Raw genomic sequence first — 144179 nt, 5'->3', positions numbered from 1 at the left:
TTCTGAAGGCAAAACATCACAACTTTTTGGAGCAGTCGTGATCTTGCAGGCAATGAATTATCTGCAACAAGATTAAGATCACTTATGGAAAAATATGCTGTTAGGAATGAAGCGAAGGAAAACACCCCCACAGAAACCTGATTAATCAAGTACAATTGGCAGCAAGCAGAGAGATTGTGTTCTTTAGGAGACATATTTTAGTGCAGATGATTTTTTGCTTGGCTCCAAGTGATGTGGTCAAGTTTTCCCTACTCCCATTCCTGTTTCAGCCCTTGTCAAAGGTTCTGTCGGTACCTCAGACCTCCACATCCTGCCTCATTTTGCTTGGGCTCCAGTCTTGGTGACAAGAGGGAAGGTAACTAGGATCTTCATTGGTTCCAACCAGGCTATCATGGCAAAAAATCTCCATTTCCCCCTGAAAATCCTGCTCATGTTAAAGATGAGCTACAGGGGTATAACAGTCACTGACATGGGGATAAGGTGTCCCCAGGAGCTGGTCAGATCCTGTTCTCCAGAGGATTTTTGATAATGTAACCTCCTGAACATGCTATTGGGAAACTCTTTATTCCCAACTCCTTTGGGGTGGGCTAGAGGGTAAAGTTTCCCCCTCTCACAGTTAGAATTCAATGGCCAGAAGTGGATGTTGCTCCTTCTCCATGTTTGATGCTAAGGAGTTAACTTTTTTCCCCCTGTGTTATTTTAGGTCCTTTTCTGAACATATAACAGATGTGCCCAGAGCCCAGAAAAGGAGCTTTGGGAAACATTTCTTTTTTTTCACTAAATAAATTCTGACAAGTTGAACATCCAAAGTACAACATCTCCCTTTCCCTCTCCAACCTCTGCCTCGCAGCCTGGGGAGGCTGTCAAAGGCCTTTTCTCCTCCCCTCCTGTTTTCTGTGTCTGCAGCCTGGTCTGAGCACTGTGTTCCCGTTTCCATGCTACCCTTGGGCAACACAGCATCTCCTGACTCTGGAAGAGAATAAATTATATTATTTTGGGTACAAAAAGGGTTTTCTTTGACTGTCCTACATCTGTGCAGTTGCCTAATGAAAGTGCAGCATCTGGTCTAAAAGGCCATAATTTAAAAAAAAAAAAAAAAAAAAAAGAAATATCATGTTCTCAAACATTTCCAACTAGCTGTTCCAGACTACATTATTTCATGGAAATGTTCATGGTTTGCCAGGATAGAAAGGGTTTTTAATGGCTGAAGATAACATCAAGCTGCAGTATTACAAGTACTACAACCTGGCCTAGGCTGGTATTATCAACAAAAAAAAGCAAACCTGTCCTTCTCTCAGCTACTTGCCTTTGCTGTTGCACTGCTCCTTCCCTGGGATAGCATTAATGTTGGCATGAATGCAGTGTGACCATCAGAAAAGTAAAGAAGAAGAGTTCAAATGTTAGTTTCACGTGGATCATCTTCCCAGTCCAGATTCACTGCACAAGCACACACACACCTAGAAAACTGGAGAGGGGATGATACACAGGAGGTATGAGCAGGGAAGCTGGAGATCATGGAATCATAGAATCATTTTGGTTGGAAGAGACCCTCAGGGTCATTGAGTCCAACCATAACCTAAATATAGCACTACCCCACGTCCCTAAGAACCTCATCTCCGTGTCTGTTCAACCCCTCCAGAGATGGTGACTCCACCACTGCCCTGGGCAGTCTGTTCCAAGGCCCAACAGCCGTTTCCAGGAAGAAATTGTTCCCAAGATCCAACGTCAACCTCTCCTGGTTGAGGCCGCTTCCTCTCATCCTGTCACTTGCTCCTTGGGAGAACAGACCAACCCCCTCCATGATACAACCTCCTTTCAGGCAGTTGTAGACAGAGATAAGATCTCTCTTCAGCCTCCTTTTCTCCAGGCTGAACAGTCCTGGTTCCCTCAGCTCCTCCTCATTAGACTTGTGCTCCAGACCCCTTACCAGCCTTGTCACCCTCCTCTGAACTCTCTCCAGTACCTCAATGTCTTTCCTATAGCGAGGAGCCCAAAACTGAACACAGGATTCGAGGTTGTGCCGCGCCAGCACCAAGTACGAGAGGAATGGTGAAGGTCTGAGAAGATGAAGGGGTGAGAAGGCTGGACTGCTTTGGCGGCTGTGCTGGCTTTCGTCAGCTCCGAGTGTTTGCAAAATGATGGCCTGAACAAGGGACTTGTGGCATTCTCAAGCACGTCCCACTGAAATCTTCAGACAACTTTGTATCACGTCTCTAGTTTTGCCCAACACAGGCTGATTTTCCAACCAAACCAGTCTGCCCAAGTAGGCAGGAGGATAAAGATGTGTCACACAAGTGGCCAAGACGAAAAGCCTAAGAGCCATGTAGAGATGGATTTGAAGCGTGGGAGAGCTACTGACTCACCGTGTGACCTTGGGAAAGGCACTTGGCCTCAGTTTGCCTCAGCTGGAAAGCTGGTGGGGAGGGATGTGCGAGTGCACAGGCCTGACAGCGCTATGCTGTGGCTGAGATGGGTTTTGCTGGATGTTGTGTAGCTGCTCGTGGACAATTATGTACAAAATCACAACATTGATGCTAGGAAGCTCCAGGCATCTTCACCAGATTTTGCTGGCCGCTAATCCAGCAGAAGGCTGCTAATGGCATCTGATTGCTTTCTTTGTGCTACTGCCTTTTAAGGTCACTCTAAAAGACACAAACTCTTCCACATTTTACAGGCAAAATAATAACCATGGGTTTCACAGAATGAGTTCTCAAAATGGCAATAAACTAACAAGACATGAATTTTATTTTTTAAGTCGACAGCCATGAACTGAAATGGAATAAACTCTTGAAAAGCAAAGATCTCTGATGGGAAAGTAAATACCTGGTAATGAGAGCAGATGAAGAACTAATCCATCACACTTCCACTACTAAAAACTTTAGAACAACCCTCTGATTATGAACCCCACCCACTGCAAAGTTCCACAGCACTGCGGCTCTCACCTGGCATCACCGCACATGGAGAAGTCCAGACCATCCACCAAGGAGTTGACAACGGGCCAGAGTGCAGCAGAGATTTTCAATATGGGTCAGAGAGGGATGGAAGAGCAGCCAGCAGCGTGGTTCACATCACACATGCACAGAGAGGACCAGACCTGCCAGCTCCAGCTGGGAAGACTTTCAACACCAGGAGCTGGTGTTAAGCTAAAGAGCCTTTCAGTCCAGACTTTGGATGATGAATTTTAGTGTGGTTATAGAATCACAGAACCATTTCGGTTGGAAGAGACCCTCAGGATCATCAAGTCCAACCTAACTTAACTCTAGCACTAAACCATGTCCCTAAGAACCTTGTCTAAATGCCTTTTAAACCCCTCCAGGGATGGTGACTCCACCACTGCCCTGGGCAGCCTGTTCCAATGCCCGACAGCCCTTTCCGGGAATAATTTTTGCCTAATATCCAATCTAAACCTCCCCTGACACAACTTGAGGCCATTTCCTCTTGTCCTATCGCTTGCTACTTGGGAGAAGAGACCAACACCTCCCATGCTACCACCTCCTTTCAGGTAGTGCAATGTCCAACGCTGGCTTTGGCTGGTTATGATGATTTTTTCCTTCCCAGCACAGATAACAGGCATATGCTTCATTGCCTGAATTGAAAAGACCTCACACAGCAACCTAGAGTCACTGACTTTTATTGCTCAAGTGTTGCCCAAGCGTCAGAGGGGTAACAGCTCTTTATGAGTCAGAAGAGTCAACTATCACATGCAAAAAGAGCAAAAACGGAGCCAAGCCAGTGGGAGAAAAGAGAGACAGGGCTCTGCCTCTCTTGAGACTTCGGCAGCTCCTTTCAGCCTCAAGGAAAGAGTTAATCTGACTCAGAAAGGATGGTGAGCATCACCACACAGATTAGTTTGCAAAGAGATGTAGCTTCCCCGTAGCTAAAGACTCTGATAATAAAACTATGTTACTTGGCATGCATATCACTGCCTGCCTTCCTCTTTGTCCCCAGGAGGGGTTAAACTAGAAGCCCAGTATGGGAAACTCTGAGGGAGTGGGTGGAAGAAGCTGGGAGGGAACCTGGACGTTAGAGGCACCAGCTAAACAGCATAAACATACTGAAAAATCCCCCATCCTATGGAACGGCTCCATTACAGGACTAGGTTCGGAACAATGACTCAGCTCTGCCCAGATCTCTTAAAAACACATTGGAAAAAACCCACATTTTAAAACACTGGGGTTTTTATTACAGACTAGTAAACGTCCAGAGGGAAAACCAAGCAGCTTGTGTAGCAAGTGAGCCTCACTGTGAAGTCAAACGCAATTTTTCATTTGGCTTGCGGTCAAAAGAAGATCCAAGTGACAGACTGAATGCTGTCTTCACAAGCACATCGGATAGAAGTGTAGTTGAGAGCAAAATTTGTTTGTAAAAAAGGAGTGAACTGGCCATTTCAATCCCTGCTGTAAGCATTCCCGACTAACCACAGCTCATGATTTTAGAAGAGTGGGTCTGAGACTACAGTATTATGCAGGTTGAAAACACTGCATCGCACCTCTAAAATTACTTTGCTTTGTACCATTTAACACTCTGCATATACTTAGGATCAGTTCTTGGGTCCTCATTCACTAATGGGAACCTCCAGCTCAGTTCTAGTTAACATTTAGGGTTACTCACTCGCTCTGAGCTGCTTTTATAAGAGATTCTGCCCCCAGCTCTGCTTTATCATATTTTCTCGCTTGTACTCTTCAAATCCTACCTTAATGGTTTCCCTGGGAACCAATGAACATCCCACATGAAGATTAAGGAGAACTACAAGCCCTATTTTTTTTCTTTACTTGGATAATTCTTAACATAAAATAGTAATTGACTCAAATATCTTAACTGTAAATAATACACCAGACTATCAGACTGTCTCCTGACAAAAAATCATATCAAAATGTCCTCAGCCCTAAAGTTCATGATCCAAATGTCCTCTTTTTACATGTTGAACTTGCAGAGTTCAGGCACGAGACTGTTCTACTTATGGGTCTTTGCTCTTTTACAGCAAATAATAGAAATTAAATACTCTAGGTGTCACATTATAGTAAAAGAGAAAAGAAAAGCATGTTATATTAGAAGTGGCAAATAAATGCACAATCTTGATAGCATTAATTACATCCACATCTAATTAAGGATATATATTGTGCTTTTTCTAAACGGAAATTTAAAAAAAAAATCCAGCTTTCTTTCTAGAGGAAACATGCATTGGGCATGCACTATGGGCCTGCTCAGAACATGTGTGTGGTATGTAAAATGCAGAATTAATTTGAGTGATAGATCTTTAGAAGAGTTGTTCAGCAGACTCCTGCTATAGCCAGCAGGTGAAAACAGATATCTCCAGAAGTGTTTAATCACTTTTTAAGGTAGACAGACAGCCAAATCAGCCATTGGGTGTGTTTCTCTCTCCCCACTGACAGCAGAAAGTGCTTCAATGACTAGTTTAGACTAGAGACCTAGCTTCTGCACAACAAAAACTAAGTGAGATTAATTCCAGCTTGGTTCAAAGCTCACCAAAGATGATGCAGAAATGCATATTAACATTCTAGAGCTCTGGTTCATTACATTATTGAGAGGTGAATAGGCCTCCTTTACTTCTTTTAACAACTCTACAGCAACTTTGACTCCTGCTTAACACCAAAATATGAACCAGAGTGTACCCAGATGGCCAAGAGGCCACCAGCATCCTGGCTGGTACCAGCACTGGTGTGGCCAGCAGGCCCAGGGCAGTGACCGTCCCTGTGCTGGGTACTGGAGAGGCCAAACCTCGAATCCTGGGGGCAGTTTTGGGCCCCTCACGCCAAGAAAGGCCTTGAGGTGCTGGAGCGAGTTGAGAGAAGGGAACGGAGCTGGGGAAGGGGCTGGAGCACAAGTGTGATGGGAGCGGCTGAGGGAGCTGGGGGTTCAGCTGGAGAACAGGAGCTGAGGGGAGACAGGGACACAAAGAAACGGCCTCAAGTTGCGCCAGGGGAGGTTGAGGTTGGATCTGGGGAACAATTTCTTCCCCGAAGGGCTGTCGGGCATTGGAACAGGCTGCCCAGGGCAGTGGTGGAGTCACCATCCCTGGAGGGGTTGAACAGACACGGAGATGAGGTTTTCAGGGACGTGGGGTAGTGCCAGGGTTGGATTAATGGTTAGACTCGATTATCTTAAAGATCTTTTCCAACTAAAATTATTCTATGATTCTATTCTAAATGAAATGAGGTACAATGATTTCACATCATGATGCAGAAGAGCACAAATATATATATATACGTGTATATATATATATGGCCATAGGAAATACATAGCGGCTTCCTCCATCACTATGTGCCAGTGTTCACCTCAGCTTTCCTCTGCCTTTGCAGCATAGTAGCTGGGCTGAGCTCAGTCCTCTGGGAAGAGAACTGTTGTGTCCCTGACCTCTAAGCTGGTGTGATGCCCACAGCACACATTTATCCATAGAAAGCTTTGTCCCCAAGCCATGGGCAGATTAAAGCATCCAGAGACAGAGTGACTTGCTCAAGACCCCGTAAGGTGGAAGTGGCAGAGCCAGGACTGCAACACCAAACATGCATTAAACCCAGTGTACAGATGACATCATCCACGCAAAACACCTTCTTACATCTCTGCTTTAACGTCTTTCCTCTTTAAAAAACATTCCAGTTGTCACTGGTAGACAAAGAAACTAAGAAAATAGGATACTTTCATCTAAATGTCATAATTTAATTTACATGTCATCATTTAAAATTTCATCATCACTTAATATCTCCTGGAAGAAAGGAGGGGTATCAAGTTGAAGAAGTTTTATGGAACGAATGGTGATCAGGGTGGCACATCTACTCAGCTCAAACTGTGAGTTTCCTCGGCTAAACTGAGTTTCAAACTCTCACCCACAGAGCCCAAAACTCAGACAATTACAGATTAATTTATGATGGAAGCTGCCTCCAGCTCTGGAGGCCTCAGCACAGGATACACATGGACCTGCTGGAGAGGGGTCAGAGGAGCCCCAGAAATGATCCAAGGCTGGAACAGCTCTGCTGGGAGGACAGGCTGAGAGAGCTGGGGGGTTCAGCTGGAGAAGAGAAGCTCCGGGGAGACCTTATTGCAGACTTTTAGTGCTTAAAAGGGGCCTGTGAGAAACATGGGGACAGACACTTGAGCAGGGCCTGTTGTAATAGGGCAAGGGGTGATGGTTTTAAACTAAAGGAGGGAGATTCAGGCTGGACATGAGGAAGAAATTGTTGCCCCTGAGGGTGGTGAGAGCCTGTCCCAGGTTGGCCAGAGAGGTGGTGGATGAATCATTCCTGGAGACATCCCAGGCCAGGCTGGACGGGGCTCTGAGCAACCTGAGCTGGTGCAGATGTCCCTGCTCATGGCAGGGGGGGCACTGGGGGAGCTGGGAAGGTCCTTTCCAACCCAAACTATTCTGTGATTCTACGACTCTATGAATTCCTGGAGGTCCGCTAGTCCAATCTGCCACTAAGAGCAAGACCTACTCTGAAATCGTGACAGGTTACCCAGAGCCTTCTCTAGTGAAGTTTTGAGTATCTTCAAGGATGGAGATTCCACAGTTTCTCCTAGCAGCCTCCTGTAACATTTGAATGAATGCTCCCAGGAGGCCACTTCATAAATTTGGGTTGAAATTCTACAAAATTTTAGTAATTTGTTTCAGAACAGATTTTCTTTCTTTCTATCTATCTGTCTGTCTGTCTGTCTATCTGTCTGTCTGTCTCTCTATCTATCTATCTATCTATCTATCTATGTAGTGTTGCTAAAATTAATCAGTAGTGAAAAAAATAATATTAGAAATCATTTGCTGCTTGGCCCAGAAAATCTAACAAGTTTTGAGGTCCAGGACCACAATCAATTTGCTTTCACCTCTGAAACCATTTTTTTTGCAGATAATGAAAAACATTGTGGGTGGGATTCATTTAACTAACTAATAATACCTCTTATTCTGCTCTAGAAATTAAGAGATGTCAAAAGCTTAGACTAAAAGCAGTAGGAGCCATGACACCTTTGCTGAGCTCAAAATGCAAGAAACAATATTCCTGGTCTTCATGTGATTTCAATTCCAGATCACACAACATTAAAAGCTGTGGAATACTCCAATATATAGCATAGCAATATTTTGGGTTTCATCATAAAGAATACAAACTCCTTGCAAAATAGATCTATTGAGGTGTGAAAGGGACAGATCTCTACAATACTTCGAATCGGCTCTTTGAAACAGATATTTTTATTATTAGCTGTCTAACTGGAAATTATATCAATTTTAGCTGCAGGTCTAGGAAGCTGCTCATGCTAAGAAAATCCCACTGGCTGTAGCCTTATTTCCAAAAATTAGATACGCATTGAACTGGAGGTTCTTAATGTATATGTGGTTATCTTTACATCAATAAGTACGAACACAGACATCTACTAAAAAATTATACTTGCTTTTCTTTTTAGAACAGACCATTGCAATCTAGAAATATAATAAACTACATGACTCAAACAAGGAAATAATATTGACAGATACACACCCCTTACTAGGACACTGAAAAATATATAAAAATTGAAATATTAAAAGTAATATAATTATAAAATTAACTGTAAAATAAATAGGATGGAAAAATAAGAAATTGTTTTAAATGAGGATATAAGAGTTGATAGTTCAGGAACCACAAAACACTGAATGTTTGCCAGGAGCACACAGAACACACAGTCCCTCCAACGAAGATGATCATGCACAATTTTTACACATAAAATCACTTAGGGTATATTGACAGATGCAGCAACAAAACAGAACTGATACCTGAGCGCATAGTTCTCAAGTTGCCAGTAAAAACAGGCCAACAGCTATTTCTTTCTCAGATCTTGAGTCAGGTTGTATATAATTGAGTTCACAAATTGGAACTGCTCACCTGCCCAGTGTTATAGGTCTAAAAAGAGGTATTTTAATAAAACCACACAAGTATCTAAAAATGCAGAAATACTGTCACAGAGAAAGATGCTCTTCTCACTTAGCATTAAAGGGCAAAGGGTGAGATTTCACTTCAGAGCTTTCACTTCCCTTTCTGTTCTTGAAAAAGAGAACTAATAGTTCCTCAGTGGATCTACTTTGTTGCTGGTAAGCCCCAGAGAGACCTGGTGAGATTTTTAGTAAGCTATTTTTCTTGTACTGGTTAACACTGATATTCCTAACAGAGACTGTAATGACAGTTATAAGCAATAAATTTAAATATTTTGCAATAATTCTTTTGATATCTTAATACTCAAATAGTAAGAATCACACTCTTGAGGGTTTCATAAGGCAAATGCATCATAATTCTTTGGGGAATCGTTGGAAAGTTGATAAGTGAATGCTAAGGGTTATAACTGATGAAGATGAGTAAATGCAATAAAAAGTAATTTTCTTGGCCTGTGGCTCCAAGTCTAATTAGAACAATTCACCTGACCTGTAACACCTCCTCCAGCACCCTCTTTCCCAATGATGATTACATCTATTGATTACATCTATATTCTGCCACTTCCAGTGACCTAATAAGCCTCCCACATCCCAGTTTAAAAAATAATTTCTAAAGGAAAAGCTCACTTGAAAAGGAGCAAGAGGTAAAATTAGCAAACTACCATTCTCAGGATTCAATAAAAATGTTATTCTAATTAAATCCTATACCAATATTTTCTATAGTACCAAAGCTGTACTGATCCAGTTATTAAAGCTCTAGACAGTTAGACTTGAGCTCAAAAAATGATCTGGCAACTTTGCAACAGCTTAAAGTTACTCCAGAATATATCATATCTATGGGTCACAGAATGACCTATTTAATGAGAAAGACTGTTTTCCATTCTTCCAGGTTTCCTTTCCCTTGTAAATCCTGGAGGTCAGAGATTCCTGGCTACATCTCCAGTGTAGCTGGTGACAGATCTTCAAATATCACACAGCCTTTTACTGAAAATTCCCTGGATCTTGGGCAACTTGGTATTTTCAAAGTGCTTCTATGTCCTCTGAGAGAAGATGCTATATAAATGCAAATACTGACTGCTGCTTTTTTCTCACTTTCCCTGACAGGAAAACACTGCTGCTTTTCGATACTTTAGAAATACACACTTGTGCCTGAAATATGAAAATAAAAAATAAGTTTCTAAAAATAAGTTTATATTACAGTACATAGAATAACAGCCAAGAATAAAATCTCTCTGCAAAAGCAGATGTTTTCTTTGCACAAGCTCTAAGAATTTGAGTCTGGAGCAAACCAACACTGGTGACCAAAAATACCTATAGCCTTTAAATACCTTAGTCAAAAATAGTTGCAGTCTTTCAAAACCACACTGCATTCACAAATTTACATGCTTTGGAAATCTTTAAGTTATTCTAAAAACAGGTTTAAGGTGCTTCTGTACATTGATCCTAAATCAAGCTTATTTTAGCCCTGTCCATTACAAAATTTGGGTGATTTCTGAACAAAAATCAAGTTGTTTGGTTACTGGTAATTTAAAATACTACACCTAATTACTCCATCAAATACCTTAATTTGATGTATCTGTGGAAAAGTCTTTTTAGAAAGCAGTTATGCACATAAGTATCCTGGCCTTTGGCCCAGAGACAGTGCAAAGCAGTGCTGAACGGGTGGCTGGAGAGTCATTTAGTTGTTCAAAGCAAAGCTGCTGTAGGACATGAATGATGCATCATCCCTCTGTAGAGCAAATAATTGCAATCACTGCAGCCTGTGTTTGTGGTTTCTACACTCCTGCAGGAATATCTAAGTACGTTTTTGCCCATGAAAGAAACGCAAAAGGAAACAAGCTGCATTTTTTTCTACTGGATATTACCTGAAGAGTCCTTGTTTGTCATTTATTGAAATCCTGGCTTTCATTTTTTTCTCTTTCCTGTGATGTTTCAGCACTTTTAATAACCTTGCATGTAATTAGAGCGTGTAATGTCAGAGAGGTGCAGAGCTGCTAGCAGCCTCCCCTGGATGTGATGGAAAGATTCATTACTGCCATGTCTCAACATGCTGGTGGATGGTGGATACTAGATAAGAGATTTACCTGGAAACAGGAAATAATATCTTAAATCTCTTTCTTCAAGGGCAGAGCCAATGTCACATTGTAGGGTCAGATGCAAAGATAATACTTTCTTCTCCCATTCCCATCCACAACTCTGGATGATCTGCACTGCTATTGATTTTAATGGGGTCCCGTATGACCTGCAGCCTCAGCAGATGCCCTGATCACTCATCCCTAAAGCTTGTGCTCAAATGACCATTCATTTGATTAACTTGGCAGCATCTGCACAATGCTCAAATACTATTCACATAGCACAGGAAAAACACATCCTGTAAGCCCAGAGAAGTCAAGTTGAGGCAAATCATATCTGAGTCAGATTTAAGAGGACTTAATTTGACTTCTGAATTGTTTACACTTCATCACACAGTCAGTTTGCACTATGATCCCTCTTTATTTCCTAATTCTATAATTCCATGCCATTCTCTTAACATAAACAAACTATTATAAGAGTTAAATACTCCAAGATTTTCTGGCAACTGTGTTCCATGCAGTTGTTAACAGCTTGCTAATGCATGCGAAGGAAGCAATCTAAAGCACACATGAAGCTCAGTAGCTAATTGCAAGTGATCTTTATCTTGTAATCCCCGCTCCTGTAACACACATGCATCTTACAGATGTTCCATGCCTGTCTCTGATCTCACATGGTCTTTCATATGAATGTATTTTACTTTAAAAAAAAAAAAAAATTCACCACATGCTTTTGTGTTTGGAGTTGATTAATCACTTTTAAGAAAGCTTTTAGATCAATGCAGATCACTATGGAGCTAGATTTCCTGTGAAGGTTTGCACAAACTTATCGGAAACCTGCTGTAGAGAGAGCAGCACATATCGTCTGCAAGAAATCCTGCCAGACCAGGAGAGCAGCAGCAACCGGACGTTTGCCAGTCAAATTGCCCCTTATTTTACTGTGATTACTCATTTACCTGCTACACGTGTGATGGCTGCCCTCCTATCATGCCAGATTGCCCTTTTCTCTCTGTCTCTCCTCCACTGTCACTCATGGACTCCTGCTTCTTTTGCTCTTTGAATCGTGGGCTCTCCCCCCTCTCTCGCCCCCCCAAAGCGTCAAGCCAGATCCAGCCTTCACCTCTGCATCACCAACAATTTCCAGCAATGCTGGGTTTCAGTTTCTTCCTGATGTCAAATTTCAGTCCAGCCCACGAAACCCACCCCCTGCCTCAGCTTTTGTATTATCAGCTGAAAAACCCTCCTATGCTCAAGACTTCGTAAGGGATATTTGCATGGAAGCAGCACTTTTATTCACTCCGTACCTTATGTTCTATTTCTTTTGCAGGTTTCTTGTCTCTTATGTGACAAGAAACAGCTGTTTGTGTTGGGGGAAGCCTCTTCCGTGAGCTAAATCCTTGCTTTGCTGGAAACAGCTCCTTCAGTTGCTCCAATGGCACTGAAATCCCCTGGAGTCAATAAAACTTCTATAAGGAGTATTTTTACTGTCAGGCATTATTTTTGTATCTAAAAGAAGTATTTGAGCTACCTCTGAGGAGAATCATTTCTCTTAAAATATGAACAAGTTTCTAAATCTAAAATTCTAAATTAATACAATTTTTGTAGGTATGAGCCTTAAAAAGCAAAAAAAAAAAAAGGGGGCAGAACACTTGTTCCTTGCATAATTTCAAGTTAAACATGGAATCTAGAGGTTAATCCTGCAAACTGTCTCACGAGTAGCTTGCCTCAAACACCGACCTGTTTGGGGCCACTCGTATGAATGAGTACAGTGGTAACACAAAATAGGTTAAAATTTGTGGAATCTGGGCTATTAGATTAATAGCTACTTGAGGCCAGGGCTGCCTGCTACTGTTTGTTTAATACACAGCACAAAGCAGCTTTCTGCTCCTGCTAAAAGCCTCCAGGTAGATCTCCAGAAAGACTGAACAATAACAACAGATTGCTGATGACATCTGGAGCAATGTCCCTGCCTTGTCAACTCTCCTTCACGTTTTACACCTCAAATCAGGTCTGAAGTTTTAAAGCTGGATAAATGTGCAAGTTTGGTTAGATCCACTCGCATAGATAAGAGAATGGGCAAGAAGTTACATTGCAGGACTTCTCAATTTCTGGTATGATTTGTGATCTGTGTAATTCTGCCGTGACTTATCAGTTTACTTGACTTTCCCGCTTAGAAAGTGCTTTACCATACTGCAGCTTCCCCATTGACAGACTAGAACTCTCAAACCAGAGAAAAAAGAATAGGAGGGATAAAATGTTTCTCTGCCACCCAAGTAGGCACTTGATGGAGGAAAGTTGGTGTTCATAAAGAGCTCCCAGCACCCCTGGCTCCCCTACTTTATTTTTCTCTGGTTGTGGAGCAGTGCCCTTACTACAGAGAAAAGCTTTAAAATATAAAATCCAACAGAATTATTTTTCTCTGCAGATAAACAATCTGGTAAGTGCTGTGTGTGTCACTGCCAAGTCACACCAGATGATACTCACAAAACAAGGCCTAGAAGCACAACTCAGGTTTCACTTTATGAAAGAATCTGCAATATTTATTTTGCATCTACCATGTATGATCCTGAGTTAATTTTCATTACTTTTCATTTCCAGCTTCTGGGAACAACAGGCAAGCGGGAGATAAGGCAAGGCAAGGAAGAAGAGAGATAGAGGCAGAGCTATTCGGTTGGTGCAAAAGTAATTGCGGGTTTTGCATTGTTGAAATTTGCTGTTTAATATTGGAATACATTCTTAAATAAATGTGGTTTTGTTATACATCATTTTAATGTGCTTCCCCTCCCCCTCTTTTTTTTTGCTATTGATCTATTACTTGCTGTTTATTTTAGACCATGGAAATGATGTTAGACAAAAAGCAAATTCGAGCAATTTTCTTGAGTTCAAAATGGGTCATAAAGCAGCAGAGACAACTTGCAACATAAACAATGCATTTGGCCCAGGATCTGCTAATAAACATACAGTGCAGCGGTGGTTCAAGAAGTTTCACAAAGGAGACAAGAGCATAGTGGCCAGCCATCGAAAGATGACAACGACCCATTGAGAGCAATCATCAAAGCTGATCCTCTTACAACTACACACGAAGTTGCTGAAGAACTCGACGTCAACCACGCTACAATCATTTGGCATTGAAACCAAATTGGAAAGGTGAAAAAGCTCAATAAGTGGGTGCCTCATGAGCTGACCAAAAATCAAAAATCATTGTTTCGAAGTGTTGTTTTCTCTTATTCGACTCAACAACGAACCATTTCTTGATGGGATTGTGATGTGCAATGAAAAGTGGATTGTATACGACAACCTGCAACAAACAGTTTCTGTGGTTGGACTGAGAAGAACTTCCAAAGCACTCCCCAGAGACAAACTTGCACCAAAAAAATGGTCATGGTCACTGTTTGGTGGTCTGCTGCTGGTCTGCTCTTCTACAGCTTTCTGAATCCTGGCAAAACCATTACATTTGAGAAGTATGCTCAGCAAATCAATGAGATGCACCAAAAACTGCAACACCTGCAGCCAGCATTGGCCAACAAGAAAGGGCCTAATTCTTCTCCACCACAACGCCCAACCACACATTGCACAACCAATGCTTCAACAGTTGAATGCACTGGGCTACAAAGTTTTGCCTTATCTGCTATATTCACCTGACCTCTTGCCAACCAACTACCACTTCTTCAAGCATCTCAGCAACTTTTTGCAGGAAAATGCTTCCACAACCAGCAGGATGCAGAAAATGCTTTCCAAGAGTTCATCAAATCCAGAAGCACAGATTTTTATGCTACAAGAATAAACAAATTTATTTCTCATTGGCAAAAATGTGTTGATTGTAATGGTTCCTATGTTGATTAATAAATATGTGTTTGAGCCTAGTTATTTAAAATACGCAGTCCAAAACTGAAATTACTTTTTCACCAACCTAATAGCTTCAGGAACATAGTGAACAACTCAATATTTCAGTCCTGTTACTCACAGCTGTACTACAACCATGCTGCAAATCTGGCAGATTACAGCCTTGCCCAAATATACCACCACAACTTCCTTTCAGCCATGCTGGCAAACACAGTTTCAGAGCGTTCACTGTTTGGATACCAGAATGCAGAAAGCCTGCAGTGTAGAAATACCCTCAGCAGTACATGGACCGAGAACTTTGTCAGACAAACCTCCCCACATGGGTTTCTTATTTCAAAACTGCCAAGTGCCTGAGATTCATGCCTTGAAAGCCACAAGCAACAGCCTCACTCAGAAACTGCATTGTACACTGACCTGACAGTAAAAGATGACACTGAACCAAATATAACTACTTCTACTTTTGCTGTAATGTCTGATTACACATATATTTGAAGCATTTTACTGGATTCCACACAAATGAAGGCCCTGGAGATGTGAAGCTCTCTGTGTAGTCCTAGATGTGCCAGGCCAAGCACGGGAGAGTAGGCTGAAAGGAACTCACATTTTCATAAGATCATAGAATCATTTTGGTTGGAAGAGACCCTCAAGATCATCCAGTCCAACTGTAACCTAACTCTAGCACAAAACCACGTCCCTGAGAACCTCATCTATATGCCTCTTGAACACCTCCAGGGATGGTGAGTCCACAGCTGTCCTGGGCAGCTTTTCCCAGTGCTTCACAACCCTCTCCATGAAGAATTTTGCTAACACTTGTGCAGCATCACACCCTGAAGAGTGCACTGAGAAAATTAAACAATAACCAACACATTCTGAAACAGTGCTTTCCATGCAGTGACCTTCAAGGCTAGGAAGGAATTCCTGAGACCAGCGTTACTGCAGGGGCACAAAAATTGGCTGAGGACCAGCACTGTTTTCGTTTGGAGCAACTACTGCTTCAACATGGGGAGAGATTCCTCCTCCTGGAATTTCAGCATCCTAAATTCTCCATTAAGGCCACTAAAATCCAAGCCTTCATAACCGCTTCTACATTATATAGGTGGTTTGGATGATTAGCGAGGAAATTTTTCATACCTTTTCTGTGTTTCTTCTGGGGTTCTCTCTGAAGTGGGACCATATCGAATAGGTAGTTTTGAAGATGGAGGACCACTCTATTCCTAGGCACAAACAGAATAGTTGAATATACATTAGAATGACCATATTTGCCAGAGAAGACAAGAGAATAGAAATTCACAGTCAGAGCTGCAATATTATTGCACCATATGCTTTCCAACAGCCAAGCACAACAGAGTCCCTGCACAATCCTTTTCTTGCTGCACCCTGTTGTATTTCCACCTGGAAAGACAGATGGCAGTGCCTAAGAGAGAAATTTTTTTCTCTGATTTTAATGTAATTTCCCAGCTTTAGAGGAATATTTGGTTATGAAACATGCTCAGGTCAAGGATAAAAAAAAGTTCTTATCTGTTCCTACTAGTGACAAAAACAGGTCCACTGACCTGTTGGCATTATGACCAAATAAAAACTGGAAAAAAACACTTGGATTCTACTTTGTCCAATGCATCACTGAAAAAACTGTCTGCTCTGAAGAAATCTGATGCCTCACAGTTATATCAGGGACACTGAAGTGTACAAATTTTGGTTTTCAGCTCTCAGGGAACCCTGGGGGAGAGACACATTATAAAAATCATCCTTCTGCTTGTAAAATGAAGAATACTGCATTATAAAGAACTGACCATGAACAAATGTTCAGCACCACAACAGACACTTTTACCCCCAATTACAGTCAATTTTTGTATTGCCATTTTTTGCTGTAAGACACTCACCATTATAGTAAACTGCTCATGACTGCTGTTAGATGAGGGAAGAAGAAGTTATGTTAGAAGATGTGAGTCCCTGGAAGAATGAAAGACTACACAAGAAGCTCTTATAACTATCTTATCATCACTCAAATAAGCAGAAATATTTATCAGTGGTGTTATTGTAGCTCCTCCAACCCAGACTGGAATGTGCTCACGGTGGCTTTACCAATGAAGGAACCTGGCTGCCGTGTCTGGCTCAATGTAGGAGCTTTCAGCCTTAATCTGTTCGTTTCCTGAGTAATAAAGATCCAGAGATTCTGCAGAGACTTCAAACTCTGTACACGTAGGTTCCACAAGACTGCTCGTTCCTGATAGAGCTTCTTGAAATTGTGTTTACTTCCACAATGGCTTTGCTCGGGGCAGCTGTATTGCATTGCCACTTGCCCTACGACATTTTTTTTGTTCAATTACAAAACATACCCTGCTCCCAGATAAACAGATGTGAACTTTTCAGTGCAATTTGGCAGATGTTCTCAATGTAGCCAAGGTACAAGCATTCTTCCTGAAGCAGAAAAACACTTTGTTCCTGGTACTTTCCCTTCCTCTTCATTCTGTTTTTCAGCCAGAATTGAATGAACACTACGACTAAATTTTCAGTCTTTGATAAATTGTATCTATTTCTACATCCATTTCACCATATGTAATGTTATAATATAATTTAAAATTATCATAAATATAAGAAGCCCTGTAATGATAAATTGTGATAAGGTGGGAAGCATTATTAATTTCATTTACAAGCATGGAACTCCTGGCAAAGACACTATGTAATTTTCCAGCAATGTCTCTTTATTCATTTCCCAAAGTCAGGTGCCTTATTTATGAGACCAAATCTCAACTCTAAATGAACTTGGTTCAGTCATTTTCTTGTTTATTTGGTATATGTAGTCAAGAAACTATCTTTCAATAGCACAAATAATCACATAATCCATCTCAAATTTACTCTGGTCTTTGCAAAATATTCATTTTTACAGGCTGAGTTTTCAAAAACAGTCGTTTTGGGCCAAACTATTTCAAACCAATGACAACAGCAATCTCACTGATTTAAGGAGAGCAGAATAAAGGCAGCACAGAGACAGTACTTCTGAAAATCACATGTGCTGCTTTTATGTATTAGTATCAATACCAGATATTCTTGTAAACCATCCAGCGAAAGAGCAGAAATAATACCATGTGGCATATTCTACTAGTCATTCAGTCACAACAAATCACAGGCTATCAAATAGCTGAAATGCCTTCCTGAAGTGCCTGTCTCTCTTCATTGCCAAGTAAGGCCTCCAATGTACATATCTCTGTTAAATGCTTAATATTTTGTGAGATAGAGTCGGGCATGTCTGAAGTGCAGGCAAAATCTGAAGAGATTGCTTGACCTTAGTATAATACATAAAAAAATAGCTAAAGAACTCATCAGCTTTCTGATTAATATCTTTAACGGAATTGCATGCTGCTAAAAAAAAGCCTATGAGAAAAAAGAAAAGTTAAAATCACACTTAATATATAACTATATATCCTTGATTACCTGAATTTCAAGATGAAATTAAGTTTAGTGGGACCGTCAAGGCTTCAAACCTACAGGCTGCTTGAGATGAGAGGTTAAAAAGTTAAAAAAAATCTATGGCCACAGATTAAGGAACCTTTCAGCTTTAAAAGCAGTGCCACCCTGGAAAACCCCAAAAGTTTGTAGTGAAATTATTCATTGCCTTTCAATGATTATTATATCATACAGCTTCCATTTACAACTAGTAGGATTTTCTTTCCACAGTCCTGAAAATCAACACAAATTTTAGACTTTTTCTACTCTTTACAAGTTTAACTGGCATCAGTTTCAGAGATTATCTAACACCGTATTGGTCAGGTACCTTTTTGCTGCCATAAGCACATCTATCACAGGCTTTTATTCATATAGAAATATTGTAAAGCAGACGATTCAGAGTGGTATTTTGAGGCCACAGCAAATGGTCTGCGGCTTGCTTGATGAAAAAATTGCAGGACTAGTCTCTGTCAGCGGTCTGAAAATCATGTGAATTGTCAGTTGTAAAGAAACAGTTGCCGCACCTTACTAAAGAAAAAATGTTTTTGCTGTAGAGTGGCTTAGTAATAAAGTTGCATTTTTTCTCTTCCCATGCATCATTCACTAGAAATCAGATCCAAATAGTTAATCTACTGAAACATGTATAAACCTGCTGTCTTCAGAAGATCCCCTCAGAGGCCTTAATGGTGAGTTTAGAGAAGTACAGTTGCTAAATAAAACAAACAGGCTACAGATCGATCTCAGTTTACTGCCATATCTTAACTGTACTAATACTGCACAGGAGAAAATATTTTAGACAACATATTTGAACAAGACACAAATAAGACTCTAGATGTACAGAACAAGCTAAGTTGTTGGCTAAGGTGCTGCCATTCTTACTCAGGCAAGGTTCAAATTTGAACTGTTCTGGGGAAAATCCTACATATAAACAGGTGAAGGCAGACTTGAGATCTTCAGGAAACATTCGTGTAGAAGCTATATAGTGATGATAAGAGAGTGCCACACCTGAGATAACACACCCTGTGAGAAAAGATTGATGTTATTATCTCAAAACCAGACCAAACAGGATATTTTTTTCAGGTCAGAGTTGCCTTCTGCATGGCTAACCTGCATGATAGCCGGAGAAGGTCCAGTCTGTCTACACAAGTCCACATACAAATAGCCTTTGATAACACCCATCCTCCAAACCACTGGATGTTGTTAACATTAGACCAAAGTACATCAGGCACTACACAGGAAAAACCTATGCGTGTGTATGAAAAGGAGCGGACCCAGGGCAAAACAGGGCAAGTGAAAATGGATTAAAAACTCTGAGAAACACTGGAAGCAGGAAAAGGCTCCTCCTGTTCCATCACGGCTTCTCCTGATGCACAGGTTTTAACCAGCAGAGTAATATTTTCCTGTTCCAGTAAGACTTACTGAAGCAGGACTCCAGGTCTTTGTACCCTCAGTACAAGGGTGACAGAGTATTGGGTACAGCTTGGACCAACTTATTTTCATGAAGCCTTGGCTACACTTCTACAAACCTTCTTTTTCAAAGTTTTTCAAACCTCCACAATTTTCTACTGTCTCCTCTTACACTGCCATAAACACAGAACAATCACTTACACGAAATCATTTTAGATTCTCCAAGGCCATATCAGAGCATATGAAAAAAATTCAAGTCAGTGCACAAGGAAGGTACAAAAAATAAAAATCACTTCAATTTCATTTATGCCCTTAAAGTGTATGCTGAGTAGCACACAGCCCTTGGGCTAAGCTATATCTATAGGCACAACTTTAGTTCTTCAGGCACAATTTAGTTGATTATGTTGATTTGTTTTAGTGAAATTACAACCAGAAGAGGTTTGGTACAGCAGTCTCCACATCTATGGCTGAAGGTGATGCTGTGGAGGAGAGAATGGGGATAGTAATTGCTCCAGAAATACAAAAAAAGGCTGTGCTCTTAGTAAAATAAAAATGTGGGAAGAGGAATGGTTAGTGCCTGGAATAAGATTTTTGTAGGTAATGTACAGGTTGAAAGATACATTGTGTAAGAGTTGTCATTTTTAAATGGAAAAGAGGTTATGTAAATAATAAAATGCCCAGGAAGATGGCAAGGCAGTAAATACTGAGGGGATTTTTCAGAGAGCCTCTTAACTTGGAAACTATTCAACAGTTCTGTAAGGTTTGTTTTCCTGCACAGATTGGCATAACTTAGGGAAGAAAAAAAAAAAAGAAGAAAATAATGTTAATTTCAATTACATTTATAGGATCATGGCTGAGCACCAGCTGTCCAAAATAGTTCTTAAAATTGTGTGTGTGCACATACAGGCACAAGGAGAAGGTTTTGTAATCAGTCATCAGGTCTTCAGAAAGAACTCTCCGTGTTGACTGAGAACTGTGCACAGAGCTGAAGTCCACTCTGTGTAAAGAAGACGATACAAGTGCTGCCCAGTTCTTCAGAACAAAATAACAGTGTTTTTCCTCCTCTGTGATACAACCAGGTTGATTAAAGGAAGCTCTCTGAGGCCTGATTCATGATCCCTGGAAGATACACTAAAAGAAAAATGAGCCTTTGGTTAGAAAAAGCTTGCCAGGAAATTATCTGGTAAACATTTCCTCTTGTTTTGGAAAAGAGAAGAATAAAACAGCATGTGTAAAGTCACAGGGACTGAATGGCAAGAAGCTCTCAGCCTTTTTCTTTCTTGGCAAAGACTTTGGTCAAATACATTATTTTGTTTTGAATACAGGTACAGCTAAGGCAGGAAACGCATTGAGCTTACAGCCTGTTCAGTTTGAATTTGCTAAGTATCTGGCTGAAGAAGTTCTGGAGCTCTCAGATCGAGCTTTTCCTCTGTTATAGTACTGCTTTGAGGAGTATGGTGCAACTAATACTTGCTCTTTGATAAAATGAGTAATGCCTTTGAGGTAACAGCTAATTCTGAACTCCTGCTGGCCAGTTATGACCACAGAAATCGCTGTTGGATAAAATATATATATATATATATGCAGGTCAGAATTTCCTAATCACATTACAGCATCACAGAATCACAGACTGGTTGAGGTTGAAGGGACCTCTGGAGATCATCCAGTCCAACCCACCTGCTCAAGCAGGGTCACCAGAGCAGATCACACAGGATCGTGTCCAGGCGGGTTTGAATGTCTCCAGAGAAGGAGACTCCACAAACTCTCTTGGCAGCCTGGTCCAGGCTCTGGCACCTCAAAGGAAGGAATATTTTCGTCATATTCAGATGGACCCTCCTGTGTTTCAGTCTGTGCCCATTGCCCCTCATCCTGTCATTGGGCACCACTGAATAGAGTCTGGTCCATCCTCTTGACACCCACCCTGGAGATATTTATCACATTGATAAGAACCCTCTCAGCTTCTCCAGCTGAACAGCCCCAGCTCTCTTGATCCCCCCTCATTAGAAAGATGCTCCAGACCCCTCAGCATCTTCCCAAGTTCCCACTTTCTGTTCTTTCCTGCGTGCCTGCTACTGCTATTTTGATATCTTAAATGCATTTAATTGTGTTAAACTTTATCTGAGTAAAATCCTGCAAGTTGTCCTTGGGCAGCAGCTCTGTTGAAAGTGTAATAACAGGACAGCATTTTTCCATGCCTGAAGCTGGACGCAGTTTCTGACAGGATCATTCTTTCTGTATGGCTGATACAGCCATTTGTTCCATCTGTAGTGCTTCATATATAATAACATGCTTGCATAGTAACTTGATTTGATATTCTTCTTTTCTGATCTTCAATTCTTAGGAGTACTACTGCGTAAATTTTCCCTTAGTTTGCTCCCAGAAGCTGGTGCTTTTAGTGAAGACATTCACTCACTCACTCTGTGCTTGACAATTTTATTACCTAATATTTCTAAAAGACAATCATGGGCAAAACTCTGTATTAAAAATGTGAAGCGCTGTTATTACTTGTGTATCTTTCCTGACCGAAAGTTGCTTTTAAAGGAATGAGACACCACCTTCGCTTCTCCACAAGGAACCAATCAGTCATTTAACTCATTTTTAAAAGTAACTAGTAAGGGGCTGTGCCACCAAGACTGAATACCTGTGCAAAGCAAGCGATCAAACCTGCTACTAAATGTAATAAGAGGGAAAGATACGGAGAAGATACAGAGAAGACAGAGTTACTGAATGCCTTCTTCGTCTCTGTCTACTTTGCCGGAGGCTGTCCTGAGGAGCCCCGTACCCCTGAGGCCCCAGAGGAAGTCACGACAATGGAGCAGTTTGCCTTGGTTGATGAGGACTGAGTTAGGGAGCAATTAAGCAATCTGGACATCCATAAATCCATGGGTCCAGATGGGATGCACCGCGGGTGCTGAGGGAGCTGGCTGAAGTCATTGCTAGGTGTCCCATCCCAACAGATAGGATGAGGGATGAGTTAACTCTGAATGCAACACGCGCCCTGACTCAACAGATGAGACCAGGTGCGAGTAAACTCTGGGTTAATTCTGCGCAGTTATGCAAAGTGAATGACAATCACTCCAGGGGTCCAATTCAGTTATGAGTTTTAGTAAAAGTACATGTTGGAATACTAGTTACAGCGAATAGTGGCTTGACAAAAGTATAACAGCAAAAAAGTCCTACAAGCAATGCACTGGCAACCATTAGTATCTATAATACAAAACTTAACAAGAATCCAACAGCAGAGCTTGAGATGATGTTACTCTTGTATGTTCAAAAGGAAAAGAGAGAAAGAGAGTGGTAGAGAGGGAAGGAAAACTAAGGTATAAGAGAGAGAGAAAGATATAAAGAAATAGCAGTATAGAAGAAAAAAGAGAGAAGGAAAGAGCAGAGAGAAAGGAAGAAAGAAAAGGGTGAGGGATCCAGCCACTCTTACAGCTATGCATCATGGATCACGAGACTTGTATGATGATGTGTGGCCTCTGGTGTCCCGCAGCAAGGATACTGGGGTTTGTAGTTCGGGAGCGCAGCGTCCTCCGGTGTCTGGTCCAGTTCCTGCGGCGAGGCTGGTGCACGGAGGGTCCTCAGGGTGGTGGGTGCTGTTTTAGGTGAGCTTTTTTATAGCTCTCCGAGTAGAGGAAAGTCCGGGGGGAAGGGGTGATTGCAAAAGATCGACAAGTCTCAACAAGTCCTGGGTCATGTTGAAGGGTCTTAGCTTTTCCCCTTTATGCAATGAAGAGCATATCAGAAGTCAGGGGGGAAGGGGTGATTGCAAAAGATCGACAAGTCTCAACAAGTCCTGGGCCAGGTCGAAGGGTCTCAGCTTTTCCCCTTTGTGTGCCAAGCTGGGCATATCAGAAGATGGAGCTATGTGCCAGCCAGCACATCCCCCACCTCCGGTATCAGCCCGCAGGCCTGGGCTGTGGCTTGTTAGCTTCTCGTTGATATGTAAATCGCGGTTCACCCTCTACTGAATGTCTCACCTCCTGTGTCTGGATGAACTAGTTTCACCACAATGTTTTGGCCATGATCCTCATCAATACACGACACTAGGTCACTCTCCATCATCTTTGCTAAGTCTTGGGAAACGGGAGAGGTGCCTGAGGGCTGGAGGAAAGCAAATGTCACTCCAATCTTCAAAAAGGGCAAGAAGGAGGATCTGGGTAACTATAGACCGGTCAGCCTCACCTCCATCCCTGGAAAGGTGATGGAACAATTTATCCTTGGCACCATCTCAAGGCGTATCAGGGATAAGAGGGTCATAAAGGGCAGTCAACATGGCTTCACCAAGGGGAAGCCATGCTTCACCAACCTCATAGCCTTTTATGAGGACATAACCAGGTGGATAGATGATGGCAAAGCAGTGGATGTGGTCTATCTTGATTTCAGTAAAGCATTTGACACAGTCTCCCACAGCATCCTCACAGCTAAACTGAGAAGTGTGGTCTGGACGATCGGGTAGTGAGGTGGACTGTGGCTGAAGGAAAGAAGACAGAGAGTCTCTGTCTCCAATGGGACTGAGTCCAGCTGGAGGCCTGTATCTAGTGGAGTGCCTCAAGGGTCAGTACTGGGACCAGTACTATTCAATATATTCATCAGTGACTTGGATGAGGGACTAGAGTGCACTGTCAGCAAGTTTGCTGGTGACCCCAGGCTGGGAGGGGTGGCTGACACGCCAGAAGCTGTGCTGGCATCCAGAGACCTGGACAGGCTGCAGAGTTGGGTGGGGAAAAATTTAACGAAATAGAACAAGGGCAAGTGTAGAGTCTTGTATCTGGGCAGGAACAACCCCAGGTTCCAGTATAAGTTGGGGAATGACCTATTAGAGAGCAGTGTAGGGGAAAGGGACCTGGGGCTCCTGGGGACAGCAGGGTGACCATGAGCCAGCACTGGCCCTTGTGGCCAGGAAGGGCAATGGGACCTGGGGGGGATTAGAAGGGGGTGGTCGGTAGGTCAGAGAGGTTCTCCTGCCCCTCTGCTCTGCCCTGGTGAGGCCTCATCTGGAATATTGTGTCCAGTTCTGGGCCCCTCGGTTCCAGAAGGACGGGGAACTGCTGGAGAGAGTCCAGCGCAGCCACGAAGATGCTGAAGGGAGTGGAGCATCTCCCGTGTGAGGAAAGGCTGAGGAGCTGGGGCTCTTGAGATTGGAGGAGACTGAGGGGGGACCTCATTAACGTTTATTAATATGTAAAGGGTGGGTGTCAGGAGGATGGAGCCAGGCTCTTCTCGGTGACAACCAGTGATAGGACAAGGGGCAATGGGCACAAACTGGGAACGCAGGAGGTTCCACTTAAATATGAGAAGAAACTTGTTCCCGGTGAGGGTGCCAGAGCCTGGCCCAGGCTGCCCAGGGGGGTTGTGGAGTCTCCTTCTCTGCAGACATTCCAACCCGCCTGGACACCTTCCTGTGTAACCTCATCTGGGTGTTCCTGCTCCGGCGGGGGGGTTGCACTGGATGAGCTTCCGAGGTCCCTTCCAGTCCCTGACATCCTGTGATTCTGTGAAAACCCACCGCGGCCGCCTCGGTTTCTCTGAGGGGAAGGGCCGGGGCTCCACCTGCCGTTCACCTGGGAGCTAACAGAGGATCCCCGCGATGGCCGCAGTCGGGACTCCTTCACACCCCCGCACCACACGCAGGACCCTGGAGTTCGCTGCCACGGGGGAACTAACGGCACCGGCAGCCCCTGTGGTGAGGCGGGGAGCCCGCGCTCCCCCGTCTCCTCCCCCGTGCGGGACGCGGGAGACCCTCGGGGTGCGCCCGGTGCCCGGGGGGGCATGGCCGCCATCTTTGTGGCTGCTCCTGTCACAGGGGCGGCGGGTCGGGGCAGCCCAGCTGGAAACACGGTGCTTTTCAGGAGTGTTCTCCTGATTTTCTCCCAGCCCTGGGGGTTGGCTGAGGAGAGGGAAGCAGGGGGCGGCGGTTCCCGCCCTCCCGCTGCTGACAGGAGTGCGGGGGCCGGCCCTGGGCGCGTCGCTTTCTGCCCGGCTGTGGGACCGAGGCACCGCTGGGCTTATTAGGTTGTTTTTATCTTCCCCCCTCCTGCTCTTTTATTATAAGGGTACCAGGTGCACGGGTAGGGAAGCTGCTGCTTCTCTGTCTTTCCCGCTTTTTTGCAGGTGTGGAGAGTTAGGACGGGAGGAAATGGCTTGAAGCTGTGCCAGGGAAGGTTCAGAATGGATATAAGGAAAAAACTCTGTCAGGAATTGGAACAGGCTGCCTGGGTCAGTGGTGGAGTCACCACCCCTGGAGGGGTTGAACAGGCACGGAGATTAAGTTTTTCAGGACATGGGTGAGTGCCAGGGGTGGATTAACTGTCGGACTCGATGATTTTGAGAGTCCCTTCCAACCAAAATTATTCTGTAAGTGCACCTCAGTGTAGGCCACGGATTTGAACATTTCCGAACATTTTGCTCACCATGCGTGGGCGAATTCGAGTGTAAGATTTGGGGTACAATCCTGACCGTCAGTGTTTATAAAGGATAGGAGGTAAAAGCATTGCATCCACTGAGGCTGGGAAAAGGCTGTGCCTGTGTGTGAATATACGTTTTATACGTGTATATGTATGTATTATACAGTATCTTGGGGAAGAATGGTCTGACCTGAATCACATCAGTGTTTTCTCAGGACAATCGGGCTGTTAGAAACACTACAGAGTGGGTTGCTTTGTTTCGTTTTTAATTTATTTTTCCCCTTAGCAAGCCTGCCCCATTATTTTAAATTGGTGCAGTTCTGATAATGCGTTTCACCCGGTTTGAATCACTTTATTCTAGTGAATCAGAATTTACCAGCCTGCTTCTGTGATAAACAGAAGCTTGTACATCTTTGCATTTCTTGATGATCAGTGTTATTAGAACACTTTTTGCCTTCCCCCCTTTTCTTCTTCTGCCCCCCCCTTTTCTTCTTCTGCCCCCCCTTCTTCTTTTCAATTCTTGTGATCTTTCATTGTATAAATATTATTCTTTACTGAAATTGACATTCTAGTTACCTATGTCAGCTTCAGTAAGTGTTTTCATTTTTCTTTGTTTTTAGAAGATGTATTTCTGATTCGAAGCCATGTAGTGGTTTGTTGCAACAAGAATTTGAACATCTGAAAGAGAAAGAGGTGCCCTGCAGAAGACGAAGACGGTCTGCTCTGCAGGTGTTGCTGATAGCCAGGGATGAGCAACACTGCAGTATGGGCTTCCCAAATGGTGTAACACAGTAGCTAAAAGGTCATTTTCTGGCTGCAGTGGCCATGAAACTTGAAGGGTTTGGCAAAAGAGATGTTCTGTTTATAATAAAGTGGTGATGTTTCTCCCTTCGACAAATATTGTTTTCATCTTTGTTTTTTGTTGCACACAGAAGACCTTAACAGCTCTGAAGGAAGCAGTTCATAGCAAGATCACTTTGATCTGGTTGCTGCCTGTCACTGCAGAACAGAAACTCTGCAACAGCTCTTTAATGAAAAACATTTAAAGTTAAAATTACTATTAATTTTTAATCAGGCTTTGTGTTTTCAGTTGCATTTATGACCAAAAAAAATTGTGATGCCAGTGTCTCTCTCTGTTGTAGAGCAGCAGATATGGTAAACTCTGTTTTGACATTTGTGTAAATGAAGTGGTAAATGAAATGTGTGGAAGTGGGCAGCATTTGTTAGTACATAATCTTGAAGTCCATGCCAGAAGGCCTGGTAAGAGATTAATAGTAATTCTTGAACTGAGCTCTTTATGTTTTCTAATATATTTTATTAACAAGCAATTTAGCAGGAATAAGAATGGTTTACCCAGTTTTATTAACAAGAACAGCTGCTATGCTATAACAAAGTGAATTAAAAGTGATCCAGCAGTCTTAAGGTGTTAAGAATACTCATTTCGGCCAAGGGATGAGCCAAAGAATAATAAAGGAGTGCCATTTACCTCAACTTGGCTCTCAGTATTAACTTCCTCCAGTCACACCATGACTTAAAGGTTCTTTCTCATCTCCAACCCAAGCTGTTCCAGCTCCACCACAAAGTGATAGTAACATATTAATGACTTCTTGAAACAACAAGCAACCAAACCCATAAAACTAACATTCTACATCTATGTCTTGTTTAATGGTCACTCTGTGTATCTTGTTTTCATTCTGCTTTTGCAGCAGCAGGACATAATTATCCCAGCTGGATAATAAGGCACCCTTGTTTTTAGGCACAAATGAAGTATTTTACAACTCTGATACTATCCTATCTCAGATTATAAGAGTAGCTTCTGTAGGAGAACATCCATCCTGCCAGAGGGACACATCCATAAAGTTTACATTTAGAACTACTGTAAATGGCCATGCATAGGAGGCCTATATGCTTAAAATATAAGAAAGAAATACGCTGTTGTTGTTGCCTCTGTTCCTTCCCCCAAAAGAAAACTACAGTGTAGCCTGTGTATATAAATATGTTAAAAACTTGTAGACAATTAAAAAATACAGCTTTCGGTTAAAGATGCGATATCTAGTTAAATATTTAGTAGAAGTAAATTTCACTTGTTCTGTTAAGGAAGTGTATAGTTAGCAAATACAAAGAGCACGTGAGTGTAGTTCTCAACACTTAACTATTTATTTACATTATTATATAAGTGTATGTAGCACAGCTCTAGCACTATATTTAGACTACTGATTTTTTGTAGCACAGTGCAATTTAAAAGCAAGGAAAAATGATAAAAGTATGGAAGAAAAATAGTGATGCTGTTTTCTATAAATGGAAAAGAAAGGCAAGAAAGAAATATTTCAAAGTCTCAGAGGTAAGTGTGTAAATTTTGTTTGAGTGAAACTTTGAATGCCAGGCCACCCTAGAACATTCTAGAAAATAAATGTTATTGGTTTTTATTAAACTGAAGAATAACCTAACAGAACAAATTCAGAAACGAAGTAGCTTTGAGGTGGATCACTGACAAAACTGTAAGCATACTCTACAAATTTTCTTTTTTTTACTGAATTTTACTCAGCAGAAAAATAAGAAGTGGGTTGGTTGTTTTCTCCATTTCAGACTTTGAGGTAGGAAAGAAACTATAAATGCAAGGGAGAGTGGGGAAATAATTCATTTTGGGGGGAAAAAGGCCAGGCTGCTGCTGTTTAATTTGAAGACTTGTCATCTCTAAAAAGAACTTGGCTATTTTAATTAGTATTCCTTTTTTTAGCAAGAACCATTTTCTTGAGAAAATTTGTACTGAAAAAGCTGAACTTAAGAGCCAAAATTAGTATAGGAATATGCAGTAATAAGATATATATCAGAAGTGTATCTGTTCATGAAAAAAAAACCAAAACAAAACAAACAAGAAAAAAACCCAAACAAACAAAAAAACCAAAAAGAAAACACACATTTTTGTCTCCTACGTATATTTTGAGCTGGGCTTATTTGGGTTTTGTTTATTTGTTTTAATTCATATTTTATCCTTGCAGGAAGGCAGGTTCCTTGTGTTCAGGTGCACTCATTAAGACCTAGACTGTGTTGGAAACCTTTATTGATGTGACAACAGAAACGCATGTTTCATTATTTTTGTGTCATTTGCAACTTGAGCACAGACAAGGAAGCTATTTAAGTGTTTCTTCTGGTGTATTTTTCTTCACTTGAGAAACTAGTAAAAACTACTGATGTGGGGTGGGGTTTTTGTGTTTGCTTGTTTAATATTCCTCCCAATTCTGTTTTTCTCCATGTCCCTAGGAAGGACTTCATGCATTAAAGGGATTTGCAAGAAAAACTGCATTAACTGCACTGCTGTGACCTACAGGTGACTCATTACAGAATGAGACAGGCCGAGATTAGTAAGATCTCATCTTCCTTTGCTAAGTTGTCACATGTTTAAGAGATTATTACCAGGGCTTCTGAGGGGTGAGATTTTTCTTCTGCAAATTGAAGGAAGGGAAATGTTCTTAGCAAGAGATAAGAAGAATTATGGAAATGAGAAAAAATTCTGGGATATCATTTGTGAGAGGGGCCCTAAAATGTTGCTTTTTGGTAGTTAAGTCTTTAAAGAGGTTTTTGACCGAGCTGGACCATGGGTTTCTAGAGCTGGTATATTGGCTACAGAAGGAGACGACCCAGCCTCTTCTCAAAACCATGAAGGGTGGCTCACCTGAAAATGGACGTGGAGAGCAGGTGTGGGAGGAAGACCTGGAGAGGAGAAGGATGTGTGTGGAAGTTCTGATGGTAGCTGCAGTTTGGAGCTGTGTGTGTTAACCCTCCTGTAACATTTGGCAGGGATGAGCTGTTCTGTCTCCGCAGGTGGATTCTTCATTTTTGTGGCAGTTGACATTTTGTGAGACAGAATCTGAGCCATGTTTTAAGTTATGCCTCCACTCTTCATTCTTATGAAAACTTGCCAAAAATGTGAACAACTATTTGTAATACTAAGCTACAAGTTATGATCAACTTAATTTCTTCTTTAGATTGTGAATTTAATCTCAGATTGGATATTAGAAGAAACTTCTTCCTGGAAAGGGCTGTCGGGCATTGGAACAGGCTGCCCAGGGCAGTGGTGGAGTCACCGTCCCTGGAGGGGTTGGACAGACACAGAGATGAGGTTCTTAGGGACATGGTTTAGTGGTGGACTTGACAGTGTTAGGTTGACACTTGGACTTGATCTTAAAGGTCTTTTCCGTGATTCTAATCAGTAAATGTTTAAAAATTCTTATAGACATTTGTATACTTTAAAAGGAAGCAATAGCTCTCCTCTCCCCTCCTCTCCTCTCCCCTCCTTTCCCTTTTTTTTTTCTCCCCCATCCAGGTGAATTTCACAGTAGACCAGATCTGAGCAATCATGAACAAGAAGCCAAATATTAGGAATATGTCTGTGATTGCCCATATCGATTGTGGCAAATCAGCCACGACGGACTCCTTGGTGAGTAAAGTGAGTATCATTGCTTCAGCCAGAGCAGGAGAAACGTGATTCACAGTCACATGGGAAGATGAGCAAGAAAGAAGTATCACAATCAAGCCTGCATAAGAATTTGTTTGTATCATAGAATCATCGAATGTCCTGAGTTGGAAGGGACCCACGAGGATCCTCAAGTCCAACTCCTGTCCCTGCACAGGACAACCCCACAGTTCACACCATGTGTCTGAGGACGTTGTCCAGTCTCTTCTTGAACACTGTCAGGCTTGGGGCCGTGACACCTCCCTGGGGAGCCTGTTCCAGTGTCCAACACTGTCTGGGTGAAGAACCTTTTCCTCATGTCCAACCTGACCCTCCCCTGGCCCATCTTCTTGCCATTCCCTTAGGTTCTGTCACTGGTCACCACTGAGAAGAGTTCAGCCCTGCCCCTCCTCCTCCCCTTGTGAGGAAGCTGGAGCCACCCTGAGGTCTCCTATCAGTCTCCTCCAGGCTGAACAAACCCAGTGACTTTAGCTGCTCCTCATATGGCTTCCCCTCCAAACCCTTCACTGACTTTGTAGCCCTCTCTTGTATTTCTTCTTCTCTCTTTACAGTCTGCAACTGTAAAGTTAAAAAGTTGTCAAGTGATTCAGAGCATGACTCTACAAGTGTCTGATGGTGATATTACGCTCTGACTACTATCTCGAGATGCTTATTTTTGAATGAGAATAAAAATTAATTACACTCAAAGCAGAATTTTAGATCCTAAGAATTTCAGAAATTGAAATATTGAAGTCTTCTTGTGGTTTTTCCTCTAAGTACACTGAGAAATATTTGCACTGTAACACAGCAGGGGTAGGTCCCTGACCAGTGCAAGTTTTAAAATCAGCAAACTATGAAACATTATTAAATTAATATAAATAATTTCTTTCTCTTACAGGGCAACTTCTATGTATTATGAACTCTCCGACAACACCTTGAGCTTTGTCAAATAGTGTAGGGTTGATTCAGGTTTTCTTATTAACTTAATTGACTCCCCTGGACATGTTGAATTCTCTGAAGTTACAGCAGCTCTCTGTGTCACTGATGGTGCCCTTGTTGTGGTTGACAGTGTTTCAGGTAAGCACACTCTTTTAGTTATTATAGAAAGACCTCAGTGTATTTTATTTTCTTGCTCTTAAGAAAAAAAAAATCATGAATGATGGAAGAAGCTTCTTTCTCTGAAAGTTTAACTTCTAATGGTATGAATTCTGATTTGCAATCTTAGCCTGTGGCCTTTGCTGTATCTTAGAGGATTATATCCATTTTGTATCCAGTTTGTGTGTTAAAGGTAGCGTAACTGAGGAAGTAAAATCAATCTTTCAGTAATATCCTAGAGAGTGGAGCTGCCTGTCATTTTTCTCCTTCAGTTAGAAAATGGAGTGATATGTAAAACTGAGTAACAATGACAGTTTCAGGGAGCACCACCAAATTCCCAGTTTGAATTTCCCAGTCACCACTGTACAAAGTAGATTAGAGATCTCACCTATGTATAAAATGCATGTTTTAATTACGCCTATATTTTTAGAGGCTTTGTGTACAGACAGAGATTGTTCTGCAGCAGGCTGTTGCTGAAGGCATGAAAACAGTCCTGACAAAATGCATCGTGCTTTGCTGGAGTTGCAGCCAGAGCTTGAGAAACTTTACCAGATGTTTCAGCATATTGTGGAAAACATCAATGTCATCATTTCCACTTATGGAGAGAGTGAAACTGGACCAGTGGGTAATATTACCATAAGGAACATTTTAAAACTTTGCTGTGGTTGAAATCCTGTTTTGGAGAATACTAACCTTGATATGAAACAATTGCGTGCATTTATCATGGAGTCACAGGCTGGTTGGGGTTGAAGGGACCTCTGGAGATCATCCAGTCCAGCCCACCTGCTCAAGCAGGTTCGTCAGAGCAGATCACACAGGGTCGTGTCCAGGCGGGTTTGAATGTCTCCAGAGAAGGAGACTCCACAACCTCTCTGGGCAGCCTGGTCCAGGCTCTGGCACCTCAAAATAAAGAAGTTTCTCCTCATATTCAGATGGAACCTCCTGTGTTTCAGTCTGTGCCCGTTTCCCTTCATCCTATCATTAGGCACCACTGAACAGAGTCTGGTCCATCCTCTTGACACCCACCCTGGAGATATTTACCAGCATTGGTAAGATCCCTCTCAGCTTCTCTTCTCCAGCTGAACAGCCCCAGCTCTCTGTCTCTCCTCATCAGAAAGATGCTCCAAACCCCTCAGCATCTTTGTGTCCCTCCGCTGGACTCTCTCCAGTAATTCCCTGTTCTTCTTAGACTGGGGAGCCCAGAACTGGACACAGAACTCCAGATGTGGCCTCACCAGGGCAGAGCAGAGCGGGAAGAACAACCTCCCTCCACCTGCTGGTCACGCTTTTCCTAATGCACCCCAGGGACCATTGGCCTCTGGGCCACAAGGGCACATTGCTGGCTTATGGTCACCGTGTTGTCCACCAGGACTCCCAGGTCCTTCTCTGCAGAGCTGCTTTCCAGCAGCTCAACCCCAGCCTGTACTGGTGCCTGGGGTTGTTCCTGCCCAGGTGCAGGACCCTACACTGGCCCTTGTTGAACTTCATGAGGTTCTTCTCTGCCCAGCCCAGCCTGTGCAGGTCTAACTGAATGGCAGCACAACCTTCTGGTGTGTCGGCCCTTCCTCCCAGAGATCTGGGCAACCTGGCTGTTCTTCATTCCCATTCCACCCCCACTGTTTCATACTTTTGGGGATTTTGTTTCACATCAACCAACTGAGCAGTGAAAGCAACTAGGAGAGAGGAGAGAATTCACAAAGCAGATCATCCTCTAAGTGATACTTTCTTATTAACAAAATGTGCAACCTCAAGCCAGTTGCTCACTGTCATTCAAACATCAAATGTCAGACGTTTGCCTGGGACAAACTGCTGAAGGGAATCTATGGTTTAAAATTCAAGGCAAAGGACCAGAAGATTAGCTTTCTGTGCCTGGCTTTGTTGATTTGGTCAGTTACATGACAAGAAACATGGCCTTTCTGCTATTTCCGACTGAGAAGACATTTCGTTTGCTCTTAACTGATCTGAAGGTGTGGTCTCTGTTATTCTTGCAGTAATTATATCTTAATATGCTGGATATCTCTGGAAGGATGATTTGAAACTAGCAAGACAAATAGTGTTTCCTGTATTGCAGCTGAGAAGTATAAAATTTAAAAAAAAAAAGTCAACTGAACATCTTCTCTGGTGGTCCAGCTGTTAAAGTAAGGAATCATCAGAACTGGGCTGCTTCAGATATTACTTTTTCCCCCAAATGTCTGCAAGATGGACCTTCTCACCAGAGTTTTCAAACCTGGTTCCCTTTTTTCAAATGTGATCATAATAAACAAGCGTACTCTATGGCTAAAATTGCAGCATAATCTGGTTACTGGAACAAAGAACTCTTGCCTAGGAGTGGGTTCTAATTCTTCAATTCAATGAATCTCAGCAATTCTAAAGTCAGACCAGGTTTATCATATGCAGGGACAGGAGTTGGACTTGATGATCCTTGTGGGTTCCTTCCAAATCAAGACATTCTGTGATTCTATCAGTGTGGCAGGAAGGAGCTGCCCATATTTTAATTTCCAGAAAAAGTTCCCTAACAATTCAGTTAATATTCTTTACAAAGTCATAATCCCCCAAATCCTACTAAGCACTTTACAAATATTTTTCTGAAGTTTTTATTTTAGCCTTTGTTTTAAATATTTTCACCATGTGTGACAAAGTAAGGCTCTCACTTCCAAGCAGTATTCAATAGACCCATTTAAGGGGTCTATTATAGGGATCCATTTTAGGGGGTCTCTTTTAGGGGTCTCTTATATGTTCCAGAAAATATGTGGCATCTTCACTATTGCTACCTATAATTGAAAGCAGTTGATACATTTCAAATCAGTGTTTTGTGAAATGCATTAACTTTTCTTTCCTCTTTTAACCTTTTGTAATGCAGATATGCTGCATGTGCCTCCTACAGTGAATTCTGATAACCTGCTCCATAAGAGCAGCGAGAGAAGATTCATTCTCAGAACTTCAGAACATAAATGCTTTTATTGAACTGCATAAGTAAATTTAATACACAATATGAGATGATGGACCCACTCCAGACTTTTGATACCAGTGAGTATTTCTGTGAATTTAATCAACCTTAAATTGTATCTCATAAATGATGGAGGTAGTTTCATATTAGATATATACACAACTTGCTATTAACTGAATGCTTTATACATGTGTGAAAGCTTAATATATATTTTTTCTGACACCTTATAATAGGCTAACCTGCCTTGACTGATTTAGCTCATAGGGTACTCAAAGATTTATCTTGTATGTTATTTAAACTATTTTAGCAAGGCCCCCGGAAAAGCCTAAAAATGCACCTTGAAGTTAGTGTATTTAAGTGTAGTAAAAAACCTGAAAACCCTAAACAAACAAAAAGCCATCCTTTGCCTCCCTAAACACCTAACAGTTATTGCTACATTCAAATAAGGATTGGCCACTATTCTGCTATTTCGATCTCTGCTTAAATGTGAAAGTTTACAAAGTTTTCTTTTAAAAATAACTAAGCGGAAATTTACAGGAAAATTGGAGACTCCTCAGGTTCCAACTGGATGAGTAAAAATAAATATCTCCTTCAGATATTTCGATACAGCAACTGGAAAATTCAGCAAATCAGCCACTAGCCCAGATGGAAAGAAGTTGCCAAGGACATTTTGCCAGCTAGTTCTTGATCCTATCTTTAAGGTAAAGCAATATTTTGTTTTGATTTGATTGCAGGGGCATAAGGAGAGACTTCTAGTTTAGCAGTTAGCTCTTAGGAAAGCCATTCCTCTTATAAAGTAGGTCCATATTTTCTGCAGAGACTAGAAAAATCCTGCAGTATAAGAACAACGTGCAAAAAGTGAGACAGAAGTAAAAGGCGGCAAATCTGAACAGTCTGTTCACTGAAATAACATATTCTGTTAATCGTTAGATTAAAGATTTGTGTGTAACCTCTTCTGACAGGAGTTTGAAATTTCCTTTGGAGTAAGAAACATTTGATAGAACTTGAGAATCTTGATTTATGTGATCCTTGTGAATAGTTTCTCAAACAAAAGCCTACAACAGAGAAGCCAGGGGGTTTTCAGACGTTCAACATGTTTAAGACAAACGGTAAGCAAAATCTGTCTGTTATATTACATACTTGTTTCAGATCTTTGATGCCATTATGAATTTGACGAAGGAAGAGGTAGCCAAACTCATAGAGAAACTTCATATCAAACTAGACATTGAAGATGGAGATAAAGAGGGGAAAACCCCTTCTTAAGGTAACTTGGCCTTTCTCCTTCGTTACAATTTCTTGCCCTTGAGCTGTGTAATGAGAACAGGCTTTTAGGTCTTTCTAAAATTTGCAGAAACTCACCTTAATTGTCTTTTCATAAGCTGGTCAGTTAATTTGTGTGTCGGGAATGTCACGATTTGAAATAAAGTGCTTGGTGATGTATTGCACTGAATTTGCTAGAGAGATAACAGGACTTAAGTGTGTTGCACATACAGAAAACATACTTGTTTTCATTTAACAAAAGGCAGAAAATTTTTATTTCATACATTAGAAAAACCACCAACACCCTCTTCTCAAGGTGTAAATGCAATGTGAATACAAAATGTATGGCCACACATTGTTGGGGAATGGCTACGGGAAAAGGGGCATGGGTCCAGTGATCTGCTGTATCAGGAAAGCTTGTTCTAGTCAGCATGAGTAGGCCTTGGTAGGCCTCGGTGAGCAAGAGTCAGAAACTGCTGATGGAAAAGTACTGACCGAGGGTAATCTGGGTTATTTACAGGCAAAGAGGAGTTTCAGTAAACGACCTTGAGGGACTAGCTCTGGGAAGAAGAGGAGCTTGCATACCAGAGAAACCGCAAGGGGGGTTGGGCTACTTAGGTATTCTCTCCAATTATTGAATGACTAGTAGGCATAATTATCTAAGGGACTATATAAGTGTGTGCAACTTATTAATAAACTGAAGTATGCTTTATCACTCATACTGAGTCGGCTGCATTTCTTCCTCCGCCTTCTCAGGTCTGAATCCCTGGTGGGGTTCTTCCCCGCAACACATGTATACTGTGGCTGTGTAATCAGGAACACAGTTTCTGATTGGCCCTCACAAATTCCTATATATACCAGAACACTGCTGGATTCCAGTGAACCTTTTGAAGTGTGATGTCTGAAAGCACATGATAATTTTCTGCGCAGCACTGAATGTCAAGAACAGAGGCTTTTAAGACACTGCCCATTTCCTGTAGTAACTCATGTTCTCCTCAGGTACGTTAAAATCCACATGAAAAGGAGGCCCAGGGTTACAAGTGGGAGCGCCCTCCTTTATGAGGAGAAGCCACAGTCCATTGGATGGCATTTGACTGATATGTGGAAATGATCAGCTTTGTACTTTGGAATTTTTTGTCTTTGATCTACTTGACAGAAATCAGATCCAGTTGCATCTTACTGTGAGACAGCTGGTAAAGACAAGTGTGCTTATTCAAACCTCCCAACAAACACAACAGGCTTTATATGAAGGCTCAACCCTTTCCTGATGGCCTGGCAGAGGATGTAGACAAAGGGGAGGTCAGTGCGTTATCTGGCAGAGAAATATGAGTGGGATGTGTCTGAGGCTCACAAGATTTAGTGCTTTGAACCTGGTGGTCCAAATATCAGTTGACCTCACAAAAGGTGTCCAGTATCTTAACGAAACTAAAGTTGGTGTTGTTGCTGGTTTCCAGTGGGCTACAAAAGAGGTAGGTGTAGCTCTGTATGTTGTATCTTGCTTTACTGAAATGTGTCTGAGCTCTGTAGTACTTATTCATGTGAAATCTTCAAAAACTGTCGATAACTGATAAGAACAGGATAGTGGGCCAGTTGGAAGTTGTCCCCACTGAAGAACATATCTCACTCAACCTATGTAATGAACATACTGTTGCCTGTGGGCATTTTAATATTTGTTCTCGAATCATAGAATCACAGAATAGTTTGGGTTGGAAGGGACCTTCAAAGCTCCCCCAGTGCCACCCTGCCATGAGCAGGGACATCTGCACCAGCTCAGGTTGCTCAGAGCCCCGTCCAGCCTGGCCTGGGATGTCTCCAGGGATGGTTCAGCCACCACCTCTCTGGCCAACCTGGGACAGGCTCTCACCACCCTCAGTGTAAATAAAAAATTTGTTCCTCGTGTCCAGCCTGAATCTCCCCTCCTTTAGTTTACAATGCTTCTGGAAGTCTTTTCTGTGTGTATAGTGTGTGCTGCCTTGGTCTGAATATAACTGTTCAGCATCAGCATGAGTGATTTAAAGCAGGCCAGAATCCTGCAAAGTGAAGGTTCATATCTCCAAAACTTCTGAGTAGTATCACGCTTTTTTTTTCTGCTTATAACACTACAGGGCATCTTGTGTGAGACCATCAGAGGTGTTTGTTTTGGTATCTGTGATGTTGCTCTACACGCTGACACTATTCATTGTGGTGGTGAGCAAGTCATTACTACTGCGAGGAGAGTTCTGGATGCCTCTACTCTTACGGCACAGCCCAGGTTTATGGAGCTGTCTATCTGATAGAAATACAGGTATGCAACAGGGTATTATATTCAGGGTCATAGAATCATTTAGGTTGGAAAAGACCTTTAAGATCATCAGGTCCAACCAGAAACCTAACATGGCCAACAAGAGAGACGCAACCAGTCTTTTAATTGTGTTTCCACATTCTCTTCCAAGAAACCACAATAGTTCTGTTCTGTGTCTTTTACATCAGGGACACGAAGACTGTGTGAGAACAGGTTTTCATGCCAAAGTTAGAAAAAGGTTAAATGGAAACAGCAAAATTTTGGTGAGGAGGTGAATTGCCACTACTTTGGGGAAAGTTTTGATATAATTTTTTTCTTTTTCCTCTCTGTCACTGTAAACATTCAGGAGAACAAGCAATGTGTATCCTAAATAACCAGAAAGAGCAGCAACGAAATTTTGATTTTTTTAATAAGCTCTCTTTGAGCTGTTTAAACATTAACTTCTGTCCTTTGAATAACGAGATTTTCTTGGTAAAAGAAATTATTCCATGAAAGAACCTGGAAAATATATTCCATGCTAGAAGAATTTATTTGTCACTAAGTACAGCTACTCAGATATCAATTTGTCTTAACTGTCTTAACAGCAATTGGAAGATTTAAAACCTGCTTTAAAATTAATTCCAGACTACAGTGCTGGGTGGTGGGCAGGGAATCTGCCAGGTCAGTTGCTTAAAAATGCTTTAGCCCTGAGGGCTGAGGAAGATAAATGCAAGTAAAGATGAAACAGAAGGTGGAGAATTTTTTCACCTCAGTGACTTGTAAGCCCTGTTGTGACAAAGCGGGAGAGTTCTGCAGCCTTAGTAGTGTGTTTCTAAGCAAATGTGGTTTTTTAAGTACAGTTTTTATCAGAGTGCTTCTCAGCCATGTTATAAGCTCTAAGATGGCAAGATCCTGTTTGTATAAAATTTGCATCCTGTAGTAAATCCATTTCATAGAATCTTAGAATAATTTTCATTGGAAGAGACCTCAAGATCTTCGATTCCAACCATTAACCCAGCCCTGACACTAACCCACGTCACTGAGAACCTCATCTCCGTGTCTGTTCAACCCCTGCAGGGATGGTGACTCCACCACTGCCCTGGGCAGCCTGTTCCAATGCCCGACAGCCCTTCGGGGAAGAAATTGTTCCCCAGATCCAACCTCAACCTCCCTGGCGCAACTTGAGGCCGTTTCTTTGTGTCCCTGTCTCCCCTCAGCTCCTGTTCTCCAGGCTGAACCCCCAGGTCCCTCAGCCGCTCCCATCACACTTGTGCTCCAGCCCCTTCCCCAGCTCCGTTCCCTTCTCCCAACTCGCTCCAGCACCTCAAGGCCTTTCTTGGCGTGAGGGGCCCAAACTGCCCCCAGGATTCGCGGTTTGGCCTCCCCAGTGCCCAGCACAGGACGGTCACTGCCCTGGGCCTGCTGGCCACACCAGTGCCGGTACCAGCCAGGATGCTGGTGGCCTCTTGGCCACCTGGGCACACGCTGGCTCATGTTTAGCCGCTGTCACCAACACCCCCAGGTCCTTTTCTGCCAGGCACTTTCCAGCCAATCTTCCCTGACCCTGCAGCGTTCATGGGGTTGGTGTGACCCAGGTGCAGGACCCAGCACTTGGCCTTGTTGAACCTCATCTTTGTTGAAGCACTAGAGGACTCTGCTTTCTTGTGCCCAAGGCTACTGAGGGTAATTCACTGAGCATATGCCCTTTTGCCTGACCTGTGTATGTAAACTGCAATCCAGTCCAGTCAGTATATACAGTAATCGGAGAGGTCACTGTCATGTGAGGTACACGGGGCAGGCAGAGCTTCTGAAAGATGTCTTGCACGTGAGAGTGAAGCTACTTGTCACACATGAGAGAAATTTCCCTTGAGTGAGGAGCCATCATGGGAAAAACATCAAGAGACCTGTCTAGAGGGATTGTCTAATGCTGCCTGGTGGTGTTTTAATTACTAGTGATCTTCTTTTTTGTAACTTGATTTTTTTTTTTTTTTTAATAGCGTCCAGAGCAAGTGGTTGGTGGGTTCTGTGATGTGATGAAGAGGAAAAGGGGATACATTTTTGAACAATCCCAGGCAGCCGGAACTCCAGTGTTTGTGGTCAAGGCACAGCTACTCTGTAATTGAGTCATTTGGTAAGACAACTGGTTTTTTTGTTATCAACATGCAATTAAAAACAGACCCCTACAGGACGAAAGAGATTTGGGAATTCCCATTTTATTTGGTCCAAGCTTCTTCCCGTTGTCTCTTCACATCTTCAGTTCAGAACAAATAGTTTACTCCTCATTTTTCTGGCAGCCTACTCCATTGGGCTCCGATGCCAGCAGAGTGTGCCAAAAATATGTGTTGCATCTTCTGCACGTTAAGACTTTTCCATGTACACCAGATTCAGTTTCCATCATTTTAAATCAAGGTCTTCCTTTGAAACAAGCTTAGAAGAAAGAATTGGTCTGCAGCAGCAGCAGGCTGGAAAATTTGATACCAATTTGGATCTTTAAAAGGAGGAAAAGTGCCAGTCTGAGGAGCTTAAATGGCATTAAACCCTCTTGCCAATCTGAAGACTACCTTTAAAATAATATGCTGCCCCTGAAACTTCATCTTTTCAGTGTGGTACAGAGCCCTTCCTCTGGTATTATGGTTTGTTTGTGTGTCCCATTTCCCTCCTCTCTGTTTAAAAATGCACTTCAAGGGTTTTCTGTGACATTGTGACAGAAAGTTTACCAGTTTCATGGGATGTGCTTGGAACTCCTTACATGGTAAAACCGTAAGAAATGTAATGTTTTATTTTGGAAGGGGCTTCTTTGTCAAAGTGGATTAGTTTGGTAACTGCTATAATAATCAGTGATGAAAAAAGAGATACTTAACTTTCAAAGTTTAAACTGGCAACTTCTTAAAAGAACAGTTCACATGTGTTTGTGTGGATGGGTTTTGAGTATTTTGGGTTTTTTTTTTTCCCTTCTCCAAGTTTCCACAGAGCTTGAAACAATTTCATAAAGAGACACATTTTCCAAACATGGAAAAACAAAAAGAAGCTTAGACTCGGTAGAATTTGTGATACACTGGGCTGTCAGCATCAACTTAAATAGCAATTTAATATCTGTATTCTGCAGAACTCTCCCTGTGGTTCCTTGCCAACACTGCTGTTGAATCTTCCTAAAACAGTGATCAAAAGCTGCAGGGAAATATCTCTGTTCCTATAAACTAGAGGTTAGAAGCAGTTCTATGGTGGCGAAGTCTCAGTTCACAGGCAGCGGCTCCTCAGGGGACTGAATACTTAGAAGAAGGGGATGACACTGCTATGAAGATGAGCAAATGGCAAAGGAAAGACCTATATATCTTCAGTTAAATGTAAAGCTCCTGGACCATCAGACTAAATATCAACAATCTGAACAAGGGAATCGAGTGCACTGTCAGTAAGTTTGCAGATGACACCAAGTTGGGCAGGAGTCTTGATCTGCTGGAGGGTGGGAAGGTTCTACAGAGGGATCTGGACCAGCTGGATCGATGGGCTGAGGCCAATTGTCTGAGGTTCAACAAGGCCAAGTGCCGGCTCCTGCACTTGGGTCACAACAACCCCACGAACACTCCAGGCTCTTTTTGACGGCAGCTGAGAGTGCTTAAGGAAGAGAAAGAACAGAGCAAGCTGGTGTAATCTTCCCCTTTTTTTTTTTTTTTTTACAACTACTTTCAGGGCCTTCCTGGGGCAGAAGTGGTTTCTAGATGAATTTAGTAAGTCTTGCTGGATTTCTTTATGATGTTTCTCAGTCTCTCTGTCAAACATCAGCATCCAGAGAACTGGCCAGGACTTCCACAGATCAAGATGTGGGAAGAATGGCCTCTCTTTGTGTCTCTAATCTGCCTCCTGATAGCTCCAAATGGTGCTTCCTTATATCAGAAATGAGCACAGGCACATTTTGATCTTTATCCACCGTGTCCATTGTCACTTTAATTAATTAAATAATTAATAGCCCTCTAGATCCTCCCTACTACATGGCTGCTCTTTCCGTGCTGAAAAACCCCAACTTGCCAAGCAAGTGTCTTTGCGTGGAAGCCAGTTCAGAGCTCTGGTCATCTGTGTCCCCCTTCTCTGAACCTTTTCTGCTTTTATAATAAAACAACCACAACTGCACACAGTACCCAAGATGCAAGATTTCACTGGACATAACATTTGAGCTTCTGTTCCTTTCCTAACAGGTACTAAAACTTTACTTCTCGACTGCTGCTGAGCACTGAACACTTTTGTACTATTTAAAACAACCCTAAGATCTCAAACCGAGTTGTAGTGAGCAGTTCAGCTCCTGTTACATATGAAACATTATTTTCCCCATATCCTTTTCTATCTAAGTTCAATTTTATTTGGAATTTTATTGCCAGTTTACTTGGTCGCACTGGATCTTTCTGCAATTCTTTGGAGTTGGCTGCTTTTTCACCTGCTTGAAAGAATCAACTGGAAAGTAGCAGTTTCCTAAAAGTACCGTACCCAGGTTCTGGAGGAGGGGAGCAATTCATAATAAACTTTTTTTTTTTTTTTGGCTTTTTTCAAGTAGCTCGCTCATCCCTTTTTATTTTTTCTTTTCCATTAGATTTTACCACCAACTTGAGGTCCAGCACTGGTGGCCAGACTTTCCCACGGCGTGTCTTTGATCTTTGCAAGTTGTGGCCAAAACATGTAAGCCGAAAGGCTTGAAGGAAGGAATTCCACCTCTGGATAATTTATAATCACTTCTGTTTCATGTTGTGGGATACACTGCCCTGTTTTTAGAGTGTTACACACACAGTGATCATGGCAGCATGATCACCTACTAAAAAAAGAAATAAAAATAACATTAACTTATGGGACTGTTGTTGCCTGTATCTTGTCTGCAGTCACTGATGTCTGTGTCAAAAATCCACATTAAAAAAAAACCACTGTTGTTTAGGACTCTAATGGTGGGTTTTGGCTTGCCTAATCCACAATTTTCTTTTAACCTAGGAAGCAACTCTCTTTGTTGTTGCAGAAATTCTTGTTGAACTGTCAGGTTTTGTCTTCTCAGCCAGAAGATGCGTTCTTTCATTTCCAAACTCGAATCCTCTGTGCTCTTGAAGACTGAAGGCTTGCAGTTACAGGTAAGCTTTCTATCTTAAGGTAGATATAGAAAATCCCAACTATTTTGGAAGTGCTGCTGGACAGGTGAAGAACCACCTGGGGCTTGTATTACATGGTTGTCTACATGGCTCGTGATTGTTTCAGACAGCTTTAGTTGAGCTGGAAGTATGAAAATTAGAAAACATGCCTTAGGTGTAGCCTTTTTGTAATTAATATTATATTTTAGCAGCTAGGTCTCTTCAGGAAGGTCATTTGTCTTCTAGAAAATGAAAAAATGTAGCTAACAGCTGGTTGGACAAAAAGGACTGGTTCTCTGTGTTGTAGAGGGACTGTGGATTAGTCTCACAAGCTTCACTTTCCTTCTGCAGTTGGTTTGAAGGTATCTTTGGTAGAGCCCACTCAAAGCAGTAACAAGATACCTCCATAGTGGAAACAAAGAGGTAAGAAGTCATCTACCCTTTTCTTCAAGATTTTTTCTCCTATTAGAAGTTCTTAAGTAGACATTCTGATGCTTTTTAGAACTTGAAAGAAAAAATAAACCAAAACCTCATCTGGATACAACCCTGGAGTGGTATAGGCCTTGATTAAGTTATAGTCCCATCCCCAATTAAGTAAATTCATTGCTGGCTTGTCAAAGCTAAATACAGCTGCAAAACTCCTGCACAAAACATCTGGAGAAGACTTTTCAGGGCTGAGGTAGGGTTGTAACTACTAACAGGGCACAATAGTTAACAAAATTCTAGCCTTATTTTATCATACCATGAATGGTTTAGATCTAGTACATGTCCTAAAAATGGCTCTCACCCTTTTCTGACATATGTGAGATATATAATCCCTTCAGCCAGTTCAGCAACTGCCCAAGTCACAGTTCAGGTTGGCATTAGGAATACAAACAGCATCTTCAACAACAGATACCAGTTTTAAACACTTTATTCAGAATTACTCTGGAACTACTTCTCCATACTCTTATCATTCAAGTCACTGTGCAATTGTGATGCAGAAACCACTGATCTGCCGCAGGCCATTAGGAAAAAAACTTCAGGAGTAGCATGGCTTTATTGGAAATAAGTCATGCTAAAAACTGATCCTTAACAGGTACAAAAAAAAAATTCAACAGATAAGGAAGAGAGAAGAAAGATCGGACACAATATTAAGACCAACATGTGAACTGAAGACTGGCATGAAAGATCATATAAAAAAGGCAATGAGGAATAATAACGCAGCATTAAAGGTGGGAGTACAGGGCAGACAAGTTACAATACATCCTGCTTCAGTATTTCTTGTCCAGGTACTTGGTTCAAATACCACAACAGTAACGGAAGGCAAAAAGCACCAGACATCTGAGTAAAGAAATAAGAAAAGAGGAACACAAAATTAGGAAAAAGTGAAAGCTGGTAATTAGGGAAGGAATAATCTCAAATACAGTTACTCAACAGAAACACAACACTTGGGAAAACTGCTATGTCAACATATATAGACAATACCGTTATTCCAGCTCTATGGAAATGACTCTTATTTTCCTGGTGTATAACCTCTTCCACATCAAGCACTGCTGAGGTTTTCCTTGGAGGCGTGTGGGGAGACACTGCACACACGCAACAAAGCAGCAGATTCCTCAGAGGAATAAAACAGGAGGGATTTACTCTCATCCGATTAGAAAATCCATAATTTGGAGGCCACATAATGTGGGACAAAGCATCGTTAAGCCCTAAACACATAATTCCAGTTAGGTGGGAACTCTGCAGCTACAGCTTTTGTCTTCCAAAAAGCCGAGCATCCCCTGCCGCACGCCAGAGTGCAGTATTCCTGAGCAGAACACGGCAGTTATTGAAGTGACAGAAAATAAACCTGCACTGGACAAAGTAATTCCTTCTTTGTCTCCTTACAGCTGCTACAGAAATCCTGCTCTTCACTTGATCATTCAGTGGAGGCACCAAGAACATTGTAACCTAAATTTGAGTTTAAAGGTGCTTTTTTTTTTCCCCTATCACCTCAAAGTTATCAAAGCCAGAAATTCAGCTGAAATTCAACTGTGCATAGTTTGGATTTTTCGGCGGTGGGGAGATGTCCTAATTCTGACATGACAGCAGAGTGATGGCGTGATGCAGGGGTTGCATAGATAATTTGTCCCTTCCCCAGCCTGAAGAACATTAAGAGGAAGAAGTCACAGCTTAGGATGTTGTTGCATTTAGGAAAAAACGTGAAATCAGGATTAAAAAAAAAAAAAAATCCCATTTACAGAGGGTTCTCCCACATCTCCCTAGTAAAGGAGAAGTGGGGAACAAAAGACATACAACAAAAGTCATGGCCATTTCACAAAGCTTCATTGTCTTAAGTGAAGTTTATTACAGGCCTCAGTGAAAACAGTAAAAATTCACCAATGCATACACTTTGCACTTCTGCCCAGGTTGTTGGTGTTCTGGAGTGGTTAAGTGCCTCTTTTTATTTTAAAAAAGTTTGTTTGTTTTTACATTATTGCTGTGTTTTACAACAAAATTAAAAACCATTTGTGGAATCCACCCAGCAACAAAAAGTCAGTTTCCCCAGAACAAGCCAAAAGCATAAAAGCACGTTCTGAAGGGGCCTTTTCTATACCAGCTATTTAATGAGGGAGAAAAAAAAATAGTAACAAAACAATCTAACTTCTGTTCCTAACGCAGATGAATTTACTCCATTTTCCAGAAGGCAAATCCTCTCAATAAATACCAGAACAACTTCCGAGATGCCCAAGTTCCAGAGAGGGGAGGCAGCAGCTCTGTGTGATTTCTCTTGGAGTCCCCAAAAAGCTGCCCCGTGTTTCAGTCCAGTGAGATGATGTCAGGAGCGCTGCCGCCGCTGGTGATCACCCCGGGCTCGCTCCTGCTCGAGGAGCTAACGTGCGTGCTGCTCTCGTGGTGACTGGTCGAGGTGATGATGCTGCCAGGCGTGCTGCTTGTTAAGGTTGAGGTGAGACTATCCAAAAACATAGGAGGACAGTACTGCTTGAAACAAACAATGAAGAATGAAGAGACTAACTGCACAAGGGAAATGTATGCTCTGAAGATACATCTTCCCTACGACAAGCACGGAACATGTTAACTAGCAGAACCTCATTAACACATGCACAGCAAGAACAGGAGTTCTGCAAACCAGCAAGAGACAAGCAGAGCTGGTAGCCACAAGCCTTTCTCCCTCATCCTCCCCCCTTTTTTAATTTTTTATTACTAACTGGTTAGCTTGAGCATTTACTAACACATTAAGAAACATTGTAATGACCACAAAAACACACCAAACACCCGCAGTGTTTGGAAAAATGTTCACTACCCACAGGCAAAACTGCGTATTTCAGGCTCCTTTCATCAAGAAAAAGCAGCAAAAAGCATTCTGCTACCTTGACGGAGGTTAAAATCATTTCATCCCCTCAAATGGCAGCACTGTACTAATCAACATTTTCATAGTATACACCCACAATTATACATGCAGGTCTCTAAACATTTTAGCAATGATAAATGAGCCCTGATCAAGTTTGATTAAGGAAAATTACTTAGTTGATTTCAATTTCCTGAAGTGGAAGACAAGCCTTCTCAAAGCAGAGCTCAACATTTTACACATTTAGAAACAGAACAAGGTTGCCAGGTGTCAAAGAGGATGATCTAAGACACCCCCCATGCACACACACACACTTGTTCAACACACTTTACTTTCTCTTACCCTGTGGATTCCAAGCTTGGGCTTATGTTTGGAACTGAGCCTGAACTGTTTGAACTGTCCAAAGTGGACACTTCACAGCAGCACACCTGCTTCCAGCCTCCCACATCAACAAACTTCTGTTATTCCCACTTTTGGCAGTTCAGATCTCAAGGTCAGGCACAGAGTATTGCAAGATCCAGTAAGTGGAAAGAAAAGGAGGAAGTTCATCCTTTGCTTTTAAGGCACCAGAAAGTCGAGTCCTATTACTGTTGTCTTCTAGTAACAGAGAGACGAAACAGAGGGTCTGCTTCAGATCCTCTTGTCTTAATTAGGGAGCCAACATTCCCCCACATTTCAAGGCTGTAGTCTTGTCTGTATAATAATCTAGTTACCATAAGAATCATTCTCCCTAATTCTGTAAAGTTTAAGTTTCCAGAGAAGGCAAAAACACCGCCCAGCTACTTCTGGCCTACAGAATTTCCATATAATCCAAAGCAAATGGGGTCTAAGTGTTACATGTGATTTATTATAAAAGTGTTCAGCCATGCACCTATCAAATTAGTGAGGATTTTTTTTTTAGAATAATCTCCTGCTAATATCAAAACCAACAGCAATCAGTGAGGTATTACAGAGCTTAACCTGGCCTACAGATACACAGTACAAAACTAAGACTGAAGTACACGAAGGGTGTATCCAAGTTAGTGCTGTGCAAGTATCCACTTTGGAAAGGCAAAAACTATCAATAAAGAGCAAGTTTCTATGCCTGGATTTATTGTAATGAGGCTAAACTGAATCCTCCCTTAATGCATCTTCATCGCTACCTCTTGTTGGGAAAATAGGTTTTGCCGGTCTGCGGTTAGGTCTAACTGCAAACATGATACAGATGATGATAGCACTTGAGCAGTATGTCACAAAAACCAGACTTGGAAATTAAACCTCAGAGCAGTTCAGACACATACCTGTGAATCGACTGGGATCAGCGAAAGAAAATCCAGACCTAGAAAGAAAACAAGGATAATAAACTGATGAGTCTTTCTTCATCACAACAAATGTAAGGAACTTTTTTTTGGTGGTCGTAGAACAGATTTTGCAATTGTTACACAAGTTTTTAAATGGAATATACCACGGTGACACCACTCTCAACGACTACTTCAGGCAGCAGCAACACGAGTTATCTAGTACAAGTGGCTCTTTTTAAGAATGAGAATGACATAATGATGTGTTATTCACTGGATATTGCAGGGTGGTTCAATGTGGTTGCTTAGATGAAGGTTGCTGTTTGGAGCTGTTGGTTCATAATGCGAGTTTCACTGCATATTGTACCTGACTTGGCCAAACTGGGACATGAAGAGTGTCATCACATTAAAGATGCTGGAATGAAGTAAAGTCACAACATGCACAAGTCCAAAAACAAGCAGCAGGTCTCTTCCTCCACCCACGGGCAGCCAATAAGGAAATATTTCTAATATCATCCCCGTTTTGTGTCTAGACAAATAAAAGGAATGAAGAAGAGGAAACTACAAGTAGTTGAACGTGTATCCTCTAAGAGCAGCAACAGCTAGCGTCCGTCTTATATGCCATTAGTGTGTAAGCATTTAGGGCAAGATGTTTAAAATTAGGAAACCAATGAGAAATCACAGCCTTTTTTGTTTCTAAATATTGGCCTTGTGTTTGCTATGTCAACAGAAAGAAATGGTAAATTTACTCCCTCCCTCTCCCCTCACCTCCAAATTTGTTCTGGCCAGTGGCATCTCCTCCTTTTCTCCATTTAGGGAAGAATTTTGAAGGAGATTTAAGAATCGTAGAATACCAGATTGGAAGGGACCACAAAGATCATCTGGTCTAACCTTTACTTGGCAAAAGAAAGCTCAGCTGCTTTACAGAACTGACAGCTTCTTTTGTTCTTGCACATTTATAGAACTTCATGGATGAAACAGTTCTAGTCATCCATTCTCTCAGCTTACTCTCCAATTTGGGAAAAAAATTGATTTTTTTGAATGAGAAGTGGAGGGAGGGAGCAGTAAGGGAACCAAAATGGACAGAGAAATAAAGGGAATGATATCCAGCCCATTGCCAAACTGGTGCTGAAAGAAGAGGAAAAAACCCAGAGACGTTGCAGGGGAGAAATGGAGACAGGCAATGGAGCAGGGGAGAGGGAAGTACAGGAGGCCAGCGTGACACCTGTCACCACAAGTCACCATCTCCTGGGCTCTGGGTTCATTACAGCCGGCAAAGAGAACCCCAGAGTCCCTATATACAGCGTTCTTTTCAAGGAGCCAGGGTAGAAAACAATCAGTATCCCCACCTTTTTGTCTGATATTTAGCAGCAGTGTTGAAGAATACATCATAGGCATTTAGGGTATGTCTAGGTAAAGAAAGTCGATAGAGGTCAGCTTACATATTGTAGCTCACCTTAACCTTTTTTCATAAATTCTAGACAGAGCACCACTAGAATCAGGCAGCAGAACATATCTACATCTAGGGCTGGGATGAGTCAGCGCCATTACGTTTGCAGAACTTAAATAAAGCAGCTGCTCTCCCTTGTGTCTACAACACGTAACAACTGGATGTTCACACAAAGTCTAACTCATTATAGCAAGAAGTGTTTCTGGCTGCTGTTCCAAAAAATGCCAATTTGTACCCCAGAAGCAATATGTTTCACATCACCATCTGAAACAGGAAAGACAGCCTGTGCTGGACTTGTCTAGACATCACATCAGTACAATACTGCATAAAATCTTGTTCTATTAAGAAAAAAGAGTTGATCAATTCTCCAATTTTTACCCACCCCACCAAATTAACAAGGCTGTCAGAACACAGATGAAAAATAGCTACCACCTACCTGGCAAGTCTGATGAAATACTGGATATTGGTGGGTGATGGAATGGTACTGGGTAGTCTGTTAATGAAGGAGGAATAGCAGCAGCATCGACCGTCGTCACGCTGGGCACTCTGACAGTGGATGGCTGATACATGAGAACCCTGTTTCAAACAGCATGGGAAGTTACAAACAACCTGGCCGTTAGTTACAAACGAGAAATCACGCACCGCTGTGCGTTCCGAGTCGCAAGATCGCTACATTACAACACAACTACGGCGTGGCTACTCACTACTCACTCTTTAACAGTCTTCATAATAACATGACTGTATCTTGGCACTCAACAGCTGCTGTGACGTAAGAGCAAGTTGGCATTAAAACAAAGTACAGTGCTGGAGTCATTTATACCGGTTTGCCACCCAGAGACAGAAATGGATCTGTGGAGTGCCCCAGGAGGGATGTGCAGGGGGCCAGAGCCAGGGGGAGAGCACTCATTTCAATTTCTCCACGTTTCCTCAGTGTTAACCTGTCACACCAAGGGCACGACTGTTATTCAGCCCTGGGAGCACAGATTACACACGTGGGAGTTTAGTATCAAAGGCTTCTTTACTCACAGCTTGAGCTATGTTCAGCTCTCTAGGAGAACACAACCAGTTAAAACCCTCCTGCAGCCCCACTTTCTGCCTGATGACTTTGTGGCACTGTTAAATACGACACTGCAGGTGTTCAGGCACCAGCCTCATCCATAAAAATACTTTCTAAAATTCCAAGGCAGGTGGAAATAAACAGAGTCCTGCATCCCACCCTGCAGCTGTGTTACCTGCTCACATCTTCCCACACTGCTGCACTGGTGCATTTATACTACTTCTGATTTTAGAAACTTGGATTTCAGACCCTCCCTTCTCAAGCACCTCTTACATTTCAACCTATGTTGCTTCTGCCTGTAAGACAATATGGTTTTGCCAAAACTAGCATTCAGGAAAGATTGTTTACAGGAGATAAGTTATTCCCCCAGAAGCCTGGCTTTGACTTGGATTTAAAGAATGAAAACATGCCATTTCCACATCCAAACAGTAAGGAAAATTCACTGGTCGCCGATACACAAGAAAACTCGCTGCTTCTACGATTACAGTTGCAGGTAGCCATTTCAGACAAACACAAGAGTGTGGAAGGAAGGCTTGGTGCCTTCTGAAAATTCATTAAGAGATGTATTTGTAGCTATTTTTCTTACAAAAATAAGAAACAAAGTCTCCTGCAGAAGGACTCCTCCACAGCCCTCACAACAAGCAACAGCATTTCAGTATCACCGCTGCAAGTTATCGAAGACAACCAACTATTTGCTCCCCAAAGGCCACATGTTCCTGCAGACTAGAGACACTACCCCTGCTCATTACTTTAAGAGCTGATGAAACAGAAGGGGGTTGTTTTAATTACCATTGTTTTAAGACAAGACATAAGGCACTACACTGAGAGAGACAGACACATGCCTCATGCATGCAGCAACACTAACAAAAAGCTGACACTTAGAATCGCCTCATGGAGCAGCAACTCCTGGTGACGTTCAACAGTGTCCCCTCCCTGCAGGGGAGCAAGAACTTTCCGGAAGCCACAAAGAGTAACTGCAGCTGAGTTGCATGGATTGGGACAGACAGAAGGCAGCACAACAGCAGAGCAGCTGGTCAAACCTGCCACTGAAGTCAGACATGACTACAAAGATGAAGCAGTTGACAGCGGACTTAGGAGATCATTGGTTGTGCTAATGAAGGTGCAGAACTAACCGATAACCACAAACAGTGTCCAAGATATTCCAGAGTTTAACAGAGAGATGGAAGAAAAGCTCATCTTGATTCAAAACAGCAAAGCACCTCCCTTCCAGGACTGACAGGATGGATGAAACACACAACACAGTCTAATTTCCTGGGCACCAGAGCAGATTAGATAAAGGCTGTAATAGTGAGAGGAAGCCTTTCGGGTGACACTAAGCAAGAATGCATAAAGCTCCTCCACTTGGCATCATCTGCTTTCTCGAGAAGAATCCCATCCATTAGCCTAATCAGTTTCCTTTTCTATAGAAAATTATCCCTGCAAAAACAGCAACAGCAAGCGCAAGTCTTTTGTGAGATGTAAAACTATTTAATAGCATCTTGCCTGTACAAAGGTACTGGATCGATACATCCTTCTGCAAGGAGAGGCCTAGAAATTCTCCTCTGGAAGTGGGGAGCTGGATCCCAAAGAGATGACAAGCCCATTCATCTACACATCAGTTTATCTGTGACATTACAGCATAACAACTAACTTTAAAATTAACAAACCCTTTGGTTGGGCTTCCTTGCGTTTCAGACATAAATATGCACTTCCTTTTGGCAGGAGGATCTTCCTCTTCATCAGAAGAGCTTTCTATAGTCAAGTCAATAACATCAACTTTCTTCTTGTTTACCTCATTGGCCACCGTCACAGAACAGGGTTTGCTCACAACACTGGAACCTAAACAAGAAAATAAAATATCACTGTTTTTTAAAGGCTGCTGACATTAGAAGTTTCTATTTGCAACAGAACCAACATCTCAAACCCTGGTTTAGCTCATCTTCCTGGCCACTACAGAGAATGTTATGGCCCAGGAACAGTTCTATTAGTATTCTGTATCAGGTTAAGATTATTGAAGCACAAACTTTAATCTTCGCTTACCAGTTTAGGACCTAAAACAAGACTAGCTGTTCATTTACTTAATTGCTATTACAATAAGCAAAGACAAAATCTACAAATTCACACTTATAGTTGAGAAATATCAACTCCACCGAACAAACATCAACATCCACACACATTATCCCAGTGATAACTAAGTCTCCAAGACTTTTTGTTGGTTTGCAACCACCACCCAGATGTACATACTTTCTATTTTGGTGCACTGTGGACTTGAGACTTTCACAGCTTCTTTCTTTGGCCTCATGGGACACCAGGAACCATCTTCTTGGAATTTGATCTCATCCACATCTGAACATTCATTAAGGATTTCCATAAAGAGCCTGAAAAATAAAAGCAGTTTCCAATTTTGATTCCAGGCTTTTGCCAAGTGAAAAGGAAACACAGTTGGAAAGCTAATTGTGGTCACCTTCAACCCATAGCCCATACCGTCACCCTAATTAGTCTTACCTACATGTCTGCAATTACAGCCTTTGCGAACACCCAGATATCAAAACCCAGGAGAGTATCCCAACGTACCTTGATTCCACTCCAACATTACTGCAATTCATAGATTTCCATACAGACATAGAAATCATCATCTTTGGAATCAAGTTTCATCCTAAGTTTAAGTTTAAAATTTAAAGTAAATTGCCTCAGAGACAGGGTCATGTAAAAGGGAGCCCTATCCCTAGATGTCACATTTGGGTTTCTCCAGAGGAAACATGCTGAGGCTCAAGAGCTTGATGATGCAATTAGAAGATAAACTTATGTACTTCATTACATGGGAACAGGCACTAACAGAGCCAAATAGTTCCTCCCAGTCTAAAATATTTTGACAAAGAAAATAGCACGAAATGGCTAAACCTCAAGTCACAAAAGTAGCTATCGAGTACATCATGAGAAATTTTCAGTAATTCTGTAATCCGCAAACCCAGACTCTTACCCATCTAATATTAGGCTCTCATAAGCTGCCTTTTTGTCACAGACAGGGCAGATCCACGTAGGCTTCTTTTCATTCATTTGAAGATAAAGAGCAGCATCAAAACATTGCAGGTGTGTGCAAGTCACAGCCCGGCATGGGATTGTCAGTCTCATTTTTCCCAGCTGCAGGAGATGAATTTAAAGAGTGTGAGAACGGAAGAGAGCAAAGCAGGCCTGGATGGCTAACAATTAAATCGGGGGTGAAGTAACTCTCTTCTCACAGCAGAGCTGCCCAATGCTAAGGTCACTGGAGGCAAATCCACCCGATCAGAGCATGTACGGTGCACTTAAAGGAACAATAAAGCCATCCCCAAAGTCCCCATCGAGTTGAAAACAGAAACATTTCTAATGGACATGCGGCAGTGCTATTTCTAAGATTTTGCACCCACTTTATCATTTTCTTTCAGCGAAATATTTCGAGGGATTTTGTAAGTTCCAACTATTTTAGACTCAAAATGGCATTAGACCCATTTTAACATCTAACTTAAACCAGTCACAAACACAAGGCCAGTTTCTACCTGGGAAGAGAAACCCCAAGGCAGCATTACCTTGTTACAAGGTAATCCTTTTTTTTTTTGTTATAGCAAGAGATGAGGAGATTTAAAGTTTTATTTATCACTGTGCCCTTTAATTATTCTGTCACCCTGCCCAATTATTTTGTATTAATGAATCGGTATAAGCCAGAAGCCAGTGAAGTTCCTAAAGCAGTGCCTTTTAAAAGCAGCCCAACTGCACTACAGATGAATACAAAAATCTGTACACGATTATTTCCTGCCATACTTACAGGACACATCAGAGAAACCCGCAGACTGGTTGTGGCAATCTCACTATCAGGATCCGCAGTTAGTTTTTCTTTAACTATTAAAATAAAGAAGTTAGACACCATTACTTAAAATGCTAATCTTGATTTGACTGTTTCCAGCCATCTAAAAAAAAAATTAAGCATCTAGGAAACTAGTTCAAAGCAACAGCAAACAATAGTTTTCGGTTTTTTAAGTGACTGGCAAACACTGTTCATGACAAGATTGTTTGATGTGCAGCAGATGCACTAAAAGCCACAACGGTTAGCGGAGCAAACTCAACCCAACATGTGAAGAGATAAAATAATTATCAGAGAGTGAGGCATGATGCCTCAGCAACAACAAAGAGAACCTTTGATACTACGGGCATGACCTTTCTTTTCAAAATGCTGCAAATCCCCTAAATATTACCAGTTCTACTTTTAAAGAGCCACCAACCACCCTGAAAAAGTACAGAGATGCAAATTAATTTGACTTACTTAGTGCTCTGGAATGATCGGGGTTTCTGATACCTTTCATTTTTAACCTCTGCAAAAGCATAGCTGAAGTGAGCTGACGAACAAGATACACAGACATGGAGTAATTCTACAAAAAGAAGGATTAAAGATTAAATATTGGTTTCGTACAGTACTTCCACTATGATAACAGGTGACTATTTACACTATTTATAGCATACAGTAAAAACAAAAATGTTAATTTTTTACTTAAGAGTTACGAAAAGCATTGGCAGATGACTTCATTACTGTAAAATATCCCAATATTCTGCCACAATTCTTAAGTACAATTGTTCTACTGCAATTATGATTTAACTAAGAATAACTCCGCAACCAAGAAACAATCTGGGCTCTTTTCTTGGAAAGATGATTTAGACTGATGACACACCTCCTCAAACATGCAGTCTTTCAGAACTTGTCATGTTTGTCTCCTAAATCCTTCCCTGTTTTTTCAGTGTCAATCTGTTAGCCTTTAAGCCAAGCCGTGTTACACCATATCTACTCCTCCAAGGCTGCCCACATTCCCCAGCATTTACTACTCTTCCCTAATTCACACCACTTGCAAGCTGCTTTTCCTCAGCCTTCACCCTCTCTTCAAGGTCACTAACGAAGAGAAAATTCTGGAAGTCACAGAAACCCAGACTGGTTGGGGCTGAAGGGACCTCTGGAGACCAGCCAGTCCAACCCACCTGCTCAAGCAGGTTCATCAGAGCAGATCACACAGGGTCATGTCCAGGGGGGTCTGAATGTCTGCAGACAAGGAGACTCCACAACCTCTCTGGGCAGCCTGGTCCAGGCTCTGGCACCTCAAAATAAAGAAGTTTCTCCTCATATTCAGATGGAACCTCCTGTGCTTCAGTCTGTGCCCGCTGCCCCTCATCCTGTCGTTGGGCACCACTGAACAGAGTCTTGTCCATTCTCTTGACATCCATCCCAGAGATATTTATAAACATTGATAAGATCCCTCTCAGCTTCTCTTCCCCAGCTGAACAGCCCCAGCTCTCTCAGTGTCTCCTCATCACAAATGTGCTCCAAACTCCTCAGCATTTTTTTGTCCCTCCGCTGGACTCTCTCCAGTAATTCCTTGTCCTTCTTCAACTGGGGAGCCCAGAACTGGACACAGAACTCCAGATGTGGCCTCACCAGGGCAGAGCAGAGCGGGAAGAACAACCTCCCTCCACCTGCTGGTCACGCTTTTCCTAATGCACCCCAGGGACCATTGGCCTCTGGGCCACAAGGGCACATTGCTGGCTCACGGTCACCCTGCTGTCCACCAGGACTCCCAGGTCCTTCTCTGCAGAGCTGCTTTCCAGCAGCTCAACCCCAGCCTGTACTGGTGCCTGGGGTTGTTCCTCCCCAGGTGCAGGACCCTACACTGGCCCTTGTTGAACTTCATGAGGTTCTTCTCTGCCCAGCCCAGCCTGTCCAGGTCTCACTGGATGGCAGCACAGCCTCTGATGTGTAAGTCCTTCCTACGAGTTTGGTATCATCAGCAAACTTGCTGAGCGTGCACTTGGTCTCTTCATCCAGGTCACTGACGAACAGGTTGAACAGGACTGGACAGAGTACTGACCCCCGGGGAATCCCACTAACTACAGGCCTCCAACCAGCCTCTGCACCGTTTACCACAACCCTCTGAGCTCTGCCACCCAGCCAGTTCTCAATCCATCTCACCATGCCACTACTGCAGAATAATAACCATTTCATCTGTACAACAAATATAACCTGCAGTCTCTTATTTCCACTCCTTGCCAGTCCCCTTCATAAGGTTCCTATACTGTCTAGATATTACACAAGAATTTTGAACATCTACTGCCCTGCTCCTCTTTTACTACCAATATGAAACCAGAGAACTTTACCTCTTGTGGAAAAGTGGCACAACCTCCAATTTATCAGCTTCCATGAGATTATGTTTGGCAGATACAAGGTGGGTGATGAAAGCTGGGGTCAAGCAGGAGAGGCTGAGACCACACACAACCCTGCAGCTATTTCAAGATTCTTGTGCTTTATGATTGGGAAGCAACCGCTTAGATCTCGCCCTTCACTTCTGCTTTGGAAAAAACTTCTGTCAGCACTGCCCTTCATTTATTTTCTGAACATGAGCTTTCTCCCCAATGTCTTTTTAAAAAAATTTAGTGTGTAAAAGCTTATACTGGAGTCTCACTTGGAAACGTGGTATCTCTAGTTCACAGATACTGATGAAAAATAAGAGGTAAGCTAGTTTGATAACTGAATCCAAAATGATTTACACAACTAGTCATAGAAGAATAATTAGTTCTTGACTTCCCAACAGCTGAAAAGGCTGCTGCAACAGCTTTTTAGACCTAGGAAGAATTCAGAAGTTCTTCAGTAAATCCATAGCGGGATTTCTAAACAACCGCACATTTTAAAAGCTAATTCCATTTAAACTGCAATTAAACTTGGCACCAGAAAGCAACAGGTTTCACATTTCAGTCACCACCCCCTTTATCTCCTGCCACCTGAAGCCTAGCGTGCTTCTCCCCCACTGCAGCTTTTCATGAAGTTCAGGATTGTGTTATTTTTTTTTTCCTTCCCCTAGCTCTCCATCCTTCCTTACATTGAGTCAGTTCTCCCTCAAGTCACCCAAGTTTCCAGGAATACTCTTTCATTTGCAAGAATAAAACCACACTGCTCAGATATCCTACAATACAAAACAAACACACCACACAAGTCTGGTCCAGCCAAGTGTGGTCGAGATCGATCAAGCCCAGGAAGAGCTGACACCAGCAGCGTGACACCTCCCCAGTAAAGCCTTCCCAGCAACCTGCCATCTAAGAGCCTTCTGAGCTGGAAATTCCAGTCCCATTTTGATTTATTTACAAGCAAAGTTTTAAATCGATTCAGAGAGGCTATTTTCATGTAAAAAAGGGATCTCAAATGAATAAAAATGGAAATATCCATTAACCAGTTCTTCCTCTGAAATAAAAACTGTTTTTGTAAAATTGTTTGGTATTAAAGACATTAGTTTGAAAGACAAATCTCAAAAGCAAATGCCTGTCTCCACCCCCATGGCCTTGGCACATCCGGTCAATTTAAAGAGCCTTTTCCAAAGGACAGTTAAAATAGATACTGAGAAATGCACCTTAGAAGATATGGCGTCATAATTTCAGATTACCACACCATCAGGCTTCAAGCAAGAACTGAGGTTTTCCTTTTGTTATTTTGTCAAGCTTGGGCTGCTTTGTACTATTTAGACCACAAAGATTTTTGGTATTTCTGGCATACTTCAGCCAACCCCTAACAGCAGGCTTTCTAATGTGAATTCTCCAAGGAAGTCTTTGCCACCTGTATGCAAATCTTCTATATATTACTGTAAACTATCACAATTCCAGAGCAAACTTTGTTTCCTGGCACTGATAATAAGCTTCACCACCTCACACTAAACACTTGCTGGAATATGCCTCACCAGCAACATCAGGCAGCGGGGGAGAAGGAATGCTAGATTATGTTATTTAGATTATTTTCCACATCCTACAGAAATTACACTTTACCTTTCCAATTTCAGAAGCCCAGGAAATGGAAATCTGGTTTGGCACTGCCGACGACAACCTAACTAGAGATGTTATATTCAAGGGGCGCCCAGGTCGCTTCTGTTCAATTCCATTTTTTGGGGGTGGAGCGTATCCCTACAGGAAGAAAGGACAAGGAAAGCATTACTAAGTCTCTCCACTGTATTCTGAAACCTGCTGAACAGCTTTGTTAGTTTTAAACAGACCTCTGGGACGCAGGTAAACCCAGAGGCTCTCTAAGCTAGAGACTAAATTCAACACTTACTCTGAGAAATATCAGTCTTTGACAGTTTAATGCCACAAGTGAAACACAAATTTAAAGCATTTTTTGGTTTAAAATGGTTTTACCGAAGTTTTGAAAAGGTAAAAGAAAAGACAGTCTTGGTCCAGGTAAGTTCACTGAATGAATAAAAAGCAATATTAATACTTTGTCCTTTTTTTTTTTCTCCGCCATCCCACTGAAAGAGAGTGGAACATCGCAAGGACACGGTAAGTCATGAAGAGTTAACTCCCTGTTTCACACCCAGAAAATACTTGGATGCCATTTAAGAAACAATAGTCTTGGAACAAGAGCTCCATGTCTCCTCGGTGTCTGCTTTGCCTTGCACCAACTACACCAGCCCCATCAGTGACAGGTTCTCATCTGTGCTTTGCCAGGGCCCCTGAAGAACAGCTCTACATGAAATATCAGCTGTATTTCAGAGCTAACAGGCTTTGCTGTTGTCTGCAGAAACAAAATAAACTATATATTGTTTGCTCAGCTTTGAAGAAGACCTTCACAACCTGGACTGCTTCTCTCTGTAGTTGTATTTCCTATGTAATGTTTGTGAATTGAATCAGGAGGCATCCTGTTCCCTTTTGCTTCTAGGCAAACACACACTCGCCAGCACATTGTGAGCAGAAAGTACTTGTGCTATGAGAGAGGGCACATGGACTAACTGCAGCTTATTCCTCTTGCCCTGCATCTGCCACGAGGAAAGCAAGCCAGTCTGTAACAGAAACTCTGAAAAATCTCCTTTTTCAGCTCACACAAACAGCCTGCAGGCCACTCACCTCAAAAAGTCATCCTGCATCAGAAGGACGACACTAAGAGATCACAGCCCTATGTCTTGCACAGAACCAACCGGCAGATCTAATTTAGTTCAAGACAGTGTTGTTCCATAGAAGAAACTCTCCCAGAAAGGATATGCTGAAAACCCACACACATATATTGTTTTACACACACATTCGCAGCCTAGTGCTTGGGAAAAAAAAAAGTTACTTTGAAAGACGTTGAGTCTGAAAATAAACAACAGAAATAAAGAGCTGCTTCCACTTATCAATCAAGTATACCAGAGGATAATCACGGACTTTAAGCCAAGAAGGACCCAATAGTTGTCACATCATTTCCTGCGTTTCCAAAGCAGCTCTACTCCCCATCCATACATTTCACCTGACAACCAAGCCCTGGCTGTGCCTCACCACTGCCCTTTGTTAATTTCAGACTTGCAGTGACAGAAAAGGGACTCAGAGCTTCTACCGGGCCAGAGCATCAATCAATTGCTGAAGAATTGTTTCTAAAATGGTTCTCATCCCAGATGATGAGTGACCCAGTAGGTACCATGCACCTTACCACATGTGCTCTGCCACAGAACATACTAGGCAGCAGGCACAGAATTAACAGAATAAATATTCTGCCATTTATTTAATCAGACATAACAGCTGCAGCCATTTATAGAGTATATTTCCCAATTGCTCTGCTCCAGTAGGCTTCTCTACTATGGTGAATTTACAATGAGCTTATGTCAACAAACTCATGTTCCCTGCAATATTGAGGAGTATTTCCACACATACTGTATCAGCCACAACAACCCTGCTGGTCTCCAACCTAAAATGAAGCCGCCTTGCTTTCAAGAGAGCAAGGATGCTAGTTCTCTTATATTTCCCAACTTTTTTTTTTTTTTTTGACAGAGTGCAGTGCATGTGCTGCATTTCAGTCAAGTTTTTGATGTTTTCTTCCATGGAGCAATGATCTTGCTATCAGATTCAGTCTTGTACTCCTAGAACACTTTAGAATTTTCCCTTCACAGCCTTCCAGGAGTTAAGTAAAGAGCACTCTGCCTGCCTATCACAACCAGCACTGTCTAGCTAGGCTGCCAATTCTAGTGGCTCTTTGGGTCTTCAAGTCTTCCATGCTTCTTGCAAGAACCATGTTAGTCAAAAATAGGTGGAATCAGCTAGAGCCAGAAAAAAACTACCAACAGAAAGAGTGATTGCTCTTTTATGTGGCTATTTCCAGCCTGCCCTGACATATTTGGTTTTGACCTTGGAAACAGACCTGCAGCGGTCTGCAGAGGTCCTCCAGGAAGAAAAACAAATTACCTTTTTGGACTTTCGCATTTTGTCTTTCCTACAAGAGAAGTCAAGAGAAGAAACACCTGCTGTAGTGCATTACATATAAAATCCTTGTTATAAGACCAGACACCAACATGCGGATATCTACATTTATTCCTTTTTAAGTCAGAACCCACACAAGAACAGGAGCACACAGCTGTAGAAATAAAACAAAACACCATGGTAGCATGAGTTGCCACAACCTGAAGCAGTACTGGCACACTGGCAGCATTTCCTTCAAGTTTTTGGTAAGGATTGCAGCCAAGGAGATGACTGAGAATAATTTACAGACCTCTGCAGAGGCATGAACTGCTATATCAAGGAAATACAAGACAGTACTCACTCAATAGTTGTACAAATTGGCAATAAAGGCTAGCATCACGGACTAATTACCTAACACTAACACTACCGAGCTGGACAACAGTGGTCTTTGAGGAAAATAAGTTATCTTACATTTCCTGCAACAGAAAGGAACCATGAGAGGGATATGGACAGTGACCAAATCAACAAAAAAAATATTTGCAGGAGAACTCAGACTGAACTGTATTTGTCATTCAGCTCATAATGAAGGACGAAAGGAACAGAAGTTGCTGAGACAATATCATTTATTCACTTTCTCACCTAAAGTTTCTACTGAGGAGATTAAAGAGTCATGATATGCAGGAAGAACCTACAGAGTTTAGATCTAAAAGCAAGAATCCAAGATTACAAACCATTTTTGCTACAGCTGTGACATACGTTACACACAAAATGGACAGCATAACACAGCATAGCAGGGCATAAACTATATTACCCCGTTTCCCCAAAAATAAGCCCTAGCATGATTTTTCAGGATTTTTGAGGATGCTATAAATAACCCCTACTCCAAAAATAAGCCCTAGTTACAGTTCATTTAAAAAGTCAATTTAAATAGCGTCCAGGCAGCTATACATGTAAAAAGTAAGCATCTTTTGGAGCAAAAATTGTATAAGACCCTGTCGTATTTTTGGGGAAACAGGGCAGCAAGACTGAGAGTCAGCAGACATTGATGTCCACAGGTAATACCAGACCCAGTTCTTTTTGGTGGGTCACTTAAATAAAGGAAAAACTGCAGAAGAAAGAAGGGAATCCTGCAAGTTTATCACAGAGAACATAACTGGCATTTGCAGAAAACACTGACCAGAAAACATATGAAAGGAACCCTCTTACACCCTGAAGACAGAGAAAAGAACAGTGATCCAATGGTTAAAGAAGTAGGGGGAAGAGAAGCTAGAGAGTCTCATCTGAGCAGAGGCAAAAAAAAGAAGCAGTGATGGTCACATATGGCAGGAGGAGGGGTACAGGGCAACACATCTGACACCCCAAGAATGTGACAAACATTCTGAAAGAGACATTTCACACCTCATCTCCCCACACAGCATTTTTCCAAATCCACTGCTGAAAAAACCTTCTGTACTACTACTTTTTCTATCTTCTATAGCTTTCAGAACGGGTTGCATAAGAGTTTCTCTCTCCTCTGTTGTACAAAGATGCCCATACCAGAGATTTCTTCAAGGATGAGTGTTTTTCCATTTTGTGTATATTCAAACCTTGAGGTGATCCTGCCTACATACTAACTTTTACAACAGACACCAGCAGCTGTACAGCTTCCAACAGTGTCCTGTTCCTGTATCAGCAAATGCTGGGAAACCCAAAATTTGTGTTCCTCTACAAACTTGTATACAAGAAGGTGATGCCATCCCCTCCTAACAAGAAGTAACTCAAGCCAACACACAAATATAAATAGCCCAAACAGCGAGGGCTACTACCAATCAAGTCAAATAAACGCAGTTCGAAGACTGATGAGGAGGATTCCTCATACAGACACTGGTTTGGTTTTGACATATTTTGTTAACTACAACAGATGAGGTTTGCTATAGGTGGCTAAAACGCAATTAATCCATGCAGTTGCTGTAACATAACTAATAGCAGTAATAGCTATCTCACACAGCAAATGTACAAACCATACACCTAAGATTAGCAACTGTAGAAACTTGCGTAATAACAATAAGCAACTTGATTATTTTAGCAAGTTAACATTACGTAAAAAAACCCCCACACAGCACAAGTCACAAGGAAACCACAAATACATTTAAACAAGCTTACCGGCAATGGAAACAGCTTCCCATTTACTTTAATACACAAACTATTAGGGTAATTATCTTCTTGAGGGCAGCTTGTCTCTGCTAGGCATAACCTATATTCCCAAAAAGAGAAAGCATCGTTTTTCAAGTGTCACTGCATTCATATGTCTCCATAAACATCTAGGTTTCTGTTACATTAGCCAATTTAGAAGTTATAAGAGAACACTGTGAAAAAAGTACCTTAGCTGAACCTGGACTGTGTAATCTCTCCTGCCCCCAGGCAAGAAGTCCCTGTGACAAAGGGGAAAAAAAAAAAAAGATAAAAACTCAGCAGATTTCATATTCCAGTCATAAGCAGAAAGAACTGGCATATCTGCCCCCAGCATCACTAAGCTTTGCTCTTGTTTTTCTTTTATTGAGCTATAAACAAGTCTTATCAGAGACACTTCTGTTTAGCTACTTAAGCAGGACTAAATCATCATACTCTGTCAAGATTTTATAGTAACAACAAGGTACAATGTTGCCAGAGAGGAAAATCCCGATGAATTCTCTTGGCTTACACTATTGGTCTTGCAACAACATGAACTCTGAGACAAAAAAAATAAAAGCGGCCTTCCATTCCTGCAGCCAGGAAACATGCAGGGGGAAAAAAAGCTTACCACCTCTCTAAACAGCCACAATTACTGGGAACTGAGTAATTGTTAACTCTTTAGTGGTGTAGGATTTACCCTAACTGCACATAATTTCTGTGCATGGTAGCTCCTGAAGAAAAATAGAAATTCAGCATAATTTTGCTGAGGATTATCACCCCACATCTGTAAGTTTATGCAACACAGAATGAACCAAAAAGCCCACACTTTATCATGAAATTTTGCAAAAGTCTGCCTACATTATGCCACACTCTTCTTACCTGGAAATACAGATTTCTCTGACCTGTTGCGGTGTTAAAGCAAAGATAAAAAACTTCTCTTGGAACCTCTGAATACTGCTCTGTACTAGAAAAAGAAGAGACACAAAAGAGGTTTAACCATGGCGACTAAAGTCATCGATCAAAACAGGATCTGCAATTGAGTTTTTTCTGGAACAAGGTGCGAGTCACTGAATATACTCAAATTGTGCTTGAACTGCATGTAACTGTCGACAGGAAAGCAATGGAACAAATAATTCATACAACTATATTCAAATGGCTTAATATTCACATTACACTTCAGTACTAAAGAAGCTTGGCAAGCCATGTTATAATCAAAAGCACACACAACAAGATACAACACTGGATATCTGGGAAAAAGGGTACCACAGAGAAGACATTTAGAACTATTTTAAGGTACAACAAGAAGAGAACGCGCACCAGAAGTTATTTATGGAAAACCGGAAAATTACTCAATTGAGAAACAGGTAAAGGTAACTAAGTACTTGGGGAGGAAGGGAGGAAGCACAAGGCCTAATGTCAGAGAAGGCATCTTCACATCTGTGAATTAACCTTTGCTAGCATTTGGCAAAAAAAAAATATATACACACACACATACATATACACACCACTTTTATATCAGAATCCTACTTGTCTGTCAGTGATGGGAAGCAGTAATATTTTAGTATTAAGGGTGCATAGTATGTACATGTTACTTTTCAACTTTCTTGCAACTTGAGAAGTTAGAAATCTTGACCCGAAATAAAGGTAAAGCGGACTTGTCCAACAGTTTAAAGTAACCAGCAAGGACAAATGCAAAAGTGGCACTACAACTAAAAATAAACTAAACCAGGCAAATTTGGAAGACCTAGACTGTCTTGTACACTGTGACATTCAGATATTATGATCTCCATGTCCAGAAGACACATAAAAGAAGTCACAAACATGAAACAGAATCCAGGTGGAGCAGACACACGCCAAGTTCCTCAAACAGTTCAAAACAACTACATTGTGCATATAGGTGCACACACACAGAACATAGACAGCATTTAATATATATTTTATATTAGCCTACAGACTTCAAGGGAAAGAGGAATTTAAACACAGCTTTAACTATAATATGGTGACACCCTTAAGGAAGCATTTTCCTTTCAGAAGAAAAGAAAAGATCACTTCCAAAATTGAGGAAAACAGCTGTTAGGGAAATTTCTAGCATATCACCACCACCTCTACATATCATTGATGAGGAACAAAAGGTGTCACAACACAAAGAGAAGTGACAACAGGCACTGTAAATAATGCTTGTCAGTAAAGTTTGCTGCTTTAGGCAGTCAAAGATGACCAACCATCAGTATATGCCTCACTGAGGTACAAGTCACAGCCTAAAATACTATTATCAGTTAAGAAACTAAAGTGTTTAAGAGGATGCAAACAGCTTGCAAAACGCTGTGGTGTTTCTAAACAGTATCACTAAATAGTTCAGAAACATTTTCTATCATGCAAAGACAGACAAGTTGAAATTCAAGACAGAAAAACAACATATTTCCAAGTAACTAAACGTGTTTAAGACCAAGCAATTTGAGGACACTAAACTGAGATTTCAGGTTATCTGGAAAACAAAGATCCACTCTATATTTTAACAAACAGTATGGCAATAATCAGCAAGCTGAGAAACCTTCGCTAAACTGAGACCGACACTGAACTTTGCTGCACAAAGTATCTACTTCAGTGCTAGACACCAGAACCTGCAGGATTGTTGCAGTGAGACAAGTGTAAACTAACAAGCCAGTGAACTTGTTCTCTTTACATTTTTGCACCTTGTTAATTACTGACCCCAAAATCCTTTACCTGTTGGACCCTATAAATGTGTCTCCCCCATTTGAGACTTCAGGTCGAAATCTTTCAGCCAAAAGTAACTTCAGGGGAGGCTCGGACTCTGTATTAGAACACCTTTCTTTACCAAGAGGGTGGTCAAACACTGGAATAGGCTTCCTAGAGAGGTGGTCGATGCCCCAAGCCTGTCAGTGCTTAAGATGCATTTGGATAACGCGCTTAACTATTATTCTTTAAATTTTGGTCAGCCCTGAGATGGTCAGGTCATTAAATGACCATTGTACATACCTTCCAACTGAACTACTCTATTATTCAATATTCAAAAGACAAAGATCTTTAATCACATAATATTTGCAGAAGAGAACAGTATTTTCTGAAGTGTGGCTTGGCACTTCTAGGGACAAGCAGCAGAAAGAGCAAAGGTAGGGATGAGAAGGGAAGGGAGCTTCCACTTTTCCCCAGTTGCAAAAATTTAAGTCTAGAAATCACAAGCAACACCTATTTCATGAATTACACAACCCACAGAGCTATTAAGCACTTACCTAGACTTGTAGGTTTTATGAGCACATCAAGCACGTCGTAAAAAGGGAGGCTCTTCAGCTGAACATCAGGATGAACGGGTGGAATCGGAGGGGATGGCTGCTGCATCTCAAAGTGGGGCTTAGTGTCTTGGAGGAGCACAGAACTGACAGGCGAGGAAGGAGACTGAGGGGTGACTGAAGTGGAAGGGAGCGGGTGAATGCCAGCAACAGCGAGGTCAGGCTCGACAGGTGAGGAGCTACTGTCCAAATTGAAAACCGCAGGTTTTATAGCTGATAAGTCCGAAAGTCCTTCAATCGTCCTTGGGTACCGACGTCTATAGAGTTCTCGGATTTTTATCTGAACTGCTGGGCTGCAGCCGCTCTTCAGTAAGTGCAGTGCCCTCATCAGGAGGTCATGTTTCCGCCCACTTTTATTGCGTCCAGCAAACCCCAACAACACTTGCAGTTCAGAAACGCGAAAACTTGATACCATATTCTAGAGAGAAAAAGAGAGATAAGCACAGGTGAACTAACAGCATCTCTTTCTGCAGGGAATGGTAAAGCACCTGAGCTTCCATCACTCCATGAGGTGTTTCAAAAAGATGGACTCGATTTCAAAGATTATAGTGATTTCAAATTGGGTCCATCTTTTTGAAACACCCTGTAGTTTCACATCTGTCATCCTGGATACTTGCATATGGAACAGGCTGCCCAGGGCAGTGGTGGAGTCACCATCCTTGGAGAGGTTTAAAAGGCATTTAGATGAGATTCTTAGGGACGTGGTTTAGTGCCAGAATTAGGTTACAGTTGGACTCTATGATCCTGAAGGCCTCTTCCAACTGAAATGATTCTATGATTCATATTCTTACCCAACACAACAGTACAGTTAAAACAAATTTTAAAAGTGTCCAGGATGAAGGTTGAGTTTGGTGGTGTTATTGATTTCAAAGACTTCTAATTGTTTTCCCTACTCAAAAATAACAAAATCTTAATGCAACTCATGCAGTGCCATCTTAAATTCACAGCCAGAAGCATAAGCTTTATCACAAAATATGTCTCATTTCATGAAACAAAGAGTCAGATGAATCAGTATTATCATCTTCCTTCCAACACATTTTAAGAAATAAAACAAGCAACTGTTAAAGTTCTGTGTAGTTTATTCTGAAACAGCCTTTATTTTATGCAGCAGGTTAAATGCATACATGAACAGAGACAGACACATCAGGCTTCACTCCTGAAAGGACGGGCACAGCAAGGCAGACGCTTTTTTAAAAAGCTATGTTATATCATACTAACAAACTGTTTAACAATCTCCACTGATTCTGCCAGAATGTCACTGTTCTGTTCTTTTTGTATCATGTTCTGGTACTGTATGACACAGAGATCTCTTCAAAGGAAATAATAGTATTTACTTAGTTATCACAGTTGGTTGTGGATGACTGAGGATTGAACTCTGAAGTTCATAAACAGAAAGATTCTCATTTAAAAAAAAAAGAAACAATAAATAGATCTGGACAGGCGAGAGAGCTGGGCAGGGAAAAATTTAATGAAATATAATAAGGGAAAATGCAGAGTCTTACATCTGGGCCGGAACAACCCCAGGTTCCAGTATAGGTTGGGGAATGACCTATTAGAGAGCAGTGTAGGGGAAAGGGACCTGGGGGTCCTGGTGGACAGCAGGATGACCATGAGCCAGCACTGGCCCTTGTGGCCAAGAAGGCCAATGGCATCCTGGGGTGTATTAGAAGGGGGGTGGTTAGTAGGTCGAGAGAGGTTCTCCTTCCCCTCTACTCTGCCCTGGTGAGACCTCATCTGGAATATTGTGTCCAGTTCTGGGCCCCTCAGTTCAAGAAGGACAGGGAACTGCTGGAGAGAGTCCAGTGCAGGGCCACAAAGATGATTAAGGGAGTGGAGCATCTCCCTTACAAGGAAAGGCTGAGGGAGCTGGGGCTCTTGAGCTTGGAGAAGAGGAGACTGAGGGGTGACCTCATTAATGTTTATAAATATATAAAGGGTGGGTGTCACAAGGATGGAGCCAGGCTCTTCTCAGTGACAACCAACAGTAAGACAAGGGGTAATGGGTTCAAGCTGGAACACAAGAGGTTCCACTTAAATTTGAGAAGAAACTTCTTCCCAGTCAGGGTGACGGAACACTGGAACAGGCTGCCCGGGGAGGTTGTAGAGTCTTCTTCTCTGGAGACATTCAAAACCCCCCTGGACGCCTTCCTGTGTAACCTCATGTAGGTGTTCCTGCTCTGGCAGGGGGATTGGACTAGATGATCTTTCGAGGTCCCTTCCAATCCCTAACGTTCTGTGATTCTGTGAACACATTATGCCAGAGTAAGCAATCTTCTCCCCATATTACAACAAACAAGTAACTTAACAAGGGTGCATCACTTCATATTTTTGTGAGGAAGCTCTCTTTTCAGAGGTATAAAATTGTCCAGAATTCTTCTAAGCAATTTCCTTCCTATTTCTGTGGGACTCTTCCACTGTAACCAGAAGGTTAAGTTGTAAAGATGAATGAACATCTGACTTTAATCTGTACTACTGTACCGTACCAACTCCAGACTCAAGGACTGACATATGGAGGGTCTGACAGAAGGTATGAAGTAGTAGACATCTGCAATCATAAAAGATATTTTTAAGAACAGTTCAAAAGCATATTGTTGCCTTTTAAATAGTAGCCCAAAATACAGCATTGATTTCAGAAGAAATACAAGTCGAAATGCCATGTTTTGGGTTCACCTTCCCTAATCCTTACTATGCAGTTGAAGAGTTTAGATCCATGTATTCTAACATAGATCTGAGCTCAGCTGAAGTTTTAACACAACTATGCTACAACTACATAGTCAGCCACCAAAAAAAAAAAAAAAAAAGTCTGAACTTCTCCCGTGTCCCCAGCTGCTTGCTCCCTAGTCTCTCCTTAGTGTTGAGAAAATTGTTTTTACAGTAAGACAGATCAGGGAATTAAGCCAGATGAAAACTGAACTTGTGCAAGCAGCCAGGACCCACCTTTGAGGGCCACATCATTTGCACATCTCAAAACAACCATCAAAAATACTACAGTCGTACTCTCATCACACACCTCCCTTCCTCATTGTGTAGGGGACCAGGGTATCCTGTTGAAATTTAGTGTTTGCAGACAGCCAGTTTGGGTACAGCAAGGTTTCTATCAAGTAGCTATCAGGAAGCTAAACCAGCACACCTCAAACTGGGATTCCCCCAACACCCCATCGATAAATGAACCACAGACGCAATTGCCAGTGAAAGAAGAGACCAACAGCAGTCACTAATTTCATCCCAGAAACTTCTCTGAACAGCAAAATGATACAAAAAAAGAGGAGATGAAGACAGAAGTACAGCCAGTTTGCAAGCTGCTGGAGGTTCGTTTCTGTCTGTCCTTCCCCTGCTACATTTCCTTAGTTCCACAGTCAAATAGGGTGAAGAAAAAGTGTTTCAATATTCATAAAAAGTAGCTTGAAGTACTGTAACAGCTTTATAGTCATGGCACATAAAAGAGAAATTGTGTTAGCTGTAAAAGATGCTGATATTCAAGGATTTACTGAGAACTTCATGTTGCGTGCTTCCATAGATAGTTGCATAAGCTTGATAGCAACGTCAGCATGATTCTGGATTCCATAATCAGAATGCAAATGAATAAAATGATCCTTTACATTAACAAAACAGCATGTATTGCAAAATACCACCTATTATCCTGCCTGCTGCCTTCTATGCATTCCTGCAAGTTAATCAAGGTGAAATGTGCAGTCAATCACGCCTCAAAGCAGCTCACATTTTATATGGAAATTCCACAAACTAGCATTTTGTTACAAGATGGATTTCGTTTTACTAGAAGACACAGGGTGGCTTCAATACCATAGTCAGCAAGATTTGAAATTGTCACCTCCATTAAAAATGCTTGGGAGTATGAAAAAAAGAGTACATAGTTTTGTCCATCAACACAAAAATCTTACATATGCCTTTGAAAAAGGAAGTTTTACTGGTAGTAATTAAACAATGGCTTTTGCAACATTTTTCCCCCTAAAGCAAATTCTATATTCTCTTTAAGGCACCACATGCATGGAAACGCATTGAGTCTGACCTACACGTTTTCGCTTATTACTCCATTTACAGATATATCCGAGTGGACACTCGTTATAATTAACAAGGTTTTATGAAGCATAAGATATGCTTGGGAGCATTTATAATTATGGTGGAAGACAGATATTTTTAACAGACACTACCAAGCTGGGCATCAGACTAGATGAGCTTCAAAGGTCCCTTCCAACCCAAATTACTCCATGATTCGAAGTTATTTTCTTTCAGGGTTCCAGAAATACTGCAGAAGACTGCAGCCTGGCTATTAACATGCTTTTCACATCACTGCATTAAGATTAGACATTCAAGTTGTGTCATATAAATGCCATCAGTTTTCTCTTATGAGAAGCTCTTTACAGCTGCACAACCCAATAGAAAGCTTTTTTAACACAGAAGACCAAAACCGTTTTATTTTTACTGTTTCTCCAGGAATACAGGGAGTAGTTGGACAGACCCTTAACGACGGAAATCAGACTGGATAATCCAAGTACTTCTATATTTCAGAAACTTTTCTTCCCCTGAAATTCATACTTGAAGGTTAAAAGAAATTTCACGTGGTTTTCTTGTTTCTTATTGTTAACTATAGCAACCATGATTCATAAGCAGAAATATCATTCTAAAGCATTAAGCTGTAGGTGCATCTGGAATGGCATTCATTTCACAGGGATCATGATGTTAAGGAGTCCAGAAAATGCTGACATGCTGCTAAAATTAAGGGCAGAGCAAAATAAGCGATCAAATACCTTTCTCAAACAAGAACAACACGCACAATCTCCCTGTCAAAGCTACCTACAATTTTAACTGTCATTGTACTTACATACATAAATACGAAGACACCAAGAACGCATGTTAAATTCTTGACGTATGTCTACAATAAGCACCAACGACTGCAGCTTCTATGGCAACTACAACTTTCACAATAAATTTGCACACCTACTGATTTGCAACTGGCTAGAAATGCGTAATATTGGTAAGAGAGAGCAACTCATGCCTTGGGATGGCTGAAGACCTCTATGCTGACCCTAAATACAAACATATTCTGGAAATTGATGGAAGTAGATAAAAAACTGCAAGTCCTGGGAAAGAATGAGGAGGTCACTATTTAAACCTGTGTAAGTAGTCCAACACAGTAAGAGCAGCTCTGAAGAACACAACAGTTGGTGCAAACAGCGTGACCATCAGGTCCTCACGATTATGGGGATTTTTCTTAGGACTAACTGTAGTCTGGCTTCTAACTTGTGCCCTAGTCTTCAAAGTTGCACGCACTTAATCTAACAGTGCAAATCTTAAATCAAATACTTGCGTTCTTTTCACTTAAGACACTCAAAACAAAGCTTGACTCCTCTCATTGAAGCCTCATTTTTTAAATACCATAAACTACATTAACTCCTTCTCTCCCTTGTCACTGTACCTCAGCACAATCATTAATTGTTAATTATTCTAGATACAAACTTTTAAGGTACCACAATAAGCTTCACTGGTCTAAAAAAGTGACTGTGCGCCTAGGAAGAACAAGGGAATTACATACAAATACAAGATAACCTTTGATAAAACACTGTTAATAACCTATAATAATATACTGTTATCTTATTTAATATACTCAACGTTAACTGCAACCTAAAGATCACTACATCACCAACAGGAATGTCTCAATATCTATTCTGCCCATCATTTTAAAGTTTATCCCAGATCAACACACAGAATTTGATTTCTACATCAAACCCCCAAAGTTGCTGTCGTATACAATACAATGTTATTAACACAGCTAAAATAAAAGAGTACAGAGTGCTTGGCAGTGAGCTCGAACAGGACACGTGAAGATAGCTCTGTGTGGAAAAAAAAGCAAGAGGAGTGGAAAGACACTGAGTCTACTATGAACAGGAGATCCAATACATACAAGAACGAGATTTCAATTTCTGCATTTGAATATGGTACCCAAACCATATCGCTCTTCACATTTAAATCACATGACTTCAGCACTGGATGTGCAAGAGCAAAAATGAGAAGTGGTACTTACTTTCAGCATTTATAAACCCTGATTTTCCAGTAAATTTTGTATAATTTCCTCCTCCACATAGAACATAAGAGCACACTTGCATCTTTTCTCACTAAGTTTTTTTCCTCAATAGCCATGAAACTGATCACTAATGTCACACAAATTAGTTTTGGCCCAGGCATATTCATTCACCTACGAAGAGCTTTTACTTCCCATAAAGACAAAGCCAACACATTACTTCAAAAACTGATTAAATACAAACTACAAGACTGAAGCTGTTGTCTTCTAAGCTGGGGATCTGCAATGTTTCAAGGATAGCATGCACTCTGTATTATTTGTTTCAAAATTAGAGTCAGGATACCAGGAGAAACTTAGGGGACCCAAGAGATCTTCTCTCCAAGTGATAATATATAACCCATCCTCTTATCTAGAGGATTTTTCTGGGATGAAAACCCAAAGCCAAACCTCAGTGAGCTCAGAGTTTGTTGCGAGCCAGAATCATTTTCTCACAGATGGCTCTCAGAAGGAGCTGTAGTTCCCCACTCCTGGGCCGATTCTGTTCAAACTGGTGTTTACATTCCATCTCTGGCCTCCACACCAGACCGCTGACTCCTGCTCTGTGTCCATCTGTGCCTGTGTAACCCCTCTGACATATATTGGGCTGCTCATGAGTGAGGATTATGGATAAAGGCGTGAGCCGTGTTTAAAAACATCTGTAAACAGCAGGTCTGGAAACTGTGTCTCAAAATATACAAGAAACATACAGTTGTGCTCACCATATCTTCTCAGCGACTCCCTAATATTTCAGAAACTGGTAACCCACAATTCAACAAACGCTGTTAATTAATTAAGTGTTAATCTGAAGGTCTGGAAGGGTAAGCCTTATATCTGAAATTTTGACCAACATCTTGAAAAGTAGTGACTATGGCTACAGCTACTTCCGAATCCTTTAACGAAACTGAATATTTCCAGAAGGAATGATGTAACAGCCAGTTCCTTTGAGTTTTTGTTTTCCTTCACTACAGCCTCTATTATAATCCTTTGGTCACAGCTCCCCAGAATTTTTAGTCTGAAGATGCAGAGGATGGCAGGGATGGTACTAACAAATACTAAAATGACCCTTTGCCCTGAGAATATAAAAATGCTGGCCCTCCGTGTTTCCTTCAACAACAGGATTTAAGAGAAAACTCTGACCTCCTGCCTTTAGTCAGTCCTTAAGAATTTACTGAAATAAATCCAACTCTCCAAATTGCCCTGTTGGCCTTTTATAAGGCAGGTAAAGATCATATACTACAGGAAACAGCAACCAACAAGACAGCAACAAACAATACTGTCATAAAAACATCCCATACATTAACCTATAAAACAGCAACTTAAGATCACTCCTAAAGATGAATTAATGAAATTTGCTGCTGGAAGGGGGTGTCTCTTCATTGGCCAAAAGCAGGAAGAATTGGTTGTCTGAAGAAAAAACTAAACCTGCAAGCCAAGCGCCTAGTATTCAAGACAACACATTCAAATGTACCCTCTTCAAAAAAACACTCAAACGGCAGTAAAGGCCTTGAAGACATGAAGCAGTGTACTATATTTAAAAAAAAAAAAAACCTAGAGCTTTCCCAAAATGGATCAACAATTACTACCAACTGAAAATTGAACATTTAGAGAAGCTCCAGGCTAACAGACTCATTTCACAGGCACTCCAGTTTACAAATGAGATGAACGGGAACATCACTTTTCAGACTAGTATTTTTTTTAACTACTGGTATCTATTATTTTGAGTGACAAAAGGGCATTGCAGTAGTTCGCCTGAAATCCAGTTCCCTTTTCCCTTCGTATTTCTGTGTTACTTTTGGCAAGGAACTCAGATGTGTATATAATTTCAAGAGTATTTAGGTACCCAATTCCCAGATAGTCTCTCCCAATAGTTATGCTTATCTAGGCAAGTGATTACAGTGCTTTGGAAAATGCAGATCACAGCTCCAGTTCAAGCCTGGAGGAGCTACACAAAGAAAAGTTCTCTCTGCTACAGACTTCACACTGAGGGTTTTAGCCACCTACAGAGCTACACCCTTTGAAAGACATAAGAAAGAGGGCTGAAAAATCAGTCAGGACACTAAACAAAAAAAACCCCATGAAACACAAACAAATTTAACTTAGGAAAAACTAACCCAACCCTTCTTAAAGCTAAGACAGAGACCACTGCTGTCCTCAAATGAAACACAATTCTTGCTCTGAGGTTTTTATAACTGAGCTCCTCGGCTACACTCCATCTCCTTCAACCCAAGCCCCGTCAGTGCTAAAAGAAGTCTCAGCGTAGGAAATTCTCTGGAGATTGCAGCATATTTCCCACTGTTGGTCAGACTACAGTCAGTTCAACCACCAGACCTTTCTCTGCACTAAAGGCTAACTCACACTGGTTCCTATTTAACCAGCTTTAATTCCCTCTGTAGGAAAGTCTGGGTCAGAAGGGGGACTTGGCATTCGCAGTATTACCTTGGCGGCACTTCCGCAGGTGTGGATGCTGCAGAAAAGGCAACATTAGAATCACATAATCATTTTGGTTGGAAGAGACCCTCACCATTATCAAGTCCAACCATAACCCATCACTAAACCACATCCCTGAGAACCTCGTCTAAATGCCTTTTAAACCCCTCCAGGGATGGCGACTCCTTCCAAGCAAAGATACTCACAGATTGATCAAGAAACATAAGGAAAAAAACAGAAACAATGTAGTCAGCCCTTTGTGTCCACACCTTCAAATATGAAAGGCCACCCCCACACACCCAAAAAAATCTATGACAGAAAGTCCACAAGTGCAATATAAAAGGCATTCAAACGATGATAAAATAGGTCTGTAAAGAAATACTGGATTTCACGCTTCGCAGGCACAGTTCTCCCCGTTAATGAATTTTCAAAGCGTCAATAATCATTAGTATTTTAAAAAAAAACCAAAACAAACAAAAAAAAATCGGTTAGTTATTCAGCATTCTCGCTCCAGTTTGCAGTCAGGGCACGGCGGCTCCGGGCCCTCCCGAGGCGCCATGCGAGGCGCCCAAGCCCCGAAAAGGCTTTTAAAATGTCGGGGTTGGGAGGAAGCGGGGCGGGGGGGGGCACAGAATCCCCCCGACAGCACAGCGCGGGCCCCAGCCGCGCAGGTGACAGGGCCGGCTCTCCTCAGACACATCCCGCCGCCCCCGAACGAGGCCCCGGTGCTTTCTGGCCGTTACGAGCGAGAGGAGCTGCCGGTTCACACACCCCCCCACACACACACACACAAGCACCGAGGGGGCTCCTGTGAGGAAAGGGCGGCGGAGGGCGGGGGGGGCGCGGCGAGCATCGCTTCTCCACACACACACACACCACCCCCCCGCACCCCCTCCACTGTGTGGACGGCCGGGCGACATCTTGCCACGCATCTCCCCCCCCCCCCCACCCCCTCCACCGCCGTCGTCTCCCTCTCGTCTCCCCTGCTCACCCGCAGCTCCTCGAAATCCGCCATTTTCTACCCGCTGCCGCCGCCGCCGTCACCGGGCGCCGCCGCCACCACCATCGTGCACCCTGCGCGCGCGCCCGGCACGTGACGCGGGAGGGCGGGGTTTCCGCGCCGCCTCCCGCCGGGGGAAGCGTGAGGTAAAAACGAGCGGGGGGAACCCGTGAAGTAAAATCGAGTTGGGGGGGGAACCCGGGAGGTAAAAACGAGTTGGGAGGGGAACCCGGGAGGTAAAAACGAGGCGGGACGGGGAGGGGGGAACCCGGGAGGTAAAAACGAGCCGGGACGGAGTGGGGGGTTGGAGTGGGAACCCGGGAGGTAAAAACGAGCCGGGGGGGGGAACCCGTGAGGTAAAAACAAGGTTTTTTTTGGTATGCACACACAAAAAGAACAGCAAATAAACAGTCTCGCCATTAGTAGTGTATTCAATTGAAAAGTTGGGCTCGCGCTGTGATTTTTATAACCTGCTCGGTTTTATCCATCTCATCCAAAAACATCCTCGTAATTTGTGTTATAACAATGATGCGACACGTTTTTATTAATAAAAAATGAAGCGAAAAATGTCACTAAGCTTCAAAACACAATAATAGGTTTCCTGCTCTAAGAGAAATGTTGAGGCATTTACAGAAAAATAAACGTCGAGGTACAGCTGAGAATATTATTTTCGAAAGTAGCCAGAGATCATTATCTAATCACAATAATTACTTAGTCACAATATTCAGTTTTATTGGCAACTGGGCTGTTAAACCGAAAAACCAATTTATTGCAATTTAAAAAAAAAAAGGCAAAGACTGAGCTAACAAACAGGCCAGCAGCCAAAATGACTCAAACGAGAAGTTGGAGAGGGACACTGGAACAAAAAAAAGGTCTGAAATGCAAAATATATTTGGCCATATTCACCAAAATCAGCAGTTTTTTGTATGATTGACTGACTCGGAGTAGTAACTACAACCATTTCAGAGCGAACTCTGAGCTGCTTAATGGGCCAAGACACAAGCCATATGGGCAGCAAGCTCTGCCAGGAGGGAATCCAATACGATTTTGGGAACAAATAGTTGAAATTTTATAGAGGATACTGAAACCCACAAACACACTGGCTATGGTCACTCTATCACAACGGGATCTTGACACATAGGAACTCAATAATTAAGATTATAAGCGGTAATTTTGCAACAGCCTTTTGAGGCAGGCTTTCCTTTTTATTTACTATCATCTAGTCCAAGAAAAACACCTAGTTCTGCTGAAGTTTTAACCGTAACCACGTGTAGCTGGTACTTCTCTGCATAAACTGGCTCCGTGCTTGCTCTTATAATAGCAATTTCATTGGAGATTTAAACATAAGGACTTTATTACATTTCAAACGCCTTTTATTAGTCAAAACCAAGGATTCACAGCTGAATAAAGCGTGCTGTCTGCCACACCACTGCGCAAGTTCAGCTCTTAAGTCCATCAAACGTTTCTTTTTCCCTGCAATTCAACACCAAACTAAAGGGACAAGCAGCAGGTTGGGATCTCTTCGGTCATAAAAGCCCACACCTGGTGAAAGCTTTCTCCTTGCAGCGCATCCTTACATGTTTCTTCTTTCAAATACACCGGGAAACACATCAATGTTCAAACTCATACCAGAGCTGGGCTTTCTTTGTTCTCATGTTTCTTTATTCTCTCACTCCATAATCACATCTTGCAACCTTCCCATTCATCTCATCTCCAGTATCCACTGGGATAAGAGCAAACAGATTATAGTTTGTGTTTTAACACCTCACATGCATAATAAGAGTTTACATATTAGCTTAATCCTAATTTTCTGCTTAAAGAGTTCCTCAAAGCTCTTAATTGTATTTTGTTTTCCCCCAGCTTTCCATCACAGCTTTTCTCCTACTCATTACTGGTGCCATAATCTTGAAAAAAAACCCCAAGTACTCCATAATTCTGGTCCCCCTTAAGCTTTTTTCCTAGGTCCCTATTCCACAGAAACTTAGGGCACAGGCCTATCTTTTCCCACTCTGTTATCTCCACACCAAGGTTTTTCTCAAATCTCTCTCCTGGATTTTTCAGTAACTAGAACCTGTCTCCACTTTTGCTCTAGTTCAAAATCCAGGTGGTTTTTCAAAACTCACACACACATTAGCTCCAGACTTGCACTCCCTAGATACCCAGCTTACCAAAGTTCCAATCTTTCCAACATTTCTCTTTCCACCAAACTTTTCAGAAACCTACCTCAAATGTCAGACATTCTTCCAGCCTCTGACACTCCTGCTGCTTCTTCTTGCTCTTCCATCTCCGATATTTTTTCCTTCCCTTCCTCTTTCTCCTCTTGCAACCCCCTGCCGCAGCTCCTAAACCATTTCCCACACCCTCCCCTTGAGTCCTTTCTGATTTTGCAATACAAGCTTTAAAACTCCACCCAGCATTGGCCATCAGGGACACAACTTGCCCTTTTCCAAGGCAGCCACTTCATAGTCACATCTTATAAGATGTCACTCCAGCAGTTGCTGGTTTGTTTTCCCCAATAGGCTCTAATTAAGGTAAGAAGGGAGCCTACAGGTGCTTAGCATCCTGCCCCTAAATGAAGTTAGGCTTGTTAGGAGGAAAAAAAAAATATATATATACACACCTAGGCTTCACCCTTCTCTAGTGATCTTCCTAGGACTATGTACAGTACATCCATACAAGCCCTGACTCTTTCCACACTGTTACCTACTGAAATAGGGACATTTGATCATAGAAATAAACTCTCCCTGCTTCCCCCATACACACTGAAGAGAATTTAAAAAAAAAAAAAAAAACACAACAAAAACACAAAGCATCCCACAGCTGTTCCCAGCACTGCAGCAATTACACTCTTCAGCATTATACCTCAACAGAATCCTCCTGTGCTGCTTAACCAGCTGAATATGAATTACAAGCACTGACAAGACTGAGATGATGGGGTTAAAGGTAGATTTTGTGTATATGTGTGCAGTGTTTAAAGGAAATAAGTTTATGAGGCCAGCCTGAGGCTTCTCAATCATCTTTCCTATCCCCTAGCCATTTATTTTTTAATATAACGTTAGAGAAAGTGGATGGCAAAAATGTAAAGGGGTGGGGCTCAATGCATGGAGGCTCGCAGGCCCCCTTAGTTGCTCTGCTGCCCCTAAAAATGTGGGCTTTGACTAGAAGATGTTCTCAGATGGATACTTTATTTATTGGAAAGAAATCATTTGTGTAGGTGCTTTGTATCTGCACTTTCTATGCAGCTAATTGACAAAATAGAGCTTAGATGGGAAATAATCTTCTATCTGTTATGTCAAGACATACAATGAAGTTATATTAACTAAAGTGATATAGACAAAATGTAGATTAGAAATCTGATTGGTTCTTCTTTATTTTTCTAAGCAGTTTTGATGATGAAATACATGTTAATTAGTTTGACTCGCCTATCCTAGCATACCAGGGTGATGCACCTATGTTTTGGTTATCAGCGCAGCAAGGAAATATTTAAACATTAGCTATAAAGTTGTTTACCTGCCCATTGTTATTTTTATTAAATGATACATATTGAATGTAAGGCCTAGATAACGAGTGCCCTAGCAAGGTTTATTTGTAGGTTCTTGAATTGTTTGTGACACTTTGATGCTACCAACCAGCGCTGTTCAGCTGCAGAGATCTGCCCTTGCAGATTTAACCACCTGAGCTTTCTTGGGGATTTTGGAGTCCCGAACGCGGGCTCCCAGACTGTAAGAGTGGGTTTGTCTCCAAAGACAGTTTGAAAGTTTCATTCACAAACATATGGTGGAAATTACCCTCAAGTTTGTGTTCTAAGGATTGAAGATTCTCTCTGTCCATCAAAACAGCAGCAAACCACACATCAGGATACTACTACCTCTTCTAAAGACATAGTAGAAAACTCTCTAGTTAAGCAAAGCCAAGAACTCAGGCTATTCTCTCAACAGTAATTATATGATCTTGGAAACCTAATTGGGATGGGTTCAATCCTAACTTCAATTATAGGTATTTCTCTTTCCCGGCCGTAAAAAAGAAGTGTCAAATAATGGAAAATGAACGGATTACTCTACTACCACCTTAACACCACAATATTAGCCACATATTCTAGTAGGAGAGGACCTAAGTTGGATGCAGGAATATTAATCTCATGCACTTTGAAAACTTCATGTTTTATGGACAAATTTAATTAAAAATATATGTATTAAATTGCGTGCTTAACAGGATGAAACTACATTGCATTTGCAGTGCAACTAACTGAGCAGTTAACACATGCCGAAGTCCTGTTTTTGCTTAGGATAACCTTGACATATTGAGAGAGAGAAGGGTTAGAAGAGGTATGTGCAGTTGGAGATACTTAGTGAAGAGAGCTTGAAGGAAGAGAAACCTTGTGTTGGCATAAACTGGATTGGAAGGATTTAAGAAAATGGCCGGAGAAACATTCCTGAGTAGGAACAGGGTTGCACCAAAAGGTTATACTGAGAAGACACCATTTGGAAGAAGATCTGGACATCTGCAGAACATGTGTTTGAGGGTGCTCAGCAGGTGTGGCATGGTGTGAAGAATCTGGTAGTTACCCTGTTCAAGAACAGCTGGTGGAACTGAGTAGCTGCTGGTCCACAATGAGCAGTACATGGTGGGGGGAAGATCTCATGTACCATAGGACAGAGTGTTTCCAAAGGATTGTTCTTCACCTCTCTGACCTCTCCTCTCCTCCTTCATGCCCTATTGTGGCCATCACCCAGCAAGCATTTAGCAGGCTCTAATCTCCCTTCCATGTATTTTCAGGGATTTTTTAAATATTCTCCTGCAGCTGAGGACAGTTGCCAGCAGGCACAAATCACCCCAAAAGTAATTCACATCCTGAAGCCAGAAAGCTGCACTGGTCTGGACGAACAGACCAAGTGCACCCTCAGCAAGTTTGCTGATGATACCAAACTGGTAGGAAGGGCTGACCCATCAGAGGCTGTGCTGCCGTGCAGCGAGACCTGGACAGGCTGGGCTGGGCAGAGAAGAACCCGATGAAGTTCAACAAGGGCCAGTATAGGGTCCTGCACCTGGGCAGGAACAACCCCAGGCACCAGTACAGGCTGGGGTTGAGCTGCTGGAAAGCAGCTCTGCAGAGAAGGACCTGGGAGTCCTGGTGGACAGCAGGGTGACCATGTTGCCCTCGTGGCCAAGAAGTCCAGTGGTCCCTGGGGTGCATTAGGAAAAGCGTGACCAGCAGGTGGAGGGAGGTTGTTCCTCCCCTTCTGCTCTGCCCTGGTGAGGCCACATCTGGAGTTCTGTGTCCAGTTCTGGGCTCCCCAGTCTAAGAAGGACAAGGAATTACTGGAGAGAGTCCAGTGGAGGGACACAAAGGTGAGGAGGGATCTGGAGAATCTTATGAGGAGAGACTGAGAGAGCTGGGGCTGTTCAGCCTGAAGAAGAGAAGCTGAGAGGGATCTTATCCATGTGATAAATATCTCCAGGGTGGGTGTCAAGAGGATGGAACAGACTCTGTTCAGGGGTGCCCAACGACAGGATGAGGGGCAGCGGGCACAGACTGAAGCACAGGAGGTTCCATCTGAATATGAGGAAAATCTTCTTTCCTTTGAGGTGCCAGAGCCTGGACCAGGCTGCCCAGAGAGGTTGTGGAGTCTCCTTCTTTGCAGACATTCAGACCCACCTGGACACGACCCTGTGTGATCTGCTCTGGTGACCCTGCTTGAGCAGGTGGGTTGGACTGGATGATCTCCAGAGGTCCCTTCAACCCCAACCAGCCTGTGATTCTGTGACTTTAACAAAGGCTTTCAGGTGTTCTGAAGAGGGCCCTTCTCACCCTGCATTCCCTCAGCACCAGTACACCAACAGCCTCCGTCTTAAGGCCCACCGCCATCCTTAACGGAACGAACAGATCCCACTCTGCTTCTCCCCGGGCACACCTCGCCTGTGAGGTGAGCTGGACATGTTTTGCAGTGGGCTAGGCTGGGCAGTGCTGGTTTGGTCCGCCTAGACCGGCTTCTCAGCTCGGCATCCCCGTCACTCACGTCACAGCCCGCCGAACCGCTCTGCCCCCGTGCTCAGGTGAGCCTAGAGGCGATTGGCTGGCCGTACTGCCAGCCCCGCCTCCTACCCCACTGTTATTGGCTCATCTTTTAACTGCCGCCTCCTATTTCATTTGTGATTGGGCAGTTCTTCGAGCAATCTTTCACCCTTTGGCGTCTCGATTGGCTGCGTGAGGAAGGTGAGGCGGGGCTATTCCTCACGGCGCCCGCTGTCTTCCGCGGGGTGCGTGGCCGGGCGCTGCCGGGAGCTCGCTGTGACCTTCTCCCGCGGGTTGTGCCCGCTGGTGGCCGGACGCGCTGCCCGCCCCGATGGAGCTCTCCTGCGAAACGCTGAGAACCACCCACCAGGCGAGGGAGGCGGTAAGAAAGGGGCGGGCCGCGCGTCCCTGTTGCTATGGTTATCGGGGGGGGGGCAATTCTGCGCATGCGCAGGAGAGCGGCACGCAGGCGCCGGGGGCGTTGCCATGGCGACCGAGACGGGTGTGTGGGGAAAGGGGAGCGCTGGGCCTGAGGCCCCGGGGCTCATCGGGGCCGGCGGTCCGAGCTCCGCTTATGGGTGGAGGCTTCCCACAGCCCCTCCTCGCTTCCCGTCCCTTTGCAGGAGGGAATCGCTCCTTGTCCTGCCCACTCCTCAGGGGAGGCCACCCCCCCGACTCCGGCTCTCCTCAGCCCTAGTCCGTTCCGTGGTCACGGGCAGGAGCAAATAAAGCAAAAACACAGCGGAAATCCGTATTCCTTCCTCCCTCAGCTGCCTTTTCCGTCAGCCAGGGCCTCCATCCCACGGACCAGTCGAGCTTCAGGAAACCCAGAAGAAGAATTTTGCTAAATTTCTTAACCTGTTCTTTTGCTTCCACCTGCTGGTCAGATTCAAGTGCAATAAAATAGACGACAGGACTGCTGAAAGCCCGCCCCAGAAACGTGTTAGATGCTCTGTATGCATCCAAAAATGACTGTTCTCACTGTACATGAGAGGATTGCTCACAAAAAGGCAGTTTTAGGACAGGTTCTGAGGCTGAGCTTTAGGTTATGTCAGCCTCTTAGATCACAGAATCACAGGATGTCAGGGACTGGAAGGGACCTCGGAAGCTCATCCAGTGCAACCCCCCCGCCGGAGCAGGAACACCCAGATGAGGTTACACAGGAAGGTGTCCAGGCGGGTTGGAATGTCTGCAGAGAAGGAGACTCCACAACCTCCCTGGGCAGCCTGGGCCAGGCTCTGGCACCGTCACCAGGAAGAAGTTTCTTCTCATATTTAAGTGGAACCTCCTGTGTTACAGTTTGTGCCCATTGCCCCTTGTCCTATCATTGGTTGTCACCCAGAAGAGCCTGGCTCCATCCTCCTGACACTCCCCCTTTCCATATTTATAAATGTTAATGAGGTCCCCCCTCAGTCTCCTCTTCTCCAATCTCAAGAGCCCCAGCTCCTCAGCCTTTCCTTACACGAGAGATGCTCCACTCCCTTCAGCATCTTCGTGGCTGTGCGGGACTCTCTCCAGCAGTTCCCTGCCCTTCTGGAATTGAGGGGCCCAGAACTGGACACAATATTGCAGATGCAGTCTCACCAGGGCAGAGCAGAGGGGCAGGAGAACCTCTCTGACCTACTGACCACCCCCTTCTAATCCCCCCAGGTCCCATTGCCCTTCCTGGCCACAAGGGCCAGTGCTGGCTCATGGGCACCCTGCTGTCCCCAGGACCCCCAGGTCCCTTTCCCCTACACTGCTGTCTAACAGGTCATTCCCCAACTTATACTGGAACCTGGGGTTGTTCCTGCCCAGATGCAAGACTCTACACTTGCCCTTGTTCTATTTCGTTAAATTTTTCCCCGCCCAACTCTCCAGCCTGTCCAGGTCTCTGGATGCCAGCACAGCTTCTGGCGTGTCAGCCACCCCTCCCAGCCTGGGGTCACCAGCAAACTTGCTGACAGTGCACTCTAGTCCCTCATCCAAGTCACTGATGAATATATTGAGTAGTACTGGTCCCAGTACTGACCCTTGAGGGACTGCACTAGATACAGGCCTCCAACTGGACTCTGCCCCATTGACCACAACTCTCTGGCTTCTTTCCTTCAGCCAGTTCACAGTCCACCTCACTAGATGAGCAGGTTATATATTTACCCAGGGATAGGAGCCCCCAGCACGATCTCTGAACTCTAAAGCAGATTCAGCTCCCAGCCACTGAGAATGGTGTGGTACTGAAACAGTGTTAATGTGCAGAAGGAAGATGAGAGAAAAGGGTGGAATTTGTAACCTCACCAGTAGGGATTTGGGTGGCCCTGGTCTCAGGGATGGTTTTGACCACTAAATGCAGAAACATTTGTGGGAATAGCACCCGAAGCTCAAGAACTCTTTCTCCTGAGCTGTGTCGGTTTGCTTTGTAATCTGATTTCTTCGCAGCCTTTTGGCAGGATGGACATGAAGACCAGATTTTATGTTTGGGGTACAAAGTAGAAGGACATGTTTGTATTCCCCAGAGGGGCACAAGTTTGGAACCTGCTTCGTTTAAACCAGTCAGAGATTAAGGAACAACCTGAAGCTGCCAAGAGGATTTTTTAAAATTCTTGCTCTAAACTTCTTGACTTCAGTGGAGTGAGCCTAGAAGCTTAATTTCTGTTTTGTGAATTCCAGTATTCCAATGCAGTATCGAAAAGTTACACTGCTACATGTTTACTATGTAGCACTAAATAATTACCGTAATTCCTGGTTCCCCAGCTCTGTCCCTATCTGTATTGCATTTTTCCATTAATCTGTTCTGTAGAATGGAGGTTATTATTTTCTACCAGTTTTGGCAAAAATAAATTCCTGTATGCATTACAATACTGTGGCTGTTTGTAACTACCCAGTGTAGTCTTACAATCAAATAAATTTGTTTTGTGAGGCATTTCATTATTTTTCATTGTTAAATATTTTCTTTGTTCTGTAAATCACTCTTGAAAAGCAATAGTATTGTAATCTGCAGTTGAACTTTGCAAATTCATGCAAATGAGTAAGGGAATTAATGCTTATTGATTCATTTGTAAATTAATTACTTAATAATTAATCAGCATCCTTAAATTGTGTTGTTTAATAATTCACCATACTTTGTGTCCATTCATTTTTATGTATTCATAACACATATCACTTCAAATTAGTGAAGCCTTGGCAGTGTAAAACCTGACTTCAGCAATGTTCCTGTTAAAAGAGAGAGAAAATAGTAGTCTGTGAGCAGTTCTTAGCATCGGAGAATTAATTTATGAAAGACAGCATGTAACTATTGCAATTTGGGAATAAATCAGGTTTCTGTTTTTGGTACACCACACTCAAATTGTAAAATGCCTTTGGATTTTAAATGTGATACTTCTCGAATGCTTCCTAGTGTTACTACTAGGACAGCCATTAATTTCTGCGGTGAACTTGTTGCATGTCTGTAATTATGAAAGCTATTTGTGGTCCTTCTTGAGAAACTTCGCCAACTCTTTTGTTCGCAGCAGGCTTGTATAATTTGGAAGAGAGAAGAGAGTAAAGCAGTGCCTTTTCTTTGTGTTGGGAAATTCTATTCAATGGCAGCCAAGTTAGACATTGTTTAAAAGTCACCATTTCCCTTCTCTGCTTGTGTTTCTCAAAAAAAAAAAATACTGTCGGCAAGCCAGTAATTGAACATCAGCCTTCTAAAAAGCCTGGCAAGTCTGCAAGTATAATGTGCAAGGGGAGAGGGAAAGCTGTGGGGATGTGGGGCGGAAGAAAACAGGGAAAGTCCATCACGTCTCAGCTGCTCTTTCTGTCCTGGTACATGATCTTGAGGAACCTCATAGTCAGAAGCTGTCCTGGGATCTCAAAGCAAAAAGAGGGAAGGGACACTGCCTGTGTATTACGATAAGATCTTTCCTTGTGTGATTGCAGAGCTACCTGCTTGCCTCCTGTCTGAATTCTTGTTCTCAGGTCCCTCTGACCGCATTGTATCCACTGCCTCAGTTGGATGCACAAGGGCACAGTGTTACCACAGTATAGTTAGTATTTCCGAGCTTCCCACACAGTGACTTTGTAACTCTTTTCTTAACTGTATCGAATATATTCATGTGGAAATATAGAGTCAAATGATAATGAAACATTATATGGTTAAATTCAAGGCCAGGCTGGACGGGGCTCTGAGCAACCTGAGCTGGTGAAGGTGTCCCTGCTCATGTCAGGGGGTGGCACTGGATGAGCTTTGAATGTCCCTTCAACCCAAACTATTGTATGATTCTGTGATTCTAAATTACTCTTTTAGTAGGTCCATTAATTTGATGGAATTACACAAGAGACTAGGTTGATTTATAATGTAAATGCATTTTAGTAAAAGGTACGGAAATGACTGAACGAACAATCGTATTTAAAGATGCATGACTCTAACAGAGTTTAATTTTTTAAACTGCAAAGAAAGGAATACTTACCACTCTTCCGTGAAACTAGAAAGAAATAAAATACACTATAAGTGTTGTAGCTAATTAGTTAAGTGCTCAACTATTTAGTTTTTAAAACAAGATCATGCTTAAGTGCCTTAAGCTTTTATTAATTGCATGCACCCCAAAATCCCCTATAGTAATTGCAAATTTAATTACATACATTTTTTGTTCTTTTAAGAATGGAAGCTTATTAAACTTTAAGCACTTAAACATCTATTGAAATACCAGTGGCTATAAACAACATGCAATTCTAAATACTAATTAAACAGGAAGGCTAAATCACTATAAAGCTAAACTGAATTTTAAGTAACTTTGCACTCCTAAGTACTCCTGTTTTTTTCATGCCGTATAAGATTTACCATTTCCTCTCTAAGCACAGCAGAAGTCCTGGGCAGTGTTAGTATCTGTCTGCACTGCAACAGGGAAGTTGTTTTGTGGACATATTTGCAGTGGGAGTTGGTCCCTAGAAAATAAACCTGAGTTCAGCAAAGGAGACCAGCGTGGGCAGAGAGCTGTTTAAGTGGATGGTTAAAGCTGCTGGTGGCACCAACACGTCCAGCGGTTCATCTATAATACCTCTTGGAAAGGGTACGTGGTAGAGACAGTCTGGCAAAAAGCAGGGAGATGTGGTTTTGTGGAGTTTGTCAAGAAAGCAATGATCCATGCACCCCCAGTTCACAAGATTTATGATTTGGTAAGTTACATCTTGAAAAGTCCTCAATTTTTCTTTCTTTTATACAAACTTCACAGAACTGGGACTAGAGATATTGATATCTCTGTTCAGTTTTTCACATCCAAGGTAATGCAGGTCTTTGTCAGTTGATCAACTTAGTTAATTTTCTTTGGACAGATGTCTGACTTCTCAAAATTAACTGTTGCTGTTTGCATTCTTATTAACAGAAGATAAAGGCAGAACGAACCTCTCAGTCTAAATGGTCTTCAATGATCCTTGTGGTCCCTTCTAACCTGATATTCTATGATACTGTGATTCTGATTTTAAGGGGGCCTCTTTTTTAGTGTAAAGGTTCACTTTTTCTTCTTGGTCAACACAAGAAAAACATTACTATGTTAAGGTTGAAGTGTGTTGCTCATATAATACTTAGACATTATCCTATGCTGCCCAAAGCAAGTCTCTACCTAGGAGAGTATTTGAGATGATGCCCATCACTATATCATTGTTTATACTAGAATTCAAAATGCCTCTAGGAATAAGAGAAGGATTAACAGCAAGAGACACACGGGAATACAAATTCTTTTCAAGGAAAGCTCCAAACATGGGTGTAAACCCTGCCGGTCCATCAGGCAAATGCAATTCCTCTCATCAGAATATTACTGTAAATACTCAAACATGAAACATTTGATGTGTTTGACTTCTGTGACATCCACTGTGTTTTTATCCTGTGTTTAAACATTCAGAGGTAGATGTGGTCTTGCCTTTTGATATGTGGGCAAATGCAATAGTTAATTTTTGTCAGCATAAAACAGCAGGTAGTGGTTGTGTTTAGAAGAATGTGCAGGTGGGACTGTCAGCAAGTGATGACTCCACCTTCTTTATTGCACCTCCAACCTTGTTTTGCAAGATTCCAATCATCTGGAGAAATGGTAAAATGTCCATGATTCAAAATCTGTTTTCCAAACACCAACACCTCAAAACAATAAGGAAAAGATCCTTTAATCCCAGGGTGTCAGTGGTTTCTCTTTGCTCATAACCATTCTCAGAATTGGTTCATATCTTGTTGCAGCACCTCTCAGGAACTTACTTAACTACTTAATTCAAGAGTTACTGATCTACCAAGCATTTACACAGCACTCTTCCTCCCTAAAATGGTTTCAAAAAACAATCTTCGGCCACCAATCTTCAGCAAAGAGTATTGCAGCTTCCTTATGGACTTGGAAACTACATAATTTTATCTTGGCTGCATAATTTTATCAGAGAATCATTTTGAATTGGAAAAGACCTTTAAGATCACGGAGTACAACTGTTAATCTAACACTGTCAAGTCCATCACTAACCCATGTCCCTGAGAACTTCATCTCTGTGTATTTTCAACCCCTCCAGAGATGGTGATTCCAGCACTGCCCTGGGCAGCCTGTTCCAATGCCCGACAGCCTTTTGGGGAAGAAATTGTTCCCAAGATCCAACCTCAACCTCCCTGGCGCAACTTGAGGCCGTTTCTTTGTGTCCCTGTCTCCCCTCAGCTCCTGTTCTCCAGCTGAACCCCCAGCTCCCTCAGCCGCTCCCATCACACTTGTGCTTCAGCCCCTTCCCCAGCTCCATTCCCTTCTCCAAACTTGCTCCAGCTCCCCAAGGTCTTTCTTGTCATGACATTGAGTGACTTCTAAAAAGTAATAAAGGCTCCAAGTGGGATATGGGTTCTTCCCTTTTCCCAAGACACTTTGATTCCGTTTCTATAGAAAACCAGAATGAAGATTCTACCAATCTTTTTGTTAACATGTGAAATAAAAATACACTTCCACCACACAGGAGAGATTGTTATAAATAAAAACAACCCCCAGCCTTTTCCTCGTTGTGTCACTAGATGGCCCCACATCTGAAGCAAACATCCCAGAAAATACCTGCTATACTGGGAGATCTTCTGCCTGCCCTACCTGCTACATTTTAAAGACTGCCAAACACACTGGGAGGTATTAGTTTGAAAATAGCACAGTCAGATATTGTTTTATCTCAAATATCAGTGCTGTATGATATGTACTGCTGTGTACAGAGCAGAGGGAGCAGATGGGTCTAATTTAGTAAAGGGAAGGCACACTAAAGAGGTACATTGGTTTTACAGTACGTTGCTCCACCCCAAAACACATTTGCTTGTAGGAATAAATGGTTCTCCACTATCCACAGTTTGCTATAATGATACTTTAGATGGGATATTAGGAACAATTTCTTCCTGGAAAGGGCTGTCGGGCATTGGAACAGGCTGCCCAGGGCAGTGGTGGAGTCACCATCCCTGCAGGGGTTGAATAGACGCCGAGATGAGGTTCTCAGGGACATGGGTTAGTGCCAGGGGAGGGTTAATGGTTGGACTCAATGATCTTGAGGGTCTCTTCCAACCAAAATGATTCTATGATTCCTTCCAAGAAAGGATAGGGTAATTCTCTTTCCATATGGGTCTTCCTTATATACATCTTGTGGGATTTCAAAATTTACGCCTTGGTCAGTAGTAATTTTTTAGCTTCTTTGTGTGCTGGGCACTGGCAGAGAGCAGCAAAAGTCATCGCTACAGATGCTGGGGCTCCATTTACCAGTGTGATGGGGCCAAAAATTTGTGCATTTGTCTCCTGCAGGTCCCTAACACTTGGGCTGGGCTTTTTCTTGGGGACAGATGCAGGCAGTGGTTGATTGGCATATAAGAGAGGAAAACTGGGGATGGAAGTGGGAGTCTGTAAATGCATTACTGTGCAAGGTAATCAGGAATATATACAAGCTATGCAAGCAATAGAAGCTACTGCTTTTTCCCCATCCTCTGAATAAGTAGCAGTCTTTCATGCTCACGCTGGGTGCTCATAAATAACGCCGAATGTCAGCATCCTAAAAGAGAAAGGAACTAATTTATATGACTAATTGTGCTTTTGGCCATACCTCGTTCTCCTGTGGTTCCAGCTTCACATCCCGATGAGGCAGACTGGAGTCAATATGCTGATTTCTAGAGCTTTCCTGGTAGCAACTTCTGTTATAATCCTAAAATCTCAGGGTTTCTCTGCAAGCACCCAGTATATATACCACATTTTATCAAACTAAGACTTTGTTCCAGTATCTTATGAGATTTCTGTTTCCACTGTCCCTTTTGCTATACTTGATGTTGCACTTTATGCTCCCCGAGATGTAGCTTTGCTGAATGGTGGCAAAGATATTTTATGCTGCCTTGTTTTTATCACTGGACAATTTGTGAATGACTTTGGGTTCTCCAATATATGTGAAGAAATCCGTGGGGCTGAGTCTGTACTGAAATTTCTGCATGTCAGGACCTGACTTTGATGCCTCTCATGTTAAAATTGGGCAAGTCTAGTGTTGTCCCAAACTACTAATTCTTCAAGTACTCTGTATTTCACTTGTGTTTGTATATCTCGGTCCATGCACTGGGAGGTGCCAACAGTGTACAGCTGGTCTTTGTAGTGTAGTTATGCAGATCTCAGACCTTTTTTCCATCCCTTCTTCTCCAAGCACTCAGAAAGTGGGTTTCTAGTTTCTGGAGCACAAGATTTTCTGGCGCAGCTCTTGGAGATGCTGGGCATGAGGTTTGCAAGAGTCCTACCCTGAAATTTTCAGCATCCTGGACGTGTTGGAGATCTATAACCATAGTAAGGGAAAGTAAGTTATTTTTTCAACCTCGAAGTAATTTGTTCTTCTCTAGGAAAAGGTTTCTACCCATTCAGTAGCCCTGATAATGTGTAAGAAAAATTACACTGAAAACCACTTTGCTTCTGTTTATTAACAGTGAGTTGTTTTACAGTTCTTACATGCTGTTGTCTTAATTTGTTTGTTTCCACGGGCTACATTTAGATGCTGTTTACAGCAATAAAGAGAATATTACATTTGATCTAGAGTTCTGTCTTAATTCACAGGATGAGATGCGAACAGAAGCTCGTCGAAAAAATCTCCTCATTCTAATTTTGCATTATTTAATGGATGAAGGGTACGTTTTTTAAATAATAGTGCTCTACGTTTGTGGGTTTGTGTGTGTCTGACCTCCCATAATGTGTCCTTCTGTCCTCTGTTGGGTGGATGGACAGCATGGCCCTTTGGTTTGACGTGAGAATGAGGTAAATTACTATTATATATCCTGACAGTTTACTTTGCTAAATTGTTTCAATTCCTGGAACAAAAATGTCCTATATAATTTAAAAATACTTTAGAACCATCAGCAAAGGGTTTTTAAATAGAGTTTATGCTTTTATAATATTAACAAATGGAGTTGTGGACAGGTTACGAATACTTTTTACTTACTAATGCTGATGTTTGCTTTTTCTCTCAAAAATTAGTATAAGATGATGACTCTATGTTTTTTGATCTTTGTTTTTTTGAAATTACTAGGTATGTCGATGCTGCAGATGCCTTGGAACAGGAGACAAAATTAAGTTTACGTGGCTTTGAAGTTTGTGACAACATCGATCTTGAGACAATTTTGATGGAATATGAGAGCTATTACTTTGTAAAATTTCAAAAGTATCCTAAAATTACCAAAAAGGTCCTGGACACTGGTATGTGGCTTTTGTTTCTCAAAGCTTAGAATGTGTATTTGCCTGATATACTAACTGCACTTCTTGTGTATGTCAGCATTTAATGTTTGAACTCTCTTACAGTTACAGAACTATAGTTCTCGCATATAGGACATAAAAATTGAGATATGGGGCTTCAAGCCTTTCTGCTCTCCCTTCTTTCTTTCTGTAGAGGTACAAGAAGGTGAGATTTTTCTGTCTTTGAAAAACTACTTTGATAATGGAAAATACCATGTAAGCCCAAAGTATTATAATATATATAACATATTCACTTTCTTCTCATTGGCAGAGAATGATAAGTCTGTTCTATTTTTGATTTAATTTTTAAATTAAACCGCTTAAATACTGTATCTTAGCTCATCCAAGCTAGTGCTTAAAACTTTATCACCACTCATCTCAGTAACCATTTATTTTGCACATTTTCATATACTAAAGGTAAAATGCCAAACAAGTAATATGTTTATTTGTTCCAAAGAACTTAAAGTCTGATGTATAAACAAATGATATGAAATAAGGAAAATCAGAACATACACATTCTGTTTTGGCCATGATAGCCTGAATGGTTTTATACTTGAGTACAAAATGTAACTTATAGAAGCCATAAGAACAACTGTGTAAGAATCAGTTGTTAAGAGCTTGGCGGGTACAGAAAACACCAACATCTCTACATGTTTGTCTCGTAAGAAAAATATGATCATCAAAGAAGGGGATGATTAGCCAGGGAACATCTCTGCACAGTTGTCATTGTTTCATATGGCTGCCAGCAAATTTGAAATCACAGGTAAATTAAACATTATATAAATATAATAAAATTACCTGTGTAGATGAAATAATTTTGAAAGGTATTAAAGCTACTACTAGAAGGTCAGTACTAGCTGCATTATCTGCATGAAAAAGAGATTTACGGCTAGAACCTATTTATGGGTGCTAATACAAAGAGGAGCAGCCTTGCAGGACAAAACCCAGGGAACTTCTTATGAGTCAAGAAGGAAAATGTATTACTACTAAAAAAAAAAAAAAATCCCAAAAATCTACTCATAGACACAAGTTCTCAGTACCATTTTTTGATCAGTAAAGCTACTCAGACATGGGGTATTGTCATACCCAAGCCCAGAATTGCCTCCATCCTGTTAGGAAGGTATCATGCTTTTTCCTTGAAGGCTGAACAGCCTCCCTCTTGTGTGTATCTCCCATGCACGAGTACAGATTAGGGGTTGAGCTGCTGGAAAGCAGCTCTGCAGAGAAGGACCTGGGAGTTCTGATGGACAACAGGGTGACCGTGAGCCAGCAATGTGCCCTTGTGGCCCAGAGGCCAATGGTCCCTGGGGTGCATTAGGAAAAGCGTGACCAGCAGGTGGAGGGAGGTTGTTCCTCCCGCTCTGCTCTGCCCTGGTGAGGCCACATCTGGAGTTCTGTGTCCAGTTCTGGGCTCCCCAGTTTAAGAAGGACAAGGAATTACTGGAGAGAGTCCAGTGGAGGGACACAAAGATGCTGAGAGGTCTGGAGAATCTTTCTGATGAGGAGAGACTGAGAGAGCTGGGGCTGTTCAGCTGGAGAAGAGAAGCTGAGAGGGATCTTATCAATGCTGGTAAATATCTCCAGGGTGGGTGTCAACAGGATGGACCAGACTCTGTTCAGTGGTGCCCAACAGTAGGATGAGGGGCAGCGGGCACAGACTGAAACACAGGAGGTTCCATCTGAATATGAGGAGAAACTTCTTTATTTTGAGGTGCCGGAGCCTGGACCAGGCTGCCCAGAGAGGTTGTGGAGTCTCCTTCTCTGGAGACATTCAAACCCACCTGGACACGACCCTGTGTGATCTGCTCTGGTGACCCTGCTTGAGCAGGTGGGTTGGACTGGATGATCTCCAGAGGTCCCTTCAACCCCAACCGGTCTGGGATTCTGTGATTCTGTCATTAAATTGTGTCTGTGCTCAGATCATGGTATACGCAAGCCAAACAAAACAATTACTGTGATGCTCGTTCCTACAAAATTATTTGTAATACTCTCAGCAAGTCCTACAGAACCCACTAATTTCCATGCTGAGTTGCAGTTTTCAGGGTTTTAGATGAACCTGCGGGATTACAAGTTTCACTCATGGGCTCTGCTGCCTCTAAGTACACAGTGTTCCCCAGCTTTCTCAGTGAAACAGCTTTTTGGGAAGGATGAGAATCTGGGTGTAAGAGCATTGTACAAAAAACACTGATGTATTTTGGAACAACTCCCCTGTTTCCCCGAAAATAACACTGGGTCTTATATTAATTTTTGCTCCAAAACTTATTATTTTTTTACATGTATAGCTGCCTGGAAACTATTTAAATTGACTTTTTAATGAACTATAACTAGGGCTTATTTTTGGAGTAGGGCTTATATTTCGAGCATTCTCAAAAAACCTGAAAAATCATGGTAGGGCTTATTTTTGGGGTAGGTCGTGTTTTCAGAGAAACATGCTAGAGTGGTACAAACCCTGAGCTTTATGAGGTCACATCTGGGCTTTGTGAGTTTGACGTTTTGTGAAAAAAGTGCTTTTCTTTGACAGAAATTGTTTCAAATTATGTAAGTGCAAAAAATAACATAGTTTGGTAACCACAATTGTGATGTGGCATTTAATCTGTCTTGGTATGTTGAACATGATAATATTACTATTAAGAAGAGTGAGGTAAATTCTTATTTCCCAGTTCAGAAATGAAAAAATTATTGGCATTAAATAAACATCCTGTGCGATTTATTAAATTAGTTTATTGTGCTTGATCTAATTTCTGGTAGTGTCCATTTTACTGTGAGAATGATACTGGTTTTAAGATGTAAGCCAAGAAACCAAAGACTGAATGAGCCTTAAATTTAACAAGCATGAAGCCAAACTACTCTCTCCAATATCCATTTGTTTTCAGAAGGTTTTTGCAAGCTTGCATTGCTTATAATCATGTTGTTCCTGTTCATACATTGTTATTTCTAAGGTCATTAATGTGTGTTCAAAAATATGTTTGAAGGGGAAAAAAAATCAAGTTGCTATTTTTAAATTTTTAATTATTTTCCATCTTAATTTTGCCACAGTGGAAAATAAACAACAGCTGAGAACTGGAGGAAGACCAAGAAGGTAACAGAAATGTGTGGGTTTTCTTTTTTTCTGGGCAGAAAATTTTCCTCTAAAAGCAATATACTGTGTGTTTAGAATAATATTGTGATACCATAGGAATACTAAAGCCTAGAGTCATCCTGCTGACTGTGTGGTGTATTTTTCTGTATCTTCTAGAGGAAAATAAAGACTTATTTCCCAAAGGGAGATGCAGACAATTTAAAAAGTTTCTAAGTCGTTGTGCTTGAAAGCAGTAAGCACTGAATTTTGCTGTGATTGAAACTGGTACTTTAACTTCAGCGGCAGCAAAGTTACTCCAAAACTGCTGTATTTGAAAATTCTGCTTTTTAATCTTTTGGTATTTTGAAGGCAAAGAGTTGTGGAAGCCTTTCAGTGTGTGTATATTTTTTTTAATTCCAGGGCAGCAAGCTCTTCTCAGAATCTCCCAAGGCTCAAACATCAGACAGTACAACGACCATCCTCCAAAACTTCACCTGGGACTACAACAGAATTTAAATCATCCACCAAGGAGAGCTCCAAACAGGTTTAAACATGTTTTATCTTGGCAGCATTACAGTTGAAATTAATGTGTTTTTTATTTTGAGAGGCTATAGGCAGCAAGAAAATGCAAGTTACAAAATTAATAATTGTGTAACTAATGGGTTTTACTAATTACGCAATTTGAGGATGCAAGACTTCAGGAGAATATGCTTTCTGGCTGTGAGTTGAAGAGCAAGTCATGGGCAAAAATTAGTGGAAAAGGTGTCATATAATCCAACCTATACAGAAAGCAAATGGTTTTGCCATTAACACCAGTAGATTTATCCTTTAGTGCCAGAAAGCCAGACAAATAAACCAAGTGGAAAGTCTGGTGTCAGTTGTAAGCATCTTCACAGTGCATGAGGTGTTTGAGATTGGGAGAGTCATTTGGCACTGTAATTTTCAGTTTTATGAGTCTCATTTTGGTAAAATGGCTGTGAAAATGGCTTTATTACCACCCCTTACAGAGGAGGGAGCAAGAACAGCAGGTTGGTGAGCAAGCACCGTGTCTGTTTTAGCTTTTGAGGAACTGTGTGAAGGAGAATCTCTTTTCTTTTTCGAGTCCTTGTCCATATTCCTGCATAGGGTGGATCTCATTTCTGACCAGTTCTCTCACTCTTTAAAAAAAATTACCTTTTCCATGAAATGACATAGTTCATCTGGGTGTGTATGAAGAGGTGGGATGATATGGAATTATATCTGCAACTCGTTTACTTGGCAATACATGTGGTTTAAAATTTATTTTTTTCTTTAGAATAATGCCAGTGCGGTTACTCTGGAGCAATCAGACTTTGGCTTAAGCATCTCGGCAATCAACAAATCTGGAGGAGACAGCGCTCACCCAAGAAAGGTTGGTAGAAACCTAGTATCCGATTTATGATAAAAAATGTGTACGTAGAAAAAACACATGGAACTTTTTCACAAATACCAAATGCGAGCTTTTTGTGTCTATTTTTGTATAAAATGTTCCTGTGTAATCAGCTGAAGGGTCAATTTTATGATTTGGGCAGGAAGTCTTTGCATAGGAAACTCTGCTTGCATTAAATAGCATTTCAAACATTGTCATTGTCAAGAAGGAAAAAATATTTCTGCTTTTAAAACCCAGTGGTAATAGCTAAAGTTGAAGATAAATTTTGAATTCCTGAATGACATGATAAGAGGGTCTGCAGTTAGATTGTTGTACTGACTGAGATATGCATTCTTTTCCCATTGCTACCACAGATTCTTTGGTCAGTATTTTGCCATTTTTAAGAGTGTATTTGCAGTAAGGAAACTTATTGCTGTAATGGCAAGCAAAATTTCGCCTGATGCCATTTTAACAGTAGAGTAAAGCTTATCACAACATTATTTTCTCCTCTAGGGCCAAGTAATTGACTACCATGGGATAATTCAGGATGCTCTCAAAGTATCATCGAATGGAATAGCCTTGAACAGCCTTAATTATGATCCAGATCCATCAGTAAGTCCTTCTGTTCTTATTTCCATCCGGTGAATAGGAACGTAGGTTTTACATAACCAGAAACAAAATAAAATACCGCAAGGATGTTGCCTTTGTTCCCAACTGCTAAAAAAGGCCTTAGAGATTTCTGAGTGGCATATTTCCTTCTTCAATAGACAGCCATACTCTATATTGGTCTAATTTGTTTACAGGTGTTTTTGAACGGGAAAGCAGGCAATAAATACAAATTATACCTTATGATTCACAAAAAAAAAAATAAATTGCAGAAACCCACAGAACTGCCGAGGGTGAAATTCTGCTTCCTTTGAATTCTGTATGTTATTTAGTGTTCACTTAATGTGAGACAAGAACAGAGTTTATATTGTCAAGAGAAATTTTCAGTAATCATTCCTTGACACAAGCTGTAGCTTTTCGGACTTGGTGCCAGCCTGCCTGGCAACTGCGACACTTGAAGAGACTTTCAAACCAGAAAATGTGACAATGCGGTGACCCATAGTTATATTTTTCACTCCTCTTAATCTATATTTAGGACTACATGTGCAATAAGAGACCTGCTCATTTTAATATTAATTCAGGATTGGATTCTGTTAGATGAAGAGTTACCGCAAAATCTTTTTTAATATTTTTATAGCTCTAAAAGTTTGTATTATTATGGTGTACAGCTTTTTTGGAACTATTTCATAGTTAATCTGTTTAAAAATCATTGAAGCCTGACAAGAATTTGTGTTTGTCTTTTTTAGGAACGATTATTGAAACCCCTTAGTGCTTTTATTGGCATGACTGGTGAGATGAGAGAACTTGCAACTGTTGTAAGCAAAGTAAGATCGGATCTCTGTTTCGGTTGTGTGGAGATCTTGGTTCTCTTTGTCATCTGAGAATGCTGTTTGTTTCTTTTTACTGTCACTGATGAGGCTTATTCTTGAATGTGCAAGCTATTTTTCTTATCATGCGACTCCCAGCCAGTCATTTCTTTACATGTAATGATGTTTCTTTCCAATACACAATGGGAGGAAGTAATTAAGACCATTCCGTTCTAAGGAGGAACGTGTAATCTGATCATCCTGTACCCACAAGACTGTCATAGCTTTTCCTTTTGTTCTTTTTGCTACAGAAAATGTACAATACTTCACTGAAAAGAGAAGTTTAAATATATTGGCTAACACCAACTATTACCTAACTGTGATAAAATGGTGGGGAAAACCTTGATTCAACTTTGTGGGTGCAGTTCCATTCAAGGCATGTAAGCAGGTAAATGCTTTGCATGCATAATCTCCCAAACCCAGCTACACACTCATCCAAAAAGCTTCGTAGTATCACAATATTTGATCGTGTTGTGACTCTTTCTAGATATAAGCACCAGGAATGGTATCAACCATTGCTCTCACATACTCAAAATCAGCTAGTTTAAAAAGCCTGGAAGGCTTGCTACTTGCTTTTCATAGCTATATATGTCCCAAATTCTTGATCAGCAAATTTGCATTCACAGTTTAGAACTGAAGTCTTAAGAAATTTCCAACCTTTAAAGTAAGAAAATTCTCATTCAATTCAATTCCTGCCTGGTTTTTAATATATGGTAAACCTTTAAAATAGTATTGTTCTTGCTGCTGCTTTAGCAAAAAGCAATAGGGTTGCTCTAGCCTTCATTATGGTATGTTTTTTTAAATTGTGCTAGTATGTTCCTAGTTGCTATGGTAATCAACACTGTGTAAATCAATACAAATAAATAGCATGTGGTATCTATTTCACAACACAATCTAATTTAATTTGGAAACAGTTATGGAAGTCTCTACTTAGTATCATAAAACTGATTCATCTTAATTTGCTGTTAATAGAAAGGGAAAGTGGAACCTACTCTATATAAATATTTTTTCTAATTGTATGAAATCAAATTTTCCCCTCAGATATAAGCACATAATTTTTCTTCAGTCTCTGGGGACTGCCTGTTTTTATTGGAGAGCAGGATTTATCCCAAGTATTTGTATTGAGGATATGATATTTTCTGCAGAGCAATTAGTCACTGGAACGCAAAGACACAAAATATTACTGAGGAAAATTGAAAGATTCATAGATTTGCAAAGTTTGATGAATTAAATGAAATTAATTTAGTGAGTGCTTCAGGGCATACACTAATTACTGACTATCTTTTGATAGATGCTTAAGGAAAAATTTTCCTCCTGTTACAGAGCTTCTCACACCTTTTCTTGCAGCATGTAAAATCTTGCATAGTGTGGGGTAAATAGCAATTTTTTACTGTTACCTATAACAGAAGTAATAGCAGAAGTAATAGATGCAGCCATAAAGTTACTGAGCGTCAAGTTTAAAACAAACAAAATTATTCTCACAGTGCACATGATTAAACTGTGGAACTCATTACTATATAATAAGTATGTTCAAAAAAAGGTAAGAGAAATTCACTGAAGAATGAATGTCAAAGGGTGTTTGAACTCAAAGACTAAGATATAATTTTAATTTTCAGAGTTTTTGAGTTGTAGATTTTCAGAAAGTGGATGTAAATATGAACTAATATGTCACTCCTATTGCTTATACATTTTTTTAAACATCCAATACTTACCGGCACCAGAGATAAAATATTAAGCTGGGTAAAGCTTCATATCATGATAGCTTTTCATATGTTAATTAGTTACTAAAACCAACTAACAGAAAACTGATCTGAGAAACAGATTTACTCAGCATATATATTTGGCAGTGTATATGCTCACAGGGAAACTAAGGGGCAATTTTGTAGAAATGATTGCTGTACGTGCTTTTCTCTTGTGAGCTGCCTGGTACGTAGGGTTAAATAATACAGTTTTTATCCCTTAATGCCACTATTCCTTTTTCACTGAGTTGATTTACTTTGCCAGAGGTGGTAACCCTAGTACGGAAGAATTTAGGATTTGCTAACAAGCTGCAATTTATGTTGCAGGACATTTATCTCCATAATCCAAACGTGAAGTGGGATGATATTATTGGACTGGATGCAGCTAAAAGGCTGGTCAAGGAAGCAGTTGTTTATCCCATAAGGGTAAGGCGCTAAAAAGTTTTGAGAAAGCCAGTGTTGGGCTCATTAGCATTTTCCTTGTAATTACAGCAGTGTTTTAAAGTTGTTGCTATTTCTTTGCTTTCGTAGGTAGTTCACGTTAGAACTATTCCAGTTGCTGTTTCATCTGACAATTCCATACACATTCTCCTATAGGAAAATGGACTTTCAGTATTAAAAGTACAGGTTTTGGGTCCTATTTTTTGGCATCTTTGGCAATGTAAGAGGTGCTGGATTTGGCCTATTTTAATTCAATGGAAAATGACTTACAGGAGAGAATATCAAACCAATTGCATTTGAAAAATTCACATAATTTCGAATACTGTGTTGACAGTATTCTTCTCAGTACTCGGATCATATATATTATATTGTTTTGGAGGGTTTTTCCCTCCTCTCTTCAAATCTCTTAGGTTTCCTGAATGCATTGAAAGCAGCGAGGCGAGGGGTTAGAATCTCTTGTAATTTGTTATACATGATACGTTTTTAATCCCTGAATTACTTTTCGGTTTCCATAGTACCCCCAGCTGTTTACAGGAATTCTGTCTCCTTGGAAAGGATTATTACTGTATGGACCACCAGGTATGAAGAGCTTTATACCGTATCCATTTGTTCATCACTATTTTTTGTCGTGCAGATAAATAATTGATGCTAATTAGATCAAATGTGTTAATACAAAACATGTTCTGTAAAGTGAAATAAAAGGAGGCAATGGTGGATGATTAAATCTGTCTCTCACGCTCAAACCTGTCCATTTGCCTTTCTCGCAACCCTTTACTATTTCTACACCTGAATCTTCCAGAAAAAAAGTACTTACACTAACCATTCAGAGGAATGAGAACTCGTACCTCTGTTTTTACTCAGCTTCGGCCAGATAAATCAAGTTTGACTTGACCTGACCTTACAAAATGTGAATAAATGTGTCATGGACTCACATTTTTAAGGAAAATGTCCCTGCTTAGTTCTGCATTTGGGGTTTGTTTTGGAAATGGGGTGGAAGCTTTACCCTCTGCTGTGCTGGCACAGCCTCACTGCTCCCTCTGCTCCACCTTGACATGAGCAAAGGGACCAAGGGCACAAGTACCACCTGGGCCAGTTTGCAAAGGCGGTCGCTGCAGTAAACTCCATTTGTTCCTGCGATTGTTTAAATTTACTTGCCACAGAAGGCATCTGACCATTTCAGCATGTAGCACTTCGGAATCTGGGGAGTGCATTTGCAGTTCCGTATTACCTGAGTTTCTCCAGACAATCCTGGAAGGGCCGTAAAATAATCTGAGGCTGGAACAGCTCTGCTGGGAGGACAGGCTGAGAGAGTTGGGGTGTTCAGCTGGAGAAGAGAAGCTCCGGGGAGACCTTATTGCACCTTTCTGGACTTAAAAGGGGCCTGTGAGAAAGATGGGGACAGACTTTTGAGCAGGGCCTGTTGTGATAGGACAAGGGGTGATGGTTTTAAACTGAAGGAGGGGCCCAAACTGTTCTATGATGCTATGATTTTTTTCTATTTTAGTGTTTTTATCTGACCGATAATAGGATGAAGGGTATTATTCCGTAGATGAGGTTCTTAGGGCCATAGTTTAGATGTGAACTTGGCAGTGTTGGGTTAACGGTTGGACCTGATGGTTTTAAAGATCTTTTCCAACCAAAACGATTCTATGGTTCTATGATTCTATTCAAACAATTGCATTGTATTTCTTTAGAGACTGAATTTCTTCAATGCTTTTGTTTGTAGGTACTGGAAAAACTTTGCTGGCTAAGGCTGTTGCCACAGAATGCAATACAACGTTTTTCAACATATCAGCGTCAACCATTGTCAGCAAATGGAGAGGTGATTCAGAAAAACTTGTCCGGGTAAGAATTATTTTCTTATTCATTATACTTTAGCAAATGTCAGGTTCCCACTTCAAGAAATGCAGTTTACCACAGAACTGGAAAGTAAATATTCCGCTGATGCTCATAATCTTCCCATCTTGGACAAAACCTGTGACACTGTTCTAGTTCTTAAAATGGGAATAACATCACTTCTGCAGAATACTCACAATAGATTCTCGCTGTGGAATTTTAGTTCTGTAATGTAAGATGAAGTAGATGTCCTGAAGACACCAAAGATTTTTGGCTCACTGAATAAGAGACAGGCAAGCAGAGTTCACAACTATAATACAACAGTGTTTGCTTAGTGACCTCTTCAAAGCACTTCACATCTTTTCTGCAAAGGTTGGGTTCCAGGCTCCCTAGAAAATGTTATTTAGATTCCTAAATTTACTACTATTCTTAGTCTTCAGGGCACAACATTGGAAAAAAATTCCGTTGTCACACACAGATGTAATGTTGTTTTAAGGAAAGTAGTTTAATGGCAAATGGATAAATGTATTTTTGCATATAGACTAGTAACTAGCATGTGTGGTTCAGCTGTGGTACAAAAAAATTCAAGGATTCAGGTGTAGCATCCTTGCCCTGAGATGCCCATCATAGTCTCTCTGTAATGTCCCCTATTTCAGTGTAAGAAATCCACAAGCTCTTAATTTTCCTTTATGTTCATCTTTTAGGCTACACTTCCGATAGATACACAGCTCTTGAAAATGAATAATCATAACAGATTGCACTCGGCAAATGGCATTACAGGCGTTGTTAATCTTTCTTGAAATTTAGGCAATGTCTGCAATGTAATTATTCTTCCGGTGTCCTTTGTCCTTTAAAATGGCACATTTTTGTTCTGACATTCACCTCCCGTGTTATTGATCCTCTTGACATCTGTTTCAGTTGCTTCCTAGAAGTTTCCCTTCTGGCAGCTGTAGGGATGGGACACTCTGGTTTTTGACACCAAAACGTTTTTTGTGAACATGCTGCAGCATTTGCAATGATATTGACTTTGTGGCATTTCACCCTCAGTTGAGTTTTTGGCAGAATCCAGAAATTAAATAAAAGATTGTGGATTGGGACAGCTCTAACTGTTGTGTGAATTTATATCTTAAAATGATATGAGGTTGGTGCAGGAGTTTTCTGAAGTTGTGTGAAGTATATGTGGGTTTTGTGGTCATTTGGAGACATGTCCACTCATCCTGTTTTCCTTAGTTCTCAGCTGTATTAGTGTGATTTTGTATTTTAAATTTGCAGTAAAATTGTAGACTGGTCATGGACTACTTGTGACTCTGGGCAAATAATTTAAACCACCTGCTTCATATCCAAAGTGTAGAAAAAATATATATATTTTAAATTTTTTTTAAGTATTCAGATTTAATAGTCCCAGATTAATATATATTGTTAGTGATATTTATTTATAAACTCAAAGGACACTTCACTGAAGGAGAACTGACAATATCTTTTTACTGCTAATATAAACCTCTTCTTGTTTACAGGAAAACAGATGAAACTTCTTCTGTGTCAGTTTAATATTCTATTTTTTTTAATCTTGATTGTTCAAGCAGTTTGTTCTCACCAAAAAAACCCCCAAAATAACTGCTTGATTTTTATCAAGAGAATCAATCCATTTTCTTTCAACTGTAGTTCAAACGACTTTTAATTTTTATTTTCTCAAATCCTTATTTTAAAAAACTACAAATGGAGCAACAACAAAAGGCAGATGTTTAATCTCTGAGAACAATTTAGGAGTTCCCAGAATCCTCTGATGGATCATTGTCTTCTATCCCATTATTCGCAGGGTACTCTGATAGGATTTAGCCAGGAAGATTTACATACGAAGACAGGATTACAAGCGTGTGTTCTTTATATCTCCTTTACAAACCTTTCAGAATTTGAGAGGATTCAGGGACCCTCAGCCTACCCGGAGCTTTTTCCCAGCAAATATCCCTTTTTCATCCTAAAAGTTTAGAATGTGGCTACAGTTACTTATCTTCTGTGCCAGTGGCCCTTAATGCCTTTTTGTGTTAATTTTCTTGTTAATTTTTTCTGTCATGTTTACTGTTCTCTCTAAACAGGTGCTATTTGAGCTTGCCCGGTACCATGCTCCTTCCACAATTTTCTTGGATGAGCTGGAGTCAGTAATGAGTCAAAGAGGCACTATTTCTGGGTAAATGATGGCTTTAGGAGGATATTTATCCCCCTTTTACAGCATCTTTTCAACAGTATGTGTGTGTTGAGGTGCTGACCGATGTTTAATCCTACATTGTACCTGTCAGAAGCAAACCTTAGCTAAACTAAAGCCTGAGGCTACTCCATAAACTTCAACAGGAGCCTGATTGGGCCCCTGAAGGACTCGTCTTATAGATTTTTATTGACATTATAATTACTTTCAGTGATAACGGTAATTTTTGTGACTTTTTGTTAAGCCATTTTTATTGTGTTCTGTTGTCAGCTTTAGGAGCCTCACAGTGTGTTATTGTCAGAATGCTTATCAGCTCTGAAAAAGTTTATTTTTGGAAGTGTTGCATAAGCTGTGGGGATTTAAAAAGAGAGATGTGGTGGTTTCTTCATTCATAGATGAAATTAATAGAGAAGGAAGCATGAAAGTCAGGTTTTGTGAAGATTAGCAAGACTGTGAAAAGGAGACAGGTGCAAGAGTGTATAACCAGTGGTGCTGTACTTTAAAATAAGGGATTTGAAGTGGAAATAAAGGCAGTGAGGAGGAAACAACAGACGAATTGTTAGAGGTAAGAATCAGCTGATTTTGGGACACTTTGGACAGGCGTAGGCATAGCAGGGTAAGATGGAGCTTACACCATGGTGTGATATTTCCATTTATGGGACAAATTTTGGTGGCATTGTCCAGACTTCCAGATCCAGAAATGAGAGGGTGTTATTATTGCCATCCATGGTGTAGACAGTTTAGAGTTAAAAACAGATTGAAAAGGTTAGGGAGGAGGAAGAAGCAGGAGAAATATAAAAATGTTATTATAACCATTAGAAGCCCATCACAGTGGATTTTGTGTACTGTAAATTATATGTTCACAAAGACATATAAATACTATATGCCATATAGTAAAGATACAACTTGTAATACTTGTCAGTTAATAGCTATAAATTATGGGCCAAATTTTGCCTTCAGATGTATTTTTAAAAGCTCTCGTTAACGTCACTGTATTATATATTTTAGTATGGGTTTCTCTCCAAGATTATGTAGTTATTTTTACACTTCCTTATTAAATATTGACATAGCACCAATGTGGGGATGCCTTTGCAAAAATAAGACATTAAACCTGAAGTGTAGCTCTTACCATCAAAGGCCCTGATGTTTTCTCTGGGTTCGATCCAGAAGTTTCCGAGAACTCCACATCTGGAACCACGAATTCAAAGTGGTTTCCTACAAAATCGGTTAGCTGGAGCAGGGCCAGAATTCTCAGCGCTTTGCTTAAATTCCCTTTCTCTTTTTGAGGAAGGATCCTTTTCTAGGTGGTCTCTGCCCCATGTTTAAATTTGTTTCAATACAGCAGATTTTTCTGTTTGCTTTTGTTAAAACATTTTGCTAAATATTGAATTCAGTAGTAGGTTTATCTTCTTGTGCCCCTTAAAATTCAGTCACAGAAAAATGCCAGTAGTTGCCCTGTATAAGGAGGTGACTTAGTTATTTAATGTCAGCTATCACATTATAAAAATTCTCTTATACAGATACATCAATCAAAGCCTTAGCTGTTTTCCAGTAAACATCAATGTTGTGTGGAGAAAAAAAAATAAATCTAAATATTTTCTTTGGATTCAGTAATAGTGAATTCTCCTCACTTTAATGCACTGAAGAGTCCATTTAAGTAATCATTAGAAAGCTCAATTTTAATGCTTAGATGTTAGCTAATGGAGCTTAATCATGCTTTGAACTGGGGCAAAACTGTGACAAGGGCTCAGTTGCTGTGAATGACACTGTATAAATAAAGATGATTACTTTAATGCACTGAGCAAATAATATTTCTCTGAATCTTGGTAGTGGTGAACACGAAGGAAGTCGGCGGATGAAAACAGAATTACTGGTGCAGATGGATGGCTTGGCCCGATCTGATGATCTTGTATTTGTTTTAGCAGCTTCCAATCTGCCATGGTAAGAGATCCAGAGAGTACATTTTGAATACATTTGCATGAGCTTCTAAGCACGGATAAAGATTGTGTTTAGACTTTTGTAGGAAAAAAAAAAAAAAGCCTTGATAAAGCATTTAAAGATTAATTTGGAGCTTTTACTTTTAAACTCAACATTTCTTGCTATTTGTGCCACATGAGAATAATCCATAATCAAGTCAACATATGCTGGTGCTACCAGCTGCTAATATTTAAAATGGAGTATTTGACTTTATGGGCAAGTTATTTACTATGTTTAAGCTAAGAAGGGTTTCAGCCTGGAACTGTAAGGTGCTTAAAACATCTAGTGCTTAGAAGGATACTCCATAAATAGGAATGTTGGATTTTATTGGTATCAAATGTGACTTTTAAAAGTTGATGGAAAAAATTCTTCAGTTTCTTTAACATAATTCAGAATAGAAGAATAAACAGTTTAAGACCAAAAGTAGGGCATTTCATCATGTTAGTTCTCAAACTGGGCAGGACGTGTTTTGAGAACAAGACAGACGGGAGAAGATCAGGTAGGAAGATAACGTGCAGTGTAACAACACAACTATTATTTTTAATATTTTTAACAGTCTGATTTGTAGCTCACTAAACATTTTTGAGAGTAGGAGCCAACACCTGTACGAGGAATTGAATGAAGCACATTGGTGATAGGCTTATTTTTGAAGTCAGTTTTCATAGGTCTGGAACTAGCCTGTGGATTTCTGCCTGCCCCAAGATTCCCTCTGTCCATGGGCTACCAATCCATGAAATCTTCAGTGGAAGAACATCCAGAGGGATCTCGACAAACTGGAGGAATGATCCCACAGGAATCTCCATGAAAGCTCGAGTGTGGGTGATCAAACACTGGTTGCTCAGGCAGGTTGTGGAGTCTCCATCCCAGGAGATGCTCAAAACCTTGCTGGATGTGGCCCTGAGCAGCCTGCTCTGGCTGACCCTGAGTTAAGCAGGGGGTTGGACTAAATGATCTCCAAGAGACGCTTTCCAACCTCAGCCGTTCTGCGATGATGTAAATCAAGGCACAAGTGATGTAAATCTAGGTATTGTGAGAGTAATTAGAAGTATTTCTCTCTTCTGAGTGTAAGAAAGCCCGAGGGGAGGGGTCTTCTAAGTCAGGCATAGAGGCACAGTTGCTTCATAGAAACAAGCAGTGTGTTACCCTTCAGTATCCCTCATTAAAATTAGATAAATTAAAATAAATACCTGAGAAGTCACTTGAGAATTACTCAGTTCTTCTCTGATATAAAAGCTGGAGTTTCCGCCCATCACAGGAAGGGATCCAGCCCTCGTCCTTCTATGAAGCCATCTTTCCCTCTATGTTTTCTTTCCTAATGCAAAACCTTATGTTGCCCATACAGTCGAGGAAGGATCCTTCTGGAAGCCACCAGGCAGACATCTTCCCTGCTGAAATTCAAGTGCCAAAGAGGCAACATACTCAGAGGCTTCCATCTGCCTCTCTCAGTGGTCTGCCCAGGGCTTTCAGGCTGTTTAGCGAGGAGAATGGCTGTGTGGGCACCTAAAATTTATGTAGAAATTAGATGTACAAGTTAGACTCGTTCCCAGCCTGGTCCAACAGTGGGAGTACAAAGCCATTGCTGGCTTTCATAGGCATAATAGCAGAGCCTGTGTGTAGATTTGGGGGATTTATGCCTTGGACAAACTCATGAATTTAAATAAGGACAAAATCCAGCCCATTTTCTGTTACAGTATCTACATGAAAGGAACTGAACAGAATTTGATTTAATTATGTTGCAGTGGAGTGAGAAAATGCTGAAAAATAAATAGCTACTGTGTCTGCGAACAGTTAAGTTTGAAAGAGAATACATTAATAATACATTTGTCTCTTTATGGTCTGTTAGTAATACTCTATAAATGTTTATGTTTTTTGTAGCATTGTTGCTCTTTTAGAAAGAGAAATTCTGAGCAGTGCATTGCACCTTTCCGTGGTCTCTTAAGTTCTCCTGTGAGTAGCTAAGCTTCACATGTAATGCTGCAGCATGGCAGTAGTAAAAAGGATGAGATGTCCTTAGAGGATCCATGTCTTCCTACGCTGGTTTAAAAGGTAAAACTGAGTATGTGAAACCCACCAAGGAAGAGTTGGCAACTGGTCTGAAGGTCACTGCATGGCTGGTGATCTTGGAGATGTGTTAAGGTAAGCAAGAGGCTGATCTTGCTTCTGGGGAAAGAGATTCCTGCACGTGCTGTGTTACCATGTTTAGTTTAAAACCATCGCCCCTTGTCCTATCACAACAGGCCCTGCTCAAAAGTCCGTCTCATCTTTCTTACAGGCCCCTTTTAAGTCGGGAAAGGTGCAATAAGGTCTCCCGGAGCCTGATGCAACCAATAAACTCTTTCTGGAAAGTAACGCAAAAATTACAGAATACAGTTCTGAGCATCTTACACATTTGATTTTTGGATCATTTTTCAATGATGAAGTTCTTATTTCTGCAAAATTGCTTCCTGGGAACATCAGAAGTGACACGGCTTTTGTAAGGTAGATCCAGAATGACAAGATTTCTGTTCTAGGGGAACTGCTCCCACAGAAAGCTGGCGATCTGTGTCGGCACAAGGGTGTCAGCTGAGCTATTGTGAGAAGCCACCTCCCGCTTTTGAAAGTTTTATACCTGTGAGCTTAAAATTTCCTTTTTGACATTCTCAACATTGCTCAAAGGCAGGCAGGTTTTTGTCCTCTCTTAAGCAAATCCAACCTATGACCGTAACGACTAGATTGTCTGGCAGAAATGTGGCTACCACAGAGAATGTGGTTTGAAATGTGGCTACCACAGAGAATGTGGTTTAAAATGTGGCTGTGTGCTTAGAAAGGTGTTTGAGGGCAATGAGAAGTTACCGAAAGCTTCAGAGCATATTACCATGAGCATATTACCAAGCTGAGAGGTGCAGGTGACAACACCTGAGGGACGGGATGCCATCCAGAGGGACCTGGACAAGCTCGAGAAGTGGGCCCATGTGAACCTCATGAGGTTTAGCAAGGCCAAGTGCAAGGTCCTGCACCTGGGTTGGGGTGATCCCCGGTATCAGCACAGACCAGGGGTGAAGAGATGGAGAGCAGCCCCCAGGAGAAGGACCTGGGGGTGCTGGGGGATGAGACATGGAACATGAGCCGGCAACATGCGCTTGCAGCACCAAAACCAGTTGTATCTTGGGCTGCATCACCAGGAGTGTGGGCAGCAGATGGAGGGAGGTGACTCTGTCCCTCTGCTCCGCTCTGGTGAGACCCCCCTGCAGTGCTGGTCCAGCTCTGGTTCCTCAGCACAGGACAGACATGGACCTGCTGGAGAGGGGCCAGAGGAGCCCCAGAAATGATCCGAGGCTGGAACAGCTCTGCTGGGAGGACAGGCTGAGAGAGTTGGGGGGTTCAGCTGGAGAACAGAAGCTCCGGGGAGACCTTGTTGCACCTTTCCGGACTTAAAAGGGGCCTGTGAGAAAGATGGGGACAGACTTTGGAGCAGGGCCTGTTGCGATAGGACAAGGGGTGATGGTTTTAAACTAAAGGAGGGAGATTCAGGCTGGACATGAGGAAGGAATTGTTGGCCCTGAGGGTGGTGAGAGCCTGTCCCAGGTTGGCCAGAGAGGTGGTGGCTGAACCATCCCTGGAGACATCCCAGGCCAGGCTGGACGGGGCTCTGAGCAACCTGAGCTGGTGCAGATGTCCCTGCTCATGGCAGGGGGGGCACTGGGGGAGCCGGGAAGGTCCCTTCCAACCCAAACTGTTCTATGATTCTGTGAAAAAGCCAAGTACTACCGTCTGAGCTTGTGGATTCAGAGCACAGGCCCTTTGTTCTCGCAAACATTTGGTATTAAGCTGGATTTCAAGAGATTTATTGAACTTGGGTATTTATTGATCATGGAAAAAATTAGTACCAAGCTGCTTTTAGATGAATGAAAAGAAGCCTAAACAAAGCTCTTTACGGTGTCCTAAGCTGTGCTGCAGCTATTGATCTTCTTCTTCAGCCAGTGCTTGCTGCCCAGCTTCACTTCCCACTTTTTATCAGCAAGGTGCTTTCTATTGACAAATTACTCGTTGAAATGATTCAATGTAATTAAATAAAATCAAGGCCTCGTTAGTGAAGAAATAAAGTGATCCTTAAACACATAGCAAGTATTTCGGAGTGGCTGAGGGAGCTGGGGGTTCAGCCGGGAGAACAGGAGCTGAGGGGAGACAGGGACACAAGGAAACGGCCTCAAGTTGCGCCAGGGGAGGTTGAGGTTGGATCTGGGGAACAATTTCTTCCCCAAAGGGCTGTTGGGCATTGGAACAGGCTGCCCAGGGCAGTGGTGGAGTCACCATCCCTGCAGGGGTTGAACAGACACAGAGATGAGGTTCTCACGGACGTGGGTTAGTGACATGCTAGGTTAATGGCTGGATTCGATGATCCTGAGGGTCTTTTCCAACCAAAATGATCTATGATTCTATTAGTACATTTAAGTCACTTCCACTGCAGTGTTGCAATCTTCTCCCTGCCCAGCCTCAGGGTGGGTGAAGCTTTGGCACAGGCTGAAAGACTCTTCCCTTCTGGCCAAGCCAAGTCCTGTCAGAGCAGTGAACACATGGCGAAGATGAGTTCAAGAGGTCGGTCGTGAAATCCAAATCAAACCTGGGATTACCCTGTAGCGCGCCTTTCCTTCACCCTCAGCAGTGCACGGTGTGTACGGTGGAGGAGACGGAGGAAGCCCAGAGAGAACCAGGAGAAGATGTAGAGTTAGAACAAGCCCTCAGGTTGTGGGGTTTCTGCCCAGAAGAATGGAAGGTGGGAAGGATGAGAAGCTTGCTCGTTCTTGGTGCCTTTTCCTCCAAAGCACTGCGGTGACAATTGCATTAGGCCAGGATTAATTACAGACCAGTCAGCCCTTGTTGCTGTCCCTGGGTTCACCTCTGCTGAGGTCTCTTAGTTTCTGCCTAAAACACATGTTTTACCCTTCTTCCTTCTGGAAATGAAAATCAGTGTCTTGTTTAGGTTCATGAAATTTGGGAGTGATAACATGGTGTGATGCCTTGGGATGTCAACCTGAAGGAGCTCCAAAAAGTCACTCTTTTTTATAGCTCCTGTACAGTTTTGTGTATCTTTTCATGAGCATTTCGTAATACTTTTATTGGCTATTATTTCAGAGGACATTTTCATTGGGTCAGTGCTTATTATTCTGTTCTGTTTAATGTCACTTAACCTCGCATTTGGTCTCTAACAAAACAATTTAGCAAACAACCTAAACACTTAAGATAATGAAAATATCATGTCTTTATTTCCTTCTTTAGCCAACAAGCAGGGTCACTATAACCTTTCTGGATAAATAGAGCAACTTCTGTTTATCAGCGGAATTATTTACAGAACATGGAGCCCATGAAACTGTGTTCCTCAGGGACACACCAATTATTTCCAGCCAGACCAAACCATTTTGAGGGGAAGCTGAGCTGAAAAATACATTGGGAAGGAAAGTGGGGACTGGAATAGTCCTTTGTCTCATCCGGGTGGGATTCTGTGCAAGAGGCGTTGTGCCGAATGCTGGATGGCATCTTAAACAGCCTAAAAATATCAATTATAACATCAATATACCAACAGCCACTGATTAGCAAACTATGGTATTTTCTTCTGAGGCCTTGATTAGAAGTATTGGGATGGATCTGAGTGAATTCCTGTTGTCCTCTGAGTTCCTGTTGATCTGGTTTTCTCATCTGCTTTCATTGCCCTTGGCTCAGTGCACGTGGAACAAGCTCTCCCAAACCAAGAGGTCCTTTTTGGGGGAGAGGGGACACTTCTGCTCCTTCTGAGGTCTGTGGAAAACCTAGGCAGGCACCTAGATGGGGATTTGAGAGCCGATTTTTTGGTTTCTTTATCATGTGCTATACCAGTAGAAAACATTTGCTATTAAAAAATAAGGACAAGTCACCAAAGGTGACAGAAATAAGTTCTATTGGTGCTACATGTGCTTTTCGAGCTCCCTGTAAATTAAAGAGGAGTTTCATACAAGAAGCCTTGCTTGAATGTTGACTTTGCTGGCGAGAAGATTTCACCCAGGGAATTGGGAAAGGTAGAGGCAGGTTTATTTAAGCGTAAATTATTATCTGGCTCAGCGAACAAAGGTGGAGATGGTGCTTAGGGCTGGCGTTTTTCTGTCTGCACAACACACGCTGAAATGAGTTTCCCCTTGATAAGAGTTTCTCAGCAGGTTTGAGGACTGAATGATATTTTAAACTGAAACAAGAAGTCTGTGGCTGAATGGGCCCAGTAGAGAAAGATTGATACAGCACTGAGAAGGATAATAACACAGAGCAGCTCCTGGAAGGCACTGGAGACTTATGAGCGAGTAAATACTTTGTAGTAGCTATTTATTCTTGAAAATCGTAATAATTACTGGGGTAGCTGTAGACTGTTACCATTACAAAAGTGACAAGCAATGAACTGGAGTAGGAATCGGCATTCAGTTGTTTGGTTGTGTTACCGTTAGAAGAAAACAACTAAAAAGCACTTAGGAAAAGATTAAAATGACCTGTTCAGATGCGTCTCTGAGAGGAGCTGGCGTGCCCAATCTTTTGTATTTTACTCTCTTCTTTTTGATTATTTTCTCTTGTTTTCTCTTTTCTGGCAAACACCTTTCTCAGTGTTGATGTTGCCAGCATCATGTTTTTTGGCTCATTGACACATTTATCCAGCCTGTCCATCCTTCACACGGTCCTTTTTATATGGATATTTTCCTTTGTGGCTGTATTATTTATAATTTGTATTGCAGGAGCAGTCTCAGATCGATATCTTGTTCTGCCATAAATATGACCCTCACAAGACCTTCAGTCTGTATTTCATACCTAATAATCATCCCTTACAAAGTAGCAATTAATTAGTCCTCACAGTGCCCCAGACAGACAATTTGTAGTATCTCCTTAATTGCAAAGGGAGAAAAGGAGAGGTTATTGCTGATGAGACATGCTGGAGATGAGTACCAGAGCCAAGGAATATAACTACAACTTCTGATCGTTGTTGTGAAGCCTCATTGTCACAAGCCGATGTATCACTAACATGCTGCACAAGAATACATTGGATAATTAATCCATTTTTCTTTTTTTTTTTTTTTTTCAAAACTAGATTGAGACAATTACACGTGGGATTGGAAAATATCAGTCCCTGCATCGAGGCGCTTGCTATCAACACCATGTCTCAAAGACGCGCTGAGATGGTTCCTCTCCTCCTTTGCTTGCAGGGAGTTAGATTCTGCCATGCTGCGGAGGTTGGAGAAGAGGATTTTGGTCGATCTCCCAAGTAAAGAGGCACGACGGGTGATGATCCAGCACTGGCTGCCCCCTCTGAGCAACAGCGGAGGAGTGGAGCTGAGAACGGACCTGGACTACAGCTTGCTGGGCCAGGTGGGACAGCACGGCAGCGGGGACGGTGCCCACTCGCTGCTCAAGGTGTTTCTGGGTGGGAACTGTATGGAAGAGTGACAGCCAGGTGGCCAAGAGGCCACCAGCATCCTGGCTGGTACCAGCACTGGTGTGGCCAGCAGGCCCAGGGCACTGACCGTCCCTGTGCTGGGCACTGGGGAGGCCAAACCGCGAATCCTGGGGGCAGTTTTGGGCCCCTCACGCCAAGAAAGGCCTTGAGGTGCTGGAGCGAGTTGAGAGAAGGGAACGGAGCTGGGGAAGGGGCTGGAGCACAAGTGTGATGGGAGCGGCTGAGGGAGCTGGGGGTTCAGCAGGAGAACAGGAGCTGAGGGGAGACAGGGACACAAAGAAACAGCCTCAAGTTGCGCCTGGGGAGGTTGAGGTTGGATCTGGGGAACAATTTCTTCCCCAAAGGGCTGTCGGGTATTGGAACAGGCTGCCCAGGGCAGTGCTGGAGTCACCATCCCTGGAGGGGTTGAACAGACACAGAGATGAGGTTCTCAGGGACATGGGTAGTGATAGTGTTGAGTTAATGGTTGGACGTGATGATCTTGAGGGTCTTTTCCAACCAAAATGATTCTATGATACATCACCAATAGCAGCTGGCGGAAGGACCTCGGCTAAGCTGGAACCACCAGCCAAAGGGAGATCGGGGAGACACGGGGCTGAGCGTTTCCCAGGCACGTACCTGGCTGTGGAAATCACACAGTTCTGCTTAAAAATGGTGTCTCCTGCTCCTCTCTGCTGGGCCAACTTTTCAGCCTTAAATACAGGGAGACTTCCAGCAACATTCTGTTTTATCCCTCTTCTCACCAAGCTGGGAGCACTTCCAATTCATCAGGGTAATGAACAGTTAATTGTGTAGGGAAGGTTTGTCACAGCTCCACTGCTGCAGGAGAAAGGAGCATTTAGACAGTGACGAGATGCATTAGATATCAGGTTTTCTTCATTTAGCCCTTTGTCACATCCTAAATTCTTTTAAAACCTCTTACAGCTTACCCAGTTGGCCCTTTTTACGTCTGTCCACAGAGACAATTCTGCTCAGTTTTTGTTTCATAAATGTTAATAAGAAAATATACTTATTTTATTCACATAAAAGCTGGGAACAGAGGCAAAAAGGCAGGTTTTATTTGACCTACAGAAAATTGCCCTATAGAAAGGAAATACCCAGTATTTCCCTTGCTCCTACAAAGTCATGTGAGCATTTACAAGAACAAGCAACATAATGTTGAGTGGAGAGTACACATAAAATTACGTATGTGTATGTGTATATGTATACACATCTATTTCAGACAGGAACAGACTTTACAAATATTATATATAAATATATTTGCTTTTAAATGCCATTTCTGCCCAATTTGTAAGCCTGTCATCTCATTCTGATCCGGTTGCAGGAAACGGACGGGTACTCTGGCTCCGACATAAAACTCGTGTGCAAGGAAGCGGCCATGAGACCAGTGAGGAAAATTTTCGATGCTCTTGAAAATCATCGGCCAGGTACTGAGTAGAAAATCCCATCTGGGAAATGCTGATCTGCTGCTGTAACTCTAGAAATTTTAATGTTAACCCCAGCAGGTGGAGCTCTGTTATCTGCTTAGAAAAGTTTGAAACTGCATTTCTACATCTATTTAAGCGAATGTTTCTGAAAATCAGGGCTTTTTTTTTTTTTTAAAGCTGTCAGTATCTGTGCTCAAATAGAATTTTCTTGATCTCACTAGGTTTATTCTGTTGTTTTCATATAGTAAGTGTTGCATTAGGCAAGGACATGAATGCATTTTGGAAATAGTAACAGTAGTTAATAAATTCACTTCTCTTTAGGTAACAGTAACTTACCCGTGATCCAATTAGACACAATCACAACAGCAGATTTCCTGGATGTGATCGCCCACACCAAGCCATCAGCGAAGAACCTCAGCCAGAAGTACACGGCTTGGCAGAGAGAATTTGAGTCAGTTTGAAAAGAAGGGGGAAAAAAAAAAAAAAAAAAAAAAAAAAAAGATTGAAAACTTCCAAGACTTTCGCTACCCAAAATGGCATCACCTTGTCTCCAAAGCATCAGATGATGATGGGGAAGGAAGTGCCTTTGTTTCCAGGAAAGAAAATGTCAAGGGGAAATCTTTCAAAAATCTGAGGCAGATGGGGAGTAGTGCCTTATTTTTCATTTGCCATTTTCAAAAAACATTCTTCATAGAAATAATGTAACGGCAGTTGCCAGGTAATGAAAACTCCAGCTTTAATTTTATGTATAAAGACTTAAAAGATCAGTTGCTTGTCAGTTGTTATTTATGATGGTTGTTTACAGGTCTGGAGTAGAACTGCAGCAGAAAACTTGTTAAGAACAGTTAGTTAATTAGTGTAATTCTGCCTTTCTTTAACGAAATGTGGCTGCTTTCAGTGAAATTCAGGAGCTTAGCAGTGCTTTGTAAACTCAGTTAAGTTTGTCTTCATTTTCAGGTGCGATCCAAGCCTTGATGTACCAAATGTTTTGCTTTCCAGTCAGTTTGGGGTATTTCCAAAGTGGAAAAGGCAAAAAATTAGAGGCACTTGGCAATTTTGTAGAAAATCAGCTTATATTATAGATCTCTCACCTCCTGAAGCTGACTCTGACTATGGGCCAAAGCAGAAATGAACACAGGTTCAGAATTCTTGACATCAACACCACGTGTGTGCATTTATTCAAAACTGTAGGTTACAATTCATGAGGGCACACAAATAGTATCTAAACCCAGCTTTTTGTTTCTTTGGGGTTTATAGTTTCTTGTATTTCTATTGCTGACTCTACTCTGTCCACACTTCTGTCTTGGAGAGAGATTAAATCTGATTTTAGGTGACCACCACATGAGGCTGCAGACAGATCTTCCTGTTCCTTCACCACGATGATTTTTCTTAACAAGAACGAGCACGGCTCATTAACACAGAACTGTATTTTCAATAAGGTTAATACTCCAGTAATGTATAATTACAAACTAATAATTTAACACTCAGGAGCCCTGTAAAAAAACTCACACAGAATCACAGAAAACTGTAAAGGACTTTGATTATTACACTTTGCAAATGGACCAGAAAAGCTATTTACCATCATTACGAAGTTGGTTTATTTGGGGCGGATTTAGCGCATAGGAAAAGCACGGCGTACTACAGAATTAAATTTCATTTTACAGCTCTATTAACCAACTGTGTAAAAAACGGAATCTGTCCCCATGGCTTGTCAAGGATTTTTCCCTTAACATTAAAAAGAAACAAAACAACCCAACAATAGTGAAATTTTGCAACTGTAGCATTAATAGGACTCTGCTGAGGTCTAATTTCAAAAATTCACAGTCTCTAATGCATTTAATACGAGATTTTCATTTCTGTACCATTCTTTTTAATAACAGCATCTAATTAAAACATCTGTATAATGCTGACAGTTTTAGTTTTATGTGAAATTTGAAAAACAAAACCCAGGATCTGTTCTAATGAGAGGAAAGATATCAACAGTAGTTATTATTAAACAGCGGTGATATTTTAATTTAAAAGTCACTTCTAAATGTGCACAATCTCTAAATTAGAGCAGACACATGCTCAGTGAAATCACTACAGGCTGACTAAGGCTCTGTTACTCTTTGAGGTTTATTTATTTGAATATTTCCAGTGTGATTTTTTTTCAGTTTAGCTTATTCAGCAGAAGAACTTGACACTTTCCAGACAGGGCTTTTCATCTGTTATTTCTTGAAAATAAATGGAATTCTCCTCTGTCCTGTCATGGCTTGAGCGGAAGGAGCCCACGGCCAGGTTTCCTATGTAATTCATGCATTAATACTGTGATGTTAATTTTTGAAGCAATAGTAATGGAAATCAAGCAAAATGGGTGTTTCTTCGAAATGACTATTCCCTTTCTCAAAGCAGATGCTCTAGGATATGTTCCACTGCCTCTGGGAAGTTCTCACAGGTTAAGTAAGGAGCCGGATTGATTTTGTCTTCATCTGCCGGTCGATATTTACCTGTAAGAGATTAACGAAAAAATAGATTTATTCAGCTCCACTGAGTATCCTTTTTTTCTGCAAAAATTGCAGCCTCCTGAGATCAGTAACAACCAGACATGGCAGGAGGAACATCCATCTGAGGTTCTCCTGCAACAAACATCTCACAATTCTTCCCTAAACAAACACTGAGCCTTACAGGAGATTCCTCAGGGGCAGCTCTGGGTCAAAATTAAGTGTTATTTATACACTGGTTTCTCTGTACTCTACTGGCACTACTCTTTCACTGACTATTCAGATATTTGCATTGTATGTTTTTGAAAAAATAATGTTATAATCTTCCCTTCTGGCTTTTATGAGGAAGAACATGATGACTTGCTTTCAACACAACAGACTGTGGCACGAGCAGTCCCTGGCACCATCAATAATGTTGGTAACATTTGTCAGTCCTTTAAGGTTCCACTTCTGTCTGAAGCAAAATGACTTTTCTAATTACTAGTGTAATTAGTAGGGAATGTCACCAGAGTTCCTGAACGACCAGAGGTTACATCACAATGACTGATTTTGGCAATCTGAGATGTCACAGTAACAGTTCTCTCTGTTCTTTGATTAGTGCTCTGGATCTTTGAGTCATTCAAGCAAAAAATTCACACCTACAAGATCATCTATTACTTTATTATGTTATTTACATCCTACTCTCAGTTTGGGGTCTGTGCTCCAGCCCCATTGTTGAAACATTAAATATAACAACTTATCCTGACTTTAATTAAGCTTGCCAGCCTGCCACACTGCAGCCGAGGAAATATATCTGCTGAATTCACCCCAAAATAAACAGGGTGATGGACACAGGGTGTCAAGCAACCCCTCGGTTTAACAGACGACAGGAATGTCAAACCTCTACAAGGCATCAGGGCTCAGAACGTACCTTTGCCTTGGGTAATGTAGAATCGTAGAATCGCAGAATTGTTTTGGTTGGAAGAGACCCTCAAGATCATCGAGTCCAACCATTAACCCAACACTATCACTACCCCTGTCCCTGAGAACCTCATCTCCGTGTCTGTCCAACCCCTGCAGGGATGGTGACTCCACCACTGCCCTGGGCAGCCTGTTCCAATGCGCAACAGCCCTTTGGGGAAGAAATTGTTCCCAAGATCCAACCTCAACCTCCCCTGGCAAAACTTTAGGCCGTTTCCTCTCGTCACTGGCTGTGCCACTGTCTCCCCTGGAACGACCAGTCCATCGAGCACTCACCAGTCCTGACCAAGATCCCACGCATGCCCGCGTTCTGTGCGCCACCAACATCATCCCTGCAGTCCTGGGACAGAACAGGAGATCAGCTCGTTAGTGCTCACAGATATTATTTGTTAACAAGTTTTTTTTGGTGGCATTCTCTGCCAGTAAAAGCAGCTACAGTAAAAGCAGCTACCAGCCACGTAAAAGCAGCTACAAGGAGCCCCCACGTACATCACCGATCATGACGGCCTCCTCCGGGGCACAGTCAGTCCCCCGCAAAGCTTCCAGGAAAAAGGTTTTTTCTGGCTTCCCCACCACCGTTGCTTTGGAGTCCGTCGCATATTCCAGCCCAGTGACAAAAGGTCCAGGTCCCAGAGCCAAGCCATCTTTTTTCTTGAAATATCTGGCTTTATGTATAGCTATAAGAGGAGCCCCATCCAAAATTAACCTAAAGAAGAAAGCACAAAAATTGTATTAAAGAAACGCTATTCACAGCTGAAGGCATCAACCTGCTTTCATTTAAGGTGATGACAAAACTCCCACTGACTTTTATGAAGCTCCAAATCATAATGTGAGCTAGCATTTGGTGAGTTAAATAAAGCTCCTTCCTTTTCCCTAGAAACAGCTAATAAAACAAATCCCCCAAATAAAGAATTTATTATCTTCAGCATTTTAACAGGTAACTATTTTTAAGTCCTGTCCATACCTCTCATGCAATTTGGTCTCACTAAGCAGCCTCACTTTTCACTAAGGCCAACATCCTACCGTTAAAACCTGTCTGATTTCCCCATGCGAATAATTTAAAATTAATTAAATGAACCACAGGCAGTGGCTGTAGGTAGCAGTTTGATGGCCTGGCCTGGACTGAGAACACAGCAGCACTTCCAAGCTGCTGCTGTCAGGAAATCTGCAGCTTTTGGGGCTGTTGGTACCAACAACTGCGTGTTTCCAGCAGAGACGGGTGTTCACATGAATCCCAGGGAGAAGGTGAATCATTTTACTTTAAATTTATATTTTAACATTGGAGAAATTACAATAAGTTACACAAAAAAGCATAAAGATATTAGGTACATTCCCAGCAAATTCATCAGTTGACAGCGCTGAGTCTCGTAGAAACAAAGCTGGATTTGGGCTCCTTGCTGCTGAGAACCGGAAATTCCAAGTGGAAGAGAGTTCAAAGCAACAAGTCAGCAGATTATTTTCCTCTTAACCCCACCTGATTTACAAATTAAAAAAACCAAAAAACACAAAACACAAACCAAAAACCAATCTTGCTTTGACTCTTCAGTGTTTTTTTGCTGCGGCTCTGCTCAAAGAGACTGCCTGAGGTGAATTTTGTGATCCTTGGAGGACATCTGCTCCTTTTCACATGCCTGTGGAGCAGCCTGGGCACTCTGAGCAATACAGAAATGATAATATTTCACTTAATTATCAAAAAACACTTCTGTTGAATCAATGCATTCCAAAGCAAGCTCAAGAAGAGAGCTGGCATGTGTGTCTGTGAGCAGCCAGACATGTTCATGATGGGAGGATGCCTCCAGGATACAGAAAAATTTAATTTGACAGCAGTGCCACAACCACTCGCAGCAGTTTGCAGGAAACATCTCACTTGAGAGAATTATTTTAAACGTGGCATCGAAATCTCATGTATAAAAAAGGAAGATTTAGTCTCAGTCATGGAAAATGGCCTTACCCTGCATATGTCATTTGGGGACTAATACTGGCTTGGATTTACCTAACCTCATGTTGGATATCAACCAAGTAGTTGCCTACTAGGTAATTAGTCTTCGCAGTCAATGGAGAGGAAAAAGCTCTTCTAGAGCACAGTTCAGCTGCCCTATTTTAAGCACTACTGGGGAATCAAAGAATCACAGACTGGTTGGGGTTGAAGGGACCTCTGGAGATCATCCAGTCCAACCCACCTGCTCAAGCAGGGTCACCAGAGCAGATCACACAGGGTCGTGTCCAGGCAGGTTTGAATGTCTGCAGAGGAGGACACTCTACATCCTCTCTGGGCAGCCTGGTCCAGGCTCTGGCACCTCACAGGAAAGAAGTTTCCCCTCATGTTTAGATGGAACCTCCTGTGCTTCAGTCTGTGCCTGTCGTCTCTCACCCTGTCATTGGGCACCACTGAAAAGAGTTTGGAAAAATGAATGACGCCTTACAAACACCTCCTCTCTCCCTCAGGAGACCAGGACACCAGCTCAGATACAGGCACTGGCATTGTAGATATCTGCATTTAATCAGATTCGCCTTAAAAGTTTTGCTATGAGCGATGCAAATCCCAAGTGACTTAAGGACAGGTGATGTGGACACAGCATAAGGCTCGAGAAGAGAATGTGGCCAGTAGTCAGTATTTCCATTAGACCAAATAAAACTGACACAACCTGAACAGTTTGCCCTCAATAAAGGACTGGGGGAAAAACCCAGAACAAGTCAGTGGGACATTAAAGATCAGACAGAGCCCATCCAGTGATGTAAGCACTGGAATACATGATGGGTTAAGTTGTGAAACTAGAATCCACTCATAACTGTGCTGTAAAACTCTATAATCAATGCCGCCGGCAACATGCACTAATGAGGCTGCCAGAGAATCAGTTTGGATCAATACATGTTCTTATGACAAGGAATTGGCATGCAGATAAGGACAGCACTGGCTTCCTGCTCCAAGGAGCCTCCATAAGATACTGGTGAGCAGTTACTGAAACTCCCTCTTTGGATTTAGTAGTTGTAAAGACACACTGAGGTGCTTGAGATGAGGTTTTTTCAAACTCAAAGGTGAAAAATTGTGTGGTGGGTATCATCCCAGGAGCAAGGAGTAGAAAAGACTCATTGCATGTATCGTAGCACAGCCTGGAGTTAGCCAGTGTTACCAGATGTCCTCTCGTGTTCAAGTCATTGAAGCTAAAGGTTTCTTTGAGCTAAAATTGAGAGTACTGTGTTGAGCAGATCTGAGAACTAGAAAAAAGGATGCACACAGTAACGCACCTCATAGAATCATGGAATAGTTTGGGTTGGAAGGGACCTTCCCAGCTCCCCCAGTGCCACCCCTGCCATGAGCAGGGACATCTGCACCAGCTCAGGTTGCTCAGAGCCCCGTCCAGCCTGGCCTGGGAGGTCTCCAGGGATGGTTCATCCACCACCTCTCTGGCCAACCTGGGACAGGTTCTCACCACCCTCAGGGACAATTTCTTCCACGTGTTCAGCCTGAATCTCCCCTCCTTTAGTTAAAAACCATCACCCCTTGTCCTATCGCAACAGGCCCTGCTCAAAAGTCTGTCCCCATCTTTCTCACAGGCCCCTTTTAAGTCCGGAAAGGTGCACTGAGGTCTCCCCGGAGCTTCTCTTCTCCAGCTGAACACCCCAACACTCTCAGCCTGTCCTCCCAGCAGAGCTGTTTCAGCCTCAGATCATTTCTGGGGCTCCTCTGGCCCCCCTCCAGCAGGTCCAGGTCTGTCCTGTGCTGAGGCCTCCAGAGCTGGACCAGCACTGCAGTGGGGGGGTCTCACCAGAGCGGAGCAGAGGGGCAGAATCCCCTCCCTCCACCTGCTGCCCACACTCCTGGTGATGCAGCCCAAGATACAATTGGTTTCTGGGCTGCAAGCGCACGTTGCCGGCTCATGTACCATCTCTCATCCCCCAGCACCCTCAGGTCCTTCTCCACAGGGCTGCTCTCATGCACTATTGCAGCCTGGCTCGTGGACGGTCACAGATAAAATTTATTATTTACTCTTTAATCAACACAAAAAACAAAGAGCTTTAGAAATAAGACAGACCAGATTTGATCCACAGTTCACCAAGCCCAGCGTATTGTGCTGGCCACTTCCAAACACAAGATGCTTCAGAAGATATTGCCAGACATCCTACATGAGGTAGATAAGGAATAATCTGCCCTAAATACTGGATTTCCGTCCCTATAATACTTCAAAAGCTGGGGTTTGAACATAGAAGCTGTCTCTTGAAAACATCCCAACATCCTTGTTTTTGTGTATTTCTTGAAGCATTGCTAACTTTTTCACCTCAATGACACCCATGACTCCACTTCTACAGTTTATTTATAGATGCAAGCTATGAAAACCAGGGCTGGACTGCCTGAAGTTCATGGTTAAGGCCGCAAATCCACAGAGCCCAGCAGTAAATAGACCCAGCCACAAGGATCTGACTTACTGAAACGCTTTGTTCATCATCTCGTAGTAGAAGTGCTCAGGAGCCAGTCCTACCACCACCGCATTGGGGTCATCAGTGGCTATCCCTGGAAAATCAAAACATGACTCTGAACAAAGAGAATTTTATTCATACTTAGCAACAGACAGTCAACAAGTGCAATGAATGACTTTAAAACAAAAAATTAGCATTTTCTGACACACATACATCACATAGACTAGTTTTAGGTCTTCAGACATAGGGTCTTAAAAGGTCTTTAGGTCTTTTAGAAATAAGGAAAGCATCTGTGGAAAAGGCGTCAATCTATCCAGACTATGCCGTCCTTCGTGATGAACACAACTCTGCAGCTGGATTGTCTTAACAGTGACTGTTCAACAGTGATTCTCTCCTTGCTTCCACAGAAATGCAGAAGACCATATAAATAATTTTTTAAACTTTTTGTTGTCTGAGAATTTCCTTCTACATACATTCATCCGCTTTGTAAGACAGTAGAGCAGGAAGATTAGTGAATTCCATCCAGTTTTTCTATTCCCTCTAGTCACAGAAAACTCCACTTAGGGTATAAAGCCTGACTTGTTCTACATATCAGTCTAGTTATGATGTACTGCGGCACAACCTACAAGCTGTTACACTAAATAAGTTTTGTCTCTTCTGGAGGGTCTTTCTTTTAATGTGGATTAGTGCCCTTGAGAAGAGCTTGAGCCTCTTTTGTCCTGCACTTCTCTGGAGGAGCACGACTGTTTTTACGTGGTGGTGCCACCTCTAAACAGAACCAGCAATGGAAGCAGACAAGCATCTACAGGAGAAACAGGAATAGTGGGAAGTTTTATTTAGGACAGGTTAAGTATCAGCTGCATGTGCACTCGCTGGGGTTTTTGTTCCGCATTCACACAGCACATCCTGTGCACCTTTACTGGGTAACTAGAGCTCCTGGCTTTCCAGAGAGTTTCTGATGTCTCCTGCTGTGTGTCCTTCAGACAGCAAAACGTACACTCAAGAGACGCCAACGCGGATTTGTGACACCACCTAAAAGCATCTGGGTCCTTTGACAAAAAATAGATTACATTCATCCATCTGTGACCAACTTTATGAATAGAGATATTAGCCAAGAATAGCTCAATAGCAGCCACTAACAGCAATTTAAAACATTATCCATCGTACTTCAATGTTTCGAGAGCAGCACTGAGAGAACATGAGACAAATGGCTCACAGCAAAAAGAAACAAAACAATCCATCCCAGATCCAAGCAACATGGATAGTGACACTAACGTGCTCTGCCGACACCTCTGTCTTTGGCATCTTTTACAAAATTAGCAATAACTACTGTAAAACCAATGGAAATATCCCAAATACACAGAGATTAAACTGATTTAACCACCTTCGGTGAAACAGCTGCTGCCTCTGCTATTTCTGACCCAAGAAAGCCTGTCTGAGAGCACAAATACAGAATATTGCTGGGATGTATTCCTCTTGATACAACGTTAGGTGGAACAGATTATCAGGTTTCATTGCTCTCCGAGCCCACAGAGGCTTTTCTCCTGAAGACTTACCTTTCTGAAGATTACTGACTAGACTATGGCACTAAAATTTAACAGGACATGTTTAGAATGTCTTAGAACCTACTTAATTACACAGCCATAAGGATTTCAGTTCATAAGGCAAGCGTCAGGGAACAGTTTTAAGCCATCCACAGTTTTGCTGCCTTAATTTTTATTTAAAGCCTGAACACACAATACACAATTTTAAACTCCGAGTATGTTAAAAATGTGAGTATCTTCACTACTCTTAAAAAAACTATGTGGTTAAGTCAAGACTGTCTCAGCTTCAGGCACCTGCCAGACGTGTCCAAGTTAGAATATAACATTTTCTACTCCCTTTATTGTTGAGGGAGAGAAATGGGAACATCTGAAAGTAAAGCAAGTTTTAACCAGGTCTTTAGAGATGACAATCTAGAGAAGTCGGGGCGATGAACCTTCTGTCACCAATAAAGGTATCGAAGTATTAATAATGTAACTATTAACATGTGGAGTGAGACCTAAAGGCACAATATAACATAAGTAACAATAATTACCTGGAGATTTTACATTTAATAATAAACTATTAAGAGAGAAATAACCTCCTGCATGCGCCTCCACCTTGGCTTTTCAGTTCTGTATGAGCAGAACCTCTGTACAACAGCTGAGGAAAACCTGATTTCTAGCTATAAAACAAATCAGCGCTGGTAGGTGCAATAAATCTCTAGTGATCTAGTGATAAGCATCACTTTTTTTTACACCAGAAATTAATAAAAAGTATTGAGTTTTACCCAAATTCCTGACTATTTGAAGGCTTTGGCTGCTGTTTCCACTACTCCTCAAGAAGCGATGACTTCAGACTGTTTAATGTTCATTTGCAGCTCTGTGTAGTATCAATTAAAAGAGGGGGCAGAGTAATATGAAGATATCATTGCTGGGCCCTCTTAACAAGGCACAGGTAAAGAACCAGATGGTAGAGCTGCTGCCAGTTTTGAAGAGAAGGTATAGCTGCTGCCAATTAAAAAGGATAAATGTTCATTTCCGTCCAAAACGCTAGTTACTGAGCCAGGAATTTGTCCGACAGATGAACTTTGCTCATTATAATCTCATTACAATACCAAAACACACCTCCATCTCAAAGGATACCCACCTCCAGCCTACCTTCACGCATGCATAGTGAGGTTTTTACCTTAAAAATTGGAGCAAGGACTTCTAAACCAGTCCATAACAAAGGTATGTATGACTAGAGCCACTCAAACTCCACCTAAACGTAGAAAATAGTATAAAATACCCTAACAATCGAGAAAGATTTGGGAGAAGACACCATCACTGAGAAGTCAAGGGAACAGTATAATGGGACTTTTAAGACCAGTCAGCAGGCTGAGCCTGTCTTCTTGGGTAAGATTTGTGCACCTGGTTATCACAAGTTTAGACTTCAAGCTTGTATTTGTAATCACATTAATAGCGCTATATAGTCATCTTAGAATTTATATATATCTGATACCAATATTTATTTCTTGCAACTAACATCTTATTTCCACTAAAGGGCATTTTTGCAACTAAAGTGGTTTTTTTGCAGGCAGTGTATTTATCAACGCCATCTGAAAGAACTTGTGCTGGTTGCTTTAATAAATCTTATTTCTGGATCTAGTCGTAAGAATTTCCCATTGAATGTGCTCAGACCTATAGTATATATTATACTATTTGTGAGACTGTGCAGTGCGTAGATTCAATGATCACAACTGGCCTGCAATATTCGTGAATCTAATCATGCAAAGTCAACATTAGTGTGCTCAGACCTATAGTATACATAATACTATTAGTGAATCTGTGCACCAGGCCGGCTGTTCAGCACGATTAGACTTATAGTGCTGATGTGAGGTTATCTGCATCACTCAGGAGTTCAACCCAGCTGCCTTGCACGGGGCTTAACTTCTGTTAAATTAATCATCTTAACACAACAACCACCTCACCTGTGAAATCAGGCAGGGCTTTATCGTCCACCAAGAGGAGAGGCCGCACCTGCTTTTGCTCCAGCAGATTTCTGGCTGCTGTCAGAGAGGTGAAGATCTCGTTTTCCGTGATGTCAAACCCCAGTTTCCTCAGCCTTTCCAGCAGGTCTCTCTTGCACTCCTTCGTTGTGTTCGTCACAAACCGAATAGTGACTGGAGCACTGCGCAGCCTGATGGACGAAGAGCAAAAGGAAATTGGCCACAGAATCCTATTTTCACTCCCACATGTCCCTTTGGGACTGGAAAAGGACAAGAGCAAGCTTCTCCTGCTTTGCTTTGACCAGGAAAAGCCTGGAGATTCCAAACTCTATCTTCATAGTAGCAACAACAACAACTGGCTGGAAAAGCCTTTTAATTCAAACTGGATAATAAAGAAACCAGCCCTGTGTCCTGGCTCAACAGCAGCCTGAATAAAAATAAATAAACAAAAAAACCTTGTTGTTAAATATATTGAACTCCACATTCTGGGTGAACTTCACAGCAGCTGTGGCTCATTCGGAGATGCAGGATGCTCCAGGAGCCCACATTACCTGCATGGTGATTTTTTTTGTCAGCTTTTGCAGCCACTTCTCCCTTTACTGAGGAACACCGACATCACACAAAACCACATTATTGCCCTACGCTGACAGTACATGCTACCAAACAATCAAATAATTTTAAGCGACAATTTCAACGGTGTTCCCTTTAATTATTCCCCCACCATCACTTTGGTTTTGTTGCTATAGTGACAAACACCGGCATCACTGCTGCATGGAGAACATCAGGATAAAGTTGGTCAACACTGGAGACTTGCTTGCACCTGCCACTTCTTTCTCTTGTTTGTCACATACATTGACCCTTCACAAGTATAAACTATTTAAAAGTCCCCGGGTTGCTAATAAGATAATTTTTTTTTCCTATGGACCTCGCTATTGAGAAATAACCCTAAAAATATAATCTACCCATTTGTTCCCTAAGCTGCAGCCAATCAGTTCAGCATCTCTTTAGGAAGGACAACGACACGGACCAGCAGAAAAGAGCATTGAGAAAATACTTTTTTTTTAAAAACCTCTAAGCAAAAAGATGAGTTTTTGAGAATGCCGACTCTCAACTGGCACGAGTTCTCCCTGCAGCATCAAACACCCTTGCAATTGTACATCTTTAAGAGATGATTATTTCCACTGAATTATTTGTGAAAACAAATGCAGAGTTTCCTAATCCTGCTGTGAATTTTCCTCTGAACTACAGTCCAGCTTTATAAAAATCTAAGCAATACAACTCCAGTAAAAGCGTCTCATCCTTAATTCAACCTCACCCTTGATTAACTCTTACTGTCCCAGCATCTTAAGGTGTCCTCTCTCCCTCATCATGATAGCACATATCATTTGGTGGTTTTCCTCATCCATTGCAAGACGTCTTCTCCACAAAAACAGTGTCAAGACCACAGTACAAAGACCCCTGGGGTTGCATATCCTATTTTGCCACTGACTCGGCCAGATTAAGTCATTTTACTGTGCCTCAGTTTATTTAGGCACCTTTTCATGAGAAGAGAACAAAGTACTTAACTGTCCTCTTTATTAACATGTTGAAATTCCTACAAAAGATGGGCTGTATTATCAAATGTTTCTCAAAATTAAAAAAATGACTGAGATCGCTTACCTAGCAGAAAGAATATTTAAAAATAGTAAAGCAAAGCCTTGGCTGAAAGACCAAATGAAACGAGAACTCCGCAAAGGAGACCTTGCTCACTGGGCCAGGCTGTTCTCTCTGAAACACTCTGAATATTGTTTTTTTCTACCTAGAAAAGGCGTAGAAAAGACCTAGAGAGTAACTCCATAAAGCTGTGGGGGGCTCAGGTGATACATGACAACTTTTCGCTATCTTTGCTGATTTCTCTTGGTAATAACACAGGTGTAAATAAAAGCAGAATTTGGCCGCGTATTTGTTTATCCACGACAGCATAAAAAGGCAGAAGCTTCGGGCTCGTTTACTTAAACAAGTGTCTTTGTGCAAATGGCGCTGACATAACGTATCAGAAGGAATAGAAAAAAGTTGCTTGCCTTTTGAGAGCTTCCTGCGCGCCTGGCACAGCCGAGTCTTCGACGTGAAGCGTTCCACTGAGATCCACCAGCACAGCTTTCAGCGCACGCCGAGCTGCCATCCTTCCTTCCCTGGGGAAAAGGCAAATAAATGAAACAACGACAAACCGGTTAGCAGACAATGGATAATAAAAATAAGGAACTCGGTTAAGCGCCTCATTTGTGCCAAGCCCGGTATTACTCAGAACATTACTCGCAGTATTAAATGGGCCCCTTTAGACGGAGAAATAAAAGGCGGCATTTAAAAAAAATACATAATTGATGGGGTGGTATTTTCCCAAAGACTCTATATATGGAAATCAGGTGCTATTTGTTTTTTAAGTGCCTTTATTTGTGCACGTCAAAAAAAAATCTCTAAACAAGCAAGGCTGTTGGGAAGAGGATCATTAGGTCTGGTATTGCCGGCTCAAGGCCTCAGCAAGCACATTTTGGCAAGTCCCACCAACACCGACAGCGGCATTCAAGTAAAAATAAATACAATACGACTAAGCGATGATACAGAGCTCTGACTATAAAGCTCAAAATGCTCTGAAAAAGTGGGTATCGTTAATTTTATTTTTGTAAGCGAGATCTATGATGATCCAGCCCGCAATACAATCCAGGTGCCCTCACTCTTAAATTATTCGGTGGTTGAGTGCCTGTGGATTTAGCCTGGAAGTTCTCAGGGCTCGAGGATATTCAGCACCCTAAAGGGTTACTCTCTCATGAAGACAACAGTTAAGTATTTTTTCTAGAGCAAACTTCAGTGTCACACAAGACTCAGACCAAAACAGAAGCAGCACTCAAAGGGTAAAAGCACTGGGGAGGAAAATGGTGAGGTCATGTTCAAGTCACCTGGCTAAAAAGTTGTCTCAGAAACTTGTCCTTCTCCTTATGTGTGCTGCAAGCGCTGTATTTTGCTCCACAAGCAAGTTTGCTGAGCTATTTCTTAGCAAATGTCCAATTCCTCCTGTTTGTTAGACAATAACAACTGTGATCTGTCATCACTAGCAAGTCATCACGATTTTATGTTGAGCTGTTTTGGTTACAGACAGGACATGTAACATGTGTGTACTTCTAAAAAGCACACAGACTAGTCAGCACAATGCTTAGAACCTGCCTTAATAAATTTAATTTTCCATCAGAACAGTTTTATCTTTGTAGATAGTTTTATCAATGATCATGTGAACTTGATGTCTCAGGTACACGACATACATGCAGAAAACTTTGAGATTCTGCTTTCATTATTCCTGCTGCTTCCCTGCAATAAGCAAAAAAACTTTTAAAAAGCTGATTTTATAGCATGCCTGTTGCTACACAGGCCAAGATTAAAAGTCCACGATAAAGAGCCGATAACAGAACTACTAAGGGACCGTCATCAATTGAGAAGAGGGCACCAGGTTTCTAAGACACCTTCTCTGGGTAAAATACTTAGTGCAGAAAAAAAGCCTGAACAGAATGGAGTTTGCACGACTCTACATTATCTCCATGACAAAAAAAGCTCTCTTCCCTCAGGCACTTCAACTCCAGCATGGGGAATTTTTGAGTGCTGAGAGAGATTAAAGAGAGGACTGAATAAGGTGCTATTATAGAAATTCTCCAGCCAAAGACACGACTGCAGAACAACTGCACCTTCCCTGCATGGATAACACAGCTATGTGGACAGAATATCCTAGTTTAGCAGAAATTGAATTTTTATTTAATTCCTCTTTTACCCTAGATCTCTGTTAGTTCTCCAGTTCACAGTGTATTTAGTTGGATGGTATGGAAGTTATTCGCAGAGCCAGTTTCCAGCCAATTTTAAGCCTAAACCTCATGGCCTAGCAAGAAAGTCCTAAAAAACTTCAGTTTTCACAATTGCAGCCCAGCATATCAGGGGAACCTCACCTTTGTGCTGGCATTACAGCCACAGCAACAGGATGAAACCAACGATACCTCAGGCTGGTCAGGCCATGAGGGACAGAGGCAGGCTGAGCCTGGAAGGGACCTCTGGAGATCATCCAGTCCAACCCACCTGCTCAAGCAGGGTCACCAGAGCAGATCACACAGGGTCGTGTCCAGGTGGGTCTGAATGTCTCCAGAGAAGGAGACTCCACAACCTCTCTGGGCAGCCTGGTCCAGGCTCCGGCACCTCACAGGAAAGAAGTTTCCCCTCATGTTCAGATGGAACCTCCTGTGCTTCAGTCTGTGCCCGTTGCTCCTCATCCTATTGTTGGGCACCACTGAACAGAGTCTGGTCCATCCTCTTGACACCCACCCTGGAGATATTTATCACATTGGTAAGATCCCTCTCAGCTTCTCTTCTCCAGCTGAACAGCCCCTCTCACTCTCTCACAGAATCAGAGAATGTCAGGGACTGGAAGGGACCTCGGAAGCTCATCCAGCGCAACCCCCCCGCCGGAGCAGGAACACCCAGATGAGGTTACACAGGAAGGTGTCCAGGCGGGTTGGAATGTCTGCAGAGAAGGAGACTCCACAACCTCCCTGGGCAGCCTGGGCCAGGCGCTGGCACCCTCACCGGGAACAAGTTTCTTCTCATATTTAAGTGGAACCTCTTGTGTTCCAGTTTGTGCCCATTGGCCCTTGTCCTACCACTGGTTGTCTCCTCATCAGAAAGATTCTCCAGACCTCTCAGCATCTTTGTGTCCCTCCACTGGACTCTCTCCAGTAATTCCTTGCCCTTCTTAAACTGGGGAGCCCAGAACTGGACACAGAACTCCAGATGTGGCCTCACCAGGGCAGAGCAGAGCGGGAGGAACAACCTCCCTCCACCTGCTGGTCACGCTTTTCCTAATGCACCCCAGGGACCATTGGCCTCTGGGCCACAAGGGCACATTGCTGGCTCACGGTCACCCTGCTGTCCACCAGGACTCCCAGGTCACCCCTCAGAGCTGCTTTCCAGGTGAGGCTGCGCTGAGGGGACGGGGCTGAGGCTCCATGGCCGCCCCCCCAGCCTCACACAGACCCCGCACGGCCTCCCCGGGCCGGCCATTGTCCCTGAGGAGCCGCGACAGCGACTGTCACCCTGCGGAGCCCCGGGCCTGGTTCCCCTCCCCACACTACAGCGGCCATGAGGCTCCAACTCCCCTCCCCGCCCCCAGCCAAGGAGATGGTACCGCCCCTTTCCGCGACTTTACAAAGAGCAGATGGGCTGGTCCATTCTCCGCCGAGGGAGCTTCCGAGCTCGACGGGCTCCCCTTTCCCCTAAAGCGTATGGTTCCGCCCGCCCGTTCGCGCCCGAAGAAAGCGGTCGGGCCCACTCGGGGGAGAGGGGGGAAGCACCGTGGCGGCGGCGCCCCCACCCCGAGACTGACCTGGCTCCAGCCGCACGCCGCCGCCCCTGCGGACTGCCCGCCGCGGGGCCCTCGCGGAGCCGGGGCTGCCCCGCAGAACGCCGGTACCCGGCTGCTCCCGGCACGGCAGCCGCAGCCGCCGCCAGGCGCAGCACGGCGGCGGCGCTCAGCCCTCCAAGGCCGATGTCCCCATCTGGGCTCCGGCAGCCGCCGACAGGCAGCACGGCGGGCAGCCCGCGGAGGGGCTGGGGGGCAAAGGGCGCGCGGCGCCTCAGAGGGGAAGGCGGGAACTGCGGGGAGTGCTGGGAGTTCGAATCCGGGAGGCGCCGGGACGGCGGGTGTGCGGCTGCGGGAGGGAGGGAGGTGACTCTGCCCCTCTGCCCCGCTCTGGTGAGACCCCCTGCAGGGCTGGTCCAGCTCTGGTTCCCCAGCACAGGACAGACATGAACCTGCTGGAGAGGGGCCAGAGGAGGCCCAGAAATGATGCGAGGCTGGAGCAGCTCTGCTGGGAGGACAGGCTGAGAGAGTTGGGGGGTTCAGCTGGAGAAGAGAAGCTCCGGGGAGACCTTAGTGCGGCCTTTCAGTGCTTAAAAGGGGCCTGTGAGAAAGATGGGGACAGACTTTTGAGCAGGGCCTGTTGTGATAGGACAAGGGGTGATGGTTTTAAACTAAAGGAGGGAGATTCAGGCTGGACACGAGGAAGGAATTGTTGGCCCTGAGGGTGGTGAGAGCCTGTCCCAGGTTGGGCAGAGAGGTGGTGGCTGAACCATCCCTGGAGACATCCCAGGCCAGGCTGGACGGGGCTCTGAGCAACCTGAGCTGGTGCAGATGTCCCTGCTCATGGCAGGGGGGGCACTGGGGGAGCTGGGGAGGGCCCTTCAACCCAAACCATTCTCTGATCTCATACAGCTCGTGTGCACTTCCCGCCCGCTCCCAGCAAGGTGTTTGTGGACATTTTTGAAGACTGGCTTCCTGCACCTGCTCTGTGGGTAACAGGTAACTGCAAAGACTGTGGTAGCAGCAAGCCCCAGTCTGTGGAGAGCGCTCTCACTGTGAGGGCAATGGCGCACTCCATGCTCATCTGCAGGAGAGGCAACATCCAGAAAACATGGGTAGGTGCAATTGCATTATAAGGTATTGCAGTTAGGATTTCATAAGAAAGGAGGCACATCAATTCACAGAATCATAGAATGTCAGGGATTGGAAGGGACCTTGAAAGCTCATCCAGTCCAACCCCCCCGCCGGAGCAGGAACACCCAGATGAGGTTACACAGGAAGGTGTCCAGGCGGGTTTTGAATGTCTCCAGAGAAGGAGACTCCACAACCTCCCTGGGCAGCCTGTTCCAGTGTTCTGTCACCCTCACTGAGAAGAAGTTTCTTCTCAAATTTAAGTGGAACCTCTTGTGTTCCAGCTTAAACCCATTACCCCTTGTCTAACTGTTGGTTGTCACCGAGAAGAGCCTGGCTCCATCCTTGTGACACCCACCCTTTATATATTTATAGACATTAATGAGGTCCCCCCTCAGTCTCCTCTTCTCCAAGCTCAAGAGCCCCAGCTCCTCAGCCTTTCCTCACACGGGAGATGCTCCACTCCCTTCAGCACCTCCGTGGCTGCGCTGGACTCTCTCCAGCAGTTCCCTGTCCTTCTGGAACTGAGGGGCCCAGAACTGGACACAATATTCCAGATGAGGTCTCACCAGGGCAGAGCAGAGGGGGAGGAGAACCTCTCTGACCTACTGACCACTCTTCTTATACACCCCAGAATGCCATTGGCCTTCTTGGCCACAAGGGCACATTACATTAATTACATACAATATACATTCACAGTTCTATATTGTGATGGTACATCCAAAAATCCAAGGTATATAAGAGAGTACAGTTTTAAATTCGTAACATTGCAACCTAAGGTGAGATGTCAAAGAGAATCTATCTACTTAACTTTTCCCTGCACCTGTCCCCACGCCCTTCAAAAAAAAAAAACCTTTAACAGTACAGGTGTACAGAACTGGTCCCTCATGTCTGTCTGTATTTGCACTAAAGACTCTCTGAACCTTCCCACAAGCTTCACTTTCACCACACAGTCTTAGTCCTTATTCTGATCTGGGAAATGTTCTGGTTATTGTCATTTCTGTGTCAGGTATAAGTGACAAAGCTCGTCATGGTTTGAAGTGACTGCTGGAGCACAAGGCTGCATGTGGGGCTCTTTACCAGGTAGAATTTTTTTTTTTATTAGTATTTTTTAGTCACTGCAGAACAGCTCAAAGCCACATGAGGAGGCAGCAGCAGCGCAGTTACTCCCTCATGGTTTCTCTCTGCTCTCCCTTCTCGGCCTGTTTTGTGGCTGCCCTTTTGCCCTCTTCCCTGCTCATTATCTGGGAGACCTGATCTTCAGCCTCTGCCCCACTTTGAATCACTGTTTTCCATCTGCCAGGTAAAACACGTCCCAGTTTTGCCATAAATACAGGATTCCTGCTGCAGAGAACCAGTGCTCCTTTTCACTGCATGTGCTTAATTGATTTTAAAACTATCTCCCCATGTGCTGTAAGCCACACATGGAAACTTCAGTCTTTCGGAAAGGACAGGGAGGTGTGGGAAATCACTTTTTACCCATTTTTAAAGCTGCTGTTTGTAATCTTTAGTACTGGCTCTTATTTAAGGAAGAACCAGGCTTTTCACAGTCTATATATATCAAAAGGAAATTATATGCAAGCTGTGCTTCAAATAATTTGGTACTCCCAATGCATCAGCAATGGAAACATCCACCACAGCTTTTTACAAAAATTTTACAAAAGCCCCTGTGTACCTTCAGTGTTTTATCTGTTCCACATACGTACTGTCCACCTTCCATGAAAAATACATGTATGAAAATAACTGATCCAGACTGTACCCTTGTCACCTCTGAATTACACAAAATTATAAGGAATATTTTGTAATAGGTTTACCTACTTCAGAATTTAAAGCCTACCATGATGCTATTCTGCCTCTGGCCAGTGTTACTGCTTCTCATTAGCTTTGCTACATAAACCAAAATACAACTTTGCAGCGAACAAAAGATGCCAGAGGGATGAGGAAAAAAAAAAGTATTTCATGTGAAAACAGTAATGCTGGTTATCTGGAACAGGATGACGCTGAGTTTTGCAATACTCCCACTATAGACAGAAATAGAGCGAGTTATGAAAGAGAGTGCTTTAACTTAGAAATTCAAAATTTATTTACAAGTTTTCACTAAAAAAAAAAGGAAAACAACACCAAACTCTCCTCCTGGATATACTCTACTCTGCAAAACACTGCAATTGAAGAGCATTAGATTCATTTACACATTTTACAGATTTATCTTTGTATACAACCGCGCATGCTTTAGTCATCAAGGCATCAGAAGAAGGGATGATAAACTGTTTTAAATTAATGAAACTGCCACGTTTCCTCTGGCTTTCTCCACTTTAAAAAGAAGCTAAAACACTTTAGCAGAGGAACAGACAGAAGACTTCTAACTTTTCTAAAAAAGTACATGAGAATCAGCCTTCTTTAGCTCAGACTTGTTAGAAAACATTGGACCTAACCCAGCAGTCCTAATTGAGACAAGATTGCAATTAGCAATAATCTCTGCAACAGAACTGCAAGATCACACCCCCAGTTTCCATTTCAGCAAATTGTTAATTTAACAAAAGGAAGATGGATGGCAGGGGGAAGGAGCACTAATAGAAGAGGCTGAAAATTCGCTGTTTTTTGACAAAGAATTGCATTTGGAAAGGGCACATTATCCCCCTCCCACGTTTCTCAAGAAGCTCCGACTACAAATGATTCCCCACTTCCAACACGCTAATCACCATGCGGAACTTTAACACACATTTTAAAAACTATAATAATTCTTGACAGAACAGTAACAAATGCTAAATCGCTAATATCGCCTGCTAGTCTAAATTAACAACATTGCCCAGCTTTAGGTACAGCTTTTTTAGATTTTTGCATAGCAATTGCACCTATTTTCAACTTACTTCACCATCGGCATGAAACATTCTTGATTTGAAGAGTCTTATCAAACACGCAAGAGAAAAATCCTGTTCTCAAACCGGGAAAATTCACCTTCCAATGTGCACTGAATTAAGACTTTACCCATCTAGTTTTATCCCCCTCAATATCACAACTGTACTTCAATAATTTATAACATCTTCAATGCCTGATTTGTATTCTTTAAGTAGTACTCTGGTAGTAATTGAAGCAAAAAACACTTGTTTTTTCTTCATTTAATAATAAAACGGAAAGTGGACTGAAGGAAATTCATCCCTGAGTAATGAGACATTTAAAAAAAACACATCCTATCAACGATCAGCGCAATATCTTAACGACATATAATTAACAGTCAACGCTATTTAACAGGCAGCAACATAACTGGTCGTAGTCCGGTATATTTGCAGCGTTGTTGCATTGATCCCGTTATCTCATTTAATGAAACTGCAAGTGAACATTAGGAAATAGGATAAATAGAAATAGTGTCTTTATTTTTTTTTTTTTTAAAGTTGAATGTCAAATTGACAGCTAAACCGTGCTGCATCCCAGAGAACTCTGAGCGGTGATGGTCAGCAACTGGCTTCTTTGGATGTCCACAAAGATTTCACAACAGGTATTTTCAACCAAACAACAGGAGGAGAACGATCGTAACTGAGTTTAATGCTATTAATGGCACTGTAGGAAAAAAGAAAAAAAAACAAAAGCAATTGTGAAAATTTGCTTCTGCACATCACAAAGCGAGAGAATTTCTTATTATCTTTGGAGAATGCCTTTTAAAGAGCAAAATCAATCAAAATGTTAAAATTACACTGAATTTTCCTAGGGAAAAAATCAGGATTAATGGATGGAGACAGGATCAAAGCCTAGGACACTAAAAATGAGGAAGCAGCAGCATATATATTTTTATATGGCCCATCACGTTATAACTTTGACCCAAAAAATCCTTTCTCCAAGTGAAAAAAACCACCTTGAACCCCGTTTCTATCCTTGGGCTTGCTGTGATTTAGAAGAAATGTATCAGTTTTTACTCTGTGGTGGGCAAGACAGATAAGATTTGTTACTTCTTCTTTATCATCACCTATAAAATAAATTTTTGGTGGGCTTTGTAGTGGAAAACTATTAGTAATTTACAAATGATTTTTTTCCCCATCCTTTGAGGCACATAAACCTGTCTTACCTTTAAGAATTACAGGAATTAAATTTCCCTGACCAGGTACTTCACATAAAATTGAATTTAACCAAATCGAAGCAAATGACACACTCTGATTGATCACCACGCTTCCCCCCAAGCACCAAAACTCCGAGGAAAGACCAGATGCGGCAGCGGCAAAACAAGCCAGAGTCGGGGAATGTTTTACTTTATCAAAAGGTTAATTAAAGGAACTTTAGCAAAACTTTATCAAAATTAGGGCATAAGCACCACACGCCAGGACCTGCACCCTCTCATACAGAGCCCATGCGTGAAAAGATTGGAAGGAAGGAGCAGAAATAGCAACTGTTTGGTAAAGTAATAATTCAAAATACTGATGTTAGATTATTGAAGCACAGAAACAAAACTTTACAAGCAATAACGTTTAAGTGAAAGATCGTCACCTTACCTCTCATAACAGTTCGTACAGATCGAATAAGGTTTGTTAGCTGTGCTTTAATTCCCGGTTCTTCTCCGAATCCTCCAATCCCTTGATCGCTCCCCCAGCCAACTGTGTCACATAAAACCAGCCAGAAATGTTAGGAAAAAAACACCCCAAAAAAAGCTATCAGCGATATTAATGAGTGATCTAGCTTGAATTAGGCTATCACTAACATTAGAAAAACAAACTACAAACCAGTTTGTCTCAAGATGGGATTCTAAAACAATATGCTGAAAACTGTTAAGACTTTTAATGAACGCGACAGTAACGATAGATCAATGTCTCTGCAAAGGAAACCCTAAACTTTTTAGTACACTGGGTGCTGGAGAAACAAATGAGTTTATCTGGGCTTCAAAAAAACCACACAGCAAAATAAAAACAAACTAAAAATCTGTTCATAGTCCTTTACCAGAAGATAAAACAGCAAATAATTGTTGGGTATGAAGTGACACTTCAGCACTGAGAAACGAGCTGCAGGACAGAAAATGGTCGGAGATTCCAAATCAGGATGATTTTTGTAACTGCTATTAAAAAAAAATAAATTAATTGGGAACTTTTCAGAGGGCAACAGAAGTACTGAAGGTTTACCAAGCCCTTCAGGGGACAATCCTGGTGACAGCCTTGTCCCGTTTGGGGACGATCCAAACAGGGATGGGAGCAGCCGTCAATATTTGAAGCTGTACAGTGCAACCTGCACGTTTCTTTTCTCCAGAGACAACTTTTGAGCGATTTTTTTTTTCCCCTTTCTCGTCTCCTTCATTCTGCTGGCAGTAGGTGAGTCCTCTCCCTCAGCAGCCACCGCTTCCCACTGGGATGAGCCTGGAATTATTCCTAAAGCTCACCTGGGATCAACAACTGGCTTAACCCACCCTGTCAGTCCCCGCATCGCCCTTTTCCTCCAGCTGCTCATCAGGAAAGCAAAAGAAAACCCAAAATCAAGCAAATCTCCCCTGGTGGATCCCAGTGTGGAACAGAAGAAAGGGATAATTATCTGCATTCCTGCTGAAAATCCAAGCGCAGCCTGAATTGGAGAAATCGGGAAATTGGAAAACCTTGGATCATTTTTTGTTTGTTTTTTCCTGGGGCTTTGCAGATATTTGTGTCAGTGGCTTTTCTGTGTTTTGTTTTCTTCTAAAGGGCGAGGATGCCCAACCTTGGGGATCTTTCTTCGGAATTGTATGAACGTGCAAAGCCTTCTCAGGCTATCTCGGGCAAACACTTCTCAGTGCTATCTCATTAAAAAAAAAAAAAAAGAAAGGCAGGACAAGATGAAGGAAACCACCTCATGCTACGACAACACACTGAGAGGCGGCACGAATGGTGATGAAATAGCAGAAACGCGTAGGAAAAAAAAAAAAAAAAGAAAATTACGAGGTAAAAAAAGGAGAGCGATAACGCAACGACAAGACCAAAATCCACCCACACGGGCAGGAAATTCCAAGTTTAAAACCAAAACCCCACAGCCGCTCCTCAGCCCCGGCTCCCACCCGCCCCAGGCGGCCTCCCCGAGCCCGCCGAGCCGCCTACGAGCATCCCCGGGCCCGCCGGGAGTCGGCGGCTCCTCCCCTCACAAGGCCCCGCCGGGCCGGGGGGGGTGTGTGTGTGTGTGTGTGGAGGCGGGAGACGCGTCGCGGCGGCCGGGCCTGGCCCCGGGCCTCCTCCCCGCTCCCCGGTCTCACCGTGCCGGAGGAAGCGCTCTTCGTGCAGCACGGCCATGGCGTTGACGATAAGGAGCGAGGCCTGGAGCAGCGAGTAGAGCGTGAACGCCATGGCCGCGCCGCGATGCGCAGCCGGGGCGGGAACCTGCGGCCGAGCGGGACGTGGCGGGGCGGGGGTTGTGAATGGGGCGGGGGTTGTGAATGGGGCGGGGGTAGTGAATGGGGCGGGGTTTGTGAATGGGGCGGGGGTTGTGAATGGGGCGGGGTTTGTCAATGGGGCGGGGTTTATGAACGGGGCGGGGGTTGCGAAGGGGGCGGGGTTTGCGAAGGGGGCGTGGCCTGCCGGTCCGCGCAGGCGTGGCTGAGTTCCCGCCGCGGCCGTGGGTTGCGTTTTGTGTTCGGGTTTTGGGGAGCACCCGTGGGCGCTTAGCGAACAGGCTTTTGTTCCAGCGCTGGCTCAGCGGAGGAGGAAGGAGCAGCCTGAGCTTTCTGCGTCAGTAGTTTTAATGTCGCGTCTTCGAAACAGTGGGGGCTGGCGGGGAAACATCGTCGTGCTGAGGGGCTGGAATGTACTGCCTCATGGACATCACCTGTTCATGATCTAATATCAGAATCAGTCAAAAACATAAACCACTGTATATGCAAAAACAGTTTATTTTTTAATATTTAATTTTATGGGTCATATATTTCCCGCTCTCCTCTCCATGTATTTTTTCAATACATAGAATCACAGAATAGTTTGGGTTGGAAGGGACCTTCCCGGCTCCCCCAGTGCCCCCCTGCCATGAGCAGGGACATCTGCACCAGCTCAGGTTGCTCAGAGCCCCGTCCAGCCTGGCCTGGGATGTCTCCAGGGATGGTTCAGCCACCACCTCTCTGGCCAACCTGGGACAGGCTCTCACCACCCTCAGGGCCAACAATTTCTTCCTCATGTCCAGCCTGAATCTCCCTCCTTTAGTTTAAAACCGTCACCCCTTGTCCTATCACAACAGGCCCTGCTCAAAAGTCTGTCCCCATCTTTCTTTTTTCTTCTGGCAGGAAATGAGCTCAGATCCCAGTTGTTTTTTATCCAAAATATGATGACTGCAGAAGTCAAGATTCTTAGAAGAATCCAAAATAAAACAATTATATTTTATATCGGATTGATCGGGTCCTCTGGACACTTCTGCAGTCAAATAACAAAAATAATAATAACTGGAGCTCAGGGATACTGTATAGTTGTTGATGCCTAAATATTTTTTTTCCCTTGCATCTTTCAGTCTGATTGGCTGAAGGGGGTGATTTGCATAATCACTCTGATTTTATTTCTCAGTAATCATACAATATGCAAACCCCTTAACTCCGGATGGTTGATAGCTTTTATTACTCAATCAGGGTACAACAATTTGCATAATCACTGCGCTTTGATGGTTATTAAACCCATTCGTCATATGAAAGAAACGATAACTTTGTCCTTAACGTGATGGACTGGAGAGACCCCACCTTGATTCTTTGCCCCGACACAGACTTCTGATACAATCTGGGTAAATTATTCACCCTTTATCAATATTATATCTCCACGCTTCAGCTCTGGGTTAAGATCCACTCACCAGCAAGGGCGAGATGATCTGATAAATCAGTGATTAATTAAACGTTGGGATCGTATGATCAATAAACAGACACCACGCGAATTAGCCACAAAGAAACCCCCACCTCAGCTGCCCTTTGTCTTCAGTTTTCCTTTCCAAAACTTCAGTGTAGTCAATGACATAGTATTATGCATCTAATTAATAATTACTAATAAAATACATTACTTTCAAACAGCTGGAACTGGAAGCAAGATGAACAGCCCATCAGCAGAGCCACAGCATATTTTGTTACTGAGTTATCCCCCACATTACTAATATTAAGTAAGGGGGATAAAGGACAAAAATCACACATATTTATCAGAGTTTTGTCATCTGGTCAAAAGTATTTGTCATTTTAGTCTCAAAAATAAATATACTCTCAATTTAGGGAAGTGAGTAAAATGTCTATTGCACTTCCAGTGAAATGGATATTATTTAAGCATATGCTGAAGTGCTTTGTTATATGAAAGCTCAAAATATTTCCAAATCTTGGCTCTGATTCTGCAAACACTTATGTGTATGATTAACTTCATGTATGTCAGCAGTTAGCAGCACTACTTGAGTGTGCTGGCACTTGTGAGCACACTCAGGAATTCCAACATAACTCCTTTATTTCTCGCTTATATTTTAAATTTGTGTATAACTACAAACCTTCTAAAAACTATCAGTTTAGCATTTAAAAATGGAGCCATTTCTAGTGAGCCAGGGGCCCCCAAAGTTTGCCAAAAGTTTTTTTTTTAATAATTCAAACCATCTTTTTTGTGTGTGTCTATAAATAATACAAAAGGCTGATCTTGACTTTACCGAACTCCACACACACAGAGAAAGTCAATATGGGGCTGAAAAGATTTAATCCCAAAGGTCATCACTATTTTTTAAGAAGTTGTGAGTGCTGGCATATAATGGTCAGACAAATGGAGCTGCCTTTTATTCTTGGACATAATTTAGGGCATTATGGCAGTAATTCTATAATTAAATACAGATAAATATGAGGGGTCACTAACAGGCATTTATAATAACCACCATCATTTCCTGGGCTACCTCCTTACGGTATCCAACCTATAAATAAACATAACCTCAGTGAAGAGCTAATGTTTAGAATTATGGCACCAAAAAAAAAAATTAGGTTTTTAAAATAAGTATACAAGTTATGGCTTAGTATTTTTACCCATAATTAAGATGTATTTCCAAAGAGCAGCTGCTATCAAGCTCACATCAACTCCCCGTTGTAAAATCCATCATGGCAACTTAACCACACAAGTCTTATCTCTGAATCATCGTCTTACGTGGTTGAAGGGAAAGCCAGATAAAGTTGCTTGCATTAGAAGGAAAGCTTTTATTTTTTTTTAATTCATTAAGGTGTTACATTTCAGGGCAGTAAATTCCTGCGGTGTCATCTGCAGAGTGCAGTCCATCACCATAAAGGAGAGTTTTAAACCACCTTACAGGTATCAAAGGATTAAACTTCAGGCTGGTGAAGTATTGTGAAGACCTTGGCATTTTTTATTCTCAGTTTAATGCTCGATATCGTCAGACGGAGCACAGCTCCTTGGGTCCAACTATCCTCTACAGTTAACGAGACTCGAGCTTGTTGCATTGAAGTTTTCAAGATTATGTCAGTTTATTCCTGGTCAGCAAATGCCAGGTCAAATGAAAATTTCTCAAAAATTCAATCCCTGCATCCTTTGCTTCACTTGCCACCATCTTCTATTTTTCTGAACTGGCTTTGACAGTTTCCTCCTTTAGATATTTTACATGTACAGACATACACACATCGGTAAGAGTATTTTTGAGACACATAAGAAGCTGGAAATCAGCCCAACCAACCCCAAGCTGGAAGTGAAGAAATGAATTTTGCTGGTGGCAACTCTTGACTTCTGTCCTTGCCAGTTGAAAGTCCCATAATGGGAACACGGCATCAGTCTGTTCTCGGTGCTTCTTGCCAGGTAGTTGCTAATTAACATGTAGGTCTAGACAAGCTTTGCCAGTGGGCCGAGTCATACCTCATGAGCAATAAGCAAACTTTAAATATTCACCCTCGAGTCCAGACGGCAACTTGCTACATTGTGGTTTTACCTCAATGGGGCTCTGAACGGACACAAACTATTGCGTGATGTGGAAAAGGGTGTCGAATCAAGGAGCTGAGTCCTACCAAGTACCAACCCCTACCATGAGTAATTCCATGACCTCAAATATTCTGTTAATGTGAAAAACTTAGGTTCTGTGGCTCACTTAGGTGCTATAAATAAATCCCGTAGCTACGTTTCGCAGTTAAACTAAAGCCTTTGTCATCCTATAGCGATCACACCCATCGCGCTACGAAACTACTGCAAAGGTTCATGACGCATCGTGCAGATGTAACACGTCTCTTCTGAGCACAAATTGAGTATTTAACTGATTTAATGTCTAGTTGTTCGCTTTAACCACCAAAGCTGGGAACACAATAAGGTTTTGTACATTTGACAGAGTGCGTATCTGGTTCTTACCCATCAGCAGCTATGTGTAGAAAATATATTTATCTTGTCCGTGACTCTTAATGTGCTGCACAGTACTGCCTCCGCCCTCACTTACTTGGAAATAGCCATACCCTTCAAAAACACAGCCTGCCAGCTTTCCTAAGATTTGTACCTTGGAAAGACATTAGTATAGCTTCATACACAGAGATATTGAAGAATAAATTAAAAAATAAATTAAAAACCCCTGAATTTACACCTAAGTTTATTGATGCCATCTCCTAAGTTTATCATGCTTGGCTCTGTCACAGCCTCGAAATGCCATTTGTTGTTCAGTGCACGCACACACACACATGTTGCTGTTCATCTTGGTTTATCAATAGTACGGTATTACATTACGTTACATTATATTGTACTATGATTATTGGCATCTTCACCCCAGTCACCATCTGTGTTGTTTTTGTGCCAGAATACACCAGTCCAGAAACAAAGTCCATTATGCTTGCTACCATAAAGATATTTTTCAGGGATTTTCCAGGAAAACAGTGGATATCAAAAGCCAAGCAACATGGGGAATGGGGCAGCAAGAAAACAAACAGACTTTATCGGGGAATTGGAAGTCTCTGCTTATCCTGGTCTGTTCACTGGCAGAGGACTTGGTCTTTGTCACCATGGATGTGCAAACATGTCTCCATCTGACCATGGAAAATGGTGTCAGTAGCAACATTTTGATTGGGAGTATGGTTGATGTCAGAGGAAAAAGGACCCTGCTGATCCCTGACCAGGGATTGCTGATGTGTCCCCTCAGCTTCAGAATCAGGTCTGGTTTCCATGTGTGCACAGTCATAGAATCACAGAACGGTTTGTGTTGAAGGGCCCTTCCCAGCTCCCCCAGTGCCCCCCCTGCCACGAGCAGGGACATCTGCACCAGCTCAGGTTGCTCAGAGCCCCGTCCAGCCTGGCCTGGGATGTCTCCAGGGATGGTTCATCCACCACCTCTCTGCCCAACCTGGGACAGGCTCTCACCACCCTCAGGGCCAACAATTCCTTCCTCATGTCCAGCCTGAATCTCCCTCCTTTAGTTTAAAACCATCACCTCTTGTCCTGTCGCAACAGGCCCTGCTCAAAAGTCTGTCCCCATATTTCTTACAGGCCCTTTTTAAGTACGGAAAGGCCAGCCACTGATGCCAACTACACTTCCAACCTGTTGGTGACTGTTAAGTGCCTTAATGATCCTGCAGATACTTCGAGTGCTCTGCTATGTGTGAACACAAAGAGGAACAGACCACGCCAGACCTCGTTTTGGAGGTATACCCATTGCTCAAAGGGCTTTTCTCCAGCTTCCTTCGATGTTCTATCTATTTATATGGAAAACATGTAGGAGGTAGGCCAAGAAACTTGTGTAAAGTCACTTGGTTTGTTCAGCTTGGAGAAGAGGACACTAAGAGGAGACCTCATGGTGGCTCCAGCTTCCTCACAAGGAGAGGAGGAGGGGCAGGGCTGAGCTCTCTTCTTTAGTGGCCAGTGACAGAACCTGAGGGAATGGCAGGAAGATGTGCCAGGGAGGGTCAGGTTGGACAGGAGGAAAAGGTTCTTCACCCAGAGGGTGCTGGACACTGGAACAGGCTCCTCAGGGAGGTGTCACGGCCCCAAGCCTGACAGTGTTCAAGGAGAGACTGGACAACGTCCTCAGACACACGATGTGAACTGTGGGGTTGTCCCGTGCAGGGACAGGAGTTGGACTCGAGGATCCTTCCAACTCATGACATTCTGTGATTCTAGTTGATAAATGGAAAATTATATACCAATTATATACCCTGCAGTTCTTGCAGGCTTCATAGAAGCAGTTGGCAAAGCCGTGAAGCTGGACTAGGCTGGGCAGATCCAGGGAGGACAAGCCTAACCCTCTGTGTGCCAGACCTGAGACTAACCTGTCCC

At 42.3% G+C, this 144179-nt stretch overlaps 4 protein-coding genes and 1 pseudogene across 14 annotated transcripts; 2 read left to right on the top strand and 3 right to left on the bottom strand.

Moving 5' to 3' along the window:
* The first annotated feature begins 29336 nt into the window (after window positions 1–29336).
* LOC136001414 (elongation factor 2-like) lies at window positions 29337–42805 on the top strand (annotated as a pseudogene).
* Window positions 42806–44134: 1329 nt separating this feature from the next.
* PIAS2 (protein inhibitor of activated STAT 2) lies at window positions 44135–75537 on the bottom strand. Of its 9 annotated transcripts, none has more exons than XR_010607821.1 (15): window positions 75455–75537; window positions 65904–66378; window positions 63532–63616; window positions 62862–62912; window positions 62644–62734; window positions 58129–58263; window positions 54602–54707; window positions 54107–54180; window positions 53285–53445; window positions 52549–52682; window positions 51972–52143; window positions 49684–49823; window positions 47801–47838; window positions 45879–46150; window positions 44135–44512 (listed from the first exon to the last, which is right to left on the bottom strand). XR_010607821.1 is itself a non-coding variant. In XM_065656179.1 (14 exons), the coding sequence occupies exons 1-14, from the start codon at window positions 75476–75478 to the stop codon at window positions 45971–45973; spliced, it is 1866 nt and encodes a 621-aa protein (XP_065512251.1). In that variant the 5' UTR covers window positions 75479–75537; the 3' UTR covers window positions 44135–45970. The 9 variants fall into 9 exon arrangements, 4 of the variants coding, with proteins under 4 accessions (XP_065512251.1, XP_065512252.1, XP_065512254.1 ...); XR_010607822.1 differs by lacking the exon at window positions 44135–44512 and adding an exon at window positions 46863–47117 and having other exon boundaries at window positions 46053–46124; XR_010607823.1 differs by lacking the exon at window positions 44135–44512 and adding an exon at window positions 46863–47114 and having other exon boundaries at window positions 46053–46124.
* A 14962-nt stretch (window positions 75538–90499) lies between these two features.
* On the top strand, window positions 90500–114607 carry KATNAL2 (katanin catalytic subunit A1 like 2). Its single transcript, XM_065656749.1, has 15 exons — window positions 90500–90564; window positions 90963–91129; window positions 94202–94244; window positions 94644–94767; window positions 95518–95613; window positions 96124–96222; window positions 96963–97040; window positions 99149–99247; window positions 99778–99841; window positions 100989–101107; window positions 103192–103283; window positions 105129–105239; window positions 112469–112631; window positions 114044–114146; window positions 114468–114607. The coding sequence occupies exons 1-15, from the start codon at window positions 90500–90502 to the stop codon at window positions 114605–114607; spliced, it is 1563 nt and encodes a 520-aa protein (XP_065512821.1).
* Window positions 114608–115720: 1113 nt separating this feature from the next.
* HDHD2 (haloacid dehalogenase like hydrolase domain containing 2) lies at window positions 115721–131072 on the bottom strand. 3 transcript variants are annotated; one of them, XM_065657219.1, is made up of 7 exons: window positions 130906–131072; window positions 127574–127684; window positions 125496–125704; window positions 122012–122096; window positions 118076–118292; window positions 117863–117926; window positions 115721–116632 (listed from the first exon to the last, which is right to left on the bottom strand). In XM_065657219.1, the coding sequence occupies exons 2-7, from the start codon at window positions 127672–127674 to the stop codon at window positions 116529–116531; spliced, it is 780 nt and encodes a 259-aa protein (XP_065513291.1). In that variant the 5' UTR covers window positions 127675–127684; window positions 130906–131072; the 3' UTR covers window positions 115721–116528. The 3 variants fall into 3 exon arrangements, with proteins under 3 accessions (XP_065513291.1, XP_065513290.1, XP_065513292.1); XM_065657218.1 differs by lacking the exon at window positions 130906–131072 and adding an exon at window positions 130729–130817; XM_065657220.1 differs by lacking the exon at window positions 130906–131072 and adding an exon at window positions 129606–129840.
* A 3047-nt stretch (window positions 131073–134119) lies between these two features.
* IER3IP1 (immediate early response 3 interacting protein 1) lies at window positions 134120–138352 on the bottom strand. Its single transcript, XM_065657221.1, has 3 exons — window positions 138203–138352; window positions 136491–136592; window positions 134120–135567 (listed from the first exon to the last, which is right to left on the bottom strand). Exons 1-3 carry the CDS (start codon window positions 138291–138293, stop codon window positions 135512–135514), a joined length of 249 nt encoding a protein of 82 aa, XP_065513293.1. The 5' UTR covers window positions 138294–138352; the 3' UTR covers window positions 134120–135511.
* Between the last annotated feature and the right edge of the window lie 5827 nt (window positions 138353–144179).

The sequence above is a fragment of the Caloenas nicobarica genome, chromosome Z (assembly GCF_036013445.1).
Source record: "Caloenas nicobarica isolate bCalNic1 chromosome Z, bCalNic1.hap1, whole genome shotgun sequence".
Lineage (NCBI taxonomy): Eukaryota > Metazoa > Chordata > Aves > Columbiformes > Columbidae > Caloenas > Caloenas nicobarica.
Note: the sequence above shows the minus strand (reverse complement) of the source record. Positions and strands in the feature narration are given on the sequence as shown.

Excerpts from the sequence above, each read along its gene's own strand:
- PIAS2 (XM_065656179.1), bottom strand. The coding sequence starts at position 75,478 with ATGGCGGATTTCGAGGAGCTGCGG. Across the intron at positions 52,144-52,548 it reads ACAGTGCACCAAAATAGAAA|GTTCCAGTGTTGTGAGCAAA; the intron begins GTATGTACATCT and ends TTTCTTGTTTAG. Across the intron at positions 46,151-47,800 it reads TGATCCCAGTCGATTCACAG|TACTGTCCTCCTATGTTTTT; the intron begins GTATGTGTCTGA and ends TGTTTCAAGCAG.
- KATNAL2 (XM_065656749.1), top strand. The coding sequence starts at position 90,500 with ATGCGAACAGAAGCTCGTCGAAAAAATCTCCTCATTCTAATTTTGCAT. Across the intron at positions 91,130-94,201 it reads CAAAAAGGTCCTGGACACTG|TGGAAAATAAACAACAGCTG; the intron begins GTATGTGGCTTT and ends ATTTTGCCACAG. Across the intron at positions 101,108-103,191 it reads ATTCAGAAAAACTTGTCCGG|GTGCTATTTGAGCTTGCCCG; the intron begins GTAAGAATTATT and ends CTCTCTAAACAG.
- HDHD2 (XM_065657218.1), bottom strand. The coding sequence starts at position 130,751 with ATGGACCAGCCCATCTGCTCTTT. Across the intron at positions 125,705-127,573 it reads GCGCAGGAAGCTCTCAAAAG|GCTGCGCAGTGCTCCAGTCA; the intron begins GCAAGCAACTTT and ends TTCGTCCATCAG. Across the intron at positions 118,293-122,011 it reads ATGATGAACAAAGCGTTTCA|GTTAATTTTGGATGGGGCTC; the intron begins GTAAGTCAGATC and ends TTTCTTCTTTAG.
- IER3IP1 (XM_065657221.1), bottom strand. The coding sequence starts at position 138,293 with ATGGCGTTCACGCTCTACTCGCTGCTCCAGGCCTCGCTCCTTATCGTC. Across the intron at positions 136,593-138,202 it reads AGAGCGCTTCCTCCGGCACG|TTGGCTGGGGGAGCGATCAA; the intron begins GTGAGACCGGGG and ends TATGTGACACAG. Across the intron at positions 135,568-136,490 it reads TGTACGAACTGTTATGAGAG|TGCCATTAATAGCATTAAAC; the intron begins GTAAGGTGACGA and ends TTTTTCCTACAG.